At 47.6% G+C, this 124,869-nt stretch overlaps 3 protein-coding genes across 9 annotated transcripts; 1 reads left to right on the top strand and 2 right to left on the bottom strand.

Annotated features, from left to right (window-relative positions):
* Positions 1-1,181: 1,181 nt before the first annotated feature.
* Positions 1,182-36,945, bottom strand: GNPAT (glyceronephosphate O-acyltransferase). 2 transcript variants are annotated; one of them, XM_080822747.1, is made up of 16 exons: positions 36,387-36,945; positions 26,572-26,754; positions 19,229-19,405; positions 16,708-16,837; positions 13,889-14,016; positions 13,565-13,640; positions 13,158-13,309; positions 12,907-13,037; positions 11,021-11,244; positions 7,992-8,234; positions 6,524-6,603; positions 5,522-5,662; positions 4,308-4,407; positions 4,134-4,227; positions 3,434-3,495; positions 1,182-2,109 (listed from the first exon to the last, which is right to left on the bottom strand). In XM_080822747.1, exons 1-16 carry the CDS (start codon positions 36,663-36,665, stop codon positions 2,066-2,068), a joined length of 2,244 nt encoding a protein of 747 aa, XP_080678873.1. In that variant the 5' UTR covers positions 36,666-36,945; the 3' UTR covers positions 1,182-2,065. The 2 variants fall into 2 exon arrangements, with proteins under 2 accessions (XP_080678873.1, XP_080678874.1); XM_080822748.1 differs by lacking the exon at positions 36,387-36,945 and adding an exon at positions 35,882-36,138.
* On the top strand, positions 35,872-54,549 carry FSAF1 (40S small subunit processome assembly factor 1). 3 transcript variants are annotated; one of them, XM_080822749.1, is made up of 8 exons: positions 35,880-36,325; positions 38,585-38,937; positions 48,614-48,670; positions 49,396-49,491; positions 49,640-49,726; positions 50,693-50,745; positions 51,837-51,933; positions 54,020-54,549. In XM_080822749.1, exons 1-8 carry the CDS (start codon positions 36,238-36,240, stop codon positions 54,227-54,229), a joined length of 1,041 nt encoding a protein of 346 aa, XP_080678875.1. In that variant the 5' UTR covers positions 35,880-36,237; the 3' UTR covers positions 54,230-54,549. The 3 variants fall into 3 exon arrangements, with proteins under 3 accessions (XP_080678876.1, XP_080678875.1, XP_080678877.1); XM_080822750.1 differs by lacking the exon at positions 54,020-54,549 and having other exon boundaries at positions 35,872-36,325; positions 51,837-52,336; XM_080822751.1 differs by lacking the exon at positions 54,020-54,549 and having other exon boundaries at positions 35,883-36,325; positions 38,591-38,937; positions 51,837-52,336.
* Positions 54,550-62,094: 7,545 nt separating this feature from the next.
* TRIM67 (tripartite motif containing 67) lies at positions 62,095-100,497 on the bottom strand (the record flags this gene model as incomplete). 4 transcript variants are annotated; one of them, XM_080823359.1, is made up of 12 exons in its annotated part: positions 62,095-62,160; positions 63,156-63,318; positions 65,930-66,233; positions 67,550-67,688; positions 69,971-70,116; positions 72,171-72,330; positions 73,114-73,224; positions 74,217-74,339; positions 76,307-76,402; positions 99,460-99,681; positions 99,745-100,271; positions 100,377-100,497. In XM_080823359.1, the coding sequence occupies 12 exons, from the start codon at positions 100,495-100,497 to the stop codon at positions 62,095-62,097; spliced, it is 2,178 nt and encodes a 725-aa protein (XP_080679485.1). The 4 variants fall into 4 exon arrangements, with proteins under 4 accessions (XP_080679485.1, XP_080679483.1, XP_080679482.1 ...); XM_080823357.1 differs by having other exon boundaries at positions 99,460-100,497; XM_080823356.1 differs by having other exon boundaries at positions 69,971-70,131; positions 72,177-72,330; positions 99,460-100,497.
* Positions 100,498-124,869: the final 24,372 nt, after the last annotated feature.

Genomic DNA, 124,869 nt, shown 5'->3' with positions numbered 1-124,869 from the left:
AAGCTGATGGGGGCAGGCTCCCAGAGCTCCAGGATTTGCCCCCCAGACCTGAAATGTGTTCAGTGTAAACAAGTCATCTTATCCCGCCTTCAATCCTTACATGCATAGTACGACCATCACGGAGAAAACCAAATAACCAGAGCTGGGTGAATGGGGATTCTGTCTAAGGTGCACTTGGTCAGCAACGATCGGCCCGGCTCCCAGGCTCTCAGCTGTCTGGACTCACACTCTCTCCCTGGGCGGCGGCAGCTGGGTGCCCCTGCCCGTCTAGCCGGCGTGCCATGAAATCCTTTGCCAGGGAACATTGCTTAATTGCCTCCTCCTTAGTATCGACACACATGAATCTCCGACTTCCCAAACAAGCAGAGCGTCACAGAGGACATCCCTGATGCTGGCGCACGGACTGGCCCGGAGGCTTTCCGCGATCTGTGTGGACAGCAGAGACAGCCTGGCCTGTGCAAAACCAGTGCGCATTCCAGGGCTCTGGACACTGCCAGCCCTGGCGCCACACGCCGAAACTCCGCAATGTTTTCCAAGGCACTTATATTCCCGTTCCAATGTTTTACGACGAGTCCCCAAGCCCTCATCTGTGTTGACCCTGTTGCTACGGACTGACTTGAGGCCCCCCAAATTCTGATCTTGAAGCCCTAACCACCCCGCCCCCACATCACTGCGGAGATGGAGCCTCTGGGGAGTAGCTGGGACGGCGCCGAGTTGTGAGGCCGGCGGTGCCGTGGGAGCGCGAGCAAGATGGGGCCCCCCGTGAGCCCAGAGAGAGGCCTGAGAAGGAACCCCACCTCGCTGGCACCTTGATCTGGGGACTTGTAGCCTCGGAAACTGGGAGGAAAAGAAACTTCTGCTGTGTAGGTCACCCCCCTCCCATCGGGTAGCTCATCCCGGCAGCCCAAGCCGACTACTACCCCTGCCTTTCCCGTGTCGGCCACGCTGGTCTTTCAGGTGCTCCAGAAGCAGCCCCGGGACACTCTGATCTCTCTTCTCTCTGCACACCTCGCCCCCGGACCCCTACTCCCACACTTCGAGGGCTCGCACCGACTCACCTTAGTGCTCGACTTCAATGTCACTCCCAGAGGTGGCTGTCTGTCACAGTGCTTGGTATTCACCCATCTTATTTCAAACTTTTCTGAAATTTTTTTAAAGTTTACTTTTTATTTTCATTTTTTAAAAAGATTATTTGAGAGAGCAGGCGAGCGGGCACAAGCAGGGGGAAGGGCAGAGGAGAAGGACAAGCAGACTCCCCGCCGAGCAGGGAGCCCGATGCGGGGCTCGATCCCAGGACCCTGGGATCATGACCTGAGCCCGAGGCAGACGCTTAACGACTGAGCCGCCCAGGCGCCCGACAGTTTAAGCAATCTCTGCACCCAACATGGGGCTTGAATTCACGACAGCAAGATCCAGAGGCACACGCTCTACTGACTGAGCCAGCCAGATGCTCCCTCTTCTCCTAAATTCTTAGGCCCATTTTTTTTTTCCTTAAGCCTATTCCTGCTACACCACTAACTTCTCTTCGTTGCCCGTACTTCCTCTAAAGCACTTTTAGTGATTAGGCCCTTGGGTGGCAAACTTTTACGGAAGCTAGCGACGTGATTACACGGCTCTGCCCAACCTGGCCTGGACTGAGGCCACAGCACGGGAGGGCAGCCACGAGAAACGGAGCTGTGCCCTTCCGGGTGGTTTCCTCCTGACAGCCGCGCCGGCGGTGTCCGTGTCACGCTCTAATTCACAAGTCGGCATAACAAGTTTAATACACGTGATGATAAGCTGAAAAGTGTTAGTGAAATAGGACTGGGATTTGTTTTTCCAAACATGTTTCCAAAGGCTATTTTATTTTAAAACACACACAGAGTTGGACACGAAAGCCTTTTTAAGTGTCGTGGAGAGCATTACACGGATGGCTCTACCGGTCACCTCTTCCTCTCCGCTGAGCCCGTGGCTGTCCTAAGAAGCACGAGCAGATGGCTCTCTTCCTTCATGCCCCTGCTTGCTGGAGTGAGTCCTTGGATGACAGCAATTATGCGACCAAATTTCCTGTAACTGTTTGGCAATATTAAAGTTTTGCAGTCACTGGCTTTCCTACTGGTGTCTTACAACCTGAGGGGAAAAAAAAAAAAGCCCATGAAATGACCTTGAGTTTGCCCTTCCTCATCAAGCTGTTTAAGCCTCGTGGTTTCAGAGGCTGACCGAGCACCGAGGAGAACACCCGCCCCTCTGCGGGGGGGAAGCAGCCCCGGCCCCCACCCATGGCCCTACAGCCAGGGGCAGAGCCAGAATCAGAACACAGTTTGCCTTCGGGACTTTCGTTCCAGTATGTTCTAGCACATTCATACCCATGTCATATTTGCCACCTGTGATTAAGAAATCAATTCCGTTATCCTCACAGAATGAGGGCTTTGGAGATTGTTTCAAAGCTAGATGCTCCTCTTACCAAACTCAAAATCGAGTTTCAAGGGTACATAGTCTCAGATTTCAGACATAATATAAACAGAAGATGGAGATTTCAACCTTCATATTTTCTTCAACAAGAAACTAGCATGTCCATCTTCCCCACTGATGTCAACCACTCCTCTGCCTTCTACCCTTTTTCTCGGCCACTCTGCTTCACCACACGTTTTCCCCTTGTCCCACCGGACGTCGACCTGAAGCTCTTCCACGCAGGCCTGACAAACGTACTGGATTAGGATTAGGTACAAGAATACTACTTACAAGAATATCCATTCAACAATGTCGTGCTTATTCAATACAACCAGCAGATAGTATTTTTTTTTTTTTCAAATACTGACACCTCCCGTTCCGAAACTACCCCATCATTCCTAAGAGAAATGTTCGCTACTTCCTCTGACCTCTTCGATCTCTTTCCTTACATCCACACTCTTGACTCTCTTCCTACTGCAAACAAATGACCCTGCCTTTCTGGGCTGAACTACCTATTGACAAGCTGACGGCGTCTGGAGAAGAGTAAGGGTCAGATTACCCTCCTAACGATACGCTATCAGCTCCAATTCTGAGTTCAGGAAGTCTATATGCTGTGAACACTGATCCCAACCCTTTGCGAGGGAAAGAAGGGATCCCTCAGTAGAGAGGAGGAGAATAAATCCAAGGACTCAGACAAGAGGTATTTTCTCCATGTCCACCGAGACGGGATGTGAGGGGCCCAGATCTCTGACCCTCATTAGTTATGGTAGACACTGACAGTTATGTTGCAGAAGATCGACCATGTTCTGCCTGCTGTGCTTCCTCTGCACTTTCTCTCTATTTCCCTTGAGAAGAACCTAGATGATATAAATAATTCTGTTTGTATTAAAACTCTGTTGTTCATTTTGATAAAGTATCCGGTGCCACAGTCTACTTTCTCGTCTTACTGGACGGTGATCAATACAATGTGAAAACCCATCACGGGTCCCTGAACTGTACTTACCGAGCATTTCTTCTAATTTTGTCATGGCAGGTTCGTTCACATTAAATACAGTGTCACTATTTCTGGGGAGAAAAGCAAAAAGCTCTTATTACGTAAACTTGGGTGGGGGAAGTCGACATTCATTATTATCTTATATAGTAAGACTTCTTTTCTTTTTAAGATTTTATTGATTTGACAGAGACACACAGAGAGAAGACAAGCAGGGGGAGCAGCAGGCAGAGGGAGAAGCAGGCTCCCCGCTGAGCAAGAGGCCACTCTTCAATTCCAACTCTTCAAGCTGGGCCACTCTTCAATTCCCTCACTCAGAACAGGAAACAGCTAACCATCTGCACACACAGGTGTGTCTTTTTGTACTACACATGCATGTTTGTGTGTGTATATAAGTGCGTGCACACACACACACACACACACACTCTCTCTCTCTCTCTCTCTCTACTACACTCCCCCAAAATCTTATAATTCATCTACACATTTCAATATTAGGTCAAGGCCAAAATGCTGGCCTAAAATTCTTTCTTTCTTTGCTTCAATACCGTCTTCATTCATAACTACACAAAACTTGCACAGTAACTCATACTGACATAACTCATCGGGAGGCAGGGGAGGGAAGCAGGATATCCTGTTTCGAGGACTCGCTCTGCATTCCGTGCCCAGCGGCCGTTGGCGGCCACCGCTGCCCAGCCCCGTGTGCGGTACTTACACTTTCTTCTTCTCCACCACACCTAGCCTCACAAAAGCTGCTAAGGCATTTTTCTGCACGTCGCAGGACAAGACATCGTAACACTGCGAGGCGCCTGCGACACAGGGAGGAAGAGTCAGTGGGCCCTTTTGTTCTCAACTGCAAGAAGTCGCCACGCACGGCGGTGTGACTAACCTCGATCCAGAAGCTGACCCGTGAACTTTCGAACTCCCGCCAAGTACTGTTTCTCAGTGAAGCAGTCTTCCTCTTCATTCAGGAGGTATTTGCAAATTATCTGATTTTAACAGAAAGGGTGAGGGGAAATGAAAGAGAAAAAGGCAGCCAATCGGCCTGCACGGGCGACGGCCGCGCCGTGGCCCCCAGGACAGGAAGTTGCGTCGCGTCGCAGCAGAATGAAGGCTCGCCAAGGCTGCAGCACAGAGAAGCTACGGAATTCTTAGGAGGTCGCTCTGGAGCGGGTATCACTGCTTACCGTTGGAAAACAAGAGTGTGAACTAGTACTGACATTGCTTAAAATACACTTCCTCACTCGAATGGTTGCGAGTTGAGTGAATTACCACCGGCTGAACAGGTCTGACGCTGCTTAGGAAGAAAGCGGCCGGATTCTGTGTAACTGCTTTTTCCCTAAAAACACCTACGAGCCTGTCAGGCCCCCAGATGCTCGATGACTTATACCGCAAACAGGTGCTTACGGGCAGAAGGAGCATTTCTCAGCTGCCCGCTCAGTGCGGGACTTGGCGCAGGGGCTCGCTCTGTCGCGGGTCAGAGCACCCCCCTGCCAGGATGTCGGTCCCGGGGGCCGCTGACCAGCGCGGAGCACTCAGAGCTCAGAGCCAGGGTCCGCTTCTGGCGAATACATCCGGCCCCTGTGAGGGGCTCCGCTGCAACCTCCCCTTGCCCTTGGAATCCTGGCCCCATTCCTGCCCGGCCTCTCTGCCACCCTCCTCCGTTTAACCACCCCTTCGAGCTCTGACAAGCTCTTCTGGACACTTGCCCTTGAATCTTTACTTCCCCTTCCACTAGCCTTTAGTGATACCATCACTGACATGATGAATCATTCCAGTCTCGCGTTGACTGAGTGCCTGCAATGTAGCAAACACCGAGCTACGAGAAAAGCCTCGAAGGTACAGTATGATGGCACTCGGGTCTAGGTGTGGTTCTGGGCATCCTGAAGCTGTTACACTCTGGGGTCTGTAAGGGACCCCTTTAGGGGAGCAAGGTCTTCACCTGACTGGTGACTCTTCCAACCTGCTGAGCAATCTCTCTAGTTCCACCATTCACCTGGGGAAGGCACCTGCCCTCCGGACCAGAAGGAAGCAAGCACAGGGTGGGGTCTTAGTTATACTGGATACGGGGAATGAAGGAGAACTTGCAAAAGAGATACATACCTGATAACATTCCACAAAAGGTTTAAAGAGACCTATTAAAAATTCTAACACGGTATTTCCTTTCTCTGTAACTAGGATGTCTCTTGTCGTCACTTGTATCGTCTCGTTTTTACAGAGGAGGTAACAGCCTTCTTCAAAGTCCTGGGAAGGGAGGGGAGAAGAAGGGAGCATCCACTAATTTAGGTTAACAGGGACTCTGCTGGTCTCAGTAAACGCAGCCATGGGTCCTCAGAACTAGAGAACACCAGCTAATTCCACAACCCGTCCAAAAGGTTCTACTTATTAGGTAACAGCCAGAGAAGCATGTGTTCGAACACTCAAAATGCTGAACCCCAAACACACCAGACACACAAGAGATTCAGGAGCCTTAGAAACCATGACCTGGGTGATGGCTTTTTCTCACTCTGCACAGCCACATTCCTTAAATTTAAATAGAGCATATAGCCAGTCCTAAAGATATGTGGAATTATGCTTATGCTCAAAAAACTGCTGACCTCCTTCTCAACGGAGTAAAATCTGGGCTCCTCGGCACAGTGTACAGAAACCTGACCACCTTCTGTCTATCCTGGTATATCCCCCGCCCTAGCACACCTGAGGTCCAGCTCTGAGGGTCCGATCCCTCACGAGCTGTCTATACCGTCAGGCAAGACCACTGCTCTCTAACCTCAAAGCAAAGGGCCCCATACGTTGCAACAAGTCGTTAACAGGAAAATGTGTACCGGCTGATAATTTTTTTTAACAAAACAGTGTTGACTTACTTACAGTGGCTGCACTCAAGGTTTAAGGTTTAAGATTTTCTTTTCACCAAATAATCCCTACGTTACTGATTATCCTTGACTAAGAATCAAAACAGAGCTCATCGAAATGTGACTGTCCAAGAGTTTTGTTTTTTCTGCTGCGTACAGCCTTGGGGACAGGGAAGTCACACGTGTGAATCCAAGCCTACCACTTCCAGAACTCACACTGTGAACACACTTGTGCTCTTTGGCTGTAAAGATTTACCTTTAGTGCGTTTCCTGGAAGGAAGATGAACTCATCTGAAAAAACACTGAGCAGGAAGTGAAAGCAACTGTAGACATCCTCTGGAAATAAATAAATTACATCCAATTACAATACTGGTTTTAAACTTTCAGGAAGTACCAAGAAGTCTACAATTCTCCAAAGTGTACCACTCCAAAGGCATATTATTCAATGCCAAGGACGAGAATGCAGGCCCCCAAAGGAAATTATACAGCCAATCCCAGTTTTACCTACAGAGTGCACTACAGTGTAGCAGTGCCGAGAGCTGGACCTGAGTCACAGCCAGGCCTCTACCCAGATCAGTGTGCTGACGTGTGAGAGGCTACATTTCTTAGAAGCTAGGGTGCTTCACGTTCCCCTGCCCATGGCTCCCGAGTAGAGAAGGAAAGGAATGAATTACTTCGATCCCTTCTCTAGTCCTATTTCCTGTTGTCTTTCCCATATCTTTAGCACTAGAATACGCCAGCACCTAACAGAAAATACTGTCTCATTCTCCAGAAACATAGGTCTCCCCTGCCCATTAGTTAATGAATAACAGAGGTTTCTTCATCTTTCTGACACATGCTATGAACGTTCTCATTAGAAGAATATGCAGACATGTGGACACGAAGTGCTGTCTCCAAGTTCAGGGTGGTCCCAACACTCTAGAAGACCATGCAGGTACCATCCCCATAGCTGTGAACGAACTCCGATGTAAGAAACCTCAGAACTAAGACCAAGATTTAAGTTTTCCGTGCCTTGAACTAAGCTGACTTCTCTGGCCCGTTTCCTCATTCACAAATGAGGGCATGGACACAGGACCTGAGGCTCCTTCCAAGGCTAAAGGTCAAAGTCTGACTCTTCCTTAGAATGACCTATGGAGCGTTGAAAAACAAAAATGAGGACATCAGCATCTGACCCACACTCTGCACCAGTCGAAAGGTGGGGCTCACCCTCCAGTAACTCCAGGGGAGCCTGGGTAGAACACCCTGGACCTTGACGACAGGTTCCTGGGAACAGAAGGGTGTTATTCATGGTTCCGCTCCTCAGTGCCACTAGAACACGCCTGCGTATCCACATGGCACTCCTGCACTGCTGGACTGTTTCCCCACCCCCCCACCTTCTGTCAGATGAGGGAGAAAGGGCCTCAGGCCTGGAGACGGAGAGCTGTGCTCTAATCTCACACCCGTGCTCAGGGAATTACGTAACTCGCTAGGCCTCGCTTTCCGTATTTATAAAAGGAGGGGTCTAGGTTAATTTCTTCAGTCCCTTTCCATTCCCAAATTTGAAGCAGAGGGCCATGCGCTGGGGGCACAAACCTAACTACTTCTGAGTGTACAGGCCCCACTTTTGCTGCTGTCTAGGGTGCACACGTGTGGCTGAGCACTGTAAGGCTTCAAATGTTGCTCCCTATGTGGAACCAGATGGCCGGGTCTCTTCCAAAGTCCAAGACCCCATTCCCACGAGTTACCTTTCCGGAACCCGGGGGTCATCTGCAGTGCCATAGCTACTAAGGAAGGGCGGACGAAAATGTTGAGCAACTGGTTCCTGTAGGCCGAGCACATGAGGAGGGTGATGTGCTGGAAAATAAGTCCATCGACCACTTCGGAGTCTCCGGAGTCCATATTCAGAACCACCTGGTCTTTGACGAGGCTAGCGATGTTGGAATGCAGGAGAATGTTGGACTGGATAACTTCCTCAGCAGGCTCATTATCTACACACAGAGACAAGTCATTCAGGCGGGCGGCGAGATGGGACGGGTCTCTGCTGGGTGTCCAGCAATGCTAGTGGCCTGGCAGATTCACTTTCAAGTGCCAGGTTCGAGCCCTGGGCTCTACCAATCGAAGTAATAAGACCCTATAGGAAAACCACATTTTTTTTCTTGTTTTTTCTTTTGTTTTTTTTTTTTTAATTAATCTCTGTGCCCAGTGTGGGGCGCAAACTGATGACCCTGAGATCAAGAGTCACATGTTCTTCCAATGGAGCCAGCCGGGCGCCCTGTGAGAGAGACTATGAACGTACCACAACTGTCTCTCTCAGGACATTTAACACGCCTTCTTATCTACCCCCAATCTGTCAGCCCTTCTGAAATACGTATCGACTCCCGCTCTGAAAACCAACACTTCCTCAGGAACCGAGTGTATCCCAAGGACTGTAATAGCAAGTTACAGGACAAAAAAATCACGTACCAGAAGGTTCACGGTTAGAATGTGCTTCATTCGCTCACACACACACTCCCTGCTTAGACCAATTAATTCCAAGACTGCAAGAATATTGCTTTGCAACTTTGCTGGTGAACCAAAGGGCAACCCAAGAGGCGCTCCCCTAGCACCAGGCGTCCCTGAGCATGAGGGATGCTGAGGAGATCTTCTGGTTTTCCCACATCGGAGAAAACGAAACGACGGGGCCCATTTCAGATTCTGGTAACTCACTCCACTGACACTTCACTAGCCTGGAGATAGCCAAGGAGTTAGAACTACCGAAGCACACTGGAGACATCGTGACAGTCAGCCTTCTTGGCAAGGGAGATCATTTTCCTGTTACCCTGGGCCACAGAGCTGGCTGCCGGGCTACGTAACCATAGAGACACTGCTCCAGCTGGCCAACGAGGTCGACCGAGGGGTGTGGTTTTCCTTCTGGGCTCACAGGCCTTGGGCCAGCTTGCTCGAGGTAACGATACAACCTATGATACTGTTATACACATCACAGAGCACGGAGTGGTATGCCAGGACAACAGAATACGGTAAAGAGCTCCAGCCATGAGAACGCAGGAGAGGTGAGTGAAGTAAGAAGAAAAAAGGAACTGAATTAGGAAATGGGCCGAATCACTCTCCATGACTGCTACTTAATACCCACATGGTAGCTGGAGTTATTTTAGCTGCTCAACAGAGACTCTCAGCCGTGGACTGGCCGCGCATCGACCCCACCTTGCAAGAGCGAAGCGCTTGGAAGGAGGCGCTCGTGTTCTCACAGGCTCCCGGGCCTGCAGGAGTTGGCACTTTACCTGTTCTTTTCCAGGACCTTCCACCTGAATCACACCCCCAGGAGACCATGAAAATACTGGGACACGTGTCTGATTCATCTTCATTTCCCCACGGGTGACCGCCGTCCAGTTTGATGTCCCTTCTGTGAGCAGTTCTGCCTAAACATCTCGTAGCTCCTCCCCAGCCGGGGCAGGCTCCTGCCCTTCTCACCACGGCTGAGCGGCCTCCCGTCCCCGCCCCCAACACCGTGGCCCACCTTTAAAGCTGACATGGGCTGTTTGCTGTCGCTGTTTGCAGTCATGCTTCCCTGCTTAAAATCTGCCCCATCTTAGCAATCCCTCACCCACTGGTCTTCCTGAATGGCTCCTACTTTTCCAACAAGATGAAACCTGACATCAAAAGTCACTTCTACGAAACCGTCCCAGAGCGGGGACCCTTCCCTACACAGTATTCTCAGCAACCCTCTGTGGTCTGTCCGTAGCTTTTTTTTTTTTTTTTTAGTATTTTCTTATTTATTTGAGAGAGAGAGGGAGAGAGAGAGTGCACATGAGTAGGGGGAGCAGCAGAGGGAGAGGGAGAAGGCCCTGAGATCACGACCTGAGCCAAAGGCAGACGCTTAACCGACTGAGCCGCCCAGGCGCCCCCATCCGTAGCTCTCTCTGTTTACTTCACTGGACCTTGTCTCTAGATCACCCAGCCCTGACTTCCACAAGCCAGGAGAACCTCACAGGGGCTGCAGCTTGTCCCCTTTGTATTCCTGGCCGTTCCCAGCACCGACCAGACTCAAGAGGTTTAATGAGTGGACAGCAGGGAGCTGCGTATAAATGAACCCCACTTCTGATGGCGGCGGTCTCTGCAATTTTAACCCAGAGAGATTGAAACCGGGACTAAAGCTAACCCTTGTCATATAACCTCCCAAACTCCCAGCACAGTATTTATAACTCTAATGAGGCTTTTACAAAGCTGCTGTTTTCAGAGAACCGTATAAAGTTCTACACGACTGGCCCTTTAGTCCTTAGGATGCAGTGAGGCAAACGGGTTGCGAATATAAGAAGGTTTAAAAGGAGGGCGTACCAGCCCGGCCGTGGCGAGCACGGAGTCGTGCACGGAACTGTCACACCAGCGCTGCACACCAGAAACAAGCAGGACATGCTATGCCGACCGTGTTTCGGCAACAAAAATTTAGAAAAAATGAAAATAAAGAGGTGGCGTGGAGGGAGGAGTGCGTGGAGGACGAGAAGATCCACTTACTGTCCGGGCCGCTGGGTGCCGAGGAGACGGTGTTCTCCAGGTACTGAGTCTCCGGGAGGACACGGCGTGTGAACCACTATTCATTCTCGAGGGATCACTGTGCTGCACAATGTCCCAGAGTGATACAAACAAGGAAAATTTTCTTTCTCTTGGAGCAAAGCTTTGCTCCGTGTCCTGTATAGGCTTTTTCATGCTTGGGCAAGGATTCTTCTAGAGTAAGAAATAAAAGGCGAGCACTCTCAGGACAAGCATCCCACATACGTACCGGGCCAAGTGAGGAAGCCCCCGAAGGCCTGGGTTAAGCCTTTGAGCCACAAAGTCTTCTCCACCAGGGCGTCGAAGTCCATGGCCGGCCGGTGCTGGAGCAGAACGGCGGCCGTTAGGGCCCAGGGGCTCAGGACCAGGTTCTGGATCTGCAGCAGCTGCATCTTATAGGCCACTTCCGTGACGAAGGCGTGCACGTCCTCCGGCTGCTTCTGAGGAATATACCTACGAGAACAGCGAAGACCGAAGACCGAGTCACCGCTCTGCGGCCTGCGCTGGTGCGAGTGGCAGGGGAGGCGGGGGAGACAGACCCTTGGGAAGGCTTCTCCGACTTTCCGCCAACCAAAGTCTCTCAGGTCACGCTGCGAGACGACACCCTGACTTCACTACAGTGTAGCCTGTCCAAGGGGACAGAGTCCTATTCTTTCGGGTTCCAGGCAAAAAAAAAAAAACAACCCACAAAACCCACAACTGCTGCTGCTCTACAAACGGACCCATCAACTCCCCTGTGAGAACGGAGGCCTCCGCCACTAGACCGAACGACAGGGTCCTTCTGGAATCCTCTGTGCTCTGAACACCTGTCTCCCAGAACACGCGTGCCAGGGAACATGTGACCGCTCATGTCTGCACTGCACAGGCCATCCAGTTTGCCTGGCGGGCGCGCTGCCCTTCTGAAAAGCTCAAGGTCGCCTGCCGCGTGCTGCCACGATCCTCGCCTGACAGGTTCCTCAGGCGCGTGTCAGCAACCTTGGAATCAGATGCTCTCCGGAGCCTGGACAGCGCGGGATGAAGCAGGATAGGTGCAGGACCTAAAGCAGCGCCACGGTAAGGTGGCTTCGCGTGAAAGCTAGGACCCATGAGGGCGCCCGGTCCTAGAGAACACCTGGCCGAGCCAATCTGAGAGCTAGAGAGGGGAAGCTAAGCTGACATCCGCTTCAGAGCTGAGGGAGCTGCTAGTGACGCACGCCGGCGGCCGTGGGCCCCCTGGCATGACAGACACATGATGAGTGATACTGTAGTCACGGGCAGCCTGGCTGAGCAGATGGGTTCTGTCTCCCTTACCTCCCCAGGGTGCTTCTCCAGATGAAGAAAACCCAGGTGTGTATCCGTACCTGCATCCTGAAAGAACCTACCACATTCCTGGGCCCATGAACCTACAACCTGCCTGGGTGGCCCAGTCGGTTAAGCATCTGGCTCCTGGTTTCGGCTCAGGTCACGAGCCCGTGTCGGGCTCTGTGCTCAGCCCCGGAGTCTGCTTATCCCTCTCCCTTTGCTCTCCTCCCCCATCTTCCCACAGTCTCTCTCTCTCTCTCCCTCCCAAATAAATAAATAAATAAAATCTTCAACAAAACAAAACTGTAACCTTGAGGGTAGGGAGTCACTCTTATTGTCATGTAATCCCTTCCAGGGTCAAAAATAAATACCATATACTTTGGCTGACCTACCAGTAGTGCTCAGCCACCGTCCCGCCCACAGAATGGGCTGGGTACTAAGTAGCGGAGTACAGTATAGGCAGGAGGGGACTGGTTCTCCTGAGAAGAACGAGCAGCACCGTCTGACTTTGTGTATTTGATATACATACTCTGCGGCTGTATAATTGGCAAATATAATTCTTTCCTTAAAAAATTTTTTACCTTTTATGTAGTTCTCCATACCCAGTGTGGGCCTCAGACTCACAACCCCAAGATCAAGAGTCACATGCTCCACCCGCCGAGCGGCCAGGCGCCCCGCAAACATAGTTCTTTAACTGGAGCTTTCTGCTTCCCTGCTATGTGATCTTGGATAACCAAGTTTCAGTCCTAGAAGGGGTCAACTCAAGAAGCCCAACCACACTTCCAGATGCTCATCCTTATTTCTACATCAGTTATGAAAACACAGGTCTTGCACCTTGGAACCAAATTATATGGGCTCCGACTCATCCTCCCAGCTGCTAGAGATCGAAGTGATACCGGGTCGCCAAAGTACACATGGATATTTCCAAAATTTTCAGAGAGGATCTTCCTGGCTTTCAACAATCCCTAATAGTAACAACACAGAGGGAATGGAACAAAGAAGAGTAAGTTCAGAAAGGAGCTGGTGTACAAACCAGCATTTTCTCTAAATTTAAGGAAAATCAAGTTTGGTTATCCTTTACGTACAGTTGTAGATTCTTTTGGCTTTGGAACCCCTAGAAGCTCGTACACGTAAAGCGTTTCTTCCAATACTTTATCATAACTGATGCTGATTGGAACAAGGTAGGTATCAAAAACTTCTCTTTTAAAAAATGGTTCCATCACAATATTCAGAAGACCTGTCAACAGGGAGAAATGGTTTTCTGTATGTAGTGAAACGTGGAGCGAATGAGGGTCTGTAAACAGGAAGATACTGAAGTGTACGTTTTATATCCGCAGCCCATACATAGAAACAGTTACAACTTAAAGAAACAGTTACACTTATGAAGAAAAAAATGATCTTGCCAAAAAAAAAAAAAAATGTCAAGCTGTAATTAGCAGCTATGATGACCCCACACCTGGGAGTGTATTCTTTCGATCTCTAAAGGACCTACCAAATTTCGGAGTCAATGTCTTGGCAGAGCGACTTCTTGTCCCTTCGAGGAAAAATTCAACAGGAGCATAACCATTCTTTAAAGAGAAAACACAAACAAACAAAACAAAACACAAAACCCATTGCCTACTCTCAAAGTGAGAAAAGGTTCTTCTGATTCCTTTCCCCAAGCTGTCCCCAACCCCAGCCTGAAACAGACCGTGGGGCACAAGTAGCCAAGTGGGCCACTCGGGAGTGAAGAATTTAAGTAAGATCCTACGGCAAGCTCACGCCTGGGCGAAAAGGAAATGCGGCTTGAAGGTACCAGGAAATTATCTGCCTTTACCCGCAACATGGTTTTCACGTATTCAGAGAACACCGCCCAGTAGAGTTTATTGCCACCAAAGGTGCGCCGCATGAAGAAGGCGCCCGACATCCGCAGCAGCTCCCCGACCATCTTCATTCCCAGGAAGTCTAAACAAAACACAGAGAAGGGGTTCATCGGTATTTGCAGATCCTGAAACTTTCTATAAATACCTAAACCCACATTCTGTAAAGAAACAGCAGAAGACACCACGATGATATCACTACTCATACTTCCCGAGCTGAAAATCCGTCCGAAGAAGTATCTAATAGAATCATGGGAGAGAAGGGACAGTGTGGGCAGGCCCACTGGGAGGCCACTTCGTGCGCCCCCACGCGCCTCCGTGTTTACAACCCGACTGACCTGAGACGGAGGGGGGCCACGGCAAGCAACATGACAAGCTCGGTAACATCACCATATCGAGTTCTTTAGCTACTGCTTCTGCTTGACGACAGACCAGCCTGTGTCTTCCATGCTTGACAGCTGGACAGATCAGCTCCCACCTTCCTTTTTTTTTTTTTTTAAACCCAGGAGATAAAAATATCAGCCTTCTTTTAGTGGCACAGATTAAATAAAGCAACTCTGGGATGCTTTATTCTACCATCAGTTTTAAAACCCTCCTTTTTTCCGTTTTCCCTAACTTTCAAAGAACTTCCTCACATGTCTGTACAGATGAAAATGCTTTTCAAGTACTTAAGTCCCTGGCAATTTTTACCTTACCTTTGACTGCATTTATTAACCAAGGTGTATGCCGAATCCCAACTTTTCTGGCTCCCTCCAAAGGGAGAAAATAAATACTGGTTTGCATGAGCAACCCTGCTTTTAGGAATCAGCCCTCCAGAAATAAAAGCACCGATATGAGAATATACTGTGAAACTGCAACCACAGAACTATCCAACCATGATAGACCTACGCTGCTGAATGTCATAACGTTAGACATGAAGTTAGACCTTGATCTTACACTGTATATAGAATTAACTCGAAATGGATCAAAGGCCTAAATGTAAGACCTAAAAGCATAACATGCTTCAAAGAAAACAGAGAGAGAAAACTTCATGATGTTAAATGTGGCAATGATTTCTTGGACAGGACCCTGAAAGCACAGAGGACAAAAGACACTGACAAAGAAACTGGGCTACATCACCACGAAAAGCTTCTGTGCATCAAAGGATCCACTGATAGACTGCACAGTCAACTCTGGGAGAGATTCGATGGGAGAAGGGAAAAAATGTTTGCAGATCATGTATCCAGTAAGGGATTATTCTCCAGAATACATAAAGAACTCCTACAACTCAAGAACAACAATAACAAAAACAACCCAATTCAAAAATGGGCAAAGGACTTGAATAGATACTGTTCCAAAAAAGATACAGAAATGGCCAACAAGTACATGAAAAGATGATCAACACTGCTCGTCATCAGGAAAATGTAAATCAAAATTACACTGAGTACCACGTCCTACCCATTAGGATGACTGTGATTAAAACAAAACAAAACAAGAAACAGGGATGCCTGGGTGGCTCAGTCGGTTTGGTGTCTGCCTTCGGCTGAGGTCACGATCTCAGGTCCTGGGATTGAATCCTGCAGAGCAGGGAGCCTGTTTCTCCCTCTCTGCCTGCCGCTCCCCCTGCTTGTGTTCTCTCTCTCCCTCTCTCTGACAAAAAAAAACAAAACAAAACACAAAAACCACAAGAAAATAAGTGTTGGATGCAGAGAAACTGGACCCTCGGGCACTGCATTGGTGGGATATGAAATGGTACAGTCACTATGGAAGACAGTACGGTGTTCCTCAAGAAAATTAAAAAAAAAAAAAAAGAAAAAGAAAATTAAAAATAAAACCAGCACATAAGCTAGCAATTCTACTTCTGGGTATATACCTAGAAGAATTTAAAGCAGAGACGCAAACAGACATTTGCCCACCTATGTTCATAGCAGCACTATTCAGAATAGCCAAAACGTGGAAGCGACCCAAGCATCCACGGGCGGAACAACGGATAAACAACATGTGCTCTGGACGTCCAGGCAAACAGGACTCAGCCTTTAGGAAGAAAATTCTGAAACATGGTACAGCATGAGTAGATGATGCTGAGTGAGAGAAACCAGCCATGAAAGGACAAATCCTGTAGGTTCCACTCGTATGTGGTATCTAGAGGAGCCAAATTTCTAGGGACAGAAAGTAGAATGGTGGTGGCCAGCGGCCGGGGGGACAGCAGAAGGAGTCAGTGCTGACTGGGGACAGAATTTCAGATCTGTAAGATGGAAAGTGGGTAGAGATCCGTGTGTGGATTCACAGCGTGAATGTACTTAATACCACCAAACTATATGCTTCAAGACGGTTACAGTGGCAAACATAATATTTTGTGTATTTTACCATAATTAAAAATATGTAAAAGAAGAAAATTAGATTTTCTGACCTTAGAGATAACCATGCATAAATTATCAAATAAAAAAAGCAAAGGCAGATCATACATACAAGTGGTATCTCATTTACAAATCTAAACCAAAACCCCCGTGTGCACTCGTCCTTGTTTCCGTCTGTAGTGAAGCACAGCTCAGAGAGACCTAATCCTGACTATCTGGGGTTATATTTATAATATATCTATTATATTATATTAATTATCTATTATAATATTTATAATTATATTTATAATATATTTATTACATTTGCGACATGGTCACTGGGGTCAGACGGCAGAAGGGAGAGGGGATCTACATCCTCATTCTCAGTCACCAGTAAAATCATTTCGGTGACTATTTTCACTCTAATAATGAAAGCAGAAGAGGAGAAAAACAATACGCACCCATTCCCGCGGCTATGACAGGTACCGGTAAATCATAGTTGTATAAGAGAAAAGACAACATCAGAAAGTCAATGTAACTTCGATGACTGGGCAGCAGGACGACTGGGTGCTCCTGGATGGCTCGCTGCAGCTTTAAAAGAAAGGTTACAGTTTGAATACTCTCAGTTTTCCTATTATTAAAATCACATGTCACATCAGCAAATGGAAGAGCGGCTATATATGGACAGAGGGAAGGCTACGGATGCCCCCCTAATACATACAGAAAACTTACGTCAGAGTTCTAGTTAAATTACGTCGCATAATGCAAGAACATTAAAAATGTACATTTTATAGATCATCATAATAGAGATGATCACTAACATATTAGTAGGCCACCATATTAAGCATTTTACATGCACTGTTTAATATCACATATTTGTAAATAAGGCCTAAGCATTAGGTTCCCCATTTGTGACATGGTCACGCATCTCATCAATGGCCAAGCCGCGAGTGGAACTGAAGTGAGTCTGAATTAAAAAGTCAGCTGTTGGGGCGCCTGGGTGGCTCAGTGGGTTAAGCCTCTGCCTTCGGCTCAGGTCATGATCTCAGGGTCCTGGGATCGAGCCCCGCATCGGGCTCTCTGCTCAGCGGGGAGCCTGCTTCCTCCTCTCTCTCTGCCTGCCTCTCTGCCTACTTGTGATCTCTCTCTCTGTCAAATAAATAAATAAAATCTTTAAAAAAAAAAAAAGTCAGCTGTTACACAATGTACTAGACCGGTTGAATGCAGGAAGAGAGAACAAAGTGTCTCTCAGGTAGATTAATAAAAACAAATCTGCATTGGTAGGAGAAATGAGCAGTATGGTATTTCTCTATTTATATACTGGACTTTCCACCAGGAAGAATGGGTGCCCTTAGTTAGAAGGAATTTGAGCTTCCAGATATATTCCATAGGCTCTAAGCCTCAAAAATATTCACTGCGATCAGTGTGTTATGTGTTTTTTAAAAATCTAAATAAAATTCACCAAGGCAAGGTCATGTGTGATCAGTTAGGAAGACATGGCCAGTCAACATTCTCTGGATGGTTGTATCAAACACCTTTTTTTTTTTTTTTTAAAGATTTATTTATTTCTTTGAGAGAGTGAGAGAGCGCACGAGCACGTGTGGTGGGGCGCAGAAGGGGAAAATCCCAGGCGGACTCCCTGCCGAGCACAGAGACGCAGGGCTCGGTCTCGTGACCCATGAGGTCACGACCCCAGTCGAAACCAAGAGTTGGATGCTCATCCGACTGAGCCAGCCAGGCGCCCCCCAAACATTCTTTGAGAGAGAGCCAGAGAGTAACTCAGCAAACTACGGAATAGTCATTAGAGGGGAAAACAAGAAATACATGAAAGTAAATGACTGAATAAAACATTAAAAGACATATGGAAGCATGGAGGTAAGAGCTTCTTAATAAGAGGCAAAACAACATTAAAAATCATAAATGAATGAAAATAGGAAAAGCTCTTCTTTCCAGAAGAAAAAAAACTACACCATGTCTGTTAAATCACTCCTGAGTGATGGAATTAGAAAAATCGCCATTTGGCAATCATTAGACTAATAACTGGTTCAGGAAAAATCATCAGTGTGAAACCTGTGGTGGAGACTCTGCTGGAAACCAGGACCCCTCACCATCCTTAGAGTCTCTCTTCACGTGATTCTTATTCATTGCCAAGGGAAACAGGGGAACTTCACAGCGGAGAAACCCGGCTGATACCAGATGACGAAAGTGAACACTACCAGTAAAGGGACAGGCAGCCACCGCACTCCACCGCACTCCTTAATCTGTTGCGCTGAGAAGGATACAATGTTGTCTCCTCCCCAAGCCCTACAGAGTGAGTCTAATCCTGAGAAAACATCACTCAAATCCAAATCAAGACATGCTACAAAATAACTCGTCTGGTTTTTTTTTCCTAAAATAATACGAAACAGAAAGACTAAGGAATTATTCTACATCAAAAGAGTCAAAAGAGGTACAGAAGCTGAATGTTAATCCCATGTAGGATTTCTTTCGCTATACAAGATACAACTGGTGATCCATGAGATACGAATGCGGGCTGTACTGTTGTGTATTAGTGTTGTATCAGTGCTGTATAATACTGTGTATTAGTGTTGTATCAATGTCAGTTTGCTTATTTTGATAACTGCACCATAAGGGAATGTCTTTGTTTATGGGAAAAACACAGCAGAGTACTGAGGAGAGGATAAAGGAAATGCTGTAAGGGGATCCAGGTGGGTCACATACAGAAATTCTTGGTATTACTTCTGTAGCTTTGCAGACACCTGACATGAGGTTAGTCTGGAAGTCTTACTGGACCAAGTGAGTTAGTTTGAAGTCTGTAGGTCTGAAAGTGAACAAGTACCACCCTCCAGAGAAGCAAAGCCTCCTCCACCCAGCCTGGAAGCCTGCTGGTGAGGGCCTGCTCGTTTCGTGCAATGTGAGAGGTCTTGAAGTCGACTAAATCGTGAGGGGGAAGAGGTTTCTTTTTAAACAAGCAATACTCACTTTCTGAATACCTTCTTCATTTACACACACTTTTGAGAAAATTTGTTTAAATATTTTGCTCAGGGCAAAGGCAAAAAACCGGATGGCTCCCAGGCGCAGTTTGTGGCTCATCTCATCCAAAATCTCACAAACTTCCTCTTGGAGGACATCGACGGATTGAAGGGATTCCTTGGAAAGCTAGAAAGAAAGGGAAAGCAGGGATGTGTCTTTGAAGAAAAGCCAAAACTCGTGTTCACTCAAACCGCTACGACTAGTTCCAAATAGCTCAAAAATGCTACATTTGCTTTCATTTCAACTGACATAATTTACTTTCCAACATAACTCGAGTAGATAAATGATCCTATTTAGACAACTTCAAAGATGGTAATTCAAAGAGAACAGGCTCTCTAGGAGAGCGTCTCACCTTTCCATCTGATTTGTTAATAAGCTGACAGCCAAATTCTCTGAAGTAAGCTGTTGCCCATGAACCAGGGTGCTTTTAGCGGACTGCTGCCGCTCATAGACCTGCTCCTTGCTACCACAAGGTAATATACAAGGTAATACACAAAGTAAAATAGAAGATCAGGTTGAAGTAACCATTCAGATTGTATCAGATATACAGGTCACTGGGACAAACCTTTCCAAAGTATCCACGTAACTAGTGAAGCCAATGCCCTCACACTGGAACTCTCTTTACTCCGAAGGGTACCACATCTTTTTCTAAAGAGAACAAAATGTCGGCTGTGTGCTAGGCCTGGGGACGGGGATAAGTAAGGCAGCTTCTGTCCTCAGGGAACTCCAATTTGACCCCTTAAGCGAGCACGTTGAAAAAGAACGGCGTCTATGTGATAAACTGTATTTATCCTTCGCAGAGGAGAATGTTCCAGGATGTGGCCCGGAAGATGAGAGGGTAGGATGCTGGAGTCCCAGTTACCTAAATTATATGCGGTGGAGAAATAGCTCCTTTTTTTCTAAATAATTGAGGTGAAATTAACATACACAAAATTAGCCATTTCAAGCTAAATTCTGTGGCGCTTGGTACCTTCACAAATGGATAATCAACCTCTCCCTAGCTCCAAATTTTATCTTTTTCAGGGAAACAGAGGAATCAATGGATTGGTGGTAAGGATGGATTTCAGGAAACAAGCCTAGGAAAAGGGAGTACAGTTGGAAAACCATCAAGATAGTTCAGGCGGGAGACAGAAAAGGCCCCCCAAAAGGCAATAATAGGTGCTGAAGGGAAGGGGAAGGGCAGTGAGATACCCGGTTGTTTCGGGCAACGGAATGGATGGTGGGGCCGTCCTGAAATTGGGGATGGAGAGCAGTTGTAGAAGACAGTGTGGTGCCGGGGTTGAGAAGGTGGCTATACCAATTTTGACGTGTTTGGAGACGTATAAAGTAGATGACCTGCAGTGGGGAGGACGGTGGGAGTCTGAACCCCGATTATCTAGCCAAGGCTAGAGGTCCCGTTTGGGAATCACCAGACTACAGATAAAAATGGAAATGACGGGAGTGGATAAAATGGACCAGGGAGGCTGCAGGGATGAAGATAAGAAGGCTGAGGGTTCAACCTTGAGAATCACTTACCCGTCGGATAGAAGAACTTGTACAGAGACTAACGAGGAAAATGGTAAGAGAACTGTACCGTGTGATGCCGTAATGTGAAGGTAAGAGAGGTCCTGCAGGAGAGTGTCCAACAAAACTGGACACAGTCGAAACACAGTGCAGACTAAAAGGACCCCTTGGACTGGGTCACTTGGAGATGCACAGCAACCTTTACGGGAATCAAGGGCAGCAACCCGCTGAACATGGGAGGTGCCCGGGAAAGGACACACGACACCTTTGAGGAGTTGGGATGAGAAGGGAAAGAGAAATGAAGCATTAAAAAAAATACATGGCTGAAAGGGGCTTCCTGTCCCCCGACCCCAGCCAGGAAGTGCTGAGGCCCGCCGGGCCCATGCAGAAGGCTGAAGAGGAGGACAGACAAGTCCTCGGGGGATTTGAAGGAAATGGACAGACGGAAGAACACAGGTGAGCAGGTCGGTCAGTCCAGAAAGAATGGCCTTCTCCAGGACTGGAGGAAAGCACAGAAGCAGAGAATGACCTATTCTCTTATTTTGTGCAATCGGGCTTCTCATTCGCCCAACAGATATGTCTCCCCTTCCAGATCCTTCTTCCTGGAAACCTAAGATAAGATTAAAAGATGAGCATTAGCTCTATAACTCCCCGCCCAGCATTGTCCCTTCTCAGTCTGTTCTCCACATCACAAACCAGAATGGTTTCTCTTTTTTTCTAAGATTTTTATTTATTTGAGAGAGAGAGCATGAGCAGGAACAGAAGCAGGCAGAGAGAGAGGGAGAAGACTCCCTGCTGAGCAGAGAGCCCAACATGGGGCTCCATCCCAGACCCCCGGGTTATGACCTCGGCCGAAGGCAGATGCTCAACCTACCCAGCCAGCCACTTGCCCCTGAATGGTATCTCAAATGCAGAAGTAATCTCATCTTTCCTGGGCTAAAAGCCCTTCAACGGCTGCACAGCATTCTGTGAGACAAAGGCAGCCTGAGTTGGCAGCACAGATGGAAAGAAACAGCCAAGAGCTACTGAGCAGAGCAAACTGGCAGCAGCTCTTAGTGACCCACAGCACAGCAAGGGAAAAGCGAGAAGCCGAAGACGGCGTCGAGATTTTTGGTAGGAGCAGCAGGCATATGGAGGGGCCATTCTTGGAGATACGCAGAACTGGGTGTAGGGGATGTACATGGTACAGTGGTGGGGGTGGGAGGGTCAAAGACTTTGATTCAGATATCCCAAATGTGAGATGCATTTGGATTTTCCAAGTAGGGATTCCAGTAGACATAAAAATACATGTATGAAACTCAGAACTGAGATCTGGGCTGAAGCAATAGATACCAGTTATTATTTACTACATATTGTTATTTATTTATAATAATATATTATTATAATAATATAATAGGGAGACATCAGCATAAGGAAGGTGTTTACAATTCTGGTAATACATAAAACAGCCCAATAAATAGGTAGAACAAGAAGGGATTAGAACAAAACCTTGAGGAGCAGCAGCATTTCAAGAGACAGGCAAAGGAAAGGAAGCCCATGAAGACAACTGAGGAATGATAAAGATTTGGTGGGGGGGGGGGGCACCTGGCTGGTTCCGTTGAAGCCTATCTCAGGCTTCCACAATCTCAGGATTGTAGGTTCGAGCCCCCCAGTGGGTGTAAAAATTACTTAAAAATAAAATCTTAAAAAAAATGTTGGTGGGTAAGAGGGAGAATAGGGTATCACAGAAAGAAAGGAGGGAGAGTGTGCCAAGGGCTACGAGGGATGTCAACAAGGTTGATTTTAGCCATCAGGAAAGAATCATTCTCGGTCTTGGAAAGAGCGATTACAGTGGGTTAGAAACCGGATCCCAGGGAGCTGCGTGTACACGTAGGGTGAGAGAGTAGAGCCCCGAGTATGGCAAACACAGCCGACTTCCTTCCGGAGTAGAGAAGTGGGAAAGGAAGAGCCGAGTCACAAGGAGAGAAGGAATCTGCCCCAACGAGGCTGATCTCGGCAGGAAGAGGACTGCGCGAGTTCAGGGATGACGGTGAAGAGCCAATGAAGAGGAAGAAGTTGAAAATGTTTGAGGGGAGAGACCATAAAGCAAAGTCCCTGAGGAGGACGGAGCCGGTCAAGTTCAGAGCACAGCAGTAGGGGAGGGGTTGGCCTCCAACAGGAGAGAGAGCTTCCTGTCCCGTTTTCACTGGAGGGAAGAAGAGAATGAGGGTATCAGATGCAGGTAAATTAGTAGCTTGATCACAGGAAGTTGAGAGTGGTCATATAACCGTATACGTTTTCTTTGGGAAGCAGGAAGAAATGTCAACTGTTGAGGGTAAGGGGCGGAGGCTGGAGGTTCAGAAAGTCCTCGGTTGGAGGACTGATACTGACACTCCCAGTTCGGAGAACGGGAGAGAGTTCCCCGGGGAAACAGGAATTCTTGGGTAACACAGAAGGCCCAGCTGTGCTGCATGATCCTGAATTTATAACAATTCCAATCTACCTACATTGAGTGATTTTTTTTTTTTCCTCAGTAGAACAGCCAAGTCTGAGAAACACTGGCTTATATCAGTCATGCTTAACCTGGCTGCGTATGAGAATTACTTGGGGAGCTTTTAAAAAAGAATAAGAAGAGATACCTGGGTCCTATTGCAGACCGATTTATATCAGAATCACTGTGGACAGGACAAAAGCATTTTTTTCCCACTCATTCATTCAAGAAATATTTATTGAAAGTGTACTATGTGCTAGGCACTAGTAATACAGCAAAAAAAAAAAAAAAAAGAGAGAGAGATAAAAATATAGAATACAGAAAAAAAAAAGAGAGTCATAAGGGAGATAAAAATTTTTGCCTTCATGAAATTTACGTACTAGTAGAAAATAACAGTTAACCTTGTATGAAAGTTCTCCAGGTAATTCTTCTTTTTTTTTTTTCCACCAGGTAATTCTAACAAAGAGCCAGTATTGACGACCACTGTCTTTAGGTTCTAATTGATGAGGAAACTTTACCTCACTTATGAAATAGGCTGAGTCAGACAGGACTAATAGTTTCCCCCAAGACAAATCACAACAGACAGATTAAACCAAAAGGATTAGGGGCACAGGTCATATGTTCAAATCATAAAAAAGCAGACAGAGGCGCTTGGGTGGCTCGGTTGGCTAAGCTAAGGTCATGATCCGGGGCTTGAGCCCCAGGTCAGGCTCCCTGCTTCTCTCTCTGCTCCTCATTCCACTCGTACACTCTCTCTCTCTCTCAAATAAATAAATAAAATCTTTAAAAAAATGTTTTTAAGAAGAGGAAAACAGACAGCAGAGATAAAGAATTTCTCTGAGGTTGTAGGCCTGACTAAATTCCACTTAAAAATCAATAGAGGGGGCACTTGGGTGGGTGGCTCAGTGGGTTAAGCCTCTGCCTTCGGCTCGGGTCATGATCTCAGGGTCCTGGGATCGAGCCCCACATCGGGCTCTCTGCACAGCAGGGAGCCTGCTTCCCTTCCTCTCTCTCTGCCTGCCTCTCTGCCTACTTGTGATCTCTCTCTCTCTCTGTCAAATAAATAAATAAATAAATAATCTTTTTAAAAAAGTCAGTGGAGGGGCACCAGGGTGGCTCAGGTTAAGCATCTGCCTTTGGCTCAGATCATGATCTAGGGGTCCTGGGATCGAGCTCCACATCAGGGTCCCTGCTCAGGAACGGAGTCTGCTTCTCCTTCTCCTTTTGCCCCTGCTCGTGTACTCTCTCTCTCTCTATCTCAAATAAATAAATCTTTAAAAAAAAAAAAAAAAGGTCAATGGAGCACAATCTCTACAGGTAAACCTCAAAGCCTGGGAGCACCTGGACAATGTGACAGGGATTGCCGGCCATGAGGAATCTGTAATCGTGCCCCCCCGCATACCTCTATCTGATGTCTTCAAATGACATGCCCCAAACAGACCTAGCTTTTCTCCCAAGCCCAATCCCTCTCCTAAGTTCTCTATCTCAGTGAATGCTTCTATCATCCTGTCTCTCTCTTCCTTCCCATCATTCATCCAGTTGATCACAAATAAGGTCTACTCCACCTCTGGAATTTTTCTTTCTCCTTTTTTAAGAGACGGAGCAAGAGAGGAGGAGGAAGGGGCAGAGGGAGAATCTTAAGCAGGCTGCATGCTCAGCACAGAGCCTGACGCAGGGCTCTAGCTCACGACCCTGAGATCATGACCTGAGCCGAAAACCAGACGCGGACACTTAACCAACTGAGCCACCCAGGCAACCCTACCTCTTAAATTTCTTAAATCTGTCCATCTCTGTTTCTACAACCGCAATCTAGGCAACTGTGATCCCACAAAGGGATTACTGGAAGAGCATCATAACCAGACTTCCTGTCTCCATTTGTTGGTGTTTCTAAAACATTAACTGATCAGGCCACACTCCAACCTGAAACCTTTCAATGGCTTTGCACTGTATGTAGGTTAAATCTAACTCCTCTGGATGGTTTATAAGATTTATTTATTATTTATTTTGGGGGAGAGAGAGAGAGAGAGCGCGCACAAGTAGGGGGAGGGCAGAGGGAGAGAGAGTGGAGAAGAGAGAATTTCCAGCAGACTCCCCACTGAGCAGGGAGCAGAACGGGGGGCTTGATCTCAAGACCCTGAGATCCTGACCCAAGCTGAAGTCAGACACTTAACTGACTGAGACACCCAGGTGCCCCCTCTGGATAGTTTATGAAACCCTCTGTGATGTGGCCCCCGTTTGGCTCTCTACATTCTTTCCACTGTATCCCGTCTTCGCTCTCTTCGGTCTGGTCATACCAAACCGCTTCTAGTACTGTGCGTATGCATGTTCTCTAGTTGCTAAAATATGCTGGTGGTTCCCAAACTCTGCTATACTTTGGAACCAACAGGGCTTCTCCTTCTTCTTCTTCTTTTTTTTTTGAGAGAGAGAGAGAGGGAGAAACAGAGAATCTTAAGCAGGTGCCATGCCCAGCATGAAGCCCAACAAGGGGCTCCATCTCAGGACCCTGGGATCCTTACCGGAGCTGTAACCAAGAGTCAGACACGTAACCAAATGAGCCTCCCAGGTACCCCTTCACTGGGCTTCTTTAAAAACTACTACTAGGATACCTGGCTCCTTCCCCAACATTCTGATTTAATTCATATGGGGGTGAGATCTATGCACAGGGATTCTTGACACTTTTTCCAGTAATTTTAATGTGCAGTGAGATTTAACCATGGGGAAAAAGTTATTTGCTCTGCTAGGAATACTTCTTCACCCACTTCACCTGGAAAACCACTAACCATCTTTTAGGCATCATTTAAAAAAAAAATCATTTTTCTAATTCTTTACACAAAATCATTTGCCCTATAATTACTGCCCCTGTACACTGGGCTCCCACTAGCGTGTCTTGTATCATATTTCATTGTAATTATACAACTGGCGTCATTCCGCGTCAGACTACAGTTGACCCTTGAAGAACATGGGGGCTGGGTGACGACTCCCCCATGTGGGTTGAAAATCCACGTGTAACTTTTGACTCCCCCAAAACTTGACTAATAGCTTACTCTTGACTGACAGCCGTACCGTTAACATCAACAGTTGATTTACATGTATTTTTGATGTTACATGCATTATAGACTGTTTTTAAAGAAAAGTGTTTTTAAGAAAACTATAAGGAAAACACATTTACAGTACTGTACTGTATTTAAAAAAAAAAAACAAAACCTAAAAAGAAAAAAACAAACAAACTATATATAAATGGACCTGTGAGGTTCAAACCTGTGTCATTCCTTGTTGACAATGAACAAGTCCGGCTGTGGTTGAAGACGGAATCACTTACCTGTTTAATGACATAATGAACCTCTTCGGAACTGAGAACACTAGATTTAATATCACTTGGCTTGCAAGGAGTAATTCCCTTATAGACAAGAGGTGTGTAACACTTCATCGCAAATTTCAAGTCACTGACATGCCTCCTCTCCTCTAAAATGTCTTCAAATTCATCCCATTTTTTGAGCTCCTTCTGTGGGTAAAGCAAATGAGAGAAAGTAATGCTTACAATGTAAAGTAAATCAGGACAGATTAGAGACTACATTGGTAATGTTTCATCTTTGCCTACATTCTTACGCTATGACATATGAATACACTGATAACAGGTCTTTCTATACTAAGGAAAGGAAATGTAAGGGCGCATAGTGGCTCAGTCGTTAAACATCTGCCTTTGGCTCAGGTCATGATCCCAGCATCCTGGGATCAAGCCCTGCATCACATCGGGCTCCCTGCTTGGCGGGAGGCCTGTTTCTCCCTCTCTTGCTCCCCTTGCTTATGTTCCCTCTCTCACTGTGTCTCTCTCTGTCAAATAAAGAAATAAAATCTTTAAAAAAAAAAAAAGAAAAAAGAAAAGGAAATGTAATGATAGTTGGGGTCACAAAATGGATATTGAGTATAATATTTTATTATTTCTGCTTGCTGTCTTTGTAAATCCAGAATCCCTCCAGGAAAGTTAAGAAAGATAGCAAAGACTGAGACTTTAAGCTTGAGAATAATCTGATTAACTTTACAATCAATTTTATTTGATCAATTTTATCAAACACATTGATGAATTTGTCTGTCTCTTCTACTTAGCTTTAAAATTAAATCAGAGCATACAACAGAAATTCAAAATTATGTTAAATCAAATAAAAATATATGGGTGCAAATAAGAGGAATATTCACTTAAGAAAAAAGTGCTCCCAACTATCATATGATCTCCCTGATGTGAGGAAGTTGAGAGGCAACGTGGGGGGTTTGGGGTAGGAAAAGGATAAATGAAACAAGATGGGATCGGGAGGGAGACAAACCATAAGAGACTCTTAATCTCACAAAACAAACTGGGGGGGGGGGCGGGTAGGGAGAGGGTGGTGGGGTTATGGACATTGGGGAGGGTATGTGCTATGGTGAGTGCTGTGAAGTGGGTAAACCTGGCGATTCACAGACCTGTACTCCTAGGGCTAATAATACATTATATGTTTATAAACAAAATTTAAAAAGTTATAAAAAAAAAAAAAGAAAAGAAAAGAAAAAGTGCTCCCATGGAAGCTACTGGCGAGCAGTCAGTACTTGCTAGGACTACTTTCTTATCCCCTTTTGACTCCAGACAGTTTAGCTTCCATCCAACCAGCCCCTGAAACTGCTGTTTATGAGGTTACCTATGACTTCTGAATTGTTAATTCTTAAAATTCTGTTTTTCTGATTATAAAAGTAATAATAGTAATAATGATAATTTTAGCTAACACGTACAGCTGTTTCCTAAATGTCACACCCTATTCCAAGGCGTTATTCCTAAATACAGGAACGATCCTCACAAAAATGGGAAAACCAAGGCACAAAGAACCAAAATAACTTGCTCGGTTCTACAGCTCGCAAAGGGCAGAGACATGATTCAAACTCGAGCCTTATGGCTTCACAGACCTTGCTCCTAACCTCTATCCCACACTACTCACCATATTAACTATGGAAAGTTTGGAAACATGGAAACATATAAGTAAACATAAATTGCCCACAGTTTTATACCCCAGGAATAACAAGTCTTTACCACTCCCTACTTTTCCTTATTTTTTTTTCATCCACAGCTACACAAATACACAGTTTTTATTCAAAACGTGGGCCATACCAAATATAGTTTACCTTGCCTTTTCAAATATGGTATGAGCATTTTCCTGTATTAAATATTGTTTAAAAACATTTTAGTGGAGGCAACTTCTTCAAATACTTTTTTCCCTGGTGACCGAAGGGCTGGGGTTTGGCCTTTACCCTCTTGGAGAAGTGCTGTAGAGACGGTGGGGGCGCCTGGTCATGCATGGCTCCCGCATGGCTGATGAGAAGCCAAGAGCCATATCCCATCTCCCTGGCTACTGTGGGTTTTGCTGACACAAGGCTGTCTTCCATCTGGGGTTGGGCAGACCCTAGGAACTTAACGTCTTTCCTGCATTAACCTAAATGGCAGCTGTCAATTTAACTGGGGGAAAAATGCTTAGCAATCAGGTCACTTTTACTTCTTTACTTTATCTTAGACAGGCACAAGGAAGGTTTCATAAAAAAAAAAAAAAATTCTCCTAATTACCAAAGTGCTATATATTCATTATAAAAATCTGGAAGATACAGTAAAGCATACAGAAGAAAATTAAAATCACCTGTTGTCAATGACCCAGGGTCCATTTTAGTGAATGCTTTTTTTTCTGGGCATGTAGACACACTCCCTCCCCTGACACACATACATTTTGATTTGCCCACATAATTTTTCCCCCTTATGTTATAAATGCTTCCCTTTCATTTAAGTTCCTTCTACCACATTATTTTTAATAAGGGATATGTGAATTAATTTTCATGCATTGCTATTAGAAGAAAATGCAACATACATTATTACTTCTTTCAAATTTAATCATTAAACCCTGGTCTCTTTCTAGTCTTCAACTTCCTAGACCTCCCTCCAGCCTGACACCACTCTCAAGGGCTCCTTCCTTTCCCCATCTCCAACCATCCTGAAATTTTCCTACTTTGGTTTTTAACTCATTCATGACTCCTGTCACAGCAGAAGATCTACCTCATTGCCCTAAACCAGTGATTCTCAATCTGAAGGGAAAACTTCCCCCCACCCCAAAACTAAAATATGCCTTCTTTCCTCCCACTTCCCTTAATGGTAACATCTCCAACCCCCTTATCTTCATACACTGTGCTGAGTCCTCGCACCTACTCAGCTGGCTTTAGATCCTAATTATACACGCTGTTGAATTTCCTGCTCTGTTCTCTTCACCCATGTGAGCTCCTGATAGACACATTTAGTTGCAAACGCTTCACCTTTGGCCTTTCCCAAACTGAACTCATTTCTCCTCTGCACGACCCTACAACCTGATTATTTCCCAGAAATCTCAGCAACCGCCATGCCACATACATCCCTTTGCCTTATCCTAGACCCCTCCTCCCTCACCCTTACACATAATCCATCTAATCCTGTCCAGGTGGCCTTTCAGGATGTAGCAGGACTACTCCTCGGTCCCAGGTCTAGCCTGTGCACTTTACCACTCTAACCCCCTCACTCCTTGCCCCTTTGAATCAACCCTCCATGCTGCCATGTGCTCTTTTCAAAACACAATTCTGACCAAATTGTTCCCTGGGTAAAATACTTCAATGACTCCCCACCTCCTTCAGAATTAAGGCCCAAGCCACTTCTGGTATCATACAAGAAACTCTATGACCTTGTCCTTGTCCTCCCTCTCTAGACTCACTGCCCACCATGCTCAAGGTCTACTCGATAGCAAGTGATTCACACTTCCCTAATACAATCCATTGTGGACGTGCTTCTGGGCCTTGGTCCCTGCTCATCTCTGGGCCCTGAAGGCCTTTCCGTTCCTCTGCCATCCTTGCTCAGGCCTCCCTGCTGTAAAAACCCTCCTTGAGCTGCCCACAAGGATGCACTCTGCCTTTCTCATTAGATTGTCTTTGCCTACTACCTACATATTTTAGGGTATGTAGTCATAACCCTGCAATCATTTGCATGGCTGTCTCCCTAAGATGCAATTAGCTTGAAGGTGGGAAACACGTGACCTCTCTGTATTTCCCAACACCAAGCTGCATTTGGAATATAGCATAATCGAACGACTACATGTTGAAGTAATGGAAAAAGATACAGAATGTTAAACCGAGAACATGACCAGGTTAATAAGAATATAAACAGAAGACCATTTGTGAGTTTCAACATAAAAAGGGTAGCACGTAAAACATGTGAATATGCAAACATCAACACATATATAAAGAATATACGTGGGAAAAATCTAACTGCTAGAATTCTGGTGGAAAACAGCAAGTCCTTGTAACATACCATGCTCTTGATTCTAAGTTTCAAGAACCTTCTCAAACTCCACATTTCTCATTAGTAAAACAAAAGGCAGTTTATATATAGACTCAGACTTGGTACAATGCAACAAGCTATCCTAAATTATATAATTTTAGAGATAAAAGGGGACTCAGACTTTCCACTTAGTGGTCTGGGGGCGGAAAGAGAAAAGGATCCGAATCAGCTGGGGAGACAAATATATACTATATATATTAACATACAGGCCCTTATAAACAGGTTACATATGTTTACGAATATGTAAGATACTTACAAATAGGTCTACATATGTGTATATACATACATACACAGGGGGAGGAGAGAGGAGAGAGACGGAGAAACGGGGAGAGACCTTTTCTGCACCGTTTACCTGGAAATACTTAGCCATCAACCATGGCTCGTGTTTACCTCTGTGTACCATTGCCCAACTCTCCCCTCAACTGAGACTGAATGGATCATCTCCTTTGAGTCTTGACTGAGCCTTTCACAACAGCATCTAAAAATACTTCATTAACCTGGATTGGTATCTCCCCGAAATGCCTATAAACTTCTTGTCTGTGTAGGTAATGTGTCTTATATGCTTCGTCTTCTCAGTTCCTAGTAAGCACTCAATCACTGTAGAATGAAAAAATAAATTACTGAATAAAGCCACCTCCTGAACCCTGCGGATGAGGGCTCTCTGGTACTCCCAGGCTAACGCTCACACTGCTCCCACTCGGGTCCCAGCTGACGTCTAATCCAGCAGTTTCTAACCCAGGCTGCACATGAGAATAACCTGGGCAATTTAAAAATATACTGATGCCCAGGCCCCCTAGAGATTTTATTTTTATTTTTTTAAAGATTTTATTTACGTATTTGACAGAGAGAGACACCTCGAGGGAGGGAACACAAGCAGGGGGAGGGGGAGAGGGGGAAGCAGGCTCCCAATGGAGATGCGAGCTGGATGCGGGGCTCCATCCCAGGACCCTGGGATCATGACCTGAGCCGAAGGCGGATGCTTAATGACTGAGCCACCCAGGCGCCTCGAGATTTTTTTTTTTTTTTTTTTTTTTTTGTAAGTAGGCTCCACGCCCTGAGACCAACACCTGAGATAAAGAGTCAGATGCTGAACTGACTGAGTCATCCAAGTGCTCCTAGAGATTCTTGATTAATTTGGCCTGTGAATGGTACCTGGGCATCAGAGTGATTTTTAAAAGTACTCCCAGTGACTCTTACATGCAGCTAGGGTTGAGTGTTAACTACTCATTCGTTGGCCTTCCTGAAACCATGATGGAGAAGTATTTACCATCATAAGATAAATATATTTACAAGGCTACTTATCTAGGAGCACAATACAAAGAGGAGCCCAAAGAAGAAGGTTTAGGATATTTCCCCCCTTTGTTTTTCTCTCTTACTTTCTACAGCAGCTCCCTCCTTATTGGCGAGTAAACAGGCTTCTCCTCCTACCTCTCTTTTGAAGCCCTGGAGGCTCCATTCATTCAACAGAGTTAGAGAGAGCCCACAGTGTACCAGGCACTGTTCCACACGCTGTGAATAAAGCATGAACAAAGCAGACAAAGAATGTGTACTGAAGGGGCACCTGGGTGGCTCAGTGGGTTAAGCCTCTGCCTTTGGCTCAGGTCATGATCCACACTGGGCTCTCAGCGGGGAGCCTGCTTCTTCCTCTCTCTCTGCCTGCCTCTCTGCCTACTTGTGAGCTCTGTCAAATAAATAAACAAAGTCTTAAAAAAAAATAAGAATGTGTACTGAAGGAGCCTACACTCCTTTAAGGAAAGACAGACAACAAATAAGTTTACTCAGGCATACTAGCGGTAGCATGCCAGTGAATGTTTAACTACATGAGAGCCCTGATTTATAGCATTCACCAATATCGGTGGCATTTACACTCCCAGCGTGGCAGATTTCAAGCTACCAACAATATGACCTCACTGAACAAGGAGCTGGGGAGAGCTGTGTAGTAGCCATGATTACATAGGATTTCCATCTCCCAGCAACGCGGACATAAAAAACCTCAAAAGCATAGATAATAGTAAAATCTAGTAAAATAATTAGGAAGTGCTGAGTTTTGAGTATTTGTTACTTTTGTTTTTAACAATTTCTTTAACTGGAAATTTGTAAAACTTAATCTTTAATTTTTAATAGCGGCTGTGTTCCAACAACGGGCTCACAAACGTCATGGAAAATTAACAATGAGCTTTGAGAGCAGCACAACCCTGGAAAAGGAATATAAAAAAAATAGAGTAACGTGAAGGAGTGACTGGAGAGCTACTTTAGATCGAATGATTGGGTAAGGCCTCTTCGAGAGGTGATATTTGAGCTGCGACCTCAAAAAAAAAAGGGGGTGGGGAGGTAAAGGGGAAAGCAGCATGCCACACGGAGGGAACGGTGTGCCCTCCTGAGAGGGCATGCTTACTGTCTGAGAAACAGAAGGCCAGTGTGGTTGAAGCCTAGTGCGCAAGATTGGTAAAATCAGGGAGGTAGCAATTACGTAGTCTTGTAAGATGAAAGGAGTCCGGATTTTTCATTCAGACTGTAACAGGAAATCATAGTTTGGGTTCTGGATATACCAGTAACTCTCCAGCCCCAGCCTTCTTTTCATTCTGTGGTCTCATGGAAAGATTTCCGGCAGACTTATGGCTTCTCATACGATCTACTTGCTGATGTCTGACGAACCCATAGATTCAGGCCACACCTTGTCTGCTCTGGTACCATGTTTCTAACTCTATCTGGATGCCTCCCCCACATTTTGTGATGTATCGGGTCCATAACATGATAATCCATTAGTTAAAAGTCATTCATTTTACCACTGGCATCTCACACTGAACACATCCCAAACTGAAATTATTATATTACCCCGACTAAACCTGTTCCTCTCCCCAATTTCCTATCAGCAAAAGGCATCAACATCCGCCCAGAGGCCAAATCACAGAAACCTCCTCTTCCTTAGTCACAGCACTTCCACTGTCCTGAATATCACACACACTCTCCCATCTCCCGTCTCCCCAGGCTCACTGCCATTGCCTCAGGCTTCCGTCACTTCTTGGAGTTACTGCAACAGTGTTCTGCTGATCTCCACGCTTTTGGCATCAGATTCCTTCTCCAATCAGATTCTCCTTGTACAGTGTGTACTCAAGTAAAGGTTATCCAAACAAACAACCACTCCAGAAACCTAGTCTTCTTACACTTTCAAAAATACAAACCTGATCATCCCGAAATGCTCCCTCGGAAAGTAAAGACTTTATCCTTAAGGGGTACAACCCTGGTATATAAAACCCCCTTAGGAAGTGCCTTCTGCCTACTTCCTTAATTTTGTTTCTCACGTCTCCTTTATTTGACCCTTACCTAACCTCTTGGTTCTCCCAAACATGGAAAGGACTGGCTTTACTTACAGGGATGCCTAGGCCAGTCTTCCTCTCCTCCCTCATCTCCCAGTCACACCTCAGAAACTCAGCTCGGGTATCACCTTCTCCTAAAAGCCTTCTCTGAAGCCTGCAACAGGTCCAGTGCTCCTTCTCTTTCCTCCAACAACATACTGTGCGTGATTCAGTCATTGCCCTTATCTCAATTCTAACTGTTTATTGCCGTGACTTCCTTTCAAGTCCAAGGACACAGGGGGTGGATCGTTCATGTCCACATCTTGGGAGTGGAGAATAATGAGTAGGATGCTACAGGTAACGAGTGCAGTAATGTTTGCTGCAATCAGGAGTGTCTTAAAATATCCCTGAGCACTACTCTCATATTAGATGGGAGTATTGTACAGTAAGTGTGGCTGAGGAAGTAAGGCCAGCCTGAAATAGTAAGAAAAAGTTCAGGTCATCATGAAAGTAGACTAGGCAGTAGTGAGGGTTCTGTCCAGCTTCAGAAGCAGAAAAAGCTCACATACAATTGCTTTAACTTTTCACGTGAGAAAGTTGGCAAAAGTGTTATCATGAAAGAACCAGGGGTAAACGGGGAAGTAAAAAACCAGTTCTCTCCTTTAACACACAGGTGCAAAGTTGCAGTCAACTCACACACCGGTTCAGGGCTGAAAAAGCTAGAGCATGTACACAGCAACCTGCTTCCCTACACGATGGCTCTGGAATACCAGAGTCAGAAAATGAGGTCAAAATAGTTCTACTAGAGGTGTGGGGTGAGAAGGTCGATGAGGAGACAGGTTAAAGTACTAACCCTACAGAAGTGGACAGTTAACAGCAATTATAAGCCCAGAGCTCTCCACGTCAAGGAAACAAACTGAGAAACCAGTATTCTTTGGAACATGGAGGAACTTCTGTTTCCCTGATAGTCAGCCGTATATATTGGTTCTCTTTTGAAACCGAGTTTTTTGTCTATCTTGTTTTGTCTTTTCCCTGCTATGACCTTCTTACACACATTAACGTTAAAGTCAGAAACTGGCACTAACCTGCAGAACACAGTAACATGCTTTGGTGAAAATGCATTCTTGTAAAGTAGATAAAAGTTAATTCAGTGGTTAAAAAGAAAAAAGATCAGTTCCCCCATAACTGTGCAACCCTGAGAACTACAAAGGGCTCACCTCATAATTTCTTCACATAAATTGTGAGTGACCAACATTGCGGCGGCGAAAAAGATCAGTTAAAATCAGGAGAGGGAGGAGGGAGCTGGGGGTTGTAAGGCAAGTTGGGAGAGGCTGGGTGGCCTCAGGTGTCTTCCAGAATGACTTTTGCGAAAGGTACGGATGGAAGACAAAAACGCAATAAAAATTTCCCGAAGTTCCCTAGATTAAAAACTTTTAATTTTAAAAAATTAAAATTAAAATTAAAAGTTCCCTAGATTAAAAATTTTTAATCTTCCTAGATTAAAAACTTCACGTCTTACAAACTCTATGCTCACATACCAGCGAAAGACTCTTCTCCCAGGAACCTAACGGCAGCAACAAAAGGGCGGGGTGGGGAGCCACAAGCTGATGCAGCTCAGGCCAGGTCAGACCCGCAGGTTTCTCAGGTTTAAGCAAAAGGCAGCCCACGCTGGGGACGGAGATCCAATTCGCACGCCTCATTCCCATACCACGGGCTTTTCCGTGCAAAGGAACCGGAGGAACCATCGCCCATAGAAACTTCTAAAAACACACACACATTTACACACGCGGCGAGACACCGTTGCCTTGGAAACCAAGTCAACCAGCTAACCCCTCCTCGGCGGCCCCGGGACCCACTCTTTCGGGCCAGGGGTCGTGGTCCGTGGGAGGCCGGGACCGAGCGGGGATGGGGGTGGGGGTGTCCTCTCTCGCGGCCCCGCCCCGGGCCTCGTTCCCCTGGGCGCCTACCGAGTAGAGGAGCACGACAGCGCCGGGACTGGCGGAGCCGACGGAGAAACAAGAGTTGGATGAACTGGAAGAATCCATGGTGCGGCTGCCGTCCCGGGCGGGGCCTGAAATTCTTTGCTAAGCGGTGGTGGTGCTGCTGCTGGGGGCGGTTCTTCCGCGCTGGGCGGCCCGACCTCGCCTAGGGCGGCGGCACCCTCTGCGGCCGCTCCACAGGACCCCGGGCGCCGCCATCTTAACCAGGACGGAAGCCGCGCCGGGACCTGCGACGCGCGCGCGCAGCGCGTCGGAACTCGGAAGTGTGGGTGCCCCGCGGGCTGTGGGCCGCACCGCGGCGGCCCCCCACCCCCCCACCCCCGATGGCTCAGGAGCAGGGGCTGGGGGCCCGCGCGCTTCCCGGCTCGCAGACGCTGCTGGACGCCCTGCTCCGGAACCTCTACGATTTGGGTGAGTGCGGGGCCTCGGAGCCCACGTGGGAAGCGGACTGGCCGCTGAGGGTCTGCCGTACCTTCGAGACTGGGCCGTCCTCGGCCCTTGCGCGTGGAGCACCCCTTGGCTTTGCGACCTGGTTCCCGGGATGGGTGCCGCACACGCCTCCGACAGAGGCCCCCTTCCCCGCGCCCCACGGCCGGGCTGTGTCGGTGCTCTTCTCGGATCGCGCCTCCCGAGCCGTCCCCGAGTGTGGGCACCGGCGTGGCTGCTCGTCGGACGCGCCGAGGCTTTCAGGCTTGCAGCGTGTGATGCGCGCAGGACCTTGGGCTCCCCGGCACAACCCCGCCGTGGACATTTCCCGGCCGTCTGGGAAGCCCGCTTGCCCCACACCGCGCTCCCAGCCCCGCGTGACCCTGGTGCCGTGGTGCCACCTTGTCACCGTAGACCCCCAGCCTTCAGTGCGTTCCTCCCCCGCGGACTTTCCTTCCACTAAGTTGGCCGTCCTCTCTTTTTGTTTGGGGAGAAGGAAATAAAAACGGTTATTTGAGATTGGCAACCGCCTGGCACGTTAGTAGGAAAGGACAGTTCCACACACTCTGAAGAATTTGGTCCAAGTTAGATGACATCCCTTGCTCAGGCTAGATACAGCCTGGGCATTGCTGTCTTTAAGGAGCAAACGTTTCTTAAATTTGTAACGTGCTGTTGCGAAAGCTATCGTAGTTGGGAGCCATTGCTCAAGATTCTAAGCTCCAGGCGCCTGGGTGGCTCTGGGGGTTAAAGCCTCTGCCTTCAGCTCAGGTCATGATCCCAGGGTCCTGGGATCCAGCCCCACATTGGCCTCTCTGCTCAGCAGGGAGCCTGCTTCCCTTTCTCTCTCTGCCTGCCTCTCTGCCTACTTGTGATCTCTCTCTCTCTGTGTCAAATAAATAAAATAAAATCTTAAAAAAAAAAAAAAGATTCTAAGCTCACTTACACAGTAAAAATAATAGCTAAAGAGTATGGAGAATTTGCCATATATTCCCCGTCTTTCATGCATTTACTCATTTAATCTTCACTTCTGGTGAAATACATAGTCATTAATCCTGTTTATTACAAATGTAGAAACAAGCCTTAGGAGTTAAAACGCTTACCGAAATTCACCTAGCTGTTAATTTGCAGATCGTGGGTTCCAGTCTCCAGACTATCCAGCCCCTGTCCCTCCCCTTGTATTGACTTGTCCTGTGGACACAACGTTTCTACGCCCTTGGGAATATCGGAGGACAGAGAAAACTTAGACTCTGGCCTTGAGAAGTTTAAAAACTAGAGGAAAAGACAATTCTGCCAAATTCTAAATATAGTTAGCACAGGCTTGAAATTATTCAAGGAGCTCTGAAGGCTTGAACTGTAACTACCCATTTTAGGTGCCCAATGCCAAAGTTTAGTTACCTTTTATATAAGTAAACAGAAATGATCAGTTGGTATTTAGAAAGTGCTGTGATACTTGCGGTGCCGGCGAGCACTGAAGTCAGAGCCTTCGGGTGACTGGTCAGAATTGATCAGGTGAAACATAGAGGCGATACAGGTATTTCGTAGAAAATAAATGTGTTCACATTGAATCACTTGTCGTGGGCTCATTCTAATTCATAACTGAAAAAAAATGAGAAGACTGTAATACCCACCTGCAACCCCAGAGAGTATTAAAAAATAAAACATCAGCTGTAGTGGCAGACATTTTTCGCACAAAGCGTGAGCCAGTGGGGATTGCCAGTTCCCCGGATACTGTTGTCTTGAGGTTGCTCTTAGTATGGACTGAGGTCAGGGCTGAAGTAATTGTGCCGTGGTCAGAGACATGACTATAGTTAGTTACCTAGCAAAAGATGTTGCATCTTGGATTCTACATATTGTGCAAATACAACAAACCATAAGAGAATCATAGAAAACAAACAGGGTTACTGGAGGGGGCGTTGGGGGAATGGGGTAAGTGGGTGGTGAGTGCTAAGGAGGGCATGTGATGTAATGAGCACTGGGTAATATATGAGACTGATGAATCACAGACCTGTACTTCTGAAACCAATAATACATTATACGTTAATTAATTGAATTAAAATTTAAAAAGAAAATAAAAATACCCCTGCCCCAGAATTGTGCAAATATCACCCCATTTGAAGAAAAAGAAATCTTTTGTTTCTTTGTATTTCTGGGTGTTGATAGCCATGGCGTACATACAAACACATTCACATGATTTGACACTTGGCTAAAACCAAAGCTATTTCTTTTCCTGCTCTGTGTTTGAAGAAACAGAGGAGACAGAAGATGAAGCAGAACAGAAAAGGATCAGGAAGAGAGGAGAAAACCAGAAGAGAGGTGCCGAGACGCCGGTGGTCGTGGCAGCAGAGCCAGCTCCCCTACCTGGTTCCCTTGGAAGAGGTCAAAAGAAAAGTGCTTCCAGCTTCTTCAAGGAACTCCAAGAAGAGCTGCGGTGTGCTCCTCCTGTGACCCCCACTGGTTCCCCTTCAGGACCAGAAGCCCCTAGTGCTGCGGTATCTCCCCCAACCCTGAAGAACCCCAGAGAGCCAGTAGAAGTGATAGAATTTCACAGCAGAAATAAGAAAAGAAAAGAGAAGCTGGATCGAGATGAAAACACGCAGGTAATGAGTTGGTTAGTTTCTGTGTATATGGTGAAAACCTTGAAGTCGCAGTTTTAGAGAAGTATCTTTTCTTTTTTTTTTTTTTTTTAATTTTATTTATTTATTTGACAGACAGAGATCACAAGTAGGCAGAGAGGCAGGCAGAGAGAGAGGAGGAAGCAGGCTCCCTGCTGAGCAGAGAGCCCGATGTGGGACTTGATCCCAGGACCCTGAGATCATGACCTGAGCCGAAGGCAGAGGCTTTAACCCACTGAGCCACCCAGGCGCCCCTCTTTTTTTTTTTTAAAGGGTTTTGGGTGCTTGGGTAATTCCGTCTGCTAAGCGGCTGCCTTCAGCTCAGGTCGTGACCTCAGGGTGGTGGGAGCTAGGCTTTCTGCTCAGCGGGGAGTCTTCTTCTCCCTCTCCCTCTGCTCTTCCCCCTGCTTGTGCTTTCTCTCTCTCTCTCTCTTTCGCTCTCAAATAAATAAATTGCTTTTTAAAAAGTTTTTTTAATCAAAAAACATATAGGGGCGCCTGGGTGGCTCAGTGGGTTAAGCCTCTGCCTTCGGCTCAGGTCATGGTCTCAGAGTCCTGGGATCGAGCCCCGCATTGGGCTCTCTGCTCAGCGGGGAGCCTGCTTCCTCCTCTCTCTCTGTCTGCCCGCCTCTCTGCCTGCTTGTGATCTCTGTCAAATAAATAAATAAAATCTTAAAAAAAAAACAAAAACAAATAAAAGGTTTTATTCATTTAAGCACTCTTACCTGACGTGGGGCTTGAACTCATGACCCCAAGATCAAGAGTTGCAGGCTGTAGCGGGGCACCTGGGTGGCTCAGTGGGTTAAAGCCTCTGCCTTCGGCTCAGGTCATGATCCCAGGGTCCTGGGATCGAGCCCCGCATCGGGCTCTCTGCTTGGCCGGGAGCCTGCTTCCCTTCCTCTCTCTCTGCCTGTCTCTCTGCCTACTTGTGATCTCTGTCTGTCAAATAAATAAATTAAAAAAAAAAAAAAAGTTGCAGGCTGTACCGACTGAGCCTGCCAGGCTCCCTTAGATGACTATCTTTTTAGACCATGTCAGGGGTCCCCAAGGTCACCCTCTGGCTTGATGGTTTGCGAAAAGCACTCACAGGCCTCAACACTCAGCAGGAAGTCGCCATCACGGTTACAAGTTACCACAGCAAAAGGATGCAGAGTAAAAGCAGTGAAGGGGAAAGGTGCAGGGAGGGAGGCCTGGAGGAAACCAGGTGTCAGTGTCCAGATGTCCCCTCCCAGTGAATTGCATGGGATGCGTTTCATTCCCCCAGCGGCGACATGAGACGGCATGTAGGGGTGTTGGCCAACCGTGGAATTTCACCCCAGCCTGGGTGTCCACGGTTTTCACTGGAGAAATGCATTATGTAGACATACGGACTGACCGTAGTTATTGAAGCTCTAGGCACCCAGGAAAAAGTAGGTATTAACCACCAATCACATTGTTGCTATAAATAATCTGGGCAAACTTAGTACGGCTTGGCTCAAGGCCTTGGGGATGCAAAAACGCTCTTATCAGACAATTGGTCAGCTCCCAGGAACCAGCCAAGGGCCAGTTCTGAAGACAAGACTTCCTTAGGCATATGCAGAGTTTGAGAAACGTAAGCCTGTTGAGTGCATGCTTCCATGCTGATAAGCCTTCTGCCTGATGGTGCTCAGAAAAGTCAGCCAGCCAACAACTATTTCTGGCCGCAAGGCATGGGGATACAGCATTGAACAAAAGAGACAAAACTGCTTTTTCTCAAGGAACTTGCATTCTGGCGGAAAGCAGCTGGAGTTCACTGAGCAGTGATCTCTCCCAGACTGAACGTGTTAAGTCTCACGCAAGATTCAGTCCAGGAGAGAGGTGCAGTTGCTTATCCAACTTTCCCCACAAGGGTATTAAGGATCCTTGCAAAACTCCAGGCATTCTGTTTCTGTTGCATTCCTCATGTCCCATAAACTTTTGTCTGTCATCAAAGAAAAAGGGGACTGTATTGGTTTCCTAGGGCTGCTGGACAGATGTTTATTCTCCTACAGGTCTGGAGGCCAGAAAGGCCAACATCAAGGTGTCGGTTGGGCACACTCGCCTCCGACAGGGAATCCTTCCTTCTTCCCCCTTCTGTGGCTCTAGGCTTGGTCGTGGCTGCATCACCCTCAACTCCTCCTACACCTGCACGTGGCCGATGTCCGTCTGAGTCTCAAATCTCCCTCTGCCTTTCTCCTAGAAGAACAGCTGTCATTGGGATTAGGGCCCACCCGAAATCTAGGACGGGTCTCGTCTTGAGATCCTTAACTTAATTATACTGCAAAGACCCTTTTTAAAATAAGATCCATTCGCTGAACTTGGGGATTAGAACATGGTCACGTCTTTTTTTTGGAGACCACAGTTCAACCTGCCGCAAAGACAGTCGGGCTTGTATTGTTCTCGGTGAACGTGTGTGAGTGGGTGCTAGCATTCAGTGCTTACCACATCTTTTTTGTGGTTTAAAAAACCCAGCTGTGGCATCTTTCCTAGCATTCAGGTAGCTCTTCATGTCATGCTCACCAGCTTGTCTTCCTCAAAGACTAATAGCGCTTTTTGTAATCATCTACCTTTAGGATTCTACGTCAGTTTCCAGCTCAGACTCCAACTACTGGGACACTGGGAGCTGTCACAGGTAGGCCAGGAAGCAGATTTCCTTGGCCATTCAGCTGGTCAGAGTCACTACATTGGCCAGCCGGGGAAGCTCACAGTGATCAGTATTACGACAGCAAACCCTTGTGCACCAAACCTTGTGCACCATAGTATTTTCTGTGTGTGCCATACAATGAAAAAGGTTGAACACTGCATTACATATAATTCTGGTTTGCGGAATTTAACTAACAAACATCTGGGTACCTCCCTCATTTCTTCAGGTGTCTCGGTCTTCTCTTTCCTCTTACACTCGTTGGGTTCTTTCTAGAATGGAAAGTTTTCTAATAGGACAAAAACGTTGTCATTGTTCGAGTGCGTTTCTCTGCCTCTTACTAACAGAACATCTGCTTCCAGCTGTTAGATCCTTTTTCTTCCCCTTCTGATTGACCCCTTTTACATTGTAGTTGGCTTTTCTTGGGAACCTCAGCTTATCCAACATTTTGGATTTTCTGACCTTAATGAAATTTTTCAGTTGTTCTTGGCGTTCTGCCCTTTCCTTCTTTTTAAGATGTATCCTTTGAACACATGAATATGTCTGGATAAGGAGAACGAAAACGAACACAGTAAAAACACATACGCCTGTAAAAGACTCGATGTCATGTTGTGACTTGTAAACATACAAACAAAGGGAACGCTGGGTATTAATGGCATATCCTGGTAAAGGGGATGTCCGCTAAGGATGTCAGCTGGGAGTAATTAGGTAAGTGATGCTATGCCAAGGGTTTGTATAAAGTGGTAAATGATAGTTGTGGTCCCTGTTCTCTGAAAGCTTCGGGTCATCGTAGGATCATCGTAGGACAGTTCAGACAGACATGGAATCAGCCCGAATAGCTAGTCAGATAATAACAGCCTGCATGGAGTTCGCTGGTTGTCTTTGGAGAAGACTTGAGAGATACAAGTTAGACAACCCAGCTGGCCCTGCCTGAACCCCGGAAGTGACCTTCTTTCCCTAGAACTTGGACCTGTGACCTGTATACTGTGATTAAACAGCATTGTGTATTGAAACAGGGTCCATGGTGTACTATGGAGATTTATAATGAGAAATATATTTATATTTGGTTTTTGTGCCTCATTTCTGGCGCAGAACTCCGATAACCCCTGTAGTTCCCTAGGGGATGTAAAGGTGTCTTTTGTTAGCGAGTGAGGTGGAAATGCTTCAAAGGTGGGAGCAGGTTGCCAGGAGAATCAGTTGCACGATTAGAGGTTTAGAAATTTTCAGTCCCATCTCCCTGACCTCTGTGGAGAAGTAATGGGCTGGAGGTTGAATTGACTGCCTGTGGCCAGTGATTTAATCTGGCATAGTTAAGTAATGAAGCCTCTGTAGAAACCCAGAGGGTTGGGAGAGCTGGGTTGGTGACCGTGTGGAGGTGCTTGGAGAGTGACACGTTCAGAGAGGACATGGAAGTGCCTCGTTCTGTCCCACATACCTTGCCCTGTGCGTCCCCTCATCTGCCTGTGCCTGAGTTACATCCTTTTACAGTCAGCCAGGGCGCTGTAAGGTGGATAGCTTTCCTGAGTTCTGCGAGCCCCTCTAGCAAACTAATCGAACCCAAAGAGGGGGTTTGTGGGAGCTGCTGATCTGTAGGCAGTTGGTCCGAAGCACAGACAGCTGACAGCATGGGCTCGCAGCTGCTGAGTGACATGGGCGACAGTCTGTAGGACTGAGCCCTTAACCTGTGCAATCTGATGCCATTTCCAGATAGAGCGTGTCACAGTTGCGTTGAATTGCAGCTGGTGTGGGAGCATTTGCTTGTTGGCCCTGTGGGGAAGCCCTTCCCCGACATCACCCCATTTCATGGATTAATCAGGGAACTTGGCCACCATTTGTAGAACATTTTACCCATTCCAACTGTCTAACCTACAAATGGACTTCCTGATCCTGTCCCTTTTATAAAGCAGTAACTGTAGAAGTAGTGTGGTAGGAAAGAGTAGGTAACAGATGGCTTACGCACTTATTCATTTATTCCACAGATAATTGGGTGCCCACTACTTGCCAGACGGTGAACAAGGTATAGTCCTCTGCCCTCATGGAGTATACAGTCCACTGCTAGAGTCAGATCCCAAGTCAATTAATAATATAATTAAAAAGAGTTTTAAAGGGCGCCTGGGTGGCTCAGTCGATTAAGTGTCTGCTTTCGGCTCAGGTCATCATCCCAGGGTCCTGGGATGGAGTCCCGCATTCAGACTCCCTGCTCAGCCAGGAGTCTGCCTCTCCCTCCCTCTGCCCCTCGTGCTGGGTCGCTCTCTCTCCCTCCCTCCCTCTCTCTCTCAAATTAATGAACTCTTTAAAAAAAAAAGTTTTGGCACCTTCTGAGGGAAAGAAATAGGGTCTTGAAAGTAAGAGACAGGGCGTCCTTTCAGTGGAGTGGGCAGGCAGTGTCAGGACGAGGTGACATTCTGCTAAAGCTGGCCGGTGAGAGGAGCCGGAAGAGCCAGTACCAGCGCCCAGGGAGTGAGAAGGCCTGAGGGGGTCTGGGAGCTGGAAGCCTAGCGGAGTAGGACAGGGGAGAGAAGATGAGCTGTGGTGCGGGGCCAGGCCGGGGCTGACCTGCACTTGGGATTTGAGGACCGAGTGCGAGGCTGCCTGTGAGAGGGGGTGAAAGCCCCAGGTTGGCGGCTGGAAACGAGCCGAGAGTTGCTTGGCTGGTGTGTCTTCTCGGTGTTTTCTCCACCCTCAGCATCATCTTTGTCCTGAACCTTAGCCTCCTTTGTGGCCTCCATAGAAAGAGATAAGAAAGACATCCAAGGGGCGCCTGGGTGGCTCAGTGGGTTAAAGCCTCTGCCTTCAGCTCAGATCATGATCTCAGGGTCCTGGGATCGAGCCCCACATCGCGCTCTCTGCTCAGTGGGGAGTCTGCTTCCCCCTCTCTCTCTGCCTGCCTCTCTGCCTACTTGTGATACCTCTCTCTGTCAAATAAATAAAATCTTAAAAAAAAAAAAAAAGAAAGACATCCTAGAAATCCGAGGACAGTGGACTCTAGATCCGAAGGGGCTCTTGGCTCCTGTGGCCCGCGCACAGGTGCGTGCAGACCGCTCCCAAGCATGTAGCGCATCATTGTAACACTGACATGTATGGGGGCTTGTGCGCCACTCGAGCGATTACTTAGTCTGGTCGCTAATTCCTTATCTCCCTGAATCCTGACAAGTTGCCCTGTCTTCATCGCTGCCTAGAGAGGCTAAGATACTTGCCCTGCGTTTCAACAGTCAGCTGCCCCCTCTCTGCAGTTCCAGAAGCCCAGAGCTTTGGAAGGCACAGCTTTGGTTTGGTTTGGTTTTGAAGCTCGGTGCAGGTTTATTTGGCAGCAAAACCTGACCTGAACTCATACGAAGCTTAGGCATTATTTTTGTCTGTCCCGTTTGACTTGAATATCCATAGCTTGTGTGGGAGAGATACGAACGTCCTTGATGACCGGCTTCTGCCCCAGGCCCCGCCGTAAGTGGTTTTTTGTCTCAGTGCATTGACAGTGTGACCTTCCTAAAATGTGAAAGCCTCTGAATTTTCTAAGGATTCCACGGAAGGGACTGTGGATGTGAAGTAAGAACCAGAGCTCAGGTTCAGACCCCAGGCTTTCTGACTTGAAACCTGCTCCACTAGAGAGAGAGAGAGAGAGAGAGAGAGCGAGCGCGCGCGGAGAGCGAGCAGGTTAGGTTAGGCTCCTCGTTCTTTGAGTAACACAAGGACTAGAAATCTTCACCAGGTAGAAAGATATGTCCTGTCCTGTGTTACCGCTGCAGTACTTACTGCTCTCATGACCTCTGCAATATCTAGATCCCTCCCTACGGCTCAACCCTGAAATCCTCTACCCTCCAGAGCACCCTGTAACTTTGTTCCACACTCCCGTTCTTTAGCAAATCCAGGGCTGGTTAAAAAGAAAGTGTACTTACCCAACTGCTCTCTCTCTGGACACAGGTTGGGCAGTAACTAGTAAAAGAAAAGAATCTTTACCAGTACAGCCAAAAATATCCCTGGTCAGCCAGTCAGCCCATGGATGCGTTCACCGAGCCCCGGGGGCCTACCGGCGTTCATCTTGCTCCCCCAAACTCTTCCTTCGTTTCATAGCTTTCTTCTGTCTTTGGAGCCTGACATGCAAACCTTTCTCTTTCCTGTGTGTGGGACCCTAGAGCTCTAGTGGTCAGGATAGATGAGGCTGTGGTTCGGTAGTGTAGTCCCTACATCTTAGTGGTTTGAAGGCAAAAATTAATTATTTTTACATGTCCATCGGGGTTGGCAAGGGCAGAGTGTGCTGTCACACGCTGTCCTCGTCGAGGGGCCCAGCATAATAGGAACTCCACCGTCTAGAAGGCTCTCAGTTGCTCTGGCGGAGAAGGGGAGTCGATGGATGGCTCTTAGAGGCTCCTTATGGAAGGGGCCGACTTCCCCTCTGCTCACGTGTCTTTGGCCAAAGAAACTCACATAGCCCTACCTGACTTCAGGTAGGCAGGGGAGCCTGGAAGCAGGGGAGCACCCAGTGTTCCCTGTAGTGAGCACCAGGGGAAAGCAGGCAGGGAGGAGCACTGATGCTTTCTAAATCAGGCAATATATGCAAGTAATGGGCTGAAAGTTCTTTAAAACTGTGAGTAAGTTAGACATTGGCAGGGTCATGCCTGTGAACTGAGCATCACAAAATAGTGAGCTAAGAATGTTTGCTTTTATGAGAAGGATCTAGAATCTAGAATCTAGAATCTAGACCTTTTCTCAAACAAATCGAGAGCTGCAAAGCGGAGATATTTCTGGCAAAATGTTAACAGAGGGCTTGGGAATGGCAAGCTATCTACGTCCCGCCAGACCTGCCACCCAGGCCCACACAGGCCTTCGGCCCAGGTGTCCCCACAGCCAGGATGAACTGAGGCCTGCGTGCAGGGACTGGGGTGTTCTGTGGGGTTGGTGTTGGGGAAAGCAGGGACATTGGAAGCCGTGCCCCTCTCGTCCCCAGACCCAAGGCTTTCAGCCCCACGGTGACAGTCAGGCAGGTGGCCAAGAATTTTATTACAGTGCTTAGGTCCTCTTAGATGGTTCCTTCCACGCCGATGTTCTGGAAATGGGGCAACTGAGGGAACCTGTGCCATCTCCATTAACGCCGGGCATCTCATGCTCCTGAACAAAATTTTCAACTCAGAAAACTGGTTAGCTGGTGCCTCGTTGGACGGATGGGAGGGAAGAATAGAGAGCGAGAACTACTTAAATTTTTAGAAAAGGAAGTAAATGTTTCATGGGATTTTGGAGGTCTGTGAACCGCACACAGTTTCTCTTCTTTAACATACAATTTGTGTTTGAGGATCTGGGTGATCCTGAAGTCATTAAGACTTAAGCCAGAAGAAGTGGTACTGTTTACCACAGTAAACAGATTGGGTGTGCATGCCAGCGGAAAAGATTTTTTAACTTCAGGGTAAAGACAAGTTTTTTCCAGCCACGGAATAGGAAATAAGACTTTCTGGGGCAGAGGAACGGAAGCGCCTGACGTCCTTCGTGTGCCCGTGGTCTTAATTAAGGCATCTGATTCTGTGAAATACAGGAGTGAGGAAAATCGTAAGCATCATCAAAGTCAGGAATCTTGGTAAAGTAACGTGGAAGACGCATTTACTGTGACTGTAAGCACAGAACAGGGCCGCACGCTTGGAGCGTGGCAGACCACCTCGTGGTGCCGTGTTCTGTCTGTCTTGCCAAGAGTCATTGTGCAGCGTGCCAGTGGGTGAGCGGCACTGTGGTGACTGCCCGGCGGAGGCCGTCGTTCGTAGTGGATCAGTCAAGACTGAGAGCACCAGCCACATCTTCCCGTTTCCCGGACCCCGATAACGTTTAGCGGTGCGCTGTATCTACTTTGTAAGAACCCCTCTGGGAGGTCAGGACACGGCCTCATGGAGAGAGCCTGTCACCTGGGGAAGCGTTCAGTGGTCGACCCACCCACCCACAATACAAAAGGATCTGCCGGAGTACAGCTTCCGTTGGGAGGAGGGACCGCGAGACCTGCAGACAGCTGTGATCACGGCCCCTGTCTCAGCCCGGTGTGGTGCAGGGCACTGCTGCGTCCCTCCACAGCGCCCCCCGCTGAGCAGGATGGGTGGGAGGTGCTGCCCTGGTGGGCGGCCGGCTGCAAGGGTCCCTCCTCTGGAGGCTCCCCAGCTTTCAGACCCTGCTTTCTGTTGGCCCAGACTCGGTGGCCGGGGTTGAGTGGTGACTGCTGCTGTTGGCCAGATGTGACGGTACATTTCCTTCAGGTCTCAAGCTTCTGGTCCGTTCTGTGGGCTGGTAACCATAGCTAGTGGCCGTGTCAGTGTAAAGAGTCACATGCTTTGAAGGCACCTGCAGCACCTTTATTTTGTATTGAGAATTATAAACCAAATCTCCATTTCTAGAAACGTGATGTTCCTGTAAAAATATTTAGTTAAGAGAGTTTTGTTAGCCATTATTTTAATGGCTGGATGGGAAGAAAGAGGGAAAGAGTTATTTAAATACAGTGTTTAAGGGGCGCCTGAGCGGCACAGTCAGTTGTGTCCGACTCTCGATATCGGCTCAGGTCATGATCTGGGTCGTGACATTGAACCCTACGGGGGGCTCCGCGCTGGGCATGGAGCCTGCCTAAGACTCTCTCTCTCCCGCCTTCTGCCCCACCCCCTTGCTCATGCACACACTCTCTCTCCTCTAAAAAAAAAATAAATAATAAAAAGATATATAGTGTTTATCTTCCAGAATCCCTGCTCACTAACCCTCTTCTAAACCCCCACTGCACAGAGTCTTTTGCATGTGGTTTATGAGAGACGTTGGTCTCTCTCATCATCTTTTTTATTTTTGTATTTTTAAAAAAATTCTCATCCTTTCTTAAGCTTTGACACCTTAACAGTTTTTTTCTCCGTTTTTCTTTGATGAAGACTTTCATGCAACATGCTTGTGTTATCATTTGGTATTTAGGCATTTGGGCCAGTTTCAAGGCTTTTTAAAACATGACTACTCTGTTGGTGAGAAATGCTCCAGTGATACAGTCACAGATGATCTTAATAAGAATTTTTTTCTTTTCAGACCAAAACTACTATCCCTGAGAAGGGTGTGGATAGACAAGAATTTAACTTAGAGAAGGTATGTGTTTTGAAACTTCAATTTTTTCAGTTTTAGAGTACCCCCCAAAAATATATATGTTTATATATACATATATGTGTGTATGTGTATATATATATATATTGCCATGTCCAGTGGTTAAAATAATGGTTAAGCAAATCCCCCTGCCTTCAGATGATGAATATCACTTAAAACACACTGGTTTGTGGCTGCAGTGCCCATGATGCAGAGGTAAGTAGAAAAGCAGGGAGGGATGTGTGTATTCTGCGGTTGTAACTACGTTTTTAAAATGCATGAGAAAAAAAACAGGAGGAGGTAATTCAACTGCTAAGAATGGGCATTTCTCTTCCTCTGCAGCATTTTTAAACAAACAAACACGGATCTGTGTTAGAAGCACCTATGAGAAGTGGTTTCTCAGAGGGAGCGAGAGTGTTCAGAGAGGGACTTTTAAGTGGAAATTCTTGTCTGGAAGGGCAGTAGCTTGTTTCAGAGAGAATCCTAGTATGCAGAGCTCTGCATTTAATCCTAAGTCTGTTGCTTCAACTGCCCAAAATTCAACACGGGAGAATGAGTGTTGGGAGGTTATGGTAAGAAATTACGTAAGACCGCCACAGAGCTCTGTAAACCACAGCACAACGGAGTTCCTGCTCCAGCACTTCATGTCTGACGTGGGCTACCCCAGGGGTGGATCTCTTCCCGGGGGTCTCTGGAATGTACTTGGGGTTCATTCTGCTCTGCGTCCACAGGCTCGCTTGGAAGTGCACCGGTTTGGGATCACGGGTTATGGGAAAGGGAAGGAACGACTCCTGGAGCGGGAACGTGCCATCATGCTGGGTGCTAAGGTGAGGGGCTGCTTCTGTCTTTCATCAGCAGACAGGATACCTCCAGCAAAGGGGAGAACCCAGGGCAAGGCAGGGGAGGGGTCACTGGGAGATCCTTGCAAAATCAAAAATGCTATCTCTTGGTTTTATTTTTCCTGTTGCATCTCAGCCTCCCAAAAACAGTTACGTGAATTACAAGGTGTTGCAGGAGCAAATCAAAGAAAAGAAGGCAGCCAAGGAAGAAGAAAAGAGAATGGTACGAGTAAAAGCCCTTTTGTTACCAAGCTAGAACCAGGAGGTGGCCGTAGTTGGCCGCAGTGGAGTCGGGAGGCAGTGGCCACAGTAAGGTAGAGAGAGACGTGATCGTTCTCTCCCCTGTTCGAGTCAGCTTCACTCTCTAACACTAGCCAGGGAAGCCGGCATATTCACGTGAAGGGTTTGCTCTGAAATAGCAAGTTCCTGCTCAGATCCCATCAGCCAGTGTGGTCTTTCTCCTGTGTTGCGTTTTACATCGTGCAGAACACAGGGCTTATGACAGACGACAGAGGGGTAGATGCTGTGCTCCCTCCCTTTCCCCTATAGTGAAAGATGGAACGTTTCTCCTATCAGTTTTTTCTGGAATGACCTTGGACACTCTTTTAAAAAAAATTTTTTTTTTAAGATTTTTAAATTAATTTATTTGACAGAGAGAGATTACAAGTAGGCAGCGAGGCAGGCAGAGAGAGAGGAGGAAGCAGGCTCCCTGCCGAGCAGAGAGGCCAATGTGGGGCTCGATCCCAGGACCCTGGAACCATGACCTGAGCTGAAGGCAGAGGCTCCAACCCACTGAGCCATCCAGGTGCCCCGACCTTTGACACTCTTGAAAGAGCTTTAGGATGAAACCCAGTGTATGTTTAATATGCCTGCTTGAGAAACAGATGAAAAGTAAATGGTGCCTCACTGGCTTTTTAATTTTTTTTAAAGATTTTTAAAATTTATTTGATAGAGATCACAAGTAGGCAGAGAGAGAGAGAGAGAAGCAGGCCCCCTGCTGAGCAGGGAGCCTAATGTGGGGCTCTATCCCAGGACCCTGAGATCATGACCTGAGCCGAAGGCAGAGGCCTAACCCACTGAGCCACCCAGGCGCCCGCCTCACTGGCTTTTTGATCACATGCCTCTTGTCTGTTTTTGAATCTCCATTATCCATTATTGACACTTGTATTATCCTAAATTCTGAAATCAGGCCCAGGACACAGATATTTTCAAGAAGAAGAAGAGGAGAGGGCCGGAAGACAGGTGAGAGGCATCTTCAGGTACTGGGGTGGAATGATCTGGGTAAACCTGTTGATTAGTTCTGAAACTAACGCCTGGAGTTTACCTGGTAAACTGGTGTTTCTAGCCCGTTAGAGTACTTCGCTGCCCCTCATGCCCCTGAGCAAGTCCCTGGTGGGGGGAAGACAGTGTCCCAGATTGAACAGCGGCTTCAGAACTGAATCAGGAATCTCCTCCAGGCTCCCATTTGCAAAGATCAGACAGCTCAGGTGACTCGTGGAGAAACTGAGGTTGACATTCCAGCCCGCGCTAAGAGCCTGCCCGCGTGGCAGCGGGGTCCAGGGCGGTGTCCTGTTCTCTGCTGTACCGCAGGAGGCAGAGCGCCGTGACCTGAGGAACAGAGCATCGAGTCTCTCGCTTCATGCTGGTTTCTTAGCTTTGGTCCAAACATGCCTTTTCGCGCTCCCTGAATTACTGTTTCAAAATTGACTTGTCTTAACCCTTTTCTTGGACTCCTTAGTGAGCTTGCGCACGGGTGGTCATTTGTCCTGGCCACATGCGTCTGTCTGTTGAGGGTCCGCTGCGTGCCAGGCACGTAGGTGTCTTAGGTGTTGGGTGTCGGGAATTCAGCCATGATCGCCCGGGGTGGGGGGGGTGGTATACCTGCCTTCGGGGAGCTTACGTTGTAGTGAGGGAAACACCTCGAAACCTACAAACAGGTAAGCAAGGGAATGTCAGTTTCTGTGAGGAGGTTGCAGTAAAGCATTATAAAAGAATATCATGGGGGCGGGAAGGCTGGGATGTCTTTCGGCAGGGGGGTGACCTCTGAGTTGAGAACTGAGTGAAGAGGAGGGGACAGCCTAGAAAGATCAGTAGCTGAACATTCTCCGTAGAAGAAGCCAGTGCAAAGGCCCCGAGACAGGAAGGCGGCTGGCATGTTTCGGGGACCACAGGAAGGTGGGTGGTTGTTGCAGTAGGGCAGTGGAGGGTGGTTGCAGGGAATGACCCCTGGAGTTTGCAGGAGCGGACCGTGGTCTCCTCGTTGCTGCTGTTGCCATCTTCTCATCCTTCTTCATAAGCTTAACTCTGGTACTTGTCTCTCCCTTTAACTGCAGGAAATCCAAAAAGAAGAAATCAGCTCCCAGTATTTTGTCCAGTGGACGGATTGGGCAGATTGGAAAATTCAAAAATGGGACGCTGATTCTGAGTCAGGTTGATATCAAGAAAATAAATTCCTCCCGAGTGGCTAAGTGAAGTCCTTTATAAAATAAAGAGAGGAACAGGAAAGTGCTGCTGCACTGAAACTGGACCCCTATAAGACTTCCAGATTCTTCTTATTTATTTTATATTTCATAGGCCGCTTTTCTATTTTTAGGGAAAAAATTTCAGGAATAATAAAATGTGTAGTTCCTAAAGTGTCTGTTTCACGGCGATGAGTGTGTAGCGGGAAGGGCCAGCTGCACTGGGCTTAGAAAGCAAACCTATTGAAAAGGATGCTTAATCCTGTCCGGTGAGATTTACACTAGATTTGTTTTCCCTGGTGTTTTGGGCATTTGCTTGTAATGTGATTTTTCATAAACTTAATAATTTATTGATTAAATGCTAATAGCTTTAAGTTGCCTTTTCTTTTTTTAAAGACTTACTTATTTTAGACAGAGTGAGCACATGAGCAGGGAGAGGGGCAGGGAAAGGGGACAAGTGAATCCCAAGCAGACTCCCCACTGAGCGCAAAGCCTAATGCGGGGCTCCGTCTCACAACCCTGAGATCGTGACCTGAGCCAAAATCAAGAGTCGGATGCTTCACCAACTGAGCCACTCAGGTGCCCCCAGATTGCCTTTTATTTTCTAAAAGTGGTTTAATAGCAAAGGGAACAGTCAACGAAACAAAGAGGCAACACACAGAATGGGAGGAGATACTCACAAATGACACTACGAACAAAGGGCTGGTATCCAAGATCTATAAAGAACTTCTCAAACTCAACACCCAGAAAACAAATAACCATGTCAAAAAATGGGCAGAAGACGTGAATAGACACTTCTGCAAAGAAGACACACAAATAGCTAACACACATGAAAAAATGTTCAGCATCAGGGAAATACAAATCAAAACCACCTGGAGATACCACCTACACCAGTTAGAATGGCCAAAATTAACAAGGCAGGAAACAACATGCTGGAGAGGATGTGGAGAAAGGGGAACCCTCTTAACACTGTTGGTGGGAATGCAAGTTGGTGCAGCCACTTTGGAGAACAGTATGGAGATTCCTCAAGAAATTAAAAATAGAGCTTCCCTATGACCCTGCAATTGCACTACTGGGTATTTACCCCAAAGATACAGATGTAGTGAAAAGAAGGGCCATCTGTACCCCAATGTTCATAGCAGCAATGGCCACAACAGGCAAACAGGAAAGAGCTGAGATACCCTTCAACAGACGATCGGGTAAAGATGTGGTCCATATATACAATGGAATATTACTCAGCCATTAGAATGAATACCCAACTTTTGCATCAGCATGGATGGAACTGGAGGAGATTGTGCTGAGTGAAATAAGTCAGAGTCAGTTATCACATGGTTTCACTTATTTGTGGAGCATAAGGAATAGCCTGGAGGACATTAGGAGAAGGAAGAGAAAAGTGAGGGCAGGGAATCAGGAGGAGACGAACCACGAGAGACTCTGGGCTCCAGGAAACAAACAGGGTTTTAGAGGGGAGAGGGGCGGAGGGATGGGTGAGCCCCATGATGGTATTAAAGGCACGGATTGCACGGAGCACTGGGTGTTATATGCAAACAATGAATCATGGAACACTGTGTCAAAAACAAATGATGTACTGTTTGGGGACTAACAATGACAAAATAAAAGTTGTGTAATGTTACTATATGATGAGAGAGCCAACAGTGTGCAAATTTGGCAGCCGTCTTGTGGGAAAAGCGGTTGTAATTTTTACTCTCCCAAGTATACAGAATGTCCTTCGTAAGAAGTTATGTAAATAGGGGCACCTGGGTGGCTCAGTTGGTTGGGCTTCTGCCTTCAGCTCAGGTTATGATCCCAGGGTCCTGAGATCGAGCCCCGCATCAGGCTCTCTGCTCAGCGGGGAACCTGCTTCTTCCTCCCTCTCTGCCTGCCTCTCTGCCTACTTGTGATTTTTCTCTCTGTCGAATAAATGAATAACATCTTTAAAAGAAAAAGAAGTTATATAAATAAAACACAATTTTGTGGTATATGTAGCTGTGACTTTTAACACAGCAGGGGGTTTTAATTTATGTCGGAGTGACCTGTCATTCTTTCCTTCTCTACAGAGAGCCCAGGCTCCGAGGCAGCCCCGCCTCACCCCCACCTCCAGGAGCGGCATGGCTCAGACAGCTGAGCCCTTAGCCAAGACTCCGGACGAACAGGCTGGTCAATTCTGGAAAAGTTCCATGTATAAACTACTCACCTTGTTTGGGTTTCACTTGCAATTTACTGAATTAATACTTAAAGAGTGGCTTTGTTACCACTGGGAGCTCTAAAACGTTTAGAGGCTTAAAGAAACCTGTATTTTAAGGGTTGGAGGTCAGGCTTAAGACCATGCTTTTTATTTCCCTGTTGAGAAAGTTTCTTCCAGCGAGATGAGCAGCAGAGGGAAGCCCCCAGGAAAATCAGTCATCCAGGGGTGCCTGGGTGGCTCAGTGGTTGAGTGTCTGCCTTTGGCTTAGGTCATGATCCCAGGGACCCAGGATCAAGTCCGAGTTGTCAGGCTCCCAGCCTGCTTCTCCCTCTGCCCCGTCCCCTGCTTGTGCAAGCTCGCTCTCTCATGTTCTCTCTCTCTCAGATAAATAAATACAATCTTAAAAAAAAATAAAAAAGGAAGAAAGAAAAACAGCCATCCAAAGGAAGAGGAAGATTCTAACTAGAAGCCACAAAGGGAACGGACCAGTTCAGACCAGTTCCGAACGGAACAGACCAGTGACTGGATCCGTGTTCCCTTACAGCCCGCACACTGCTGTTTCCCCTTCGCGGGGGTTTCTTCCAGTCCTGGACACCATCTGGTGGGTCAGTGTTGCTCCACACGACACCCCGCCTACCATTATTCCCAGTGACCCACTTAAGGACCTTGAGATTCCTGTCCCCACAGCTCTTGGCCCCACAGACCTGGAGCCCCTGCTTCCCAGAAGAAACGGCACAGCCCATGTCCCATTGAACCCAGGTGGTTGTCCCTGTAAGGACAGTCCCACCGGCAGAGGTGACCCTGACTGTCAGGATAGGGCTGCTGTCACCCGTGGGGCAGGGAGGAAGCTGCTCCCAGGCCATCCCCTCAGGCATCTCTTCATACTCTTTTTGCCTGATTTTGATGGCAAATAGACAAATGCAGCAACCCTGGGGGAGAAGGGCCTGGTGACCCGAGGCTTGGACCCCCGGGATGAGGGTCTGGATCACAAATAAGAGAGGGTGACTAGGTGAGGGCGAGTGGGGTCGGGGCTGACAGACCGTGAGAGCCCCGTGCAGCGACAAGGCCAGCTGCAGTGACGGGGAGTGTAGTTGGAGTCCCCGGCCTTCCCTAAGCCTCCCTGGCCGGGATTCTGGACGAGCTTCTCCCTAGACTTGAGTGGAGGGTGGGTCTGTGGCATGGGGATGGTGGTGGTGGGCGCTGTGATGCCTCACTCAGATCCCCTTTTAGGAAGGAGTGCTTGTCACTTCATTGTTCTGAGCAGGGATCGTGTGACCTCCCTCCTGGGGTGGGGCGGGGTGGGGGGCACAGTCCGTGCTGGACTGACGTGAGGCCATCAAAGCCCCACGCTCCTTTCCCAGCCCAGCCCAGCTGAGCCCTTCGCTGGGTCTGTGTCACAGCTCGACCTCCGCGTGGCCGGTCCTGCTTCCTTTGCTTCCAAGGGGGGTGCCCCGCAGGGCCCCTGCCAGTGAATGCCGTGCTGCCCCGTCTCAGTCTGCAACGGCCCCTGCGGTCAGCCGTCCCAGGATCCCGCAGGTGACTGAGCCGTGAGGCCGAGCCGAAGGGGCTGGCGGGAGGCGTGCGGGGCGGGTGTTCCTAGGGATCACGGTTTGAGGCAGGGAGGGAGCTTTTAGGTCGGACCCCCCACCCCCACCCCGGGCTCAGTCTGTGTGGTTGAAGGGGCTGGTCAGTCTTCTAGGAGCTCAGAGATTAGGATGTCTTCCCCAACTCCCAGTGTCTTGTAAGCCCTGATCAGTATTTTATTCACGGATATATCTTCACCATGATGTCACCTGTTAGCAATGCCAGCCCTGTCACCTCTTGCAGGAATGGATTCGTGAGCGCCCCGTGCTTTGAGATGGACCCTATCATCAGTGTCATGAACCGCCCCAACACCTGGTGTGCGCGGTGGCGGCGGCCGGATTGACTCTGGCACCCTGGAAGGCCTGGGGCCTCTGGGTGAGAGGTGGCCTCCCCTCCCACCGCCTCCACCCTGCACGCAGGGCCTGCGGCCGGCAGACACCCACCTGGTGGCTGAGCACGGATTACAGACTGTGCCTCATCTTTCAGGTGTTGGCAGTGTCAAAAGAATTTATTTCAAATCTGCGTAAGACTGTGATAAAACTCAGGTTTTCCAAAAGGCAATACACAAAGTTCAACCGACCCCCAAAGACCAGAAAACACAGTGTTTGCAATTCAAAAAATACAAACGCTTGTGGGTACCAATACAAAAATTAGAAAAAAGTTGCTTTCCTCCCCGCCCCTTCCCCCACCTCCTCCCTCCCTCCCCCCGCCACTCCCCGTGTTTCCAGTGGGACATGAACACAAATGGGACCAAGAGCTGCCCCCAGATACCAACAACTCTCACGGGAAGTGGGTGCGAGGGCGGGGAGCAGGGAGAAAACGGGTAAAGAAAGGCAGAGACGGGGACGTTCTCTGGGCAGTCAAAACAAGGACACAAAGCTTGTTACTTTTTTAAATTCCTTTGCCAACGTTAAACAAATCTCTCATGCTTAATACACAGTTTAATGGGAAAGCAGCAATTCTACCTCATGCATTTAACATCTTCTGCTTTGCTCCCTCTGTGCATCCTCTCGGTGCTGAGGAAGCCGGGGGCGTGGGACGCCCAGTCATGGGTGTGGGAGGAGCTGGAAAGGTCCAGCTCGGCCCCAGGCTGGGATCTCACCCAGCAGACGCCAGGCATGTTCCCGCTCCCACAGCCGCGGCAGTCACTTTTCAAGCCCGGAGTCTGTCTCTGGGCTCTCCTCGGAGCCTGCCCGAGGGCCTGGCCTGATGAGCGGTGCCCACCTTGCCCGGGTCTTCCCCGGGACCGGGGTGGGCAGCCTGTTCCCTCCAGGAGCAGTACTCTTTGAGACAATAGTGACGCCTCCAGACGAGACTCCCCTGTAAGGTCTCGACTCCCAAACCCTGGCTGAAGTCAGCCTCGTTCACTGAGAAAGCCTGGAGTCCCCCCCACCCAGACCCCCCTTAGCAGGTAGTACAAGCGGAGTCCCCAGGCCGTGATGACCGCCCGGGAGGGGCCTCCCGCCTTACTCTTAGACATTGGTTCTCAGAGCGGCTCCCCTGCCTGACATCTTGGGAGACAATGGAGTTACACGATGGGTGGGGGACACCTTAGATACTAGAACTTAAGGTGACCGAGGTGGCGGAAAGGCAGGTTAACCTCTTTCCAGGTCTTATGGGGGCTTCTGCACTCAGATGCCTTTGAGACTAACAATGAGATGCTGATACATAGCCTGTTTACGGCACTTTGTACGAAAAGTACCATTAAAACAGGCCTCACTGGCAATGGGAACATTTGGGGTGTTTTGTTGCTTTGTATGGTCATGTGAAGCCGATTTTACATGTCAAAATTTCCCCTCCTCAAGGCCAGGCAACGGTGTAATAAACACACGCTCCTGGTCCTCCTAGGCTGGGATGGAAGACACTGTCTGTGGTCAGAGAACATTCTGAAAAGTCACCACACAGGCTTGATTCACTGAATGGGAACCATTAGCCTAGTCTCAATAGATGAAAGACTATTATTTTTTTTTCCTTTAAAAAGTGTTATTCTATAATCCTCACAATACATCAGAGGAGGTAGGTTAGTATGACTCGTTCCATTTTCGGGTGGGGATACAGAGGCACAGAAAGATTTAAGACATTTGCCCACACCCATGCCACGATTTTCCAGTCCATTCAAAGTTAAAGCCACCAGGATCCTGTTCTCTCCAGGGAGGACTGCCAAGGAATGCGAGCCCTTGAACACGGCTACTAGCTTACTTGAGACAACAGAAGTGGAGATTTCCTGGAATCAGCGCAGACCTTAAATACCTTTTAAGGAGATCGGATTCAATTTTTAAGACCAGAGAAAGGCCACAAATCCATTAAGAATTTCCTGTTGCTTCTGGTCAAACGTGGCCAAGGAAAAAGAAGGTAACAAGGTTTTGCCTTCTAGGAGTGGGGCTGTGGAGCGGGGGGCGTCCGCAGGGAGTACAAAGTGAGAGCCGACCGCTTGGCTTCTTTTTGCGGCTCACCCCATCTTCCCCTGCCTCCCCCACCGGCAGGATGCTGCAGCCCTCTGGCGCGTCCTGGGCATCCAGGCTTTCTGTCTAACACGAGGGTGGAAGCCGCACCCGTCACTCTACATGTGGACACAGGACAAACCAGCGGCTCTCGACCCAGGATGTCCCGCAGGGGACGGCTGGCAATGTCTGCAGACGCGTAGTCATCGCAGCGAACTTGGGGGGGGTACTACTGGCCTCTTGTGGGTGGAGGCCAAGGATGCAGTTAACCATCCTACAGCGCACAGGACAGCCCACAATAAGAGAGTTACCCACCCCAAAATGTCAATAGTGCTGACACCGAGGAACCTGGCATCATCCACGGGCCCTGTGACAGTGTTTTCCAGCATCACCATGCCGAATCCCGCCCCGCCCAGGGCGTTTCCCTACCCTCACTATCTCACCATGAGCAGGTGGCCAGGGGTCGAACCCGCAACAGCTTTGTGTAAGAGCTGCCCACCCCTCTGCTGAAACACGCCTTCAAGGGGTGGGGGGGCGAGCCTTTCACTTGCAGTCAGAATTAAGGCTAAAATGCAAATATCCCCGGAAGGACGACACACAGAACCCGCATCCTCATCCCTTCCTGGGAGTGCTCTGGTGGGCAGAGAAAGGTGGGGCGTTCCTGGGCATCGAGAGCAAGGAGGAGGGGCCTGTTCCCACCCCCAGGCTCACTTCCCAGCCTCCTCCCTCTCAGCGGGCCACGGGGGGCGCTTGAGAGTGCTGTCACAACCACGGAATTCATATACGGCTGAGGATTCAGCCTAGAACTATATACAGTTTTATAGCCTTTAGGTCATTTGCTTTGTGGGTCAGGATTACTGATGTCCACTTTAATTAGAATCATTATTTTCCCAAACAGGACAGAGAGGAGGAGGCAGGGCTGCGTGTGCTATCTTACCTTGCTTTGAATTGGGAGCTGGGATGCTATGCAGTGAGTTGCTATTGGGACACTTTTAAAAAGGATTAGTTCTAGAAGGAAAGGCATACACTTTGATCAAACTCGCTCACCAGCAAAGAACAAACCGCAGAACTATGTTAGAGAGCCATTATTTACAACGCAATGCAACTTGACGATTTAAGTTACTTTGAACTCCTTTCTCACCGAAACTGCTCAACAGACAAACACCAAGTTATCCCTTGGCCAGCCAACAAAAAAGCATCGTCTTGATATAATTTTATGTACAAAAATGCCACAACGTTCGTTGTAAAGGGACAGGGAATTCGATGGCAGATAAGAAACCCATGACTGGTCATCTCGACTCCACATCCCAGGGGCTTCCCGGGAGGGTGACAGAAAGCCCCGAGCTGTTGATGATTCCTTCTTCATTTTGCTGATCGCTCAAAACACAGGGGTGTGGCACGGACCTGCCTTCTCTCTTCGGTCCGTTCTTGTCCCTGAAAGGTGTATTGTGCTGAGGACAGGAGAGGTGGCCGCAGGACAGCCTGACAGGGGGCCTGGCATCGGCCGTATTGCTGCTGGGCTCCTGGAGGAGTTGGCAAAGGTAGCAAGGTGCCTGCTCTGGTCCCTCACAGGAGTGAGGGGTTCGGGAAGCTTCCCTCTGGAAAACTACCTTTTGTTTCCCAAAGAGACCCCCTGCCTTGTGGGACCTTCCCTTCTCCTCGTTCCTATCTCCCTCTGACCGAGGCGCTGGCTGTCCTGAGCGTGGCACCACGTCCAGCTGACTGACCTGGAGCAGCTCCTCTCCAGTGAGGCAGAGCCGGGGCCAGCTTCGGGCACTCTGGATGCTCCCCGGCCTCGCACTGGGACCCTGCTACAGACAGCCGCCACCGCCTTCCCAGCCACACTCACTCCTGGTGTCACTCCCAGGGCACCGGTGGTGGTTCTCCCACAGCCGATACGTCTGGATCCACCAGCCAAGCTTCATCAGCCCCAGGAAGGCCGTGGCTCCTCTGTGTCCTCCAGCCTTTAGGAATCCTCTCCACCTTCCAAGCTGAGTCCACCCGGAGCTATGGCTAAGGAGCGAACCAAAGGCAAGTGGAAGCAAAGAGGAGAGAGGCAGTTGCTGGGAGGACAGGCGGTAGCCTGGGGTCCTGGAGGGACATCCCCAGCGGGGGGGGTCTGGCGGAGCTCCGGGACAGGACAAGGAGTGCCTCCGTGCACCTAAGGAACCACGCAGCAGGCGGAGAATGACGAGGCGGGACCTCAGCATCCCTGGCAGGTGGCTGCCGGGACCGGGCACGGAGGCTTAGACAGCACCAGGCAGCCCCTGAAGACGCCGCCGGCTGGCCTAGCCGGCCACACCTGCCCACAAGGCGGGGACAAGGCAGCCTTGCGGTCCAAGGGCGCGGGCTCTGAGGTAGGATTGTTGGATCTGCTGCTAGGGGCAGGGTCTACACAGCATCGGCCGGGGCGACTCAGAAAGCAAGGGCAGCGTCTCAACAAGCAGGTAGAACCGAGTCAACACAGTTGCTGCCGGTCTACGGGCTGAGTTTTATAAAAATCCGATCCAGCAAGTGGACTAAATAAAATGCTTGATAAAATAGATTCTTTTAAAAAGGAGACAGAACGTTTCACTACCAGATGGAAAGTGGAGGTGGCAGGTGACAGGGAGGGAAAGAAGAAGAGGACTGGAAGGTGCTCTGGGGACAGGAGCAAGGCCGGCTCGGGCTCAGAGCCCTGAAAGCGAGCTCCCTTTCCAAGAGACGCCCATCACTCCTGCGCGTCTCCTGGGAGTAGGTCTGTGTTCCCGGCAGGGAGGCCCCACCTGGGCCTCTAGAGCTCTGGACACCCAAGCTCCCCTGGGAGACCGAGTGGCGAGGAACTCGCTGATCGCAAGCTGTTTCCGGCCTCCTTCGGAGGACCTGGCCCCTGGCCCCCGTCCACCCCCCGCCCCCCTCGCCCCAGCAGAACCACGCCTGCCCCCGGGCCACCTCCTGCTTTCGGACGACAGTAGGGTGGGTCTCCAAGCAAAGGGAGGCTGCTCTAAGCGGCTTCCCCAGGGCCTCCCACCCGGAGGAGGGGCCCAGCCTGGAAGAGAGCAACTCAGAGAGGCTTGCAGTTCCAGAAAGAGCCACCAGGTGACGGCTCCTCACACTATCACTCCGATGTCCATGCTTTCCTTTGTGTTTAAGAACGAAGAACCAAGTGTATGAATTTTAGCAAACTACGTGCGTGTGTGGTGTGTGTGTGCGCGCGCATGCGTGCAAGAGAAAGAGAGAGAGAGAAAGACACAGAGACAGACACACAGAGAGAGAGAGAGAGAGGAAGACACAGAGACTGGTTGATTAACGAAGGACCTAAGAAAACCATTTTAAAAGGTTCTCAAGAGTTCGGTGGGAGTGGTGAAGGTCCAGACCAGTGCCCCTTTCTATCGACCTTGGATGAGGTTTGCAAGGGCATAACAGAGTGGAACCTCCAGGACCTAGAAGCAAAAGGATCACATTTCCTGGTGAAGATGAGAACCTGCAGCCTTGGGACTGAGTGGTGTCCCGGCAAAGGGTCAACGCTTGGGGTGTGGGATTCCAAATTGTCTTCCTGCCTCCTGCTCTCAGGGTGCCAGTCTGCCCTCCTGGTGCCTCCCTCCCCCAAAAGACGAGCTTTGAAAACAGATGGCAGGAAACATGAGAAAGGTCCTTCTTTGGGAGTGTTTGCAAAGTCCAGGAGGAATGAAAGGGACACACACACCCACGTTCACCACCAACCAGTGGTCACTTTCGCAAGTGGCCAGTTTGACCAGTCGCCCCAACAAGCATGGTTCGCAGACCTCTTCTGCATCTCCCAAAGAAAACTTTTCTCTAAGATACTCAGTGGCTGCTGGGGCTGCACCTGTGACATGATCGTCCTACCCTTGTGGGTTCTTTGAACGTAGTGAGGGGCGGGGGGGCTCTTCCCAGATGCTGGTGAGCAGTTGGAGCTGGGAGGCTAGTTGCCGGACAGCTTGGGCCGCCCCAGGTTTGTTGGCACTTCCAGTCCCGTGTGCAGAGTAACCTGGAAAAGAAGGCGGGCTGAGTGGGTGGGGGAGGCCACCATGAGAACCCCGAGTGCTCACAGAGCACGGTGGGTGGCCACAGGCAGCATCCCGAGGGCTTCTCTCTCTCGTGGGCTACTCTGTTTGCTGTGCGGCTCGATTTCACTCATGCAGTCCCACGAGTTTGCCCTGAGGAGCTGGTCTGTGCCCGGATGGCCCACTTTGTCCTGGCAGCCAGGAGCCCAGACAAGGCTGAGGCTCTGTTGCAGCAGGTGTATGGCCCTCGCGGTTATGTATTTGTTTCTGCTTTCTTTCCGTGGCCCCCGTGCCTTTCCGGCACCTGTTCTATTAACCAGGTGGGAGGACAGCCCACGTTTCAGGCTGCCTCAAAGCCCTCCCGTGAACGAGCGGAGGTACAAATCAATCCATCAGTGACGGACGCAGCCCTGTCAATACTCAGAGCCAGTGGGCGCCACAAAGCAGGACCCCCAGAAGGAGGAGGGCTCTGCCAGAGGCCAAGGGTGCTGCCTCCATGTTACTCTCCCCCCGACACACACCCACGTGGGCTCCCATTTTGTCTCTATCCTTTTGGAGCCTCTTGAGCCCTCCCCAGGGACGGCCCAGCCCTGAGATCTAAAAGGACATCTTTCTTGCCCGCTTCATATGGGAGCCAGAGGGAGCAGAGGAGGGTGAGAGGGAGTGGAAGGAAACTCACAGCCCCTCGGACGGGTCTCTTCCAGCCCACTTTTGTGTTTTTCCTCTCCGGGGAGAGCCTCGCCCGGAAGGCCCCAGCACACACCTGGCCCCCGGCTTAGAGCCTCTGCTTATTTCAAGTGTATAAGCGAGACCTGATCAAGACGGAGAGACCGTCTCCAGGGAAGGTGGCCTGAGGGGAGGTAGCCCTCTGCCCGGGCACACAACAGTCACTGCCTCACAGCCCACATCGTCCAAGTGCCCTCTGGAAGCCCCTGAGCCCCGAGGGGAGCCGCCAGATGGGCTCCTGCCTGGAGGGTACCTGCACGTTGCGGTTGAGGCTGAGAGCCGGCATGAAGACCCCCTCCACGTGGCTGAAGGCGGTGGGGCCCTGCTGCTGCCCGTTGATGAAGAAGGTCAGAGTGTGCTTATTCAGGTCCAGGAGCACGCCGACAGTGGCCCCCTTGCACACGCCACCTTCCGTCCTGGGAAGAGAAGCCCCGGGAAGCCCCATCACCAACCACACCCAGCTTGGGATGGAGGGGACGGCTCCGAGTCACTTCAAGGGTGCTAGGAATATCGTCCCCGACACACAGCCCCCCTGGCCATGCAGGGAGCTCTTCTCCCGGGCTATGAGACTTTTCCCGAAGCGCCCTCACCAGTTAAGGGCCACACGGGAAGGCCTCACCCCTCATGTTTGCTTCCTTACCCTGGGGGAACCAGCTTATTCTGTCCCGTTTATCCTCACAGTCCCTGAGACCTGGACCCCCAGGGAGTTTTCGGGTTTTGATGAGCAGGTCCCACTTGAGAACCTGGACTGGGGAGCGTGGGCAGGGAAGGCTCCTTTATCTGCCGTGGAAAGGAACGAACTTGGTGCCCTGGACTGCTTTAACCCGTGAGAGGCTGAGAGCCACAGAGAGACAGCCAGCCAGGCCTCCAGGAGATTTCAGAAGGTCCATGGGGCTTCAGCTCATCTCAGAAACAACCCGGGGACTCGTGACCAGGTCCCCCGTCGGAGCCGCCATCCTGTGGGGGCCAGCGGTGGAGCCCTGAGGCTAAGTCTGGGACACTCCCGATAAGCATCCCTGCTCCCACATTCGGCCGCGGCGGGAGTTCACGTCCGCTCCAAGAGAAGCATCGGTGAGCTGCACCGTGCTGCGGGGGCCCTGGCCGACCTGCCTGCTCTCCGCGTTAGAAGCGGGTCCACCAGACGCCCTTCCCTCAGCTGAGGGCTCAGTCTCTACCCCCAGCCCAGCAGCTCCGCGCTGACAAAAAAAAACCATTTTTACCCTCTTCCTGATGGGGCACGACCTCACCAGCTGCAGGCTGATAGCGGGGCAGAGAGCAAGGTCATGGGGAAGGTTGTGGGAAAAACTTGGGGCGCTGACTGGAAAAGGGCTTCCCAAGAGGGGAGGTTCCCCCAGGGTGTGCTGAGCCCAGGGTGGAGAAGAGGAACTGGAGCCGGCCCCTGGTGCTATTCAGACACTGACCACCGGGTGGCGGTAGAGACCGGTCCGAGGCGCACACACTGGCTTCCCACCCAAGTGGGGCCCGCGCCTTGGGTCCGTGCAGGGCTCCCCTACCGCAGCCCCCTACCCAGGGTCCCACCTGCTCCCCAACCCCACACAGAAGTCGATGCGGGACTCTGAGCTAAGTCCTGACAGCGCCTTGAGGTAGCGCTGTGACTTGGGACACGTGTTTAACCCAAGTCCTTTCTAGAATCTGTAAAAGGACTTTTGTACACTGGTGAGGACTGAATGAGATACTCTAAGCCTCAGGCGCCATGTATACAAAAGACTAACAGACACATGAAAAAATGTTCATCATCACTTGCCATCAGGGAGATTCAAATCAAAACCACATGGAGATACCACCTTACACCAGTCAGAATGGCCAAAATTAGCAGGACGGTAAACAACGTGTGTTGGGGAGGATGTGGAGACAGGGAAACCCTCTTACACTGTTGGTGGGAATGCAAGTTGGTGCAGCCACTTTGGAGAACAGTGTGGAGATTCCTCAGGAAATTAAAAATAGATCTTCCCTATGACCCTGCAATTGCACTGCTGGGTATTTACCCCAAAGATACAGATGGAGTGAAAAGAAGGGCTATCTGTACCCCAGTGTTTATAGCAGCCATGGCCACGGTCGCCAAACTGTGGAAAGAACCAAGATGCCCTTCAACAGATGAATGGATAAGGAAGATGTGGTCCATATACGCTATGGAGTATTATGCCTCCATCAGAAAGGATGAATACCCAACTTTTGTAGCAACATGGACGGGACTGGAAGAGATTATGCTGAGTGAAATAAGTCAAACAGAGAGAGTCAAGTATCATATGGTTTCACTTACTTGTGGAGCATAACAAATAACATGGAGGACATGGGGAGATGGAGAGAAGGGAGTTGAGGGAAATTGGAAGAGGAGGTGAACCATGAGAGACTATGGACTCTGGAAAACAATCTGAGGGTTTTGGATGGGAGGGGGCTGGGGGGTTGGGTGAGCCTGGTGGTGGGTGTCAAGGAGGGCGTGTATTGCATGGAGCACTGGGTGTGATGCGTGAACAATGAATCTCGGGACACTGAAAAAATAAAATAAAATAAAAAGTGCTTCCTGTTATTCCCCCCGTGGGCAGTGTATCTGGGCCCCGTTTGGTTTAAGCAGGTAGAGACAGAGCTGGGGGGTCTGGACCGGGCCCCTCTGTGGTTTGTGAATAGGCGACTGGCCAATGGCACCGCTCCCGCTGCAGAGACCTGGTCGCAGCCACGAGGGCACCGGCCGCGCGGGGACTTGGGCCCCAGCTAACAGTGCGTAAAGGAAAGGGGAGCAGAACCGGGAAGGGAAGGACAGCCTAGGAGCCTGGCAAAACCTGGTCATGGGGTTTGCCGAGTGTCCCGTAAAGCCACGTGCCCTGGGGCTGCTCTAGTCTCTGTGGCAGGCTCTGCAGGCAAACACTCACTTCCACCGGGACACTGGACACCCAAGTAGCTGCAACACCTCTCCCCCTCCGACCTCCCGCTGATGCCTAACCTCAGGGACGGCTGTAGGGACGCGCTGCCGGCAGGGCCCTCGCCCCTGCATGCCCCACCACGGCGCACCTGTTGGTGTGGGAGTTGCAGTGCATGAACCAGCTGCGGTTGTTGTCCACGTACATGGCCCAGGCCTTGTCGTCCTTGCCCAGCATCATGTCCTTGACCACGCTGGCCCGGGCCACCCCGAACGCGGGGTCCGGGTGGTTGTCGTACCGGTCCACGTGCAGCTCCCAGTAGTGCACGCCCTTGGAGAAAGCCGCCGTGCCCAGCACCACCCGGTCGTCGTAGCTGCTACACGTGGCCGTCTGGTTGTCATTGGATAAAATGATGTCCCGGTGCCCAGAGTTGGGGTCAAAGGTGAACCAGGCCACTGGAAAGGACGGAAGCAGAGTCAGGGATGGAAATCTCTAGTGGTCTCTACCCTGGGCTCGGAGAAAGCCTCATTTGCATCTCTCAGAAAGCTGGCATCCCGTGTCGAATGTTCTTCCCTGTAGGAGTAACACCCGGGCACACACGTGTTCCTGTGCACATACGTGCACGGGCACGCACGCGCGCGCGCACACACACACACACACACTCGGATCTGTGTTCATCCAGCTTCTCAATCCCATGAGCCCAACCTTGCCAAGGAATGCAGACATTCGGGGGTCAGAGCCCAAATCTAAATGCATCTTGTGCAGTCCGGGTCTTGGACACCCTTCCCTTATGCTCCACATATGGTTGTGAGTTAAAGATAGTGGGTGTGGGATGTGACACCCAGAGAGGTGAAGTGATATAACCAAAGTCACCAAGCTCCATCCTCCTGTTCCGCAGCCCATCGAGTGGCCTCCTCCGTTCTCCGGGCACTTGCTCTAAGATTACGACCACAGTGCATGGGGCAAGGACCGCTGCTCTCCAGGCTAGGGGGCCCCCGAGGGCAGAGAGCTGGTGACCTCTTCATGATTTCTAAAATGAGCCTGCGGGTTGCACCACTTTCAGAAAAGCATCTCCAGTTGTGCCCTTGACAAGAGCATCTGCCGCTGCCCTCTCTCCCCTCCGTCCTTGGGAGACTAACCAGGCGTGTCACATTTCCCTCAGGGCACCCAGAGGATATGCTGGGATACACGATGACAACAAACAGGACTGGCACCATGCCAGGATGCTACAGCCGAGGCTGGGGCATGTCTGGGTGAGCGGGGAAGACGCTTTTTGGAACACGTTCTTTATTTAAGTCATCGCTCCCTGCTAAGGACTCGGATGACCAAAATCCCGTGAATGCCCGTGTGCTCTCATTGCCAGAGACCTGAAAGGTTGCGGCGAGGTGTGTAAACCCTCATATCTGGGCTCTCACACTAGGTATTCAAGGGATCGTCACGCCCAGGGACCAGTGGACTTTTCTCCAGGACCTCTTACCCATTCTCAGCCCCTGGGTCACCCTGAGCCTCTCAGTTGCTGGTTCCCCTTCCTAGTCCATCAAGTGGGGTGAAGAACCGGCTCTTTTTTGGTGGCTTGTGGGGAGGGGTGTGCAGGCAAGGGGCCACAGTGAGCAGGGCAGGGATGGAGCGGGAGGGGCCACACAGTTCCGCTGCCACATTCCCTCCATCCCTCCACTCCTGTCCTACGCAGCTGAGTATTCCCACCTGTCCTCTTTCTGAAGCTTGTCCCCAGTGCTTGAATCTGGTCCTCCCCCGAGCCCTGAGTGCTTACCATCAGACGTCTGCAGGACGACAGTTTTACTGTAAGGCCCGACGCCAGAGGAGTTGAACGCCTTGACCCTGGCGTTGTAGGTGCTGTTGAAATGCAGACCGTCGATGGTGCACAGGGTCTCTTTGCCAACATACACTTCCTAAAAGACAGCCAAGAGTACTCAGGAGGTGCCTTGGTTAGTGGGAAAATTTCTCTTAGCGACATGTTGACATTCAAAGAGCTAGTGCCCCAACAGAGCTCTTGAATCAGAGGAATTTGGATGAGCGGCCGCAGGGTCGCAGACCGTATCCAAGTCAGGCACAGAGTCTGACCCCTGGCCAGACAGCCCCTCTGCCTGTGTGGAGGGGAGGTGTGAGGGGGTCCAAGGGAGGCAGGGAGGGACAGCGGGTCTGCAGCCAGCCAGCAGGCCGCCTGAGAATGTCCTGGCTCTGTGGAGGCTAGCCAGTCAGATAGGTCTCCCCAAGGGGGTGGAGGTACAGAAACCCCACTTCCTTCTTGGTTGGAGCAAGAGAAGATTGTTGGGTTTTGCTGGGAATTTAAGCTAGGAAACATGCGCTAGGCATCTAACTAAACTAAATTACCAATATTTTTAGAAGGGTCAGTACATTTGATGCGAAGATGCATGTGACAAAACACAGGTGGGTTCAAGTTGATTTGGACTGAAAGGGGCATTCCATGCCCCCCACTTCTGCCGCCCCTCCCCCCAGAACTGCGTTGCTCACCGCCTCCTGAGAGGGTGACATATTTCTGAACGGGACCCCAAACATCCTTCATTAGGGACTTACTTCATTCCCCATTCACTTCAAACTCACCTTTGTCCACTTAACTTCCCCAAATGCAGAGCCTGGCCCTCCCCCTGCGCCACTGTTTCTACTTTGTCTGAACATATTTCCTATCTGGTTGTTTAGGGGGTGGGCTCTCCATTTATTATTCCAAGTTATTAATATCAATCGCTGTGTGCTACGCTCTGTATCAGGCATTTTAATCCTCACACAATCCTTGAAAGGTGTTATTGGTTTTTGTTTTTGGTTGGTTTTTTTTTTTTTGTATCTTATATATGAGGAGACACAGAGAACGTAGGAAACCTGCCCAGGATCAGAGTGAACCACTGTGGAAGCCAGGGTTCAAGTCCAGGCCTGTGTGCATTCAAAGCCAACACTCTCCCCCCTATAACGTGCGACTCCTCATCAATTCTAGCCCCCGTATCTAGCTTTCGTTAATGGTCATGTCTCACAGTGGAGAGGCCATCTGTATTTGTGGCTGCTTCTTTGCACATCCTCAAACAGTCTTCCCTTCCCATTTCAGAAACAGGGGCTCTTTTCCCTGTTTCCGGTCCCGGAGCTCTTTCCGGTCTTTGCTCCTCTGCACAGCCAGACCTCTGAGGTTCTGAGCCCAGTGAGTGACCTGCTGCCACTCCTTGCTGACCCGACCTCTGTTCCTCTCTTCCCTAAAATGCCCATAGCCACGGGGGAACCCAACAATTCCCAAGGGAATGCTGTAGTTCTTTCCCCAAGTCTTACATCCTTGTAGGCTACCTTTCAAACAAACAAACAAAAAAACAAAACGAAACAACAAATGCATAAACTCCTTTGAGAGAAACAAAAGGAGTATTGGTCTTCGGCAAGACTTGTTAGATGGCACAGCTACCCGGGACAGCACAACTGTCGTGGTGGCACTGGTTTGTTCTAGTGTGTCTTAGTGTCCTCGGGAAGGAAAGGAGGAACTCTCAGAAGACCCAGAGTTTGTGCTCCCTGGTCTCCTGCCCACAAACCAACTTGGCAGTGACCTGAGCTTTGCCGTATGAAATCTCAAGGTAGAGTTCTATTAGGGGGTCTGGGCCGAGGTCTCTACCGGATGGGGGGGTAGAAGACCATCTCTGGCTCATGAAGAGCCTTTATTAACCCCATGGTATTTCATTACTGGGAACATGAGCGTAGAAGGTCATCCCAACCCAACCACCATTTACCAAGTGTCTGTCTGCACACGCAGAGCACTTTGCCAGGTAGAACAATCCACAAAGCAGACAGGGCAGGGAGCGACAGGCATTGAGCGAGTGGGGACCTGTGTAGGGGGGGTATCTGGGAGGACATGGAAGAACAGCTAGGACTACACTGGTGGGGTGAACTAGGAAGCCTATCCGTGCAGGTGACAGCTTCTCTGATCTCCTCCTTGGCCTCAGACCTGTGTCAGTCTTCACAGGAAAGCTGGCCTAAATTTTTTGTGGCCGCCACCTCTGCCTGCGGGGGCTGCCCAGACCTAGCCCTTGTTGGAATGGCCCCAGCTCCCAAGGGTCCAGACCCACCAGCCCTCTGCTTTTGGGCCAGTACCCTCTGGGGGCAGCACTGGAGCTGAGGGCAGCCCCAGAGGCTAGTCCAGAGGCCTTGGAGTTAGGATCCCTCCAAACAAGCAGCAGGGCCTCACCCGGAACTGGCCCCCGTCGCCGTCGTCCAGCTCCAAGATGTAGCCGTCCACGGGGCTGTGGGTGAAGGGTGGCATTCTCCAGGCCAGCGTGACGCTGTTGTTGTGGGTACAGCACTTCTCCAGCTGCAGCAGGGGGCTGGGCGGCACTGTGACAGGAACCGCTGGTTCAGTGCCCAGATCCCTCACAGGGCACTGGACACCTGTGGCGACTCTCCTCCCCCAAGGCAGCAGCCCCCAGGCCTCAGAAGGAATGGTGGCCACCCTGTGGTTCCTCCCAACCTCTCGCAGGCACACCTCAGCCCCGGGAGTTTCTGTCTCAAGGTGGGTGGGGGCAAGGGCAAGTACAGGTGACTGGTGACCGTGCACTCCCAGCGTGTCCTGGAGTCTGGGGTTGGGGGATGGGAGAGGCATGGCAGATGCCTCTGCGCCTCTGTGTCTGGAGCCCTAAGAAAGGGCTGACCTCTTCCCCATATGCCCACTGAGAACCCCTGGTTTTGATTCTCAGACCCATGAGAGACCCACGAGGGATTCCCACAGAGCTGGGTTCCACATCTCCCCGTGTGCCTCCTGGCCACACGAAGGCCTGTGTGGACCCTCTCTGTGGGGCCAATGGGTGGCTTATAGTGCAGCTTGGGAAGCGGCCGTTGGGGTGGGGGGGCATGCAGAATTCGAAGACACATTTAAACGTCTGGCCAAGAGACACATTTAAACGTTAAAGGCCCAAGGAACCAGATCCGGGAGGGAGAGGCAATCCTGGAGTAGCCAACAGCCAACCCTTGGAATTAGGGATGTGAATCAAATGTATCCTAAGTTCTATCACGGTAAGATCGGGAGAAAGTGTTTGTATTCTAGCTTTGTTCAGGCTCAGGAGATTTTAGAGATAAATCCAGTCCACACCGACAGCTGCCGAGGGGAAAATCACAACACCGGATTTCTAAACACCAGAGACTTCGGTTTGGCTCCCGTGATTCGGGCCGTCTTCCAAGTGGCACTGGTAGTTTAGCTGGGTGCAGCTCTGTCTTGTTTACAGACTTGGTCTCAGGGCTGGCTGAGTGGAGCTGACTCCCCGGGCCTCAGTTTACAAGCATGTAGGGGTCCCCCTTCTGTCCTAGGCTCTGCTGTTGCCTCTCCCAGTTCCTCTGTGAACCCACCACCCAATCCCAGAGCAGCATCCGAGCCTTGGGAGCAGCTCCAAGCCTCCTCCTTTCACACCCCCCTTTCCAGAGCCACCCCTTCTTCTGCCGCACCTCCCTACGCTCTGCCACGTTCCCCCTGTTCCTCCGTACCACGTCTCATTCGCAGGCGGCATTTCCAAACCTCACCTGAGGTGCAAACCGAGTGTGGGAGTGGGCACGCAGATGTGCAAGACACTTGTATTGTCCTTAGTGTAAAAATGGCCACATATTTTGCAGGTAAGGATTTCCTGCCCTCATAGATCCTGTGGGTGCGGCACCCCGTCCTTTGATATTTTGGTTTTAAAAAAACCAAACAGCTTTATCGCCTCTCTGGAATGTACCTTTGATGTCCCCGGAGAGGGAGCCTTTTGAATAGGACTCTGGCTTTGGCTCTGGCCATAACTTGCTAATCTTGCGACGTGGTGCAAGTTACGCAACTTTATTTGACCCTTAGCCTGTGTCTCCCATGGCTCTCCTCCACCTCCTAGCACCCTCCATCTTACTCATTCTGCTCTCACCTCTGACCTTCTTGCTCTTCTTGGAACCCAGAAAATGGATTCCTGCCTCAGGACCTTTGCATTTGCCATCCCTCTGCCACCTGGAATATTCTTCTCCTGTACTGCGTCTCTCTCCATTGGACATTACATGATATATTTGTGTACTGTCTATTTCCTTTTCTAGAATATCAGCTCAATCTTATGAGGGAGTTTGTTGACTTGTTCAAAGCTGTGTCCTGCACCTAGAATAGTGCCTGACACATGGCACACTAAGTGTCTGAATAAGTAACGAATTCTCTTTCACAAATGGGAAAACTGAGGCTCAGACTGGGGTGCTACCCACACTAGGCCACCCAGCTAGTGGGTGGCTAAGCTGGGACTTGAACCTGGGTCTGTGACTTTGGCATCCCCCCTCCCCCTCTGCTCCCTCTGCCTGTCACCAGTCTTCCAGTGACACTGAGCTGCCCCCTCAGAGTGGATGCCTCTTCTGAAAGAAGCACGGCCTGAACTTGGCCAACCACGGCTCACCCCTACATTTCATCTGGATGAAGTCCAGCTGGTGGATGGCCTGCAGCAGCGGCTCGCTGTCCAAGGTCAAGTCAAACTCCGCAGACACTTTTGGCTCCAGGGCGCCTTTGACCCACTGCTCCTGAGACACCTGGACACGCTTGATCAGAGCATCTGAGATCTTAAAGGGAAGCACAGAGTTTAGGGTTTTGATTTGCAAAGGAAAAATCATGCAGTAAGTGGTGGGAAAGGAGGAGGGGCTTGGTGTCTGTGGCTTGGGGACAGGGAAGGGGCTGCGCTGGCCATGGGCTCTCAGGCCATGGTGGAGAAGATAGGATCCCTGCCAGCATAACACTGGGCAAATAAAAATGCATTGTTATCGTTTGAATCGTATTTTGAAAAAGCGATCATCTACATGTGAAGAAGAGCTTGCTGTTGAAAGATATCAGGCCAAACCGTTTTGTGAAGCCAATGATACTTTTTTAAATATGCAAAACCCTTCTACACTGTACTGCTTTTGTTAGATCTAGTACCTTGCAAAGTGAAACATACAAGTGGTTTGTTCCAGGGTCTGAAGGAAGTGCTTCCTAAAGCCCCAGAATTTCGAAGCTCGTTCTCCACAGAATGTTCTCTCCAAGCCGCTCTGTTCTATACTTCCCATCAAGCCCCCAGCTCTGCTCTCCTCTGCTGGAAAGTCCTACTCATTCTGACACTTGCACGTGTCCCTGAGGAGCCATGATCCCGTGTGCCCTTCTTGGGGACTAGCCAAAGGGATTCATCATTTTCCCCGCAGACAGAGGACTGAGCCACCATCTGAATCACTGTCATGTTCTTGAGAGATGCTTGTGGCCCTGAGTCAGCCTGGCTGTTGGGGGGATGCCCCAGCTTCGGCTAGTTTGGGGAGCAGTGGCGGACTTGGAGGTGGGAAGCCGAGCCCGTCTCTGTCCTCCGAGCTCAGCCTCACCTGCAGGAAGCCGGAGGGGTCGTTCTCCTTGATCACCTCCAGGCAGTACTCCATCAGCCCCGTTGACTGGCGCAGCTTCAATGTGCAGTGATTAATCTGGTCCCAAACCATCTGTGATGAAAAGAACCCCCAGTAGTCATTTCTTCAGAGGAGGAACAGCCAGGATGTAGGGGGGGGGGGGTTGGAGAATTCGCATGGAGAAAGCCTTGGGAGAGGTGACCACCTTGCGCCCTCTCCTCCGGGTGCTGGCTCCTGAGCTCCATGGGCCCTCTCTCCTGGGGAATAAATGGACTCACTTCCCAACAAGCAGGCCCAATGCCCAATAGAACGAACTCTGTTCCTGAGCTCTGGATAGCCGAGAAAGTACACAGTCTGCAACTGCCCATGGGACCAGTGACCAACTTCTTGTCTTACTTCTCTCCTGTTGGCGGTCATGGATAATTCGATTGGTTCAGCTACTTCACTTGAAAACACGGACCATCCCCAACACTCCTTCCTTCTTTCCTTGAAAGTATTATTTCCTAATTCATTTGGGAAATATCTATAAAATAGGTTGAACCCCCCAAGACAATGAAGCAGTCCTCCATCGATGCAGAGTGTTCGTAGACCTGCTCACATCAGGAGCCCAGTGTCCTGTGAGGGGAAACCCTCCCCTTCCCACAGTGGACACTGGTCATATTATTACTGCTCGTTACTGAGGGCATGAGATATTAGAGAGGGCCCGAAGAAGGTGGCAGAGCTGATGACCTGAGCAGAGCATGGCCTCGCCATCACTGGTCCCTTCTGCTCTACGAGGTGAGAAGCAGAGTCCCTCAGACAAAGAACAGGACCTCAGAGAAGATGGGAGAGAGTACTTCTGACCTGAGCAGGAGTCAGGGCACCTGAATGCAGCTTTGCAGGGAGAGCATGGCTTTGGGGAAAGTCATGTGAGTGTGAGCAGGTGCAGGGTCAGCTTGCTCATCCCTTCTTCGCCTCATTCATTCATTCATTCATTCATCCATTCTTTCACCCATCTAACACTGACCCAGTGCCTACTGTGTGCATCCGCACATGCGGTGCAGAGGCTGTGAGGAGGACCAGGTTGTCATCACCCAGGTACCTACCTTCAGCTTGTGCTCCCTCTCTTTGGTGACCTTGGTGAGCAGCTTGGCTTTCTGCCGAGTTAAAGCGTCGACCAGAGCGTCACACTGAGCAACCAGGCAGGCTTCGTAGTCTAGTCCGTTTTCCTGGGGGAGGCAGAGAGCTTTAGGGAGAAGACACGCTGAATTGTGGCCAGAGCGAGACACAAAGAAGTATTTCAGAGAAGTTCTTGGCAGAGACATCTATAACATTATTACACTGGAAACAATATTAATGTGAGTCAGGGCAGGGGTACCATGAATCTTGGCACATCGTTCAAACCTTGTTCATTGGGAGCCATGCAAAATGCTCATGACAGACTGGAAAGGGAAAAAAGGGAGGCTGTAAGCGAAGTACGGCACAATTCCACACCGCGTGCACGCACACGGACGGCACAATTCCACAGCGCGAGCACGCACACGGACGGCACGACTCCGCACCGCGAGCACGCACACGGACGGCACGACTCCGCACCGCGAGCGCGCCCACGGACGGCACGACTCCGCACCGCGAGCGCGCACACGGACGGCACGACTCCGCACCGCGAGCGCGCACTCGGACGGCACGACTCCGCACCGCGAGCGCGCACTCGGACGGCACGACTCCGCACCGCGAGCGCGCACTCGGACGGCACGACTCCGCACCGCGAGCGCGCACTCGGACGGCACGACTCCGCACCGCGAGCGCGCACTCGGACGGCACGACTCCGCACCGCGAGCGCGCACTCGGACGGCACGACTCCGCACCGCGAGCGCGCACTCGGACGGCACGACTCCGCACCGCGAGCGCGCACACGGACGGCACGACTCCGCACCGCGAGCGCGCCCACGGACGGCACGACTCCGCACCGCGAGCGCGCCCACGGACGGCACGACTCCGCACCGCGAGCGCGCCCACGGACGGCACGACTCCGCACCGCGAGCGCGCACTCGGACGGCACGACTCCGCACCGCGAGCGCGCACTCGGACGGCACGACTCCGCACCGCGAGCGCGCACACGGACGGCACGACTCCGCACCGCGAGCGCGCACACGGACGGCACGACTCCGCACCGCGAGCGCGCACACGGACGGCACGACTCCGCACCGCGAGCGCGCACTCGGACGGCACGACTCCGCACCGCGAGCGCGCACTCGGACGGCACGACTCCGCAGCACGTGCACGCACACGGACGGCACGACTCCGCACCGCGAGCGCGCACACGGACGGCACGACTCCGCACCGCGAGCGCGCACACGGACGGCACGACTCCGCACCGCGAGCGCGCACTCGGACGGCAGGACTCCGCACCGCGAGCGCGCACACGTGTGGCTCAGTCACGAGGAACCTATCAAAAGCGTGAAGCAGTCACCTACGGTGAGGAGATAACGGTGAACTCCTTCCATTGTTCTCTCCTTTCCAAACTTTCTACAATATATACTTTTGCTTTTTGTAATTGGAAGACAGGAAAACAACCCAAAATACAGTGCTCCGGCTGCAGAATCTGTCTCCGTCTTTGGAGCCTTCGGGGTCGCTGAGACCAGCGTGGATTCCGACCTCGCGCGGTGACCTGCGCTGAGGCTCTCACCCCCCGCACCCCAGAATGTGGCTGTTTGCACATACGGCCTTTAGAGAGCTGCTTAAACTAAGAGGCAGTCACGAGTGCGGACCTAATCCAAGATTAAGAATTTAGTGCCCTGGGTCGCCCCTCCCCGTACAGACAAGGAAATACCTTCCGAGTTCCTCGTGGCTGTGAACAGGCCCTCCACGCATGCGCACTCACGTACCGCAGACGCATGCGCGGCCACGTAGAGCGCACGCAGGCGCACTCTTCTCCACAGGCCGCTGAGGCCGGGGACGGTGCTTGGGTGACCTGGGTGGGGCTCCGTGTGTGACACAGTGTGGTTGCTCCGCACACGCACGGATTTCGTAAGTGACACAGCGATATTTTGAGGTTACGCGGTAGGACGATTCAACTCTCTGTGTTCCTCACCGACCACATGCTCGCCACAGGGACCGTCCCTTCCCCCTTGCCCCTTGCCGCCTGCGTCCTGCCCTGACCGCCCGGCCCGGGGCTGGGCTCGGCTCGGCTCACCTGGATCTGCTGCAGGATGTTCTTCAGCTGGACCAGAAACTCCTTTGCTTCCTTCGCCTTATCCGAAACCCCGTTTAAGGCCTGGGACAGTTGGGCCTGAAAAGATACCACGTGTTGAAAAGGAAAGTGAGGGGTGAACGGCGCGCAGCTTGCGCTTCCGGCGAGGCCTGCGCGAGGGCGAGGGGCCGGGGCCACCCCGCGAGCCCGCGTTCCTCGTGCAGGCGGAGACGGCTCCTGACTCGCGGTCCTAAACAACTGCTATTCCTCCGGCAACGGTGGACAGATGTTGCCTGACCTACACTCCTGTCCGGACCCCAGAGCTGGAGAGAGGTACGGAGCGTTCCGCTCGTCGGTTGAGGCTGACGGGTCCGCCGCAGATGTTCGCGGAACCCGGGACGACGAGGCAGACAGAGCCTCTCCTCCCGTGGCAGTTCTGTGTCTCATCGGTCGGACCTGGGGCGGTTGTGTATGGACAGCCCAGGTCCCAGGCTACCCCGCCCCTATTCAGTCGCCTTTTTGCCTGGGGTGGGGGTGGGCAGGGAAGAAGCCTGAAGGCCCTAGAAATGGGCAGGAGCCATCTGCACCGGGGACCCTAAGGCATCATCTAGAGGTGGGAAACCGGCTCTGCGGCAGTCCCCTTAAAAGCTTTGGGACCCCTCATCTCGCAGAGAGGGGTGTGGACAGAGGAGGCCCAGAGGGGACATCAGGGGCTGCGGCCCAGAGGTGGAACTGCCAGCCCGGATGCAATCTTTTTTTTTTTTTTTAAAGATTATTTATTTATTTGACACAGAGAGAGACACACACACACACACACACACACACACACACACACACGAGAGAGAACGCAAGCAGGGGGAGGGCCAGTGAGAGAGGGAGAAGCAGCCTTCCCTCCGAGCAGGGAGCCTGAAGTGGGGCTCATCCCAGGCGGCTGGGATCATGACCTGAGCCAAAGGCAGACGCTTAATGACTGAGCCACCCAGGTGCCCCGTCCAGGTGGAATCTAAGGCCTTTAGCATCAGGCTTCTTTTTAACAGAATGCACACACATACACAATCGAATTTGCCTTCAAACCCAGCTGTCACAGAGACTGATGGCTTTGATTGTTAAGCATATTAACCACGAGTCACATTGTTCTAATTAAAAAGCTGAAGATGGGGTGGAAAGGCCAGGGTCATATCTTTGCACCTCCCTTGCTTTCTTGAGGTCTTTGCTCAAATGTCACCTGATCAGTGAGGCCTTTCCTGACGATCCTATAAAATAGCTCTCTTCCCTTGCCGTGGTTTGTCCTTCTTAACGTTCATCACCCCTCCACACAGCTTTGTTTACTGGCTGTCTCCCCTCACTCGAATGTAAGCGCCCTAGCACAGGGAACTTGCCTGGTTTGCTCACATCTAGAAGGAGCCCTTGGTGCATGGTAGCATTGCGTGGATACTTGTGGAATGAATGAATCAGTGAACAGGATCTTTAGACCATAACAAGAATCCTCCAAGTGTGGTTCCTGGACCAGCAGCCTCAGGGGTGTCTGTCACCTGGGGTTTGTTTGAAATGCAACTTCTCTGGCCCCATCCCCAGGCTTGCTGATCAGAAACTAGAAGGGAAGGGCCAGGAGCCTGTCTTTTATGAACCCTCAAAGGGGAGCTAATGTACTTTGAGGGCCACTGAACTGTCCAGACACAGCCTGCCTGAGCGTCTCTGAGGACTGGGGTCAGTGAGGCCATGGAGTGGAGGAGATGACTAAGAGAGACATGTGGAAAGAGAAGCAGGGGGCCTCAGATGTAGGCAGCACCAACACTCAAGGTGAGGTCAAGGTGAGATCTGGGCTCAGTCCTGCTCGGAGAAGCTTCTCCATTCTCCACTGCCTTCCCCATCCCTACCCCTGCCCCAAGTGGTTTAGGCTCCTCCCCCCACGGCTCACCCAGGGTATGCCCTTTTCTTTCTTTCTTTCCTTTTTTTAATTTAAATTTTAGGTAGTGAACAGAGAGTGCAGTATTGTTTTTTGGAGTAAAATTTAGTGATTCCTCGCTTACATACAACACCCAGTGTTCATCACAACACGCGCCCTCCTTAATCCCCATCCCCAGTGTGTGCCATTCTCTACTGCAAGGACTGATGCACAAAGATGAGCCAGTGAGACTTACAGGGATGAGAAAAGAGTTTTGTCCGCTCTGTCCAATTTGAAAGGCCACAAATGTAACTGAGGAGCCTCATTTTACATTTTATTTAGTGCAAGCTTCAAGCCCCGCAGGTGGCCCCTCACTACTGTTCTGGACCAGCCAGGTCTCTCCACCCGGCCTGGGAGGGGCACAGGTCCCAGGACGACTCAGCCCATTCCCAGATAGCTGCACCCACAAAGGAGACAGAGAAGTCAGCATCATTCATGGGCCCCATGGGATCTTTAACAGGGATTTTATTTATTTATTTTTTAAAAAGATTTTATTTGTTTGACAGAGATCACAAGTAGGCAGAGAGGCAGGCAGCGAGAGGAGGAAGTAGGCTCCCTGCTGAGCAGATAGCCCGATGCCGGGCTTGATCCCAGGACCCTGGGATCATGACCTGAGCTGAAGGCAGAGACATTAATCGACTGAGCCACCCAGGCGCCCCTATTTTTTATTTTTAATTTTTTTAAGATTTTATTTATTTATTTGACAGAGAGGCACAGCAAGAGAGGGAACACAAGCACAGGGAGTGGGAGAGGGAGAAGCAGGCTTCCCACCAAGCAGGGAGCCTGATGTGGGGCTCAATCCCAGGACCCTGGGATCACGACCTGAACCAAGGGTGAATGCTTAACGACTGAGCCACCCAGGTGCCCCTATTTTTTATTTTTTAGAAAAGATTTATTTATTTATTTGAGAGAGAGAGAAAGAGATTGCATGAGAGCAGGCGGAGAGCAGAGGGAGAGGGACTCTCCAGCAGACTTCCCACTGAACGCAGAGCCAGATGAGGGGATCAGTCTCATGACCCTGAGATCATGACCTGAGCTGAAATCAAGAGTTGGACCCTTAACCGACTGAGCCATCAAGGCGCCCCAACAACAAGTCTTTTTAATTGAAGTTTATCAGTGTCTAGAAAAGTGTAGCACTTCCTTCCCTGTTCCAATTTCCCAAAGCTTGGGGCCCACAGAGGCTGCACCAGCTCCTTCCCCAGGGAGGGGCCCATCTCCCATGAACCGATACAGTCCTTGATGCTGGGGACCTTGTCTTTTGTCTTTGTCTTTTGTCTAGCCAGTGGTGCCACCACAAAGTAGGGGCTGAGAAAATGCTCATTGTCTAATTAAGAAAAGTAGAGTGATGGCCTGACAGGAGGTACATGCTAACGTAGGACAGGCCCTGCTAGCTCCATCATTACTGCTCTCACCCTTCGCCAGCAAGAAGCCCTGAGAGGCCGCCTCAGTGAGGCCTGTCCACCCTCCAGCCGGCCCTTGGCACCAGCTCCACTCTGTCCCTGCTCTGGCCAGCCAGTGCCAGCCTCCCAGCAGCCTTACCCACCGCAGGGCCCGTCCACCTGCTTCCTCCTTGGCAAGTAGACCAAGGAGCCTGGCAGGGAGCCAAAGAACAGAGTGGTTTTGAAGGACACCAGTGACCTCAGGCCAATATCCAGCTCAAAGGGGAATAATCTCACAGCCCAGTAGACACTGCTGCCAGGTCCACCAGCCTTGCTGTCTTATCTTTCCTGCCCCTTTTTCTCAATGTCCCCTGGAGGGGCTACCTGAGCGCACACCGGCCCAGGGCCCAGCAGTGTGGAAGAACCCCTGATGACAATATGAGTGCCGGGGTGGGGGGTGGGCATTAGGGGATGCCCTGTAAGCACACACTTGTACTTGTCTTGACCCTAGACACTTGTTCCATGTGTGAAATGGGCACAAGTCACCTCTGCCTATGTAGGGGACAGCATTGTGGAAGCTGGACCTGGGTGTTCTAGTGGAAAAAGAGCAAAGGATTTTGGGGTGAATGTGGAAATCATTTCTTAAGAGGCAAGTGGTTTATTTGTTGGCTGTGTATTAAGGATTTACAGCATATTGTATTTTGCTTCCTTTTTTTTTTAAAGACATGTGCTTTCCTTTTCCACGGGGACTGTTTGGAGTACTAGTAGTGGACAGTGAAAATTGTCCCTTTCTGGTCTGAGAGAAGAGCCTGTGGCCTGAGAAATGAGAATGGGTTGTGTTGTCTCTTCAGATGGTGACTATACCAAACTCTTGAAAAGAGGAAATATCTGGGCAGAAGATGAATGTTTTTTATGATTGAGTAGATTTGGAAAGTATTTTAATTCCGGGATGGTTAACAGCCGATGTTCTATTAGTTTCAGGTGTACAATATAGTGATTCATGGCTGAACAGGTTTTCTTTTTTTCTTTTTTAAGTAAGCTCCATGCTCAGTGTGGAGCCCAACATGGAGCTCAAACTCAACCCCGAGACCAAGACTTGAGCTGAAATCAAGAGTCGGATACCCAGCTGACAGAGCCACCCACGTACCCCATGACTAAATGGATTTTAATCTGAATTGAAAAGTTGCATTTTATCCTATTCTTTTAAGGTTAGGATTATATTCCTGTAAAGGCTGTGCACACAGAGAGCTTAATATAAGTATTTCCTAGCTGGATCAAAGCAACAGCCTGTCTGGCCCAGCATCACATCTTCAGAAGCAGCTCCAAGGAGCAGCTTCTAGGATCACAGGGTGCACATCTTCCATTCTGGATGGTGGCACAGGGCATTATAACGCACAAGGCACGAGGACTCTGGGCTAGTATGGTTCAAATCCTGGCTCTGTCACTGGCTAGCTGGGTTATCTTTGTCTCTTTGTTCTACAGTGTCCTCCCCTGTAAGATAGGAAGGATGGTCATAACCCCTCCCTCCAAAGATGTCTCACGATTATGCTTCATAACGTAACCCAAGCATTTCCAAAATCCTCTTTAATTGTTCAACCCGGGCCTGTCATATATGAATTGTTGTTGACTGAATGTTTGTGTTCCCCCCAAATCCATATGTTGAGGTCCGAGCCCCCAGTGTGACAATATCTGGACATGGGCCTTTGGGAAGTAATTAGGTCATGAGGTGGAGCTCCCATGATGGCATTCGTGTCCTCAGAGGGACAGACAGGAGAAATCTTACTCCCTCTCTCTTCTTGCACATGTACCAAGGAAAAGCGATGTGAGGGCACAGTCGAGGGGTGGCCGGCCATCCTTCGGTAAGGCAGGAGGAGAGGTCTCCGTGGGAACTGACTCAGCCAGCACCCGGATCTTGGGGCACAGCCTCCAGGACAGGAAGAGGTGAATTTGCTGTTGAAGCCTTGTGTTCAGCAGCCTGAACAGCCGAAGACATGCATTTATCTAAGTTACATCACTGCGGATGCCTGGGTGGCTCAGTCGGTTAGGTGTCCGACTCTTGATTTCAGCTTGGGTCTTGGTCTCAGGGTCCTGGGATGGAGCCCCACATCAGGCTCCTTGCTCAGGGGGGAGTCTGCTTCTCCCTCTCCGTTTGCCCCTCCCCCCTGCTTGTTTTCTCTCTCTCTCTCTCTCTCTCCCTCTCAGAAAAATACATAGCATCTTTAACTGGGATCTGTTATAGTTTGGGTTCAAATGGCCTCAGAGATAATTCTCCTACGTTTGTAATGGTCTCTGTGCACGGGCTCCTAAACTGCTTCCTTTCCAACCTGGTCTTTGTTGTCTCATATCCAGTTACCTGGTTGGAGGGCAGGAGGTTAGAACCAAGGATCTAGACATGGCTCATTCCAGCCTCTCATTTCACACAGGGAGAAACTGAGCTTCCAGTAAAAGGCGACTATAAAGGAGAGCACACATGGATTAGTGCATACCCGCAGGTGGTAGAAAGTAGCATGCCTTACACACAGTGGACGCTCATTGAATGTTTCCCTTGTGAAGTTGCCCGAGGTCATACAGATTACCAGAAGCCATTCTTGTTTGAATGTAAAAGCTCTAGAAACTCGATGCCCCTCTCAAGGAGGCTATCATCCAAGGGCTTGAAGAGGTTGGAGGAATAAGACCCACGTTGTTTTTTTTTTTAAAGATTTTATTTATTTATTATTTATTTTTTCATTTAGTTATTTATTTATGTAGAGAGCACAAGCAGGGGAAGGGGCAGAGGCTGAGGGAGAGAGACGATTTCAAGCAGACTCCGCACTGAGCACTGAGCCCAACACGGGGTTAGATCCGGTGACTCTGAGATCATGACCTGAGCAGAAATCAAGAATCAGACGCTTAACTAAGCCACCCAGCTTCCCCCAGACCCATCTTATTATGACATCTAGTTGTGTGCATGTAACATCATCACTGAAATTTGAAGAACATTTTTCCCATGAGCTAGGGGATCCTTCCTTTTAGCACTGTAGACCCCACTGCTAAATGAGAAAAGGTAAGGCCCCCAGCAGAATTATTAGTGCCCATCTACTGGGGTGTAAGGTGGGGCTTTGAGTTCAGTGCTGCCCACTTGCAATGATGGGGGCAATGTCTGATTACATGCTGAAGATCACCACTTAAAGATCATGCCAGAAAATTGAATCCCGCATATCCAAGTAACCTCCTGACTATTGTCTCTCAAATGCACCTCTGACCGTGACATTTCCGTTCCCACCAACATTCTCTACCCCCCACTGAATCAAGGTCCAGCCCTTTGCTCAATATCCAAGGCTCTGGATGTTGTTTCCCTGTAGCACCACCTTTCAGGGCTGCCCATGTGGTTCCCCACCTTCGGTCAAACTGAGTTCTGCCATCCCTGAGCTTCTGTCCTCCCCACCTAGGCTCCTGCAGTGCCCTCTGCCTCATAAGCTCTCTCGCTCACATTTTGCCTGCTGTTGCCTGCTAATATCCCATCCATCTGTAAAGACCCTTTCCAAATGCCACCTCCCTCTGAAGATTTTGCTATCCTCCCCAAATAAAGTATGCCCTTTGATCTCAAACAGGGCCGGCTTCTAGGATATAGCTCACTGCCTTTGAGACACATGGCTCAGAAGTGCCTTAGCTTTCCTGTTCTGTTGGCTGATGCCAGGCCCCTGATGCCTGAAAAGCTTGTTCTGTGCCTGTTGTGTGGGTAGTACCGTCTCTTACACCTCGAATGTGCTGCATGAATATCTGTGTCAGTGAGTTGATTTTGTTCTAGATTTTGTCTGACTAGCTCCCTTGAGCTATGCAAGATTCGATTCTCCCACATGCTGGGCATAATTAAAATGGCCATGTGGCCACTCTGAACCCACCGTTTGGTTTCTAGGGCACAGAGCCCCATATGGTACTGGGCGCTGGCGGTCTGATCCTACCCTGCTGATTGAGATGGTTTTCATGACTTCTGGGTATTAACTCTTCCACTACTGATGCACCCAAATGTCATCATACTAGGTGGGACATACTGATGCCCTTCTATGCCTGGCTTCTGCTTGAAGATGAAGCGTTCTTCCACCTTACCTTGCTCGCTCCCTTTTCTGAGTGACCTGTCAACAGCTGGAGAAGCCCTGTCCCATAGCAGGATCCCCTCTCCAGCTGTCAGAGAGCAGCTCTGTTTCCCAGTCTCCCCCAAAACTAGCCACAGGTTTTGAGAGCTCAGTAGCCAAATAAACAAAATTGTCCTAGTGGTCAGCCTGAATTGAGGCTTAGAAACCCAGTGGTGGGCCTTAACTATTAAAACAGATGTAGGGACAGAGCCAGCGATTGGAAAACCTAGCCCTCCTCTCCCAGGGCACAACTCATAGGGACAGGCAAGGGCATGGAGGTCCTGGGAGACAGGAGGGCTTGACCCACACAGCGTGCTAAGATGGGAATGGGAACACCCCTTCTCCCTAATGAGGTAATGGCAGCCAGACCTCCCAGATTCCTTGACCCCATAAGATCCGTCCTTCCCAGTTGGCTCCCAGGACCCAGTGCCCACTCCCAAGGGGCCAAGTCATAGAGACTTTGTTCCACAGGGTGTGAAGGATTGATGCCAAGGAGACAGGACCCTTAGCTAGAAGTCTGCTTAGGGAAAGATTAGACCAGTATTTTCTGTGAGGGGAGCAAGGCTGGGTGGCGGGCCTCTTCTGTGTCTACTATGGGTCACAGGGTAAGGGGACCCCTGCAACCCACCCCCACCCCCACCCAGTAGCAGAAAATATCTTTGGTGGAAGAACTAAGCAACAAGGGGTTACTTTACTAGGCAGCTTCTTTCCAGAGGATGTGGCCCAGATTTGAAGGGGGGGAGTCCCCTGAGGCAAGACAGCGTAGAGGATCTGCTCTGTCCCCACTGACTGAATCCTGTGTTTCTGGCCACTGGGCCAGTAAGGAGGAGACATGGTATTTGAATGGGGCTCTAGATGCTGATCCAGTGCTCTGGTCTGTGATCCTCCAAACCTGAAACCTCTAGATGGAGGCTGCTGCCATGACCATGTCCACATTGAAGAACTGTATCTGTAAGGACTCCACTCCCCCTTACTGTCCCCATCCAGGGCTAATGCAAAATAGGAGAATCCTCTGAGGGTATCTGCCTTTCCCTGACTTCTCAGACTTAATCAGTTGTCCTGGTTGTGAGTTCTTAGGGTGTATTAGTTTCTTGTTGCTGCTATGACAAATTACCATAAACTTAGTGACTTGGATCAATACTGGTTTATTCTCTTACAGTTCTGCAATCAAGATGTCAGCAGGGCTGGTAAACTGTGGCTGTTTTAGGCCACCCATTTGTGACCGTTTGTTTCAGCAACCCTAGCAAGCACGTACATTCTGTATACTCTCCTATCCAGCCACATACTCTTTCATAGGTCTTCACGACATGGAATCATTTCACACACAGTCTGTCTCACATCATAAATATGGGTGGCAGGTTAAAGGGAAGCAGGTCAAGTTCCTGGTACCTTCAGGAAAGGAGTCGGGGTCTGTAACGAAGGAGTGTCCCGAAGGTACAGTATATACTTTTACTTACTTCATCTCACTTCGTCCCACATCAGCCTTTCCAGTATGAGGAAACTGAGGCACAGAGGCATCAGAAACTGACCCAAAGACAGAGCTCCAAGCCCATCCTAGACATTTTGATTTCAATTCCTATCCTCCCCATTACTTCAGCCAGTGAGGAACTGGACGGCTGGTGTAGGCAATCCTGGGATGGCTCTTTTTAGGCACCCATTTAATGTGATGGTATGAGATGGTCCCAACCAAGGATGGTGCTGCCTTTCAGCCCTACCACAGGAGGACTCCTGGGCATGGCCTCTGCCCTGGTGCCCTGCCACACCATACTCGGCCTTGACCCTTACACTGATAATCATGACAATGACGGCAAGGGTGGCTTTCCGCCGTTGAACACCTACTACAGGTGTGCACTGCCTTAAGTTCTTCAAGTGCATTATCACATTTAGTACAGGGTCATTCCATGGCAAGAGATAGAGTTTTAGGACTGTTGTCTCTAAAATGAATGTTCTTATTCCCTGCATTCACATTCCACAGCACTAAAAATTTCAGTAATGTCACTTTAGGCAACTTCGGCCCAATCTAGTCTTGGGATGAGACATAGCAGTGCTAAAGTGATGTGTAGAATGACATCTGGAATTGTTCAATCACTAGACTATACACCTGAAACTAATATAGCGCTGTATGCCAGCTATACTGGAATTACAATTTAAAAACGTAGTGGAAAAAAAAGACATAGCAACGCTAACATCTGGGAAAAGTCACACCAACATTTCCAGCTAGCTTTTCTCATGCTATGAGATCAGCTCCCTCTTCTGATACCACTTCCACGTATAAGGAAGGGGGGGGTTGCCATGCTAATGAGCATGGAATGCTCTGTTCAATCAGGGGCCGAGAAAAATGCAAAATCCCTCCTCCCCTCATTTTCCATGCCATTGGCTGGAGTGCTTCCCTCTTCCTGAATCACTCTATTCCATGATTCACCAGGAGTTAATAGGGACTACACCGGAATAGTCATTTGTGGCGTTGCTATTAGAATCCATTTTGGTGTTATCACTATTCCTTTATGAAATAAATGTTTCTCATGGCCTGTTGGGTGCCAGCTGCTCTGCTGGGTACTGTGAATACAAAGATAAATAAGACACCGTTCTTGCCATCAAGACGTTCAGCGGAGTGCTATTTATGCATGTGATGTATAAAGTTGGTTAAATAAAGAAAGACACCTGGCAGGTCTGTTAGCTGCAAGACACCACTGATAGGTATAAATAAGAAAAATCTAATCGAGATGGGATTTTAGTTTTAAAGCTGTCTGGAGTATTAGAATGAGCAGCTATAAAGACTGGGAAGACTCAGTTGGTAGAAAAGTAAAATTAGGCACAGCCAAGACCATGCTTGCATGAAGACAGCCCAGAGACTAGACAGTAATGCTGATCATGCGTGGATGGTACCTAACAAGGCTGAGGTAGGATGTCAGGTCCACAAAGCCCTGGGACCAGAATCCTGACTTTGCCGATGAACAAAAAACCATTCACTGAGCAAAGGCAGGTGACTGTCACCTTTACTATCACCCAGTAACCCAGATTGCTTTGTTAGGATCAGGCCAACTGCAGTCACTGGCCACCATAATAGAATTGTCTTTGTGAAAATCACATCTGACAAGAATTGACTGGCCTTAGAGTTTCCTTTCCATGGTCACATTACAGAAAAGTACATTTGCCTTTTTGGTGGGACACCTCCTTCCTTTTCACCTCTCCAAATTCTTCCTGTTGTCTGAAACCCGCCTCAATTCCCCTCTTTTCTCGCAGTCCTCCCTCATGTTGGTATGACTCCCTACTCTGTGCTCCTTCGTACTTGCGGTTGGTTCCATACACTTTCAGCACCGGTGACTTGTGCTCTGATGTTGTTCTTTATTTCATATGCATCAGTGGAGACATGAACCCTCTATCTATCTAATGAGTGGAGCTAAGGACCAATCCCAAATCATCCTCTTCATCAGCCTTTTGGTCTGTTCCTTTTCATGGCCGCCTTCTTCCTGTGAATCTCTTTTCTCATCTAGCTTTCTCACTTTTTTTTTTTTTTTTCTGGTCTCTTCTCTTCCCACCCTTACCACTGAGCAAAACAAGCTGAAATGGTCAGAGGTTTTTGCTACCAGGTTTTGCTGGCAAACAGGGTAAATATAACAACCTGGAAAAATGATAAAAATTTACTAGAATCTTCCAAAGGAATATAGCCAGGCTATTCCTGCTCTCCATTGAAACTGAAATAAAGCTAACATTCAGTCTTTCTTAGCCTTTCAGGCTAGATATCCCCTTTAATGTGGCTTCTGGAATCCATGTATCACATGATTTTTTTACCACTCCATATTTACAATGTTTTCAGTAAGTCTCAAATGCTAAAAAATGGGTAATTGAAGATCCCTTTTAAAAAATCAGACATGACATCATATTTCTCAATGTCCCTCTGCCTCAAGTGAATATATGTTAATCCCTGGCACTCACCCAGCAGATAATAAGCTGCTTGAAAGTAGGAACTAGATCTTAAACATCTTAACACCTCACACGTTGCTGTAAATTTAGGTTCCTTCTTTCTTTCTTGATTAATACAACTCCTCATCATTCAAGACACCAGCTCAAGCGCCATCTTCTCTTCAGTCTCCCCTCACTACTCTTTTCCTCTTCCCCTTCTGAAACTCTAGGCAGCATTAACTGCCTTCTCCTCTCTGTTCCCTCCCTGGTTCATTCACGTTTCAAATACGGCACTCATTCCACTTTTAATGTTAGTTTTATGTACACTGGGTGGGTTATAAAATGATCCTCCTCCTCCAGTTGGCTGTGAGCTGTCCTGTGGCCTATTTTATATGTATCCACAGCCCCCATCACAGCCTGTGAGTTGTAAAGGTGCCCAAGAAACGCTTTTCCAATGGAATGTTTTGATTGGATAATACAGAGCCATGAGATGACATTTGTCCTTTGTGTGCTAGAGAAAACATAAATAGACTCAGGAATGAAGGTACCTTAACAGCGCAGCTTTAACTCATACATTCTGGGGACCCAACACAGAGATTCCATCATTATCACCATCGCCACCACCACCGCCATCCTCATCATGACACCCAGCAAACCCCAAACATGGCAGATGATAGCATGAGTCCTGCCTGTTTTGACCAGATGGCTCTGAGGCCTGTGTCCCCGAACTGAAAGAAGCAGCTTTGGGAACCAGTGGGCCTGTGTCACCTAGGATGTACACGAAGCAGAAATCATTCAAGGAAAATTTCAATTTTAATTTAATACTATTGGAAGATCCTTCTCCATGCGTCTCTCATTTCTGTAAGTCTGACCGATGAGGCACAGCTTACCCTTTTTTCTGGACAATCTTTCCAAGAATGCTTGTATAGACAGCCCTCTTGGAAGCTAGAGATGCTGTCCCTCTCTGGAGCAAGGTGCCCCACACTGACCACCCTTTATAAAGGGTTCAGGCTCCACAGGTTCAGGGTTCTTCTCCTGTGATACAACCTACTGTGTGTGCAGGTGGCATCTGGCCCTTTCATACGACCCCAGTGTCAGCGGGGTCTCAGAGTAAACATGCTGATACTCTTGACTACTGCTATTGCTATGAGTGACAAATTGTTCTTCATGTCGGACCTGGGAGTCTCATGTCTTCTGCGTGCATCCATGAACTTGTGGTAAGTGAATTCGATAGTTGTATATAGGCGAAAATTTCACGCCTCTCACAGTTCCCTACACTAGCACCCCCAAAAGGATTTTCTTGCCTTTAATGTGTCCTGACTTGCCCCTCTGTGAGGAAGACAAACATTCATCAGTGATAAGCTGCAAATACTTGTAAAGGAAACCGATTTGGGGTTAATAATCACACCCTCCAATAAGCTAATGGTATGTGGTGATGTTCCCATGGAAGATGTGAAACAGGGTGAATGATCCTATTGTCCAGAGCAGGTACAGTCATTTGGGGTCTATTCTATGGGACTGAAAGGGAGCAGTCACATGTCCCAATGACTGGCAAGGTCCCTGTTCCTTGATCTGAATGTTTTCAAGCAGCATTTCTTGAGCAGTGAGTGCGTACTGCTCAGAAGTAGGGTACTATCTTAATGAGATTTTCCAGAGGTTTCTTGTTCTCTTTTGTTTATTCAAGCAGGCCATTGTTTGCTTCTTTATGAGTCTGTTTCAAAAGGTTATTTAAGGCAGTTTGCAAGGGTCTGTAGAATTCAATAGTGCCTACCTTAGAAGAGAAAAAGGGAAGGGTGGAGACATAAAATGAAGCCAGAAACAAGTCTTGGAATCTGTAACATAATTAAAGCTATTATGTATGCACCAAATATTTGGCTCTAAGCATTTTAGCAGCTGAAGAGAAAAGTGAAACCTGATTAGTTACACAATCTAAAGAGACCGTTAGATTAAAAAAAGGAAACATTTGCACCCCAGAAGTTGACTTTCAAGAGGAATGTGACAGTCACTGCAAGGAAGTACAAAGCCCCATGAGGACCCTTCTCCCTTCCATGAAAAAATCCTAAGCCACTAGGGACAAGCAGCAACTCCCATCCATCTACCCCATTACTCTGAGCAAGGTGAAGACACCATGTGGCTGGAGAAAGGGAAAAGAGAAAATACCTATCTTTCTGGGGGAGCTGGAGGAAACAGTCATAGATCCAAACTGTTTGAAGCTCCCTACTGCTGGAGAAGGAGAAGACAACTGGAAAATGCCCAGGAAATCTGGAAAGGGACCAATCAGTTGACATGACACAGCCTAGGAAAGAATCAGTGAGCTCTAAGAGTGGTCCATAGAAATTATTGGAAATGTAACACAGAGAAGAGGAATGATTAAAGAAAAAAGAACAGATGATCCAAGATCTGTAGGACAATATCAATGTAACATAAATGTACTTGGAATTCCAGAAGGACTAGAGAGAGAGAGAGAGGGAGAGAACAGAGCAAAGGAATTATCTAGAGATTTAATATAAGAGAATTTTCCAAAAATAATAAAAGACATCCACCCACAAATCTAAGTAGCTCAAAGAATCCCAAGCAGGATATGAACATGTAAACTTTTTTCCATTACTGCTGTCTCTCTCCTAATTCAAGTCCCCATCTTTACAGCCCAAGCCTCCAGTTGGTCTTCCTGCCTCCACACTTGTCCCGTACTATGCAGTTTGTAAACAGCAATTAGAATAACTTAAAATAAATAAACATCACTCCCCAGCTTAAAGGCCTCCAGCTGTCTCCCTGCATTTACCATAAAATCCAACCTGTTCCCTGTGGCCTGCCAGGACCTGAGTCCTCTTCACCCTGCCTATCTCTCTGCTCCTGCTACTTACTCATCTTTTTTAAAATTACACTACAAATACGGGCCCATTTCTGTTCTATAAACACATCGGGCATCTTTTAGCTCTGGTTCTTGCTTCTTGTTTACCTTGTGACACACGCTGCCTTTAGAACCGGTTAGGGCTGGCCAATTCTCATTTAGTTTTCAAGTTTTGCTTTTTCAACCTTCCCCCCCAAAAGAAGTCCTTCTAATCACATTATTTTACTTCCATCTTAATGGATATCAGAAATTATCCAATATCCACTAAGAAATCATGCAATATAAAAAATTGCCCAATTTATTTATTTGTGCATTTGTTGATCTTCTTTCTCATGGAACTATGTTTATGCTCTTTGTGGGAAGAGAACACATCCTTCCGTGGCCTCAGTGTTTAGAATGGTACCTTCAAGATTTACATATTGATTGAATAAGTAATTAGTTGAATTGAAGAATAAATGCTCATTAGAAGCATAAGTTCAGAAAAAGGACTTAAAGGTCAAAAGGCACCATCAGCTTTTTCGTTACCCATAGTTAAGTACTAGAAATTACTTTTAGTTATGTGGGTATACCACTCAGCTGATGGGTAAAGCCAGCCATATGGCAACACATAATTTATTGAGTGATGATAAACCACAGTTTTCGTTTTAAGAGGTCTCTCATTTCTGATTATTCATGTTTTATTGGATTCCCTGTTTTACTACTGCCACCTAGAATCAAATTAACAAGGATTGAGAGTTTGGACAATATTTGTACAAATATTTGCCTACTTTCCTAGCACAACCTTGACCTCATTTTTAAAAACTATGTACCGTCTGAACAGATTTTTCAAATGACATGTGACCAAGGCCCCTGCTGGCAGGTGCCAGGGTTCCTGTCTGCTATGTCTGTCATTTAGACCTCCTCCACACTCTCGAGCTCACCAGCCCCACCTCACCTGTCTTTGTCCCTTCTGGACCATTCCCTACTCTCACCTCCAAACCACTTAACCCCTCTAGAGCCACCTGGAGAATGAAGAAGGGGGTGCTATGTGATCTGTTCTGTTCCCTCCAGCCCTCAAACTCACTCACTCTCTCTTTTTTTTAAAGGATTTTGTTTGTTTATTTGTCAGAGAGACAGACGCAGCAAGAGAGGGAACACAAGCAGGGGGAGTGGGAGAGGGAGAAGCAGGCTTCCCACTGAGCAAGGAGCCTGGACGGACATGGGGCTCAATCCCAGGACCCTGCGATCATGACCTGAGTCGAAGGCAGATGCTCAACAACAGAGCCACCCAGGCACTCCTCAAACTCTTTTATGCTTTTTATTCTAAACAGGATGTTTGTCTCTTTCTCACCCATTAATTTCCATTTTCTGCTGCTCCATTACAGTTGAATGAAAGAGGGCTTGTGTCCCACTCTCTGTCTGTACCTTTTAAAATATTTCTTTCATTCATAATTACTCTTTAGATGATGCTGTACACATGTGCTTTTGTTCAGATACATACACAGCATTCTATTACATTTTTATAGTTAATCAAAACATACAGTGAAGAAATTTAAAGGATCATCTTTTTTCCAGGATCATTTCACAACTTGCAGTGCAACTTTAGCAAGCCCCTGTACCTGGATTTCCTCATCTGCACAATGAGGAGGCTGGAATTTATGATGTCTGCTGGAAAACAGCCTCTTCCAGGAATTAAAAATTGTAAACCCTGCACAGTTTTTGCTTTGTAAGAGGAAGTTCCAAGCAGGGAGGGGCAAATTCACGCCCCCCCCCCCCCGCCCCAGTGTCATCTGGATTCTCTCTTTCCCCTTGAGGTTCCATGGTTTTGATACTTCCAACCTCCACCACTCCCTGGGCAGGCCCTTCAAAACTGGCTCAAGAGTGGATAAAGCACTCTCTTTGCTTCTTTATAGAACAACTAATGAGCAAACCAAAAGGAAATGCAGAGATACCAACAGTCAGTGCTTCAATCCAGGAAAGCAGCAAAGATCTGTTGTCCAGCGTTTCCTTCTCCCAAGACACCCACGCTGGAGCCCAGGAGGGCCCAGATGGCTCTGCACACACCTCCACCCCTCAGAGATTCCTGCTCCTCTGGGCCCTACGGTCCTTGAACACTGCCTTGTCTCCCAGCACGCAGAATTTGCTGAACCAAAGATTCTGTTTAGTGCCAGAGTAATTAAGTAAGACTCTCTGGTTCAGTCTGCGCAGACTCCCTAGGGTCCATGTGTCGAGTGTCTTCAGGCTTGAGGGGGCACCCCGTTTCTCAGATGACTTGCACAGTTAGAATGGTGGGCCCAGTGCCCTGGGCCCCAGAATCATCCCCATCAGGGTTTCTCAAATACTGAAGTACATAACGAGTCAATGGGATCTTGCTAACATGCAAATCCTGAGTCAGTGATTATGACTGCGGCCAGTCTCATGAGTCTACATTTCCGAAGAGCTCCTGGGCTCTTAGTGGACCACACTGTGGTCACAGGTCCTAGTCTAGAGGTCAGCACACTGTTTCCGCACAGAGGACCAGATGGTAAATATTCTCGGCTCTGCAGTCCACAGAGTCCTGAAGCTACTCCCCTCTTCCAACTGCCACTGTAGCCAAAGGCAGCCCTCGGCACTATATAAACAAATGAGCATGGTTCTGTGCCAATAGAACTTTATTTACAAAAACAGATGGTGGGCGATAGTTTGTCAACCCTTTCCCTGATTTGTCTCAGAGAGGAAGAGAAAGCTCCCCTCTAGAACACTCCACATGGTTAACATCCACAGCTAAAGTCTCATCACCGTGAATATCTGTCCACACAAAGGGCTAAAATACCAAACCTCAACCATGGAATGACACCACAGTATGAAAGTAGGAAGTAGATCTACCACTAGTAATGTCCTTTTGCATTCCTGAAGGTTTTCCTAAATTCTAAACCCTTCTATGTCTACAAACAGTCTTCAAAAAGAAGGTAAAAGCAGTTCAAGTTTATGGGGTTTTGCCGCCTTCTCTGAAACCCACTTTGCTTTCCAAATGTGTGGAATGCTGAGGAAGGCATACCTTCCAAAGGCTGTTAACATAAGGGTTCTTTTTAATAATTCTTCCGGAATTCCCAACCTGCTTGGAATTAAATCCAAGCATGGGGCTGGGCTGTAGCCCAAGTGGCTTTGAAAACATGGTGATGTTAGCATAGAGGGTGGTTTGAGAGGGTGTGGTAGACTTTCGTTATAAGAGTAAGCTCATGTTTCCAGAAGTTGAAGCAGATTACCTATTGGTTCTTACAACCTGGGGCAGATGGAATGGAAGCCAGCCTACTACTTCATTTCTGAGAACTTCGGAGGTGGTCAAAGATTCAACCTCTCCAAAAAAACAAAACCAAAACAAAACAAAACCAAAAAAACACCTCTCTAGGCTTTCACTCAGATTGTGCGTATTTCCATGCCACGTGCTTTGAGGACCCTGATGCACTGCCATTCCATAGCACTGGTCTTAGAATCGGCAGCTAGTTAGTATACAGCAATCAGCCATAGCGTGGTGGGACTTGGACCTCCCCAACGAGTTTTACCGAGTACTTCTCTCTACGGAACTCTCTATCCCCCATCCAACCCCACCCTAAAATGCCCTCAGGTCAGCCCTGAAGGCTTAGTCTTTTCATAGGCCTTCAAATCAAGAGGGGTACTTGGCAATAGCTGCTCACCTCAAACCAATCTTTGCGAGACGGCAGATCGCCAACTAGTAGTTAAAAATATAAAAATCTAGATCTAGATTTAAAAATCGATCTAACAATAATGTGATGAAAATAGGAAACAGTAATTACGAGAAACAAGGTAATCCACCTTTTACTCCCCATGGTCCCAGTCTACATGGATTTTTTATTACTTACATAGTTTTTCTATTGGGAGAAAATAGGTATAAACTTTATGGAAGGCAATTTGGCAACATTAAACAAATATCTTAAGGCCAGATATCTTTTCACATAGCATCTCCATATTTAGAAATTTAACCTAAGGAAATAATTAAGAGCATAGGCATAGATTTAATTAGAAAGATGTTTATAGCGGCAAAAGACTGAAAACAACCTAAAGTCTGGCACTGACTCTTTGATCAAATAAAATATTAAATCCTTATGAAGGAATGGCATGCAGTCATCAGAAATGATGTAAGTTAACTGACAGAAAATATATTTATATCGTATTATTAAAGGAAAAAAGACACAAATGTATGATAGAATTCTACAAGAAAAACCTAAAGCAGAATTTTTTTTTGTCTCCAAATTAGAATTTGGAGATATTTAATTTTTACATTTCTACATTTTTAATTCTAATTCTTAAGAAGTATTTATTACTTGAGCTACGATGTACTACCAGTATTCAAGTAAGTGTACTTCTGATCATAGTTCAGCCATGATTACGTGTTCTGCCTTTCTTATTTTTGTGTTTTTTCTTTTAATGGAGGAATCTTTCCTTTGAGGCTCTAAAGGGGAAATGCCTTTCCTTATCCCTTTTATAAAACAAGGTAGGAACACAGTGCTGAGAAGCCACGTGCCCTTTGGCAGAACCTCAGGACATGAGAGGAGCCTGACATCTTGTTTTCCCTGAGATATCCAGGCCTCATCACCTCCTTTGCTCTTGTGAAGTGATGACTCATTAGGAACGATAATCCTAGGGTATCAGCGAGATTTCGATTTTTTTTTTTAGTTTTTTTTTTTTTTTAATGTACTGGACCTTATTCAGGGTGATTTCTTCTTCTTCTTCTTTTTAAAGATCTTATTTATTTATTTGACAGACAGAGATCACAAGTAGGCAGAGAGGCAGTCAGAGAGAGAGAGAGAGAGAGAGGAGGAAGCAGGCTCCCTGCTGAGCAGAGAGCCTGATGCGGGGCTTGATCCCAGGACCCTGGAATCATGACCTGAGCCAAAGGCAGAGGCTTTAACCCACTGAGCCACACAGGCGCCCCACGAGATTTCGTTTTAATACTCTCTTATTTTCCAGGGTTCTCCAAAGATTTCTAAAGGATTTATCCTGCATTTTATACCTCAGTTCAGGAATCAGTTTCTACCCATTTTACATTTTAAATTTTAAAAAAATTTTATTTTTATTTTTTAGATTTTATTTATTTTACAGAGAGAGACAGCAAGAGAGGGAACACAAACAGGGGAAGTGGGAGAGAGAGAAGCAGGCTTCCTGCTGAGCAGGGAGCCTGATGCAGGGCTCGATCCCAGGACCCTGAGATCATGACCTGAGCTGAAGGCAGATGCTTGACCTGAGCCAAAGGCAAACGCTTAAGGACTGAGCCACCCAGGTGCCCCAGTTTCTACTCATTTTAATTTCGGGGTTAACCATTTGCACCCAGCAAATGTTACAGAAGACCTGGTTGACATTCTGTGACATGTCACTCTATGGGAGAGATACAGCTCACAATGATCCTTTCCCCCTGCTTCAGGACAATTAGAGTTCCCTGATGAATAGGCAAAAAGACAGAAGCTCTCCTGAAAGCTTCCCTTCTGTGTCCTATCTTTCAAACATGTTTCTTCACATCAGAGGTTCTTTGAAATGATTAATCCTTTTCCAAAAGAATCATCTAAAAATGTGTTACAATAACCAACATATGGAAGCAACCCAAGGGTCCATCAGTAGATGAATGGATAAAGAAGATGTGGTACATGCGCGCGCGCACACACACACACGAATATTACTCAGCCATAAAAAGAACGAGACTTTGCCACTTTTGCCAACATGGATGGACCTTGAGGGTATTATGCTAAGTGAAATAAGTCAGAGAGGGGTTTCTGGGTGGCTCAATGGGATAAGCCTCTGCCTTCAGCTCAGGCCATGATCTCAGGGTCCTGGGATCGAGCTCCGCATCAGTCCCTCTGCCCAGCAGGGAGCCCGCTTCCCCCTCTCTGCCTGCCTCTCTGCCTACTTGTGATTTCTCTCTCTCCCTGTCAAATAAATAAATAAAATCTTTAAAAAAAAAAGTCAGAGAAAGACTAATACCACATGATTTCATTATAAGTGGATTCTAAAAAACAAAACAAACAAATAAACAAAAGAAAACCCAGACTTATAGACGCAGAGAACAGAAGGATGTGAAATGAGTGAAGGGAGTCAAGAGATAAAAACTTTCATATAAAATAACTAAGTCATGAGGATATAATGAACGTGCCAGGGCAATACAGTCAATAGTATTGTATTAACTTTGTATGGGGACAGATGGTAATTTAGATGTATTGTGGTGGTCATTTCACAATGTATATACATGTCAAATCATGTGAAGCTAATAGAATATCTTATGCCAATTATACTTCAATAAGAAATTAAATTCATAAAAATGTGTTTAGCCCAAATCTAAAGTTTTTTTTTTAAGATTTTATTTATTTATTGGACAGACAGAGATCACAAGCAGGTGGAGCAGCAGGCAGAGAGAGAGGAAGGGAAGCAGGCTCCCCACTGAGCAGAGAGCCCGATGCGGGGCTCGATCCCAGAACCCTGGGATCATGACCTGAGCTGAAGGCAGAGGCTTTAACCCACTGAGCCACCGAGGTGCCCCTAAACCTAAAGTTTTTATACTGTTTTCAAAAGGTGATAATCAACCTTGTTTTAAAATAGATTTCAGTGTCACTTAGATGTCTCTTTGCTAAAAAATCACTAATTAGATGACGAACTCCAGTCACGCTTGGGAGGAATTAGAGCAGGGCCTTAATGAAGGCTTCTGCAGTCACAGGCATGTTAGGGAAGTATTTCTGTCCCAAATCCAGTGCTGGTAGTACCACAAGGCTTTGTCATGGCTGCTGGGATTTTTGGATGATAACAACAACAGAAACTTTAAGTTTCACTGTCCCGGTGGGCATGTGAAATCAAGTGTTCAGTTTCTCTTTCAAAAGAAGCTACCCTCACAGTGGAGGTCTAGAAGCCTGTCCACAAAACCAGACCAAACACTCCACTTGTGCTCCCCAGCCCCTCGTCGAGCTGCTCATAGTAAGCATCCAACAACTGTCCTTTCTGTAGAAGAAGAGCACCTGCTAAAAGATAGGAGAAATTCTATTCATTCTTGATAAGAATCTCACATCATTCCTTCTGGATTTGGGAGGATGTCTTAGTTCCTTGAAGCTGTGGCATTGCATATAAAATTGAGACACCAGACTCTGCATAGTCCTGTTTCCCACAGATAACTTTCCCACTCCGTTAAGCAAATATCACCTGTGCTTAAAATATTTCCTCATAACTTTGCATTGTTGGTTGAGGATAGAAATGTTCTAAAAGTGCTATGGATACCAAGGGAGGGATGACCAATAATTTTTTTCCCTGCATAATCTTGGTTCTCGAAACCATAGAATATTATCCAACTTACTTTTCCTGGCAAGAGTCTTAGTCTCTTCTAAGATTGCATGCTCTTCTCAATTCATGTTGGTTTCCACTCTCCACTAAGCGTAAAGATTTAGATGGCAACACCTAGAATTAATTCTGGCCTCTAGGCTGTGAAAATGTAAGAGCTTGTGAAATCTGAATGTGAACCTACACCTCTTGTCTTGATAACTGATCACAGCCTTTTTGCAAAAGATTGTATTTGTGAAATGATGTCTCTTCTGCAAATTTCCTACTCCAAGGTAAATGTCTGACGTTTTCCCCATTTCTTTTCTGATTTTTTTATTTGAAAATGTTAAATTATAATAATAGCACACACACTGTAGCAGATGAAATGATATAGTAACGAAATAGAGCAAATCTATAAGAGGAATGGTTAGTTCCTTCTCTTCTCATCTATGCTACCTTTTTTGTCCATTTCCAGTTGGATGATGCCAGGTAACCATGGCAAATTGCTTATTTTCCCATGTCTTTCCTCCTCAAGCAGAGTACATAGTTCCTGATGGGCCATTCAGAGACCTCTGCCTTTTTGTGGGGTGAGAGTTTACTGGAAAGAGGATATTGAATGATAAGTGTACAAATTTGCAGATATACTTGTGTTCATCAGACAAGGGACTCTAACTCTTTTAGGCCAGAATCATTGACCTCGGGTACCCGTGAGTCCAGTTGTATGGCTTGGCCTTTGGATAGAAAATTAAGGTGAATATTCATTAGAAGAACTGACCCCACTCTTGCCTGGGGACCTGAACAAGGATGTGACCTGATTTTGAGGATTCTCCCTGCCAGGGACAGGTACTGAGGACACGTTGACAGGCAAGAGTTGGCACTTAGAGTCTGTTCCATTTTCAGTAGGGAGGTGGCAGCCCCAGGCAAGTCTCTGTGGAAGAAGGCTCGCAGCAGCCTGCAGAGGAAAGTATGGCTTGCTCTGCAGGGCCCCCATACTTCTGCTGACATTAGGGGCAGAGTCCCAGCAAGGTAAAGTCTCTGGGGGGAAATGATACTCCGTTCTGAAAAGGGCACACACCCAAATTCTCAAATAAGGCCCACGAGCAATTATGTCTTCCCTAGAGGCATTCTGGAGCTAGAAAGTGCTGGAGACTTCTTGAGAAAGTAGGCAAGTTTCTGCTCTGGAAGCTGAGGGGAATTCTGCTCTGTAGGAATTAGTGTGTCCTCTCACTGAGGGCTAGGATAGAATCCTTGCTGCCTTCAGGGAAGATGAACCAAGAGTGGGGAAACATCAGACATTTTCCTGCAAGTGGGTGGGAACACTTGCACTTAAAAAATCTTTTTCCACTGAGGAAGGGGGCACTGAATGTCATAATTCCCGAAGGGCTGTCAGGGTAATTTATAAGTCAACTTTGGGAGTGAAAGAGCTCTACTTCTGCATTTGGGGTGCTCTCTGTGCAGAATCATACACTGTCAGGGGGAAGGGGATCACATAAGTCATCTCTCCATGCGCTTCTCCTTCCCGACACCTGGTTCAGAGTATCTGGATTCATTTCAGCGTTTGTCAAGTGAATGATAAGGGAATGAATGAATGAAGTAAATCCTGCCTTCTGCCAACTCTCCAGGGAAGAGGCCAGGCACCCTTCTCGCACATTCTTCTTTGCACCTGTGCGCCCCCGCCCCGCCCAGCCTGCGCTCACCTTGTGCTGTTTCCACATGGCTCCCAGCGGCTTCACCTCGTGCTTGCCGTGACGGCCCTCCTCCAGGCACAGGTAGCACACCGGGGTTCGGCAGCTCACGCAGTACATGCTGTAGTTCTCCATTTCGTGTTCGGGGCACGTAGGGAACTTGCGGGCCGCACTGCCCCCCGCCGCCCCGGCGCCCCCCGGGCTCTTGCAGCCGCCGCCTCCGCTGGGGGCGCCCTGGGCCGCGCCTGGGGATGCTGAGGCGGCCTCGGCAGGCGCGGGCGGCGGCGGCGGCTGCACCAGGCGATGCTTAGCGAAGGGTCCGCGGGATGGATGGCATTTGAGCTGGCAGGCAGCGCAGTAGAGCACGTCGCACTGCTCGCATAGCGTGGCGGCCGGTTCCGGCGGGGTGCGGTCGCACAACTGGCAGATGGCCACTGCAGCGGCTGCGTTCGCCCCATGCACCGCCCCGCGGCCCTGCTGGTACCGTTGCACGATGGCCTCGAGCAGCCGATTGCGCTGGAAGCCGCGCAGGCCTCGGTGGTCCAGGGACGCGCTGCGGTGGCACTGCGGACACGTGATGGAGCTTGAGGAGGACGAAGACAGCGAGGAGCAGGCGGCACCCCGAGCCGCGGCGGCCGAGGAGCCAGGCGGTGCAGGCACCATGGGCAGGACGCGAACCCCGTTGGGGGACTTGAGGCTCGGGGTGTAGGAACCATAACCACTGTCTGTCTCACTGTACAAGCTCAGCTTGTCCGCGTGGTCCCCGCCACCTCCCGCACCGCCGCCCAGGCCGCCAGCTGCGCTCCCGCTCGCGCCGCCGCAGGCTGGGCCAGCCGCAGCGTCGTGGTCCAGAGGGGGCGCCGCAGCGGCGCCGGCCGGTAGCCCCGAGCCCCGGGAGTGCAGGAGTGGCTGGGGCAGGTGCTGCTCACCGTCCGGAGTCTGCACAGCGATGGTACGAGCGCAAGGAAGGCAGACGTTGTGGGAACAGGGCAAGATGATGGGCTCCCGAAACAGGGAGCCGCACACGGGGCACTTCAGCTCCTCCTCCATCGCGGCGCGGGCCGACCGAGCTGCTCAGGGTGGGATGTGGAACGACCCAAGCTCCAGAGACAGGCGGAGGGGACCAAGCGTGGTTAGCACCGGAGAGACCGCAAGCGAGGGCATTACACAGGCATGACCACTTCACAGCCCGGGGGCACGCCCCTCTCTCTGTCCTGGGGCCACCGCCCTAGGACCACTGGGGGCAAGAGAGGGGAAGGGGTCCTCACCTCCTGCCTGCGAGGCTCCTGCGCCAGCGGCTTCAACCTGCGGCCAGAGTCCAGAGCCAGTCGGCTGCCCTCGCGATGGCCTGTGAGGCGCTCTAGGTGATGAATCAGCACTAGCGCCGCCGCCGGCTGCAGCGCGCGTCTCCTCTGCACATCAGGACCAGCGGCCGGGCTGCCGTTTCTCGCTGTTCTGTTTCAGCCCCTCGTCTCCAGTGGGCAGCTGCTCAAGGGCTCCCTTTTGCCCCTGCACCGCCCCAATCAGCGATCCGTAGGCGAGAAGGCGGGTGAGCAGGCCGCTCGGCCGTGGTGCTGGGTTCAGCACCACGAGGCGACGGACAGCGCCCAGAGGGGGCGGTGGAGCCCCGGTTCCCGGCGCGCGGACCGAGGGGCCGCCACCTGGCGTGCGGGGTCGCCGCTCCAGCGACCGTCTCGGCGGAGCCCGGCCGGCTCGGGGACCTTCGCTCGCCGCCCTCTCCGGCGGCTGCTGGTGCGGAGCAAATGCGCCCTGGGGCTTTTCCCCTCGGCAAGGATTGACCCGCTTCCTTGGTTCGCTGCTGCCGCTCCTGCGGCGCCTCTGACCTTGGCCGCTTGACGCTGCCGCCGGCGGGCGGAGGGCGAGTGCCCGGCTGGCTCGGGAATCCCCTCCCCGCCTCCCTCCCGCCGCCGCCGCCGCCTCCCTGCGCGGCGTGCTGAGGAGTTGTAATTTCCAGAGCAGCGAGTAGTGGGGGGCGGGGGGAGCCGAGGAGGCGTCAGCTCAGCGAATAAGGGCTCGCCTTTTGCTGCGACAGGAGTCAAGGGCCAATTTTAAGGGTTTCGTGGAGAGGATCATTGTTAATACTAATCTATTATTTGGATGGAGATTGCATCTCGAATTAGTGCAACGCCCTGCCCCGCCCCGCCCCGGCCGTCCTCTCCGGTGCCTGCTCCCGCGCTCCCACCCATCGCCATAAAAGGGTAGAAGGGGACCTAAAAAGCCAGTTGTTTACAAATGGAGAGGTGGCATGGTTTGACAGTCGCTTCCTGAACCTACGATAGAGCAAAAACTGCACGTCACAAGATGTCGGACAGCCTGAAGTCAAAGGGTGAGGTTTTATTTACGGACGGAACCGCAAGCCATTTTCTGTCTTGGTTTCAACCAAGAGTTCTCCTGCGCGGCCGATTGCAGCCGTCCACACAGACTGAGGACGCAAGATAGGATTTCTGAAACGGGACTACCTGGAGAAACGCGAGAACGCGCCCGTTTAGGCCCTTTGGCCCTTGGAACAGAGCACCCGGGACCCAGTCCCAGCCCGCGGCGGATGGGGCTGTTCGGGGCCGGCGGGAAGTCAGCGAGCAGAGGTGTTAATTTTATGAATGGGGGAATCTCCATGCCAGCCGCGAGCTCCGGGAGCAGCCTCCCGCCCGCGGCCCTCGCTGTTTCGTCTGCTCTCGGCTGTTCTCTCAGCTGCCGAGGGAAGGCTGGGGGGGAGGCCGCGGGCTCGGTGGGTGGAGATAGGCAGAAGGAAGGGCTCACGGCGGCAGGCTCTGCCTACGGAAGAGTCACCGGGGATGAAACACACAAATTAGGAAATCGTTTGTTTAAAAATGATATGAATATTGAAGTCACGCCTCCCCCGTTCTCAGATTTTTCATTACTCCAAACAAAGACAAGATAGGCGCCACCGAGCAAGGCGTGGAGACTCGGCATCTGCTAGTCACCCGGTGAGGGGGCTGCTCTGGCTGGCGGGGGTATAGGGGGAAAGGCTGCAGCCCTGACTCCGGCTCGGTGGCTAAGGACAGGGATCCCTCGCAGGTAGACCACCGGGGGAGAGGGGTGGCCCCCACCTTTGGGACTGCCAGGTCCTTTACTGACCTGTCGCCCCACACTGAACAGCTTGCTTATGCTTTCCTAGTCTCTGATCTTGCATTTGTTAAACAAGTCAAATTATGTATGGGAACTAAATGAAGTAATCCTGAATACAAATTGTATCGCCTACTTCCGGCTTTAACATCCTGCGACTGTTCCGAGTGGTTTTGCACGGAGCCGCCTGGCCCCAGGTTGTCTTAAGGTTGAAGCGCAGGCAGGTCAGCCTCCTGCCAGATAGAGCCCCACGGAGGATAAGAGACCTGACTTGACTTCCCTTCAGCTACAGAGAGCTTAGAATAATTATTTAACCAGGTATCAAGTCCCAAGGTGGGAGACGGTGACAAGCCTGTCCTAATAGATAAAGCCATAATGAGCTGGATCCTGCCTGCAACACTTTGATAAGCCTTCAGGAAAGTGGCTACAGTATCAAGTTGTGGATGCCTGGCACGAGTATTAGGTGGGTCTATGACTGAATGCACTTGAAGATGCATTTCTTGTGATTTCCACATTGTGATTGCTCCGTGTAGCCCAGCCCAGCCTCCTGGTGACTGCAAAGAAAGTAATAACCTCTTACAATTCCAATGCAAACAGCCCCCCTCCCCCAAGCAGTCATAAACCTGAGGCCCACTCTTTGTCATTTTCAGACCAAGTAAACTGCTTAGGGACATTAGGAGGGCTGCTGGAGGGGTATGTAAATCTTTCCCTCTACAGAGGACCTACAATTCCAATAACCCTGTCACTCAGGCTGAGCATGATTTTGTTTCCCTTGGGGAGGAAGCTCATCTAATAGACCAGAGTTGAACACCTTAGCATTTCTCACACGCCCTCCATCGCCACCACCTCAGTCCCACAACCTATCAGCTTAGTCTCATGCTGTACTGTTGCTAAGGCATTGCTCACTTGGGGGATTGGTATTCTACAGCTGCTTTATATGAGCTGAGGTTACCCAGCCAGATCCAGCATTTCACTGTATAGAACCATAATTACTAACAATTGTCAACATTGCCTATAAAAAGCCCTCTTTCCAGGGCGCCTGGGTGGCTCAGTGGGTTAAAGCCTCTGCCTTCAGCTCAGGTCATGATCCCAGGGTCCTGGGATCGAGCTGGCATTGGGCTCTCTGCCCGGTGGGGAGCCTGCTTCCCCCTCTCTCTCTGCCTGCCTCTCTGCCTACTCTCTCTCTCTCTCTCTCTCTGTTAGATAAATAAATAAAATCTTAAAAAAAAAAAAAGCCCTCTTTCCATCCCCACTTTGGCATATGCCATAGGGGTAGAAAAGTCTTGTTTCTCAGTTTTTTGTGTGATAAAATTTAAGGATAGAACTCATTGAACTTTAAATTTCCTTTTGGTTCTAAAAGACTCTGTATATTAGTTATTAATAACAATATATCGTACTTAATAGAAGTGACTCATGAAGAAATTTGATCCCAGGATTGAATGCCATATCCGTTTTTTTCAAGTCACTTGTATATTATTGAAGGTGGGGCCATGCAGAGGCCATGCAGAGGGTGAGGAAAGTAAGGCTGGCAGCTGGCGGGTCTAAGATCAAGGCACTGGCACAGACCTGGTGTCTGCTGACACCATTTACTCATTTGCAGACTTCTCATCTTGTATCCTTACATGGATGGGGAAGGGGAGTGAGGAGAGCAAGCGATCATGTCTTTTCTTATAAGGGTACTGATCCCACTCATGAGGGTTCCACGTCATGACCAAATTACCTCCTGAAGTTCCTGCCTCCTAACACCACCATATTGAGAAGTAGGATTTGAATATATGAATGGGGGGGGGCACAGATGCTCAGTTCATAGCACAATGTGAAAGTATAGTCTCACATATAATCTCATTTAATCTCTTTTTTCTTCTTTTTTCAAAGATTTTATTTATTTATTTGACAGAAATCACAAGTAGGCAGGGGGTGGGGGGAAGCAGGCTCCCCGCTGAGCAGAGAGCCTGATGTGGGGCTTGATCCCAGGACCCTGAGATCATGACCCGAGCCAAAGGCAGAGGCTTAACCCTCTGAGCCACCCAGATACCCCAATCTCATTTAATCTTCACAAACAATCTTGGGTCACCACAGTTCCTCAAACTTATGATGGGCGTATTTTTATATATTGATGTGGCTGAAATCAGGAAGTCCCTATATAATTGAGAGAAATTTCTTCCTCTCCTTACCCAGTCCTTGAAAGTTTTCTATTAAATTAATATGCATCTTATAATCACTTAGAATCATGGAAATATTTTATTATTGCCATTTTATAAGCAAGGAAACTGAGATGAGGAAGCTCAAGGTCTTACAACTTGGGATGATGGACCTAGAACTAGTTTGACTTCAAATTCAAGCATTTTCCTTTAAGCCACAGTTGCCAACTTCCCTCTGAGCTTTGAGTAATTGGTGGATGGTAGAGGGGAGGTCAGGAATGCAGACAAGCTATGCTCTCTGTTCTCACTCAGCACTGTTGAACAGGAGGCTGTCCAGGCTACTCCCACTCTCCAGGTTGGGTGTGCCTCTAATATGTTCCTGGAAACACCCTGTATTATTTCTCTGTAGCACTATCATCATCTGCCATTCTACTTATGTATCTCTCTCCTCTAGATAAGAAGCTCCTCAAAGATGGAATCGTGTCTGTCTTGTTCCCTGCATTGGGTTTTCTCCACCATTGGCTGGCTCCTACTAAGTTTTCTGTCTTTGTGGACCAACTGGCTGGCTGTAGGTTCAAGATTACCCATCCCCATAACCTATAGTATAGCTCTAGTGGAAATCTTTCTCTTTTTTTCCTTTCTTTTTTTTTTCCTGCAGAAGGTATCAACAGATCCATGTGGAAATTTTCTCCTTTTAAGTCTCAGGTTCAGGTAGGTTATTTTCGTTTTGTTCTTGTGTGTGTGTGTGTGTGTGTGTGTGTGTATGTGTATCTATGTGTGCATGTGCCGTTAAAGACAGCAGGCCCCAAATGGAGTCACTTACGCTAAGACCCACATCACCAAACTTAGACTTCATTACAATTTCAGCTCTCCTAGAAATGGAGTCTGGAACCAGTCAATCAGAAATTGCTTGATTAGCATTCATTAAGTAATCTGCCTAATGGAGCCTTGTCATTCCCTAGAGAAAGTCACCTTGTAATAACCAACCCATTGTTTTGTCCAAGTATGTCTTCCTTGTTCCCGATCCCTTCTGCCTATAAAATCTTTCATTTTGCATAGCTCCAAAGAACTCCTTTTTGTCTGCTCGATGGGATACTGCCCAATTCATAAATCACTGAATAAAACCAATAAGATTTTTAAAATTTACTCAGTTGAATTTTGTTTTTTAGGAATGCATATCTTCTCTTAATATCCTTTGCTTCTGATCATCTTAGTGTTTAATTATTTCTATGTGGTTCTCTTTTCTTTGTTCATCTCCAACTTTTTTTTAAACTAATTATGGATTTTTAGAAAGATGGCTCCATATTTAATTCCTCGTTATGAACATGAATCCCTCTAGTGTCATCCTAAGTACTCCATTTCCCATAGCCCTGTTTCTTTTTAAAAAATAAACATTTGGACACATTGGAACAGCACATTAATAATTAAAATTCCACAATGCACTGTCATCAAGGCAGAGGAAAACATTCTGCCATGAGTTTCTTTGTGCTCCAGGATTTTTTTTTAAAGATTTTATTTATTTATTTTGGAGAGAGAGAACACGAGTGGGGTAGGAGCAGAGGGAGAGGGACAAGTGGACTCTGCTCTGAGCACAGAGCTGGACACAAGACTCAATCTCAGGACCCTAAGATCATGACCTGAGCCAAAATCAAGAGTCAGATGCTTAACTGATTCACCCCTCTCAGACGGTTTTTATGCTTAAGTGTCCCCAAAACACTCTGGAGGCAGAATAATGTTGCCTCTCCACCCAAAAAAGTACAAATAAGTTGAATAATTTACTCAAACTAACGCAGCAAGTACAAGTAAAACAATCTTCTTTGTCCTTTGAATTTCAAGTATGACATAGAAGGGTATTTAAGGCTTTATCAATTAAAAATAGGTGCTGTGTTCTCAAGCATAAGAATCTCTGAAATTTTTAAATGAAAACACAAAATTTTTCTTTTAAGTATCTGTTTGTTTGTCTTTTACAATATAGGATGATTCAGGAAATTTAATAAAAAATCTACAGCCCAGGAACCATATGGTCTAAAGTAGTTTGAATTTAACTAGAAAAAAAGCAGCCACATCCACTGCTATGCACAGTGCACCAAAGCTGCTTTGTGGCAAAGTTAATGAGGAACAATTACCATGAGCAACACAAAGCATCCTCTCCAGGGCATACGATTGGCTTCTTCTCCAGAAGACGGATTCTATACAGGAATCTTAAAATCCAGCCATTTCCCCTTCAGACACCCTTGACTGGTGCTTAACAGTCTCTGTTTCAAGTTCGTGAGTACCACATGGTGATTGCCTCACCCCTCCTCCAAGGCTGAGTCTCTTCTCTACAGATCAGGATGGTCTTGGAAAGCTCGTCCTTCTCTCACTGCATCCTTTGCAAGCAAAAGGGTTTAGAACAAAATGGCAGATGAAACAAATTGACTTCCCCACAGTTACAAATTTCAGCCATGAAAATTGTAATAGTGTTTTACATTTTCATGGCACCCTTTCATATATACTATCTAATCTTATCCTTACCGCAATGCAGAGTGGCCTGGGAGATGGTGAGACTAAAGGATAGGCTCTGGCCTGTGAGATGGATTCTCATCAGCAATGCTAACACAACTTGACCCCAAACCTGGGCACAGTTGTTTAGTCCAAGGGTAGTCACCTGAACAAGCTGCGTGTTAGAATCTTCTCTTCCCGGAATGTAGCACTGGAATCCAGAGAAAGAATCCAGATGAGGCGGACCTCTAACACCTAAGTTAATGAGCTGTCGTGATCTTAGAGAAAGAAAAAGAAGCAGACAAGTGGAGAGTCCAGCAGAAATGCAGAAACAGAAAAGAAAGAGGGTCTTCTGAGGGGCCTGCAACCTTTCGTATTTCTGAGACCCAGCTACCCTCCTATCTTTAGGTTGCATGAAGTACCCTCTGCCTTTATGATATTATGATGTCCTTCTTTTCCTTTCAGAAAAGATGGGCGTTCAGAAAAGAGTTCAAAAAGACAAGATTGGGTTGACCCATCTGCTTACTCAAGTGATTAAGGTAATGCCCTTGTTTAGTTGGAGACTTCAGTCAGCTCTGTCTAGGTGTTGACATATTTCTGGTTTCAAGCTGTTTTTCTTGAATAATAGCCTTGACTATTCTTTGTTTTTGCTCTTTGAATTCTCAGAGTCTGTTTTCTGCCCATAGCTTGACCTCTTAAATTTCACCTCTCCCTTTGCTCTCACCCTAACCACCAACATGAATGGGCCACTGACTTCCCTTTGCTGGGCTCCATGCTTCCTCTGTTTGACCACAGCAGAAGTCATGGCTCCACGGTGTCCTTATTTTCTGCAGTCAATATTCTTTTAGACAGGAAATCAATGGGATGCTAGAATGTACTTGGTAGTGCCTTGAAGTCTAACAGTCTCCCATAATAATACAAAGGGCCAACCCTCAACGTTTGTAAACAAGTTGGTTAATTGGTAGGAATAAGAAAGATCAAAGAAGAAGTTGTAGACCATTATGTGAAAGTGCTTTCAAACTCATAGCTTTATTCACCCATCTCCCTAGCAAAGGTATACCACAAGGGGAGAGAACACATAGGCCACCAGGCAGGGAGTCTTCTGTATGGCAAAGTGCTGGAGGTAACTCAAAACCATGTCACTGTCCGATCCACTTACAGCAGGGAAATCACCATACACTTAAGCAGACTGTAGCTTCTTAATGTCAGTCATAGTTGGACTTATTTCTACCTAAGGGTCCCTCAAGTTTTAAGAGAAATTTGACAAGCCTTCTGAGTTTTGAGGCAGTGCAGATATTGGAAGTATGGGCTTTGGAGCTAGACTATACAGGTTGGAATCCTGGTTGCGGCTGGGAAATTTTTGGCGATGCTTAATCTCTCAGAGACTCAGATTCGTCAGCTGTAGGTGGAGATAATAACAGCATAACCTCAAACAGTTGGGAGAAGTTTGTGAAGTAACGCACATAAAACATTAAGAACAGTGTGCAGTATGTAGTGTTCAACAAACATTAGGTATTATTACTCTCTTGATTTCCTGCCCCCCCCAACATGTGTTATATGTTATAGTCTCAACAGATATTGGTAATAAAGTGAACTGAAAGTAGTCTGTTTGGGCTCAAATATAGGACTGTATCTGAGAATAGTAGGGAAAGTGAGCCACATGTCTTTGTGTGAGTGACAAAGGAAGATGGAAGAGCTATCAGAACCAATCTCTCAGGAAATGGAGGTAGCATTTAGGAAAAATACAATCTCTGCTCCAGAGGAACTTAATATCTAAGGCAGATATCACAGTCAGAGCAAAGAAAAATACAGAAGTAATGGACTTGCTAAAAATAGAGAACAGGGCTTTTTTAAAAAACAAAGGGAGCAAAGAGAGACTTTTAAGTGCTTACACTATGCATTGATTAAAGTTTAAGAGCATTGATTTGAAAGCTTTTAGTGAAACAGTGCTAAATAAATTGTGACCAACTCATACTCACACATCTTTTATGTACGTGTAACTGGGTGATATTTTGATACATTAGTCAAAGAGTCTCAATATTTTTTAATAATTTCTTTTCAGTTACTTCTCTTTTTCTCAAGATCCTTTCTTTGAAATTCCATACCCATCTTAAAGGGATGGTATATGTGCTGCCGAAGCGAGCACCCATCTTAAAGGGATGGTAGTCCTGGTAGAACCGAGAAAAAAGGGAGTGAAGTCTTGGCTTGTGACTTCCAAGTAAGGTTTTGAACTCAAGGCAAAGACAGTATTTTAAGAGAAAAAGAAAAACTTTCAAACTTTGAGAGTAAAAAGGTTTTGAGCTTGAAATAACTCAGTGTGCCTAATATATGTCATAAGCAATAGTTTTTAGAAGATTATAAGATCAGTTGGAATCAGTTTCTCCTGCTTTAGGAAGAAATAATAACCAAACAACAGAAGTGTTCTTAGAAGAAGACAACACAGAATCAGAAGGAGAGCTGGAGAGTTGAGTGTTGACTTGTCACTAGGAAGGTATTGCAGACTGCTGTCCCCATACTGGTCCCACAGGAAGGGATGGGAAGAACAGACCCTTCACGGAGATCAGAGGATCTGAAAGCAGAGGGAATCAGAGCTTTAATTTTCAGGAGTAGCCTGAGAAGCCACGAGCTTCATGGAGGTTCCAGATGGGTGAAAACGCAGGATAGCTGAAACAGCTACATGTGGTATCCAGATGGACAAGGCAAGGCAGCCCAGCTGGGTCCCTGAGCTCCCCACAAGTGTTCCAGAAGCACCAGAATGTTTTTTTGTGTGGCTCAGATCTACCCCCAGAAAGCTGGCAAACTTAAAGCTTTCAGTCAGAATCTACAAGAACCATATGACCAGAAGTCAGACTGGAAACCAGATACGTCGGTAGATACCACTGTGTGTGAAGATGATGGTTACATGAGACTAGAGGCTTAGTGCCCTTTCACAGACACATGCTCTCATAGAGGAAAGCCCTGCAGAACTCAGGTTACCTCCAGGGTGGTGAGGAGGGAGGGGTAGGGGTATTTGCCTGGAAATGACAGAAAAAACACTTAGCTAGTCGATAATAAATTTCTATCATCCAGCAGAATGGGGGCTGAAATAGAAACTGAATTCACTTACAGAGACAACAGAAAGTCACGTTTCTCGTTCCGCTAAGTGTTTGCCATGAGAATCATATACTAGTCATATATTCCCCAATTTAATCATCACAAAACTCCTGTAAAATGGGATTACGACTACTCTACTTTATAGAAGGGAATGTAAAAAATGGAAAACATTAATTACTCAAGTGTGCTTGACCATTCAGTGGTGGGACTGATATTTAACACACACTTTCTGATTTCATATCATCATCCATTTGAAGGTACTTGTGTACCTCCTTTGTGTCAGGCACCGTTAGTGAAAAAGACAGATATGATTGCTATCTTCATAGAACTTCCAGGCCAGGTAGAAGAGATAGAAAAAAATTTTTTAGATTATTTATTTATTTATTTATTTGACAGACAGAGATCACAAGTAGGCAGAGAGGCAGGCAGAGAGAGAAGGGAAAGCAGGGCTCCCCGCTGAGCAGAGAGCCCGATGCGGGGCTCAATCCCAGGACCCAGAGATCATGATCTGAGCCGAAGGCAGAGGCTTAACCCACTGAGCCACCCAGGTACCCCCAAATTTTGGTTTTTAAGTTTATTTTTATTTTTAAAAATTTAAATTCAGTTATTTAACATAGTATATTATTAGTTTCGGAGGTAGAGTTTAGTGATTCATCAGTGCTCATGACATCCTGTGCCCTTTTTTTTTTTAAGATTTTGTTTATTTATTGACAGACAGAGATCACAAGTAGGCAGAGAGGCAGGGAGAGAGAGAGGGGGAAGCAGGCTCCCCGCTGAGCAGAGAGCCCGATGTGGGGCTCAATCCCAAGACCCTGGGATCATGACCTGAGCTGAAGGCAGAGGCTTTAACCCACTGAGCCACCCAGGCGCCCCTCCTGTGCCCTTCTTAATGCCCATCACCCAGTTACCCCATTCTTCCATGCACCTCCCCTCCAGCAACCTTCAGTTTGTTCCTTATGGTTGAGTCTCTATGGTTTGCTTTCCTCTCCGATTTCATCTTATTTTATTTCCCCCCCTTTCCCCATGATCTGCTGTTTTGTTTCTTTAATTCTACATATGAGTGAAATCATACAATAATTGTCTTTCTCTGACTAACTTATTTCAGTTATTTCAGTTAGTAATACCTTCTAGTTCCATACACATTGTTGCAAATGATAAGATTTCATTTTTGATGGCTGAGTAATATTCCAGTGTGTGTGTGTGTGTGCGCGCGCGCGCACACGTATCACACCTTCTTTATCCATTCATCTGTCAATGGACATCTCTGCTCTTTCCACAGTTGAGCTATTGTGGACATTGCTGCTATAAATACTGAATATTTGAATCACTGTTTGTATCCTTTGGGTAAATACCAACTAGTGGAATTGCTAGATCACAGGGTAGCTCTATTTTTAACTTTTTGAGGAACCTCCATACTGTTTTCCAGAGTGGCTGTACCAGCTTACATTCCCACCAGTAGTTTAAGAAGATTCCCCATTCTCTGCATACTTGCCAATATCTGTTGTTTCATGACTTGCCAATTTTAGCCATTCTTAGTGGTGGGAGTTGGTATCTCATTGTGGTTTTGATTTGTATTTCTCTGATGCTGAGTAATGTGGAGCATTTTTTCATGTGTCCATTGGCCATTTGTCTGTCTTTTTTGGAGAAATGTCTGTTTGTGTCTTCTGCCCATTTCTTGACTAGATTATTTGTTCTTTGGGTGTTGAGTTTGATAAATTCTTTTTTTTTAAAACATTTTATTTATTTATTTGACACACACAGAGAGAGAAAGAGAGCACACACAGAGAGAGAAGGAGAAAACCGACTCCTCGCTGAGCAGGGAGCCCAATGTGGAACTTGATCCCAGGACCCTGGGATCATGACCTGAGTGGAAGGGAGCCACTTAACCAATTAAGCCAGCCAGGCATCCTGAGTTTGATAAATTCTTTATAACATTTAGATACTAGCCCTTTATCTGATAAGACATTTGCAAATATCTTTTCCCATTCTGTTGGTTGTCTTTTGCTTTTGTCCATTGTTTCAAACCCTTTTTTGTGCAAAAGCTTTTTATCTTGATGAAGTCTCAGTAGTTCATTATTGCCTTTATTTCCCTACCTTTGGAGAGATATCTAGCAAGAAGTTGCTGCAGACAAGGTTGAAGAGGTTGCTGCCTGTGTTCCCCAGCTTTTGATGGATTCCTGTCTCACATTAAGGTCTTTCATCCATTTTGAGTTTATTTTTGTGGATGATGTAATAAAATGGTCCAGTTTCATTCTTCTACATGTGACTGTCCACTTTCCCCAATACCATTTGTTGGAGAGATTTTTTTTCTGTTGGGTATTCTTTCCTGCTTTGTCAAAGATTAGTTGGCCATAGAGATGAGGTTCCATTTCTGGGTTCTCTAATCTGTTCTGTTGATCTGTGGGTCTGTTTTTGTGCCAGTACCATACTGTCTTGATGATCACAACTTTGTAATAGAACTTGAAGTCTGAAATTGTGATGCCGCCAGCTTTGGTTTTCTTTTTCAACATTTCTTTGGTTATTCGGGGTCTCTTCTGCTTCTATATAAATTTTAAGATTATTTCTTCCAGCTCTGTGAAAAATGTTGATGGTATTTGGAAAGGGATTGCATCAAATGTGTAGATTGCTCTAGGTAGCATAGACATTTTAACAATATTTTTTCTTCCAATCTGTGAGCATGGAATGCTTTTCTATTTCTGTGTGTCTTCTTTAATATCTTCCGTAAAGTTTTCAGAATACAGATCCTTTACCTCTTTGGTTAGGTTTATTCCTAGGTATCTTATGGTTTTTGGTGCAATTGTAAATGGGATCAATTCCTTGATTTCTTTCTTCTGTCTCATTGTTAATGTATAGAAATGCAACTAATTTCTGTGCATTGCTTTTATATCCTGCTATGTTGCTGAATTCCTATATGAATTCCTATATGAGTTCTAGCAATTTTGGGGTAGAGTTTTTTGGGTTTTCAATATAGAGTATCATGTCATCTGCAAAGAGTGAGGATTAGACTTCTTTTTTTACTGATTTGGATGTCTTCTATTTCTTTTTGTTGTCTGATTGCTGAGGTTAGGAATTCTAGTACTATGTTGAACAGCAGTGGTGATAGATGACTTTACCATGTTCTTGACCTTAGGGGAAAAGTTCTCAGTTTTTCCCCATTGAGAGTGATACTCACTGTGGGTTTTTCATAGATGGCTTTTATGATATTTAGATATGTTCCCTTTATCCCCACACTGCAGAGAGTTTTAATCAAGAAAGAATGCTGTATTTTGTCAAATGCTTTTTCTGCATCTGTTGAGAGGATCATATGGTTCTTGTCCTTTCTTTTATTAATGTGATGTATCACATTGATTGCTTTGCAGATTTTGAACCACCCTTGCAACCCAGGAATAAATCCCACTTGCTTGCAGTGAATAATCCTTTTAATGTACTGTTGGATTCTATTGGTTAGTGTCTTGGTGAGAATTTTTGTATTCATATTCATTAGGGATATTGGTCTATAATTGTCCTTTTTTGATGGGGTCTTTGTCTGGTTTTGGGATCAAGGTAATGCTGGCCCCAAAATGAGTTTGGAAGTTTTCCTTCCATTTCTGTTTTTTGAAACAGCTTCAAAAGAATAGGTATTCATTCTTCTTTAAATGTTTGGTAGAATTCCACTAGGAGGCCATCTAGTCCTGGACTTTTCTTGTTTGTCAGGAGATTTTTGATTATTGCTTCAATCTCTTAGCTGGTTATGGGTCTGTTCAGATTTTCTATTTCTTCCTGTTTTGGGTAGTTTATGTGTTTCTAGGAATGCATCCATTTCTTCCAGATAGCTTAATTTGTTGGCATATAGCTGTTCATAATATGTTCTTATAACTGTTTGTATTTCTTCAGCCTTGGTTGTGATCTCTCATCTTTCATTCATGATTTTATTTGGGTCCTTTCCTTTTCTTTTTGATGAGTCTGGCCAGGGTTTTATTGATCTTATTTATTCTTTCAAAGAGCCAGCTCTTTGATATGTTCTATTGTTCTTTTGATTTATATTTCATTGATTTCTGCTCTAATCTTTATTATTTCTCTTTTCCTGCTAGATTTAGGCTTATTTGCTGTTCTTTCTCCAGCTCCTTTAGGTGTAAGTTTCTGTCGTGTATTTGGGAGTTTTCTTGTTTCTTGAGAAAGGCTTGTATTTCTATACTTTCCTCTAAGGACTGCCTTTGTTACATCCCAAAGGTTTTGAAGAGTTGTGTTTTTTTTTTCTTTTTTTAAAAAAAGATTTTGTTTATTTATTTGACAGACAGAGATTACAAGTAGGCAGAGAGGCAGGCAGAGAGAGAGAAGGAAGCAGGCTCCCTGTTGAGCAGAGAGCCCGATGCGGCACTCGATCCCAGGACCCTGGGATCAAGCCGAAAGCAGAGGCTTTAACCCACTGAGCCACCCAGGTTCCCAAGAGTTGTGTTTTCATTTTCATTTGTTTCCACGAATTTTTTAAAAATTCTTTAATTTCCTGGTTGACCCTTTCATTCTTTCATTCTTTAGTAGGATGCTCTTTAACCTGCATGTATTTGTGTTCCCTCCAATTTTTCTCTTGTGACTGAGTTCCAGTTTTAAAGCATTGTGGCCTGAAAGTAAGCAGGGAATAATCTCAATCTTTAAGTACCAGTTTAGACCTGATTTGTGACCCAGTATGTGATCTGTTCTGGAGAATGTTCCATGTGTACTTGAGAAGAATGTGTATTCTGTTGCTTGAGGATGAAATGCACTGAATATATCTGTGAAGCCCATCTAGTCCAGTGTGCCATTCAAAGCTCTTGTTTCCTTATTGATCTGCTTAGATGATTTATCCATTGCTGTGAGTGGGGTGTTAAAGCCCCTACTATTATTGTATTATTATAAATGTGTTCCTTTAATTTTGTTATAAATTGGTTTATATAACAGGCTGCTCCGAAGTTAGGGGCATAAATATTTACAACTGTTATATCTTCTTGCTGGATAGACCCTTTTATTATGATACAGTGTCCTTCTTCATCTGTTATTACAGTTTTGGGTTTAAAATCTAGTCTGTCTAAGGATTGCTATCCCAGCTTTCTTGTGGTGTCCACTAGGATGATAAATGACTATCTACTCCTTCACTTTAAATCTGGTATCTTTGGCTCTAAAATGAGTCTTTTGGGACACCTGGGTAGCTCAGTTGATTAAGCATCTGCCTTTGGCTCAGGTCATGAGCTCAGGGTCCTGGGTTTGAGCCTGGTGTCAGGTTCCCTGCTCTGCAGACTTTCCCTTTCCCTCTGCCCCTACCTGTGCTTTCTCTCTCTCAAATAAATAACAAAATCTTTTAAAAAATAAAAATAAAATGGGTCTCTTGCAGATAGCATATTGATGGGCCTTGTTTTTTTTTTTAATCCAGTCCGATACCCTGTGTCTTTCAATTAGAGGATTTAGTCCATTTTCATTCAGAGTAATTACTGAAAGTTATGAATTTAGTGCCATTTTATTATCTGTAACATCACTGTTTCGGTAGATTGTCTCTGTTACTTTCTGCTCTTTGTTACTTTTGGGTTCTTTCTTTGCTGAAAGGATCCCCTTTAATACTTCTTGCCTGGCTAGTTTAGTGTTCACAAATTCCTTTAGCTTTTGTTTGTCCTGGAAACTCTTTATCTCTCCTTCTATTCTGAATGACAGCCTTATTGGATAGAGTATTCTTGGCTGCATATTTTTCTCATTCAGTACATGGAATATATCATGACTGTCCTTTCTGGCCTGCCATGTCTCTGTGGACTGGTCTGCTGCCAGCCTGTGTTTCTACCCTTGTAGGTTAAGGACCTCTTGTCCCAAGCTGCTTTCAGGATTTTCTCTTTATCTCTGAAATTTGCAAGCTTCACTATTATACATCGAGGTATTAACCTATTTTTATTGATTTTGAGAGGGGTTCTCTGTACCTCCTGAACTTGAATGCCTGTTTCCTTCCCCAGATTAGGGGAATAAATAAAGGGAACTAATAAATAGGTCCTCTTCCTCTGGGACCTCAATCATTCTAATATTGTTCTTGCTTTATGGTATCACTGATCTCTCAAATCCTCTCCTTGTGATCAGTATTTGTTTATCTCTCTTTTTCTTAGCTTCTCCATCATTTTGTCTTCTATATCGCTGGCTCTCTCTTCTTCCTCATTTATCCTAGTAGTTAAAACCTCTATTTTTGGGGCGCCTGGGTGGCTCAGTGGTTTAGGCCGCTGCCTTTGGCTCGGGTCATGGTCTCGGGGTTCTGGGATCGAGCCCCACATCCAGCTCTCTGCTCGGAGGGGAGCCTGTTTCCTCCTGTCTCTCTGCCTGACTCTCTGCCTTCTTGTGATCTCTCTCTCTCTCTGTCAAATAAAGAAATAAAGTCTTTAAAAAAAAAAAAAAAAAAAAAAAAAAAAAAAAAACCTCTATTTTTTAATCATATCTCTATGATAGCCTTTTTCATCTCAACCTGATTATATCTTAGTTATTTTGTTCTCCAGTAAGAGATTTGCTAGTGTCTTCCATGCCTTTTTCAAGCCCAGCTAGTATCTTTATTATCATTGTTTTGAATTGTAATTCCAACATCTTACTTACATCCATATTGATTAAATCCCTGGCAGTGAGTACTGCCTCCTGTTCTTTTTTGGGGTGAGTTCTTCCATCTCATCATTATGTCCAAAAAAGAACAGATGAAAAAGAGAGAAAATACAAAAATAGCAACAACACCGCCAGAAATATATACACTAAGCAAAGCAGAAGAGAACAGAAATTATAAAAAGAGAGAGAGAGGAAAAAAATCCAACAAGAGGTTGAACAGAACACAACAATGAACTAGATTCTGGGTGTATTTTGGTCTGTCTGTTAGAAAAAACTAGATCCCAAAATGGGAAAGAAAGAAAAACCTACATATATACAAAAATAAAATTGAATACAATGGAAGGAAACCAAAAATGAAAAAAATATATAAAAATGCAAATGTAAAAATGAACATTTAAAAAGTTTTAAAAAGAATTGACAAAATAAGGAAAAGGGAAAAAATAAAACTTTAAAGACTAAAGAATAATAAGAAAAAACTATGAATTCTATATACTCTTTTCGCCAAGCACTGGAGTTTTTCAGTTCTGTGTGATCGGTAAACTTGGTATTAGCCAGATGTTCCTGCTGGTTTTCTGGGGGAGGGGCCTGTTGCACTGATTCTCAGGTGTCTTTGCCCCAAGTGGAATTGCATCCCCTTGCCAGGGACCTGGGTTCAGTGAAAGTGGCTCTGGATTGTACAGTGTGGTGCTATTTTGCTGCCTGAAGGCTTTCAGCACAAATTTGGGGGATGAAATAGCAGCTCCCCACACCCTCACAGAAAAGCAGTCCATTATTCTTGTCTTCCTGGCTTCCTACCACACTCTGAGTTCATCCAGGCAGTGACTGAGAGTTTTAATCTCAGGCATGCAACCCTGTTTGGACCATCCAAACTTTACAGACTCCTGCAGCCTGTACCCATGCTCCTTCTCCTGGGCAAGCAAGGAGGGTCTTGCCAAGGTTCTGTCTCTTGTCGGGACCCTGCTTGGAGCCTGACCAGGCTGTCGTTTAGTATATGGCAAGAAAGCGGGCACCTGGACTCACTGTTTGCAGCTGGCTTCCCCGTTCTAATGCTTGGGAACTCTGCCACACTCAGGCACACCTGTTCTTTTTGTGACCTGGGGGATGCTGAGACCACACTGTCCCACGTAGGATTCTGCCCAGCTTCGCCTCCTGCGCACCTTTCAGGCAAGTATTTTCCTTACTAGAGCAGACTTCTAAAAGTTCTGATTTTGCACTCTGCTGCTTATAACACTTTCCGGTAGCCTCCTTAAGCTGGCTCCCTCCCCAGGGCAGTTTATCTTCTGATATATATCACCTTGGATTCACGTCTCTGCACCTTCTACCTTGAAAAAGTGGTTGCTTTTCTATTTGTAGAATTGCAAATTATTTTCTCAGCTCTCCGGTTAATTTTGCAGGTATTCAGAATGATTTGACAACTATCTAGCTGAATTCCAGGGACCAGACAAAATTAGGGCTCCCTACTTCTCTGCCATCTTAACTCTGGATGAGATAGTAATTTTAAATGTGTAACAGATATCAGCTGGAGCATGCTTGTCCCTTGAAATCTAGATATTTTTATTCAAATTGGTGATTCCGTGTCTCTTGAAAGCTCAAATCTCTTTACAGGGTTTTACAAAACTCACAGAGTGCCGACATTCTCAGTGTCATCTCCGACTGTGGCCATCTGCTAAAGCACAAGTCCTCCTTGCTCTTTGCCCATGTCAAATTGAACATGATACCCAGCTCTTCCTAGGTTTCCTAAACGCCCCTTCTTCCCTCTCTCCAACTCTTAGCTAATAGTTTGATGCAAGACTTGAGTTCTTTGGACCTGTGCTTTGCTGGTATGGCTGAACGTCTGCTCTGAACTGCTGTCCTGACCAAAGGGGTCAAGTCCTTGGTGCTGCGGTGGCATGACCCTGCTCCTCTCATCCTCGTTCACTCCGTCTTCATGTGAACAGGTGGTTCAGCTCACCTAAGAGTCTAGAACCAGGTGGTAAGATACTAAGTGCTGTGGGACAAAGTCACATGATCTAAAACACATGTAACTGGAGGTGCAGAAGGAAAAGAAAGAGCAGCCCAGATTGTGATCACCCAAAGGTGTATTTTGGAAACACTAGGGCAATATTCAAAATGTGAAATAAAAATGAAAATAAAAGGGCAATATTCAAAATATGAATTCAAAAATGAAATAAAAGTGGAATAACTAAGTTAACGGTGGAGGTAAAGGGAATCATTTTAAAAATTCAAAAGAAGACAGGAAAAGAGGAAAAAAGAGTCAAACAGTACATGGGACCAAAAAAAAAAAAAAAAAAAACAAACAAATAGCAAGAGGGTAGATTTAACTCCAATCATATTAACAACAACATAAAAGGTCGATGTTCTAATCACTTCAATTAAAAAGCAAAGATTGCCAGATTGAATTTTAAAAAGCAAGGAACCTAGTTTAAATTTAGACACACAAGAAGGGGTGCCTGGGAGGCACAGCTGGTTCAGCATCAGACTCGGTTTTGGCTCAGGTCATGATCTCAGGGTCGTGAGATTGAGCCCCGTGTTGGGCTCCATGCTCAGCAGGGAGTCTGCTGGAGATTCTCTCTCTCTCTCCCCCTCTGCTCTGTGTCTCTCTCTCTCTAAAATAAGTAAGTAAATCTTAAAAAAAAAAAAAAAGACACACAAATAGATGAAACTTTAAAGTAGATTGAATCAAGACATTGTACCCTGAAACTAACATAGCACTGTATGTTAATGATACTGGAATTTAAAAAATGTATTAAAAAATTAGAGGGACTATCCATTCAGATAGAGTACATTCAGAATGAAATATCAGCATAAACAAAGGGGAATATTATATATTTAGAAATGATAAATTCAAGAAAATGTAACACCTTAAATGTGTATGCAGAGTGTGTTAACAGAGCTTCAAAATATATAAATAAAAAATGGAAAGAATTGAAAAGAAATAGTCAAAAATATACAATTATATTTGGAGTCTTCAACATTCTCCTCCAATGAATAAAGCAAATAGACAAAAAAAATCAGAGAAGATATAGACAATTTGAACAACACTATTAACCATCGTGATCTAACTAATATTTATAGAATACCCCATCCAACATCAGCAGAATACAGTATCTTTCCAAGGGCACATAAAACACTTACCAAATAGTGCATACTCTGAACTATAAGAAAAAAAAAACTCAACACATTAAAAAAAGATTCTTGTCCTAAAAACTGTTTTTTCCGACCACAATGGAATTATGTTAGAATGAATAATAGAAAGAGCTCTGTAAAATTCTTCTTTTAAAAAAAAAAGGTTATATTTTTAAGTAATCTCTACACCCAGTGAGGGACTTGAACTCATAACCACAAGATCAAGAGTCACATGCTCTACTGACCGGGCCAGCCAGGGGCCCCAATCTCTGGAAAATTCTTAAACACTTGGCATCTAAATAACACACTTCTAATTCCATGAGTCAGGGAAGAGTCAAAACAGAAACTGACATTTTTGAACTGAATGGAAATAAAATTCAACATATCAAAGCTGTGGAATGCAACTCGGAGAAGAAAGCAGTGATTAGAGGAAAACTCATAGCACCAAATGGCTGTATCAGAAAGGAAGAAACATCTTAATAACATAAACGTCCACCTTAAGAAACTAGAAATAGGAGGGCAAATTATAGCCAAAATAAGCAGGAGATAGGAAATAATGATGACGAGAGCAGAAATCAGTAAAACAGATTGCAGAAAAATAATAGATGAAATTAAAATCCAAACATTTCCGTGAGATCAATAAAACTGATAAACTCCTGGAAAAACTCATCTGCAAAAGAGAGAAGAAACAAATCACCAGCCTCTGGGATGAGAGAGGGAACATCACTATAAATCCCTAGTCATTAAAGAAAAAAAGGGTAGGGGCACCTGGATGGCTCAGTGAATTAAGCATAGGATTCTCAATTTCAGCCCGGTCTTGATCTAGTCATGAGTTCAAGCCCCATGTTGTTTAAAAAAAGGGTATGTGTGTGTGTGATTATTATGAACAATTTTATGCCAATTAATTTTACAACTTACATGAAAAGGGTAAATTCTTTAAAAGTGCCAAGAAGAGAAGTCTCTTCTATCAAGAAGAGATAGATAATGATTAGACCTGTATCCATGAAATAAAATGACTTCATAGTTAAGAACTTTCTCACAAAGAATACTCCAGGTCCAGATAGCTTCACTGGTGAATACTACCAAAAATGTAAGTAAGAAATTTTACCAAAATTTTAAGAAATAATAACAATTTTATATAAGCTTTTCCAGAAAATACCAGAGAAGGCAACTCTTTCCAACTCATACTCTAAGACCAGCATTACCTTGACGGCAAAACAAGGCAAAGATCTTAGAAGAGAAAGTTACAGGCCGATATCTTTCATGAACACAGTAGGAAAAATCCTTAACAAAATTTGAACAATTCAAATCCTTCCATATATAAAAGGAACAGTACTTCATGGCCAAGAGGGACTTTCCCCCAAAATACAAATGTGTTTTAACATTAGAAAATTAATCAGTACAATTCATTCTATCAGTAATACTAAAAAAGATAAAATCTATGATTACCTCAATATGAGAAGAAATAGCATGAAAGAAAGAAAGAAAAGTAAGACCCAACCATGATTTAAAAATTTAGGCAAACTAAGAATGGCAGGAACTTCTTGAACCTGACAAAGCACATCGTTAAACTTTTTATTTGTTTATGACATGATCATTGACTGAAAATTCCAAGGCATCTACTGAAAAGCTACTAGAACTAAATGGTGTTAGCAATGTTGCAAAGGTCAAGATACAAAAGAAAATTTTAAAAAGATTTTGCTTATTTATTTGATAGAGTGTGCAAATAAGCAGGGGTGGGGGGCAAAGGGAGAAGGAGAGGCAGACTCACTGCTGAGCAGGGAGCCTGATGTAGGGTTTGATCCCAGGACCCTGGGATCAGGACCTGAGCTGAAGGCAGCTGCTTAACCGGCTGAGCCACCCAGGCACCCCAAGATATAAAAATAAATTGTATTTCTATATGCTAACAATAAATAATTGGACATTAAGAAACAGAAACACCTGGGGCGCCTGGGTGGCTCAGTCGTTAAGGGTCTGCCTTCAGCTCAGGTCATGATCCCAGGGTCCTGGTATCGAGCCCTGCATCAGGCTCCCTGCTCGGCGGGAAGCCTGCTTCTCCCTCTCCCACTCCCCCTGCTTGTGTTCCCTCGCTCGCTGTGTTTTTCTCTGTCAAATAAATAAATAAAATCTTTAAAAGGAAAAGAAAAAGGAAAAACGGAAACACTATTAGAGAAGCATCAACAAATTAAATATTTAGGGAAAAGTTTAGCAAAATATGTGCAAGACCAGTACACTGAAGACTATAAAATGCAGTTGACAGAAATTAAAGATCTAAATAGAGAGATATACTGCGTTCATGGGTTGGAAAACTCAATATTGTTGAGATATCATTTCTCCCTAAATTGGTTTATAGTTTCAATGCAATCTCAGTAAAAATTTCTGTAGAGTTTTTTTTTCACAGAAGTTGACAAGCTGATTCTAAAATTTATCTGAAAATGCCAAAGATCTTGAATAGCCTAAAGGATTTTGAAAAAAAAAATGAAGTTGAAAGATTCACACTACATAATTTAAAGACTTACAGTAACACTACAGTAATCAAGACAATGAGTGTGGTTAACAAATAGGTATAGAGATAAATGGAACAGAACAGACTCACATTTGATTTTTCTGCAAAGATACAAAGGTGATTCGATGGAGAGAGGATCCTCTTTTACTGAGTGGTTCTGGAACAACTGAATATTCGTATGCAAAAATAAACCCTTATCATTACCTTGCATCATATATGATAAATTGATTTTAATTTTTTTAAATTTTTATTGTGTTATGTTAGTCACCATACCATACATCATTAGTTTTTGATGTAGTGTTCCAAGATTCATTGTTTACGTATAACACCCAGTGCTCCGTGCAGTCTGTGCTCTCCTTAACACCCATCGCCAGGTTCACCCACCCACGAACTCAGCAGCTTCACACATCCATTGGGCTCACAGTTCTGTAAGTCAGATGTCCAGTATTCTGTGCCTGGGCATCCCAAGGCTGAAATCAGGGGGTCAGCCAGGATGAGTTCTTGTCTGGATACTCCGAAGAAAAATCCTCTTCCAAGTTCCTTCGTGTCATTGACAACATTTAATTCCTTGTGACTATAAACATAGGCCCCATTTCCTTGCTGGCTGTGAGCTGGGTCAGTTTTTGGTCCCTAAAGGCCACCCCTGTTCCTTGCCACATGGCCCCCCACATCTTCAAGCCACCAATGTTGAATCTCTGACTTGCTATACTGACCAGCCAGAGAAAACACCGCACTTTAAAGGACTCATATAAAAAGGTCAGGCCTGGGGCACCTGGGTGTCTCAGTTGGTTAAGTGTCTGACTTCAGCTCAGGTCCTGGTCTGAGGGTCCTGGGATCTAGGCTTCATGCTCAGCCAGGAGCCTGCTTCTCCCTCTCCCTCTGCCCCACCCCCCTGACTCATGCGCACGCTTGCTCTCTTTCTCAAATGAATTAAAAAAATCTTTAAAAAAAAAGGTCAGGCCCACCTGGGTAATCTCACTATTTTAAGATCAACTGTGTCATGTAACATAACCTGAGTGTGAGAGTAAATCCATTATACACACAGTCCTGGGAATTATGCAGGGCAAATACAGGGTGGGTGGTGGGGGGATGGGGGGTAGGAACTCCTGGAGACTATCATAGACTTCTGCCTGCCACGATACTTGAATAAATCTTTCTTAAAAATTAAATTTCATGTAATTATACATTTAACATGTTGCCTTTTTGAAAAGGATAAAATTATTTAAATTTGGGACTGTCCCAGAAAATCTGGTATATATTGTTGCCATATGATCTAGTTATTTTCCTGGTACATATGTTAGGATAGGATTGAGAGGGATGAAGCTAACATATTTTGAATATCTACTATGTGCCAGACACATGCTAGACATTTTACATAAATAAAGCATCAAAGGGCCTCTGATTCAAAGGAGATGATGGGAGAGTGGGTAGAGGGGAAGGGAAGGCAGGCACAATTTCCAACGCACAGAGTTGAGAGTGGAAATACCAGAAAGCAAAACTGGGTCATTCTGGGATTCTGTTTCCAACAAGAAAAAGAAGGGAACCTAAATCCAGGGGCGATAGAGATGGAACCGTAAGTAGCCCCCACCGAGGTGTCTCGTTGGGGGCGGGGGCAGAACTTCTCAGCTGGAGTGTCTCAGATGAATTGCAGGTGTCAGGGGTCAGATAAAGCCAGAGAAGCCTCCTCTTTCTTCCTGCAGAGCTCCACCTGGGCCATCGTTTTTGAGATGTGCTCTCGGGTGAAAGGTTGAGAAGCCCTGGTCTGAGGATGAAGACAAGACTCCTCCAGAAGGAACACGAAGGACCCAGGCAGAACAGAATCCCGTCTCATAAAGAAGAGTTCTGGGATGGGACCGGTCCTGTGACCCCTCAGAAGGGCTTGGCATGTCTTTTCTAAGCTACAAAGCAGTAGAGAGACCTGGGATTTAGGTGGACCTAAATTTAATAGGACCAGAGGCCACTGATCTGCAGACCAGAGAGGGAGGAACAAGACAGGACTGTGACCAGAGTGGGAAGCCGGCTGAATGGCGAGCTGCCTGCTACGGTGGCTGCCTGGCCCATCTGTCCCCAAGGGCCCCACAGGTGTCAGCACTGACGCCTTAACCAACGAGCCCTGTCGAACCCCGAGCTTAGCCGGCCGAGGTGAGGTGCTCCCGTGGAAAGGGTAAAGATTCTGGAGTGACACACACCGGGGAACCTTCCTGGCTCCACCACTTGGCAGCTCTGAGCACTGAGGCCAACTATAAAATGTCTCTGAGTCTCTGCCCACATCTGTATAATGGGACTGCTGGTAGTGCTATCCTCCTACAGTATTTGGGAACAGGACCTGACATTGCTGTGTGCGACACCCCAGCAAGTGCTGAGACCTGAGGAAATGGGAGCTTCAATACACCTGGT

Source organism: Martes martes (genome assembly GCF_963455335.1).
Source record: "Martes martes genome assembly, chromosome: 14".
Classification (NCBI taxonomy): Eukaryota; Metazoa; Chordata; class Mammalia; order Carnivora; family Mustelidae; genus Martes; species Martes martes.
This window is presented reverse-complemented; position numbering and strand designations above follow the sequence as displayed.

Coding starts and splice junctions, on each gene's coding strand:
- FSAF1 (XM_080822749.1), top strand. CDS start 36,238: ATGGCTCAGGAGCAGGGGCTGGGGGCCCGCGCGCTTCCCGGCTCGCAG. Junction 36,326..38,584: donor CCGGAACCTCTACGATTTGG/GTGAGTGCGGGG, acceptor CTGTGTTTGAAG/AAACAGAGGAGACAGAAGAT. Junction 50,746..51,836: donor AGGAGAGGGCCGGAAGACAG/GTGAGAGGCATC, acceptor CTTTAACTGCAG/GAAATCCAAAAAGAAGAAAT.
- GNPAT (XM_080822747.1), bottom strand. CDS start 36,665: ATGTCCACGGCGGGGTTGTGCCGGGGAGCCCAAGGTCCTGCGCGCATC. Junction 5,663..6,523: donor TTCCAGGAAACGCACTAAAG/GTAAATCTTTAC, acceptor CTCCCTTCCCAG/GACTTTGAAGAAGGCTGTTA. Junction 3,496..4,133: donor GTGGTGGAGAAGAAGAAAGT/GTAAGTACCGCA, acceptor TTTTCTCCCCAG/AAATAGTGACACTGTATTTA.